The sequence below is a fragment of the Chaetodon auriga genome, chromosome 5, assembly GCF_051107435.1.
Source record: "Chaetodon auriga isolate fChaAug3 chromosome 5, fChaAug3.hap1, whole genome shotgun sequence".
Lineage (NCBI taxonomy): Eukaryota > Metazoa > Chordata > Actinopteri > Chaetodontiformes > Chaetodontidae > Chaetodon > Chaetodon auriga.
This window is the reverse complement of record NC_135078.1, coordinates 9,793,414-9,937,592: the sequence shown is the minus strand read 5'-3', so window position 1 is coordinate 9,937,592 and position 144,179 is coordinate 9,793,414. Positions and strand designations below refer to the sequence as shown.

At 42.2% G+C, this 144,179-nt stretch overlaps 3 protein-coding genes across 5 annotated transcripts in view; 2 read left to right on the top strand and 1 right to left on the bottom strand.

Annotated features, from left to right (window-relative positions):
* The window catches only part of tmem175 (transmembrane protein 175), a 5,890-nt gene extending 4,056 nt beyond the window's left edge, over positions 1 to 1,834 (bottom strand). Inside the window, exons 1-6 of the mRNA XM_076731578.1 lie at positions 1,535 to 1,834; positions 1,044 to 1,082; positions 767 to 864; positions 624 to 675; positions 181 to 216; positions 1 to 71 (exon numbers count right to left, since the gene is read on the bottom strand). The exon at positions 1 to 71 is cut by the window's left edge and continues 13 nt beyond it. Coding sequence (XP_076587693.1) covers positions 1 to 71; positions 181 to 216; positions 624 to 675; positions 767 to 864; positions 1,044 to 1,082; positions 1,535 to 1,741 — 503 coding nt within the window. The 5' untranslated portion in view covers positions 1,742 to 1,834. The remainder of the gene's footprint in view (positions 72 to 180; positions 217 to 623; positions 676 to 766; positions 865 to 1,043; positions 1,083 to 1,534) is intronic.
* Positions 1,835 to 31,082: 29,248 nt separating this feature from the next.
* rasgef1ba (RasGEF domain family, member 1Ba) lies at positions 31,083 to 142,163 on the top strand. 3 transcript variants are annotated; one of them, XM_076730107.1, is made up of 16 exons: positions 31,083 to 31,473; positions 50,400 to 50,447; positions 61,192 to 61,245; positions 117,841 to 118,023; positions 118,382 to 118,504; positions 118,619 to 118,756; positions 124,518 to 124,733; positions 126,050 to 126,124; positions 127,153 to 127,248; positions 128,076 to 128,178; positions 131,335 to 131,414; positions 133,044 to 133,139; positions 136,447 to 136,542; positions 137,099 to 137,222; positions 138,228 to 138,300; positions 140,463 to 142,163. In XM_076730107.1, the coding sequence occupies exons 1-16, from the start codon at positions 31,405 to 31,407 to the stop codon at positions 140,485 to 140,487; spliced, it is 1,599 nt and encodes a 532-aa protein (XP_076586222.1). In that variant the 5' UTR covers positions 31,083 to 31,404; the 3' UTR covers positions 140,488 to 142,163. The 3 variants fall into 3 exon arrangements, with proteins under 3 accessions (XP_076586222.1, XP_076586223.1, XP_076586224.1); XM_076730108.1 differs by lacking the exon at positions 50,400 to 50,447 and having other exon boundaries at positions 31,308 to 31,473; XM_076730109.1 differs by lacking the exons at positions 31,083 to 31,473; positions 50,400 to 50,447; positions 61,192 to 61,245 and adding an exon at positions 109,918 to 110,223.
* On the top strand, positions 103,086 to 106,070 carry LOC143321095 (uncharacterized). The gene is made up of 3 exons (XM_076731226.1): positions 103,086 to 103,198; positions 104,149 to 104,766; positions 105,192 to 106,070. The coding sequence occupies exons 1-3, from the start codon at positions 103,150 to 103,152 to the stop codon at positions 105,689 to 105,691; spliced, it is 1,167 nt and encodes a 388-aa protein (XP_076587341.1). The 5' UTR covers positions 103,086 to 103,149; the 3' UTR covers positions 105,692 to 106,070.
* Positions 142,164 to 144,179: the final 2,016 nt, after the last annotated feature.

The following is a 144,179-nucleotide window of genomic DNA, read 5'->3' as shown; positions in this document are numbered from 1 at the left end:
GTCACCATCACACAACCACAGAAGAGTAAAATCCCGAGGACGTTCTCGGGGAAGGTCGCCATCAGAGAGAACTGCAAAGATGAGAAGAAAGTATGTTAGAGAGCGTCGATGACATCACTCGACGTAACGTTTATTTGTGCAAACAGTGTGATTGACTGGACTCCAGTGACTCATACTCACCGTGTACGGTAGAAAGGTTATGAGCATCATGCAGGCCTGAAACAGAACCGAAAGCAGAACTTCACATCAGGGGGAAGGAAACGAGTTCAGCAGAGAGGCCAAGTTTCATTCACAAGTGCAAAATAATGATGAGTACAACAGCGTTACTGATGCATGGATGATGATGTGTTTGTCTTGGAAGTCAGATTTGATTTGTTTGACACGTGCAAGCCTTTGTAAAGCGAGCTGAAATTAGATGTGAGACTGACTGGACAAAGTTAACACACGTGATATAATGCAAACTGGGAAAGTATAAAACTAAACGTTAGACACAAAAACATATTTCAAATGTACTCGCAATCTAACTCTCCTCAGTGATACTCAAAATAATTATTATTTGAAGGCAGACTTCAGTTAATGCCATGTTATTACGCACGCTGTGACCTCACTCATACTTGACTTACAAGGTTCAGCAGTGCGAGGGAATCATCGATGCGTACAATCACTTGAAATAACCTGAGGAACATGAAAAATGAGGAAGTGATGAATAACAAATCTTAAAACTGCTGTTATAAGTGTAATAATAATAATAATAATAATAACTCGCCTGATATGAGCAGCCCACGCAACAGTCACAATCAGGAATGTCATTAAGTAAACTGCTATTTTTGTTGTCAGCAGAAGCTGAACGCTCTCCCTCAACTCCTGCAACACACACAGATTTATGACACCTATGACATGAGGCCTACTTTAAAGTCACTCCACACCACTTCTACAAAGACGTGTGGTCTATCTGCTTTACTGAAGCTACACTGACCTGAAACACATCTGAACAGTCACCATGCTGCCATTATCACACATCTGTTATTAATGTCAGACATTACCTCATTGTCTTCCACCTTTGTATGGGAAACAGGTAGGATCTGTGAGTAAAGGACACTGCGTTAGGAGACTGTCAGCTGTTCAGAGAAATGCACATGACAACAGTCTGATGTCCATGCTGGCTCAGATCTCTGATAATAAGTAACAAGAGGAAACAACCTGTTATTTTCTCCAACTAAATAATTAACTCATTATCACATGTTTTGTCGGTAAAAGCTGAACCTGCCAAATAACAAACTCTAACTCCAGCTGTCAGATGAGCTGCAGAGGATCAGCTTCCCTCTGAACTGCAGTGGGACACGAAATGAAATGATTTGAGTAAATGCACTCTGGTTTCACCTGTGCTTGTGCAGCATATAAAGTCAAGGACTAGTAATAAAGTGACGCTGCATTGATGCCCCCTCATGTCACGTGATCCCAGGTGTCTGCTGACCCCCTCGAGCCGCCCACTGACCCGCACGCTGCTCCTCGGATGCAAAGCTCGTTTAGTTACCATGACGGTGGCGATGATGGAGATGAGGGCGTCGCTGTAGGCCAGCAGTCTGTGGGAGGACTGGGTGCCGCTGTGGCCCTCTCTGTCGGACGGAGTGACGCTCTCCAGGAACGAGGAGGAGGAGGCTGCGTGGCTCCTCGCGCCCTTCTTCTCCATCTCCTCCTCGACGTGGTGCTCTATGATGTCGCTTTCGTCGTTGTCCGCCATGGTGGAGGGGCTACAGGGGCGCAGAGGACGCAGCGGGGACCATGAAGGGACCCAGCGGACGGTGCTGTTTGCAAACAGCCGAGGAACAGCTGATGAGGGAGGGGAAACAGGAAGTAGCTGCCTGCTTGTTGTTCCTGTGCTCAGCAAAGATCGTTGATTGAAGATGAGTAGTCACTCTGTGGTTAAAAACGGGTCAAGGTTTAGGAAAGATACGGTTGTATGGAAAGTATCTGCATTTACGCAAGTGCTGTACCTGAGTACAATTCCGAGGTACTTGTACTTTACTTGAGTATTTCCAGTTAGTCCAACTTTCTACTTCATCTCCACAACAATTTGGATGCTGTCTTGTGTAATCGTACCTTTTACAATTATTAGTCTAAATGTGCATTGATTATTAAATTTGAATTCTAGGAATAAACAGCTAAAAGTCATTTGACATTCTGCTACTTTTTTTTTTTTTTTTTTTAGATTGAGAGCAGACTATTGATTCTGGCTTTTTAGTTCTTAGATAAAGGGGAAGAGTGAGACCTCTGTAGCCTTTATCTCCTCTCTGATGAGGAGCTGTTATCTTTTTATTCTGCTTTCGTCTGCGAGCTCTGAAGTGAACCGGGAAGGAACTGGAAAACCAAGCATAGTGCATTCAGTGAATAATATTAACTAAAATAAATCACTATTACAGTAAATGTCTACTTACAATACAGAGTATAAATTACAAATTTGAAAAGAAGGTCAGTTGAATTCATAACTATGGACCTTGACTGGAGTCATGCTTGAAGTGATGAAGTTTCTATCATTCTACACCTCTTAGCATATACTTTTGTCTTTGTTTTGGTTGTGTACCTGTGTAGGACTTTGCTTTACTTTGAGAGCAGCTGGCGATATTAAACTACCAGCAGCTGCACATTCAGATCAGCTTTCACGTTGAGACAGTGTGATCCCTGATGTGGATGACAGTACACATCTCAGTGATGGAGACGAGCGTATACCGTTATCAAGAGCAGATTTGACGTGTGAAGCACTCTTCCGCCTCTAGAGGGAGACACTAGACTGTATCTGCCACTGAAGCAGGTAGAACTGTCACTACAGACAAAGAACATCTGTATTATGAGCAAGGGTCCAGATAAATGAATGGAAGGAACTAAAGAGGCAGATTGTTCTGATAATGTTAGTGCTTTATTTTCTGGGAGGATGTACTGTCTTCAACATGGGTCAACCTCAGAAATCCACTCCCACGAAAAAGAAAGTAAAGTACTTTGGTAAAGCTGACATGTTTATTGTCAGGCAGTGAGGGATGAGGTTTTGATATACACCTTTTAACACCCATGATCTTCCTCCTCTCTGCCTCTCTGCATCGCTTTCTTGTTTCACCCCCTTTTGTGCTGACACACTGATGCTGGCTCTATCAGCCTCAGGAGCCCCACTGTGAACTGGAGGGAGGGGGCAAGCCTCAGGCAAGTCTGGAGTCTTGGATCCAGCTCCGGGTCCTGGTGTTTCTCCACCAGTCTCATTCAACCCAGGCTCGACCAGGGCAGCTGGTGCCTTGGGCAACACCTTGGGCTGTCTCATAATGATGTCTCTGATTCCTGGGGTCCTCCTTCCTGAACTCTGCTTATGCAAATCAATGCCCAGTCTTTCCACGGATGCACTAGGAGCCTCTAGTTTAACCAGGGAGCCATTTTAAAAGGCAGTAAGTAAGATTTTAGCAGCAAAAAATGAGCATGTACAGCTGCAGGGGGTTGATCGGTGCTAATGCTCGGTGATGAATGACACTGAGATTTCAGACTTTAAATACTCACCCCCTGACCTGTACTCTGCTTTTGAAACACAAGCCTCCCTTTATTTGGACTCTGAGGACAATTTCTGCACTGCAAAGCAAGTCAGTACAGAAGCAACTTCTGCAGAATTTATTCTGTCTAACAAACTAATGTTACACATTTGGTTGTGTCTCCAAAATCATTTCAAAATCAGCTGAATGTAAGTCACTTATTCAGTTGTTTTTGTTTTGTTTTTTTCAATTTGAACTAGTGTTTAGTTTTGGTGGTAGTTGAGTTTCCGTTTGCAGCTGTGATAACTGAAGTCATTCATGTTATAGTCTTATCTTGCCTTGAGTTAATCTGAGATATGTGCATATAGTCATACAAGTGTAAGTGTTTCTGTACCAGCTAATCATAAATGTTGCTACATTGCATCACCTTATAGGACACAAATTGAAATGATTAATTTCTCATTGCCTCTGTAGAAACCACATAACATGAATATTTGAATTGCAAATAGGCCACTGCAATTCAAAAGTATGAATAAAGGTATGCTCAGTTTTCAGCTTTAGTCTTTTTTCTGTTTATCAGTAAGGCCAGCACTTTAAGTTGTACGATGTGCCGCTGGGGGTTAAGCTTCCCATTGACCCTTTGATGGACTGGATAAACTCTTCTCCCACCAGGGGATTTGTATCAGCAGTATAATCCGAACTATCCGGACCACAGCAGAATCTGTCTCTGCTCAGAGTGTGGACGAGACACTTTGATCTGAAGGATGAAGACATAGCTTGGGACAATATGTGGGAAAACACCGTCTGTGAGTCTAAGAATCCAAACCAGCAGCTTATCCGTTTGAAGTCTGCCACAGAGTTTATTATACACCTGTCACCTGTACAAAATCCAAACTGTGATATGTGCCAGTTTAATTCATTAGGAAGCTATAAACACACAATGTGGGAGTGTCCCTCTGTTCCAGACTGGGGCTGAATGTCCAACATTTTGTCTGAACCGATAGGTAAGGCCATAAAACACAAGCTGATTTTACAGCTCCTCAGTGATGATGCACAGCTAGAATTCAATGAAAGACAGTGCAAGATGTTGCTGGGAGGTCTCACAGCTGTCAAAAACTTTTAGTCCAAAGATGGCACACCATCGTAGTATCAGGAAATGGCTGGCACATTTTCATGATGCTGTGTTCCTTGAGTTGTCTACTGCCTGAATTAATAAGGCAAGCTTTGGAGATGTGGTCACCTGCAGCAGTGAAAATAAAGAATAAACTGCATGGGTCACAAACAGCTCAATTAACTGTGGCTGAGCATGTAAGACCCTGGGTGTGATGCTGGTGGGGGTTAATTAGATAGATGCCACCACGGGAGGAATTTCTGTGTATGCAAAACATTTTAATTATTTGTATCTGTCATTTCTGTCCCATTTGCAAACCAAGATTTGCTCCCAAAGAAAGACAACATGCTGGCGAACAGATGCATACTTGCATATCCATCAGACATGGAGTAACATTAGCATTCATTTGGAGGCACACTTCGAGTCCAATACTCACTCCTTTTAGCACCATGTTCCACAGCTACTCTCTTTTTTTTTCTTGTTCACAGTTTGTTGCTGTTCAGGTTGTGTTCAGTGGCTTTATGAGAGCTTTTTCACCTGCTGCAGCTGGAAACCAACTTGTGGTGTTGGCAAGTTGGAAATCTAAACAATGACCTGAAAGAGCCTAAAACACATGAGCACACAACTCATGAGCTGAGGGGAACTGCAGCTAATTCTCCAGACATTTATCACTCCAAATATCTCTTTTCACACTGGACATTATTGGATCCATTGTTAATATCGACTTATTGATAAGTGCAGCTTTAGGTTTAACACATGCAGGCCATTTTGTATGAAGAAGGTTCTAAAAACTCTTTGATCAACCCTTTAACCTGAAGTAAGGAGCTGAAATTCTCACCTCATAATGTCTATGACACACCAGAGTTTGCATTTTTCACTGTTTTGTAGCAGGGGGAAAATTTGTCCTCTCGGGCTTTTCACCGTCTCCCTGGTTAGTTACAGTACAACCAAGCAAACCAATCAAGGCAGAACTAAAGGAAGTGAGTGGCTGACATAAAAGCCCCCTTTTACTGTTTCCAAAAAAACATATTTGATGAGTGAGAGGCCATTCACTGCCTGGAAATGTAGCCTATAACTGGGTGCTAACAGCAACCCCATAATGAGGTGTTTTCGAGCAAATCAGAAGACAGGCCAGTCAAATCATCATTTACACAGGAAACCTCGTCAAAAGCTGCCATTTTCAGGATCCGCAAAGTAAATGAGTGAAATGGGGATGCTTTTGAAATGTTTCACCCTAAAATATCTTTCATTTGTTCTTTAAGGAAACATAGGAAATATTCACAACTAAGTAGTACGAAAAGGCAGCTTGATTTCATCCCTAAAATTCACCACCTGGTGAATGTAAGTCCAATATTCACTCTCTTTTAGCTCTGTTGTTGGTCTCTACCAATGCTCCACTATGTGCAGCAGCTCGTCTCTATGTGTGTCTGCTGTTTGGTGCTGGGCAGGTACTTTAGTGTTTTCAAGCTTTTTAGCTGATTATAAAGCCAAGAAAAGCATGTATTCACATCGTCACATTGTTTTCAGACTGTATTTTGACACAATGTCATTCGAAAAATATTACTTATAGCTGCTTTATGTAAAGAAATTATTAGGAAATGACCGCCGTATGAACTAAAGAATTACCCACAATCTTATGCAACAGAGGGTTTTTTTTCCCCCTCTGTTGTGCCTTTAATCCTCTGGTGATTTATCCTGGGAAATCTTGACCCCCAGGTTGAGAGCCACTGCCTTCCAGCATGGTATTTATATGGAATACGTAGAGCACTGTGAAGAACAGAAAATCAAAAAACAAAACAAAATAAAACTGACCTCCATCAGACAACAGACAATTACATAACATGACGCTGACTGTGGATTTCATGGCTTAACTCCTTCCTCCAGACCGCAGATTAATTTAAAGCTTATTTTGCCAACATGTGGTGGAACATTTGTGATGCCACACATCTGGATGAGCTGAAAAACAAGCAACAAATCTGTGGTATTACATTTTCTGTGTCCCTCCTCATATGAGCAAAAAAATATGTGTGTCGTTGTAACTTCACTAAAGAGCACTTCAATCAATCAGTCAGTCAATTACCACGCAGCCGAGGTCGGTTGGATGAAAAAAAAAAAAAGAAGACAGCACGTCGTTGTCCTGACCGTCACCAAATCTACTACATGTTGAATGAGTTGGGGATTATTTCTCTCTGAGCCAGCTGGCATGTAAAACTGGAGGTAAACATGCAGCACAGCCTGTCACACTGCTAAGCTAAGCTTCTTTTGCCATTTTCAGGACACGCCGCTGCTCAGAATGGAGGAGTGATTTTTGTGAAATCATTGAATCAGTGATGGGAGCAGTGTGGACAGAGAGAGTCAATGTATCATGTTGTCTGAATGATGAAATAATGCTGATTCAGGCTGTTTTCCCATCAGTTACTCACAATATTGACTTAGGGGATGTTTTGCGCATCGATCATCAGACCTCATCCTGTGATAAAATGATCAACATACAAGTGCACACAGTTCACATTTTGAAGCTGTACTATACAAAATGCTCTACTGGTGGCAACTGGGTCAGCGAAGGATTAATGGTTTGAATGTCTTGCTCAATGGTAACTTACCTGCAGTTGCTAACGGCCAGTAAAATATTTGTTGCATTTCCCGCAAGAACATGAAAACCGTAACACATACGCACACAATAAACATGAAATCACTTCAATATAAATCATCTGCGACCACCAACTGAACAGCAGAAGGAGCACAAACCACCAAACTGACCAACCAAATTATTAGGCTGACCGAGTGGTCAAAGGAGGCAGTTGAGGAGATGGGTGCTTTAGCGTGAGTCTCACACTGCACCCCTCAGTTAGCAAACATTTCACCACTATGTGTGTTATTTCATCATTCACAGGCAACATTATGTTACACAAAGACATAGAGTTGACCAAAAAGTTATCCAGTTTCCCCCAATCCAGACCACCAGAAACATCAGAAATCTATCAAAAACACTGAAGGCCACCAAGACTTAAGTCTGATTAGACCAAAATCAAACAAAAGCCATAAAAACAACTGCAGAACAAATACCAAACACTACCATGTTGCCCTACCACAAACATCACAGGCCACCAAAGACCTGTATAACATAAAAAGACTAAAACGCACCTCCCAAAACACCAGAAACCACCAAAGCAGAAGAGATCTCCTGGCCTCCTGCCCTCTCCTCAGTTTTTGACATCACATCAAAGCTATTTCCCTGGAGAGACACCCAGGTGGAAGCCCGTCTGTCGAGGAGTCATCTCTCTGATAGCACAGCACTCTGCTTTCTCATTTCCCCCTCCTCATCCCATCCTCCTGACCCCTTTCCCTCCCATGCTCTCCTCCTCGTGCCATCCCCATCTGAGTGTTCACATGCCATTATTGAGACATTACCGAGTCTTGGATATTAGAGTCAGACTGTTGACTGTCGCCCTCCCACAACCCGCACTTCCTTTCCCCAGACATGAGCCGTGATACCTTAATCAGTTTTGACAGGAGAAGCGGCTGCCATCACAACCCCTGCTGTCTGGATTTGCAGCTCATCACCTCGACTTAATAAAGTGTGTCAGATGTAACAGGCCTGCTGACAGTGGCACCTTTCTATCAGAAACCCTGTTATGACCACAGTCCATTGCACACTGAAAAGCACAGGGTGAACGTAGGCCATGTCCGGTTTTGAGTCAAATGTTTTTCATCCACACTATAGCTTAACTGTGGTTCATGGAAAGTCCACCCATCTTATATACTCATGCACATCCCAGCATGCATTAGACGGTAGGTGGCACACTGTCTATTACAGGGCAAACACATTCTAGTAGACACATGCTGTGTCCCAGCTCAGGCGCTCGATCCACCTGCAGCTTCTCCCTAAATCAGACGGTCTAACCTCAAAGAGACCTAAACTTATGGCCTAACAGAATGAAATGCACACGCTTGTGGTAAACTGGGCGCATGATTGCACTGGCCTGTGATGATCAACATGTCCAGACGACTGCTGTTACAAGAACGGAGGACTTTATACCTGATGACCATTATTAACATCTTGCAGTGGCTTTTTCACTGATCCAGTTCATGTTATATGTTTACCAATGACTGATGAGCACCTCAGTCTAAAAAAGATCTACTAAATTAGACATAGTCACACTAAATTTGACAGACAAACTGTCACATGGAAAAAACATGAATAAAATCCTTTACACCAGCAATGAGTCATCCTGCCTAAGTATCTTTGATCGAGCTCTTGAATCCCTGGACAGCAGAGAAGTGGATTATGCTGCAGTTTCTTTGTACATTTTGATACTTTGACTGGAGTCTCAGTTCTCTGTGAAGAAGCAAACGAGCAGGCAACAGGGATGAAACCTCTGTACTTAAAAGATATCTCATAGTACTGTTCTGACCACAAAACACAAGCCCCATCTCAACTTGAGGAGTGTAAACGCTTCAGTTGATTTTCACTGAGAGGTGACGAGATGAGAGGTGACACATGCTAATGCAGACATATTACTCAGGCTCCTATCATCATTAGCACCATTAGCAAGTGAAGCGATGATGAACTGAGGTGTTTGGAAATTCAAGCAACGTTTCCCTTTGGTGCCACATCTTTGGACTTTCCATCAAACACTTTTAAAGCAGCTCAGAGGAAGACGGCCTCTGACTTGAAGTGCCTCAAGGGTCTGTTTTTATCAAGTGCACTCGTGTTTTTTCTTTCTCAACTCCCAGTGTTGATAATTACAATAAAATAACTTCTTCAAACATCCCCCAGATAGAATGAAATTAATCACCATTTTAGCAGGCAATGCTTGTTTGTGTGTTGTGAAATAAATGATTAAACTTTGGTTAAATGAAAAAAAAAGCAGAGGTTTTGAGCTCACTAAGCAGCATTTTAACGTGGCAGTATGTTTAATTTATCAAAAAGGCTTGCAGGTATGTGTTAAATGTTCACAATTTCACGGTATACTATCAGTCCCAGGCAGTTAAAAGAAGCTTAGATCAAGTACAGAAAGAAAGGTTGCATTCATTATGAGCTATGATCTTAATTTATTATTTTCTTTCATCAAAATAAACAGGCACAAAGACCCCGTTTACTGAAAGTATCATAGTCAGCTAGAGCATTGACACAGCACAGCTTTTGTTTATTTCAATCATTTGTAAAGAGTGTTGAGAAACTAATGATTATGCACTTCAAATATACCTACTTACATTTTCCTTTACAGCAAATGGAGAAAAGTGACTGCTGTAGCCGTCAAAAAGATCCTTTTATACTCGGTCAGACTTGTCTGGGCACAGAAAGTTTAAGAATTCCTTCCATTATGCAGATGTGACTAATACTAATGTATCATTTCCTCCTAAATGACACCTTTGACTCACTCACTGTCTAAATTGCTGCTCTGTATTTCCATCCAGTCGTTAATCTCCTCATTTATGTTCTGGTTGTATGTTGATGGCCAGCAGTGGTCTGACTGAGCAAACCTTTCAGCTCTTGTTATGTCACTTTGTAAGATGAAATGTCGGAGCTGTCCAGGTGTGATTATAAATCCCTGCCGTTCATCAGAGACTGTGAAAGTGAGAAACAGAACGGAAGAATTATTACAGAGAGAAAAATGAGCATTAGTACATCCTCAAAACAGTCCAAATGAAGACTTTTTCCTCCAAAGGCCTCAGTTTTACATCATAAAAGTTTTAGAGGATATTGTATCTGATTGGATCAGCCAATCACAATGCAGAAAATAAATACCTTTGTTTGATCATTTTGTTTCTGGATTATTTGTGTTTACATGGCATGCTGAGAAGCAAGGAAACACACTGGCACAGCCCTTTAAATGCTGAAGTTTTCCTCAGAATGTTTCCTGATTCTACATTGATACCATTCTTATACTTGTCTGCCAACTGTGAAGACAGAGCCCGGATACAATTAGCTTAGCTTAGCATAAAGACTGGAAGCAGGGGGAAGCAACTGGGAAGTCAGTGCTCTCCTGAAAGAAACAGTTTTGATTATATTTTGTTATGGTTCAACAGCTTTTTAAATTGGCTTAGCACACCTTCTCAGTGATGATGGTGATAAACTTTAAGAATATATTACTGCCGTCAAATGAAGAAGTCATGAAGCATTTAATTGAGGAAGTAATATTGTAAGCCTGAGGTTAAAAGGTGCAAAAACTCCCAGAACAAAACAACTACAGCAACAAAAACTACTACCAGTCCGGCTAATATAATTACGACTTCTATACTGTGCTTGTATTGGATGTAAAAGTGCACAGAAGCTAAGGAGACATCTTGAAAGAGAGGGAGGCTTGTCCCTGCTGCTGCAGCCGTCTGACCTTTATTTACAATCTGCTGAGTTTACAGTCCGCGCTGCACTGGCCCAGCACAGCGGATATTATTGATGTGTCTATTCGTGAAACAGGAGCGGATTGGCGGTGGAGGTCAATTCCATTACACCTGGCTTGTGTAGTGTCAACATGCCTGAGCCTGAGGCCCATGCTCTGAGAGATTGTTTGGGGTTGAGATGAGAAAGGCTTGCTCTTTTGATCAGAGCTTGCAGGGCTGCAGAGAGATTGAGCTCGTCGCTTTGACCTGCATCCAGCTTCATGGAAGAATGGGCATGGCTCAGATATTAGCTTGGACTTCAGTGACACTCGAGCTTGTAGAGCATCATCACCATTCTGCTTTACATTCACAGAGTAGGTGCTCAGTCTCTCCAGGGAGCTGCAAATACAACCACAGATTTTTTTTTTTCTATGTTTACATCACAGATCTCGATTCAAACTCTTTTTGCATATATTCATTTGTGCCCGTTTCCATCAACATTCAAGGGGTCAGTCCAGACTATACATGGTATAAAACATGGACCCAATGTACGTGCTGTCACCCATCGGCTCTCTCAAGAGCCATGGTGAAGCTCAGTGACAGTAGCTCCAGGTTGTACAGAAGAAATAACTCAGGACAAGCAGTCTTACACACTGTCTGTATTTTCCTTATGGTCTCAATTATTTTTATTTTTAATTAATCAGCACAGTTTTCACCTTTATTTCTTTGAAATGTGTCACAATAATGTGTCCTCTTAGGTGTCTCGATTACAGGAAATAAGGAAACACTCACTTGCATCAAATTACACTGACTGTTATTGGTTGTAGCAAAATCAGATCCACCCACCAAACAAACAAGATTGAAATGTCAGACTGAAGAATGTGGAGGCAATGAAATCAGTGAAAATAGTTTGAAATTTTTTTTTTCTTTTCTCCATTTTGAGCAAATTGTTAACCAGGGAGTTACATTTTGGTTTCAATATCTTATCAGAGAGAAGCTTTTGTGGACAATTTCCATTTGCTTTAGCCTAATATGCTCATCTTTCTCTTCACTGTAGAATAAAAGCACAAAATTAGACTTCAGCTCATCTGAGCCCACACATCTGGACCCAGTCTGTGTTTCAGAATTACCCAGAAGGCTGCAATGTGTTCTCGCCGGTCAGAAGGAAATAGAGGAGGCAATGAGCCTTTACTTCAAACCCTATTACCCAGGAGTCTTTGCTGTGACCCAGCCCAAGCACGCTTGGCTGCCGCACAGTTCAGTCAGATGAAGGATGAGATGGATGAGACATTCCTCTCTTTCCTCCCTTCCTCCACTTTGGCTGGTTAAAACAACTCCTCTGAGAAGATGGAAGCGATTCATTTGGCAAGAAAATGAGCTTAATGAGATAAAATGTTCAGTATCCTGAAGAGACTATTTTATGGTCTGTGTAGGGCAAATTTAATGATTTTGGTCTGTGACATGTGCATGATAGAGAGGGGCACAAAGAGCAAATTATGCCCATCAGTAGTATATTGATCTGTGTGGGTAGAATAGACCGTCTGCATTAATAGAAATATTATTTCCTGTCTTAGCTGAGTGTGTCGGGGTCTCTAGCCTGAAGATCCAGTAAACTTCTGTTATGTGATGTTTGTAGGCTCAGTTCGTGCTGCACACATACTTGATGTTTGCACTGCTACTGTTTCCTGTTGTTAACCTCCAGTACACTGGCTTACTGGCTGTTTATGTGATTGGAGCTAAAGCTTTGTGTGCCCTAGATAGTCTATGTTTGTGCAAAGGTAGTCAGTGCAGAAGTCCCTCTTCATGCATTTATTCTGAATTAATGCTGCATATTACACAGTCAGACCATCTTTTGTTTGTCCTTGAGGAGTAAAGAGCTCATATAATGTGAACCATCCAATTTTAGTTTAGTTTTACTTTTATTATTAAGGTCATCCATGAATTGAGAATTCTACAAAACTGTACATCTTTGGGCTCATGGAAGCTCTCCCAAACACCAGCATGTAATGGCAAAAAAGTAGAATTAAAGAATGTTTTTCTAAAATCACAAAACATTTCTTTTGAATATGTTTCTGTGTATGATACCATACAATTTCATATTTTCAATATTGTACATTATGATATGCAGGACTTTATACCTGAGAAGGGATTCCTCACCTGAAATAAGTCCACCTTCCATGACCTCAGAGGTAATTATTACATGAGCAAAGGCAATTGGTTAAGTCTTCACGCAGTAGCTCTGCTAACAAAGAGCCTGGATGACATAGAAAAGGCACAGTAGGATTGAATATGATTTGACACTAAACAGTGCACAGTATGGAACAGTACTGTAGGATAAAGAAACCGAGCAGCATAGTATTACACTGTACCTCTATGTATGATACTTGCTGTCTTTCTTGTCATTCCTGAGCTGTGCCAGATAGAAGAAGTGAGATTCATATCAAGTCAAGTTTATTTATACATCCCAAAAATCACAAGTTTGTCTCAGAGTGCTTTACAACTCTATGAAACATACAGCAAAGGTCATCAAAGTACACCTAGTAGAATTACAAGGCAGTTGAAAACCAGGAAAGTAACAGCTGAAACAACATCTACTACTGCACAGCATCATCACTATATCATTACAGTATGATAGGATTTAACCCAACAAAGAACAGAAGTGCAGCAGACCGACGAGTGCAAATGTAGGACGTCCACTGCAGGATATGACTAACATCTAGAGGCTGCACAGATATAGACCATCCCTACATGTTATCTCATGGATGCTTGACCTGCACAATCCACACACAAGGTCACACCTATCTATCTTTATCACTTCTATCTTTAGCACTGAACACAAACATAAAACCATCAGCGGTGCTCCAATGACGTTTACAGCCATCGCTCCTCTCAGGACCGAGCTTTATTACTCATCAAGGGGATGAAATGATTGTGCCCAGACGCTGTGAAAGCTTTTCGGTCATATTGTGTGTGTGTGATTGTGTGTGCATCCGTGTGTGTGTGTTCCACATTTACCGTGATCATCAGCTCACCTCAATCAAGCAGGATGCATTGACTAAATACAGTTATGTACAGAGATTAAACCCAGGTTTGTGACACTGTGTGACATTAAGTGAAGTGCCCATAATCCCAGTCATAAACACAGATTTCATACAGATGGCATCGACTCATTTTTACTCCCTGAAAAGTTTCTGTAAAGTTGGAAGTGGTAGCGCAACAATGATAGTGATTAAGCAAGTATGGTCTAGATTCGATTAGTTACGTACGTTGTGCTGTGGAAGTTACCGAAAATCAGTAATTAGTTACGTTTACTGCTCTCAAAAGCAATTCAATTACTTTACCAATTACTGCGTTTAAAAGTAATTGGTTGTGTGGGAAAGTAACTTTTGCCTTACTTTTAAATGTCTGCTGTTATTAATACTCCGATCCACCAGAGGGCAGCAGTCCTGAGTGTTCCTGCCTGCAAGATATGTTGTATTGTCTTGGTTAGTCAGCAGGATTTGTTTGAAGAGGATCCACATTCTGCATGTTCACGTTAACTGAGCTTTGCTACAGTAGTTAATAAATAACTATATTTGATGTACACAAAAGTTTGAGTTTGTATTAGAAACATGACGGTCACTACAATGAAAAGCAAGCTCACATTGCCTGAACTGTCTTGTGTTGCACTGACCTTAGATCGCAAACTGGAAAATCCGGGGAATCGGCTGCGTTTGTCTGCTGTCCTCTCCACTATTTTCAGGTAAGATAAAAGTAACAAGTTATTTCATTTTAAAAAGTGATTAGCATGTTAAAGGGACGCTGTGGAGTTTTCTTGTAAACAAACAAAACTTATTCATTGTGTGTCCTTGAGATCGAACAAAGAAACATTTTGAATCCAGCATTGTCTACATCCATGTTTTCTTGCCTTCTTCTTCCCCTCTGATGGGGCATCTCAGCCTGACGGTCAATGGTTGCCACTATCACCTCAGAGCTAGAGGGTCCTGGGTTCAATCCATTCATGTCCTTTCTGTGTGCAGTTTGCATGCTCTCAATCTGCTTCTGTGGGATTTCTGCTGGGGAATCAATTTCCCCCCAACAATGTTTTGTGTTTCCTGTCAGATCCCTTGACCAATGGACCGGCTTTGAGCTTGGAATTGGTCCCTGGGTGCAAAACATGGGGATCCACTAATAGAAAAATAGCTCTAGAGCACTACTAGGTGTGAAAAAAAAGCAAATGTCACTCTAAAGTCCATGTCATCGGTATTTTAAGAACCAAAGACAAATTTTCATTTCCTTGAGAGGAGCAATACAGTTTTTCTGATCCTGATTTTCATTTCTTCTCCTCTCCTCCTGTCCTCTCCTCTCCATCTTCCCCGGTCACCTAATTTCCCATCCTCTCCTCCTCTCCCATGTTTCCTCCTCTCTCCCAGAAGTGGGTCACCATCATGTTGACTCCACTTCCAATCTATCACTGGTGGAGTAGCTTGTAATTGCTCTTTAATCTTGACACCACTTGAGTAGCTTGTTGTGTGTGTGTGTGTGTGTGTGTGTGTGTATAAAGGCCAAGCCATTTGAGACCACTGCCATTAATGGAAGGTAAATCCCCCCCCAGTATTCAGGCCTTTCACTCTCTGATGGATAAGATGCGATCATCTGGAGGGCGAGGGCCAGCCGGTGACCAGGCTGTGGAAAGGGCAGCGACAGTAGGGTAAGACAGGATCAGCACAGTGGATGTTATCATTAAAGAGCATCAGGGGAAGGGTTTTAACATCGCGCAGAGTGACCGCCTGCCGACATCTGATGTCCGGGTTTAAGATATGATTACTGCTGCGAATGTGTCCGGCTTTGTGTGGACAGAGGCAGGAACCTTTTTCCAGTTTAATGAATGCCAGTAGCAGCGGAACAGTCGTATCAGCAGTATTCAGTGGCATCCAGACATGAGGACTAAATTTAGGACTGTCTTGTCAGTTTATGTCAAACACAGTCTGTGTCTTGAGGTCCTCTTCATTACAGTAGTCACCTCTTCCGTTTGGGACTTATAAAAGTGCCTATGTAGCTTTTAGGGAGATTGTAAGCAGCCCTGAATAAACGACTCTTGAGTCTTAAACTTGTCCACTTCCCTGACAGTGACGTGATGCTTGATTCAAAGTGAGGGCCCCTGTGGGAAATAAACTTCCAAAGAGTTCATGAGTGAAGCTGCTGGCTGATTTATTATCAACAGGAATATTGAGATCACAGTGTGAGAGAGGCGGAGTGTTTAATACCTGAGGTAATTGGCTGTTCCTTCTCAAGGCAGAGCTGACAGAATGAATGGCAAAGAGATAGAGGTGATTAGAGAATGAACAGAGAGTGCCGGGCACTCACTGCTGAGTGAGCAAACATCAACACACTGCGACGGGTGACTGTGAGGTGACGAGCACAGAATCCGGTGCAAAACCGAACGATTGATGAGATACAATTGTTTTTGGAGACATCACTAGATCAATCAATTAAGGACGGGAGCTTACATTCAATAATTGTCACGTTTTTATGGTATCTGGGTTTGATTAATGAAAACAAATTACAACGAAGGTGCAGAGACAATTCTGCGAGCCTGATCTGCATCTCATTTTTGGCAGCCTTGGTTATTATTTGAATCATATATCAATATGCTGCAGTTGCTTGAACGTCACACAACTAATTAACTATTATACCTCTACTATAGTTACATTGTGGCTCATTTCGAAGGTTAGGTAGCCACTGTTCCTACGGTTTATATACATTAGCTAACTTTAACTGACCCTATGAACAAATGTTGACTGAATGTAAGACCATGTTAAGAACAGACATGTCAACCCTCCTGAATTTTCCACGAATTCTCCCGTATTTTACTCTTCTCTCCTGCTGTCCTCCCATTTAAATTTCCCTGTAAATCTCCCTTATTTTTAAACTTTCTAAAAGACAAAGTGACAAGTGTGTCACACAGAGGGAAAAGCTATAAACCTGCCAAGCATAAGCTCCTCCAAGAGGCACAGAAACATGCTCCACCAATGCCTGCATTCATACCATCCATTTTCATTGTCATGCTCTGCTATCAACTGTCTCTCTTGCCCTTTTGCGTTTCCATTGATATAATGCAGGCAGATGAACACAAGTAATTTGTGTTTTGAATGATTTCATTAACTTGTGCCGAGCAAGTGAAGCCACATTGAAAACATCCATTCTGAGGAAAAGTTGCAGTGCAGGAGCAGGTCAAGCTCGTCTAATGAGCGATGAAAACGTAGCCGAGCAAGCCTTCATTTCCTGCAGGCACTGTGGATGCAGCACAAGCTGGCCAAGTTTAACGCGCTGGCCTTGAAACATTTCTGTGCAAATGCATCACAAATAAAGAAACTGTCAGAAGAGTGAATGATGAGGTGAAGGATCTTTTGTTGCCTTTCCATCATTCACTGCCTTTGCAAGCTGTAGACTGTAGAAGAATGTAGAAAGAATTATTTCATTCAATTCAACAATTGAATTACTGGCAACTTTTAAGGTGGAATGTTTTCTTGCATGTTACCCAGTGCATGACCTGACTATTCTATTTGTTTTTACTGGCTCTCTTGTATGACATATGCTTTGGTGATGCACCTATGGAGATTAAACCAGCAGGTGATTAGCATAGCTTAGCATAAAGACTGGAAGCAGGGGGAATGCATCAGCTTTAATCCACATACCAACAAAAGTGTAAAAACGGCAAGATACTGGTGTGCTTTTACCACATTGATTATTCATTTTTATATCAAAGCTTATCATGTCGTATCAAGGGTAAATGCCCAAAGCTGACTGGTGCCCACTGTGTTTTATCTGTTGTGTGGAAAATCACAAGTGTCGCGCCTCATCTCACTGCAGGGTCAAACACCATTGACCCTCTTGTCGTTTAAAAACTCCCTCCAGGGAGAAAGGGGAGGGAGGAACAAGATGGAGCCATGATGGGAGGCAATTATGCACAAGACAGCTCCCTACATCTTTGTTTACCCTTTTTAATTTGATTCTGGCTCTTTCTCTGGCTCCCTCAGTCATCCACCTTTGGGTTCGCGTGTGTTTGTCTGTGCGTGCGTGCGTGTGTGCATTCGTGCATGTGTGTGTGTGGGCAATGTATGAGACATGTCAATGTTTGAGGCATCAGTGTGAATACAGGAAATACAGGTAATACCAAGAAGCTGCCACTGTTGCTTTCTACAATTCATTTTACGTTCTGTGTCACCTGCTGGGATATGGCTGAAATCTGATGCTCAACAGCCAGTTCAGTCATGTGATGCCAGGGGCTTGCTTACATATGCAAAGTGTCAAGAATAACAAAAAAACATCATCTTGAAAAGAAAACAGCTACCATTAAGCCAGACCAACTATTTTTATCATATGACGTAAACCATGTGGGTGCGCTTCGAGCTCAAATCCTTGAGAATTACAACTGCATCAGAATCAGCCTCAGAAGAAACAAGTCATTTTTGTGACGGTCTGAAATGTTAGGAGTGATCTCCTGTGCCGCTCTGTGGAACATGTTTGGAGTTTAAGTCTTTGGCAGAAGGTGCTGCTCTTCACAAACATGTCTTGGAGGCGGTGGGAGACCTTGTTCAGGGTGCTTACCAACTTGAACAGCATCCGCTTCTCCATCACCGCCTCCAGAGAGTCTCAGCTCAACTCCTCCTCCAATCACTGAGCTGGCCTTTCCAACTGGCTTGTTGGTTGCTGAGCTTGTTAACATCTCTTGCTCTCTGGCACTTGTTGCAGACATTGAAGCTTCTGAGCCTCAGCAGGAAGTAGAGAGAGAGAGAGAGAGAGAGAGAGAGAGAGAGAGAGAGAGAGAGAAACAGTGATTGATAGTGGATGGGAAGTTGAAGGTAATGAGGCTTAGAAAGAGATGTAGTGTAACAAATTGGTATGGATGGAAAAGAAAGAAAGAAAGAAAGAAAGAAAGAAAGAAAGAAAAGATTGGTGATATTCTCTACGTGAAAATAAATAATATATGTGGTTACTTCCTCAGTTACAGTGTTGATTGTTGGATAGCTTGAATAAGGAATAATATCTGCCGTGTCCTCTAATTGCTTCTCTACACTTTCTCAATTACAATCTAAAAAAAATGAAGGAAAGACTGAGAGAAAGAAACCAGCCAAGAAATTGAATGCAAATTTGATTTTCTACAGCATAATAATATGGCAAATTCATGAAATATGATGATACAAGAGAGTAAGTCTAGATATGAGAGTGATAGTGAGAAAGACATGAAAGATGCAAACCCAGAAAGCTAAAGCTCAGCACAATGACGCATTGATCATGTCGGCTGAAGGAGCAGCAACAACAAGTCGTAATGTTGCCTCCGAGCCAGACGTTTGTTCATTGGCAGGAGCTGTATTTCCAATCTGTTTCTTATTCCATTGTTCTTTTTCAAATACAGGAAGAAAAACATGGGTTTGTTTCATCTGAGTAATTTGGTTTTTAAACCCATGTCAGCATGTTCAGTTCAGCTCTCCTGCATGAAGCCTGCTTCAAAAGACATTTCACTTTACTTCTGACTGGTTGGTTTAAGGTACATATGGCTATAACGTAATGTACTGCGCTGTATGCACACAGCCATGCTTTGGTGATTTTAGGACATTTGAATGGCGTCTCTGCACACAGACAAGCAAACAGGTTTTTGTTCACAGGTTTACTCTCACTTAATGAAATCAGTTTAATTTTTTCATAATTTTCCATGTTTATTTACACCTCTATTCATATGTATGTTTATTTTCATTTTCTCTGTATGACTGATTTTGCCCTGCACGTTCTGCAGCCATCAGGAAACACAAATAATAATGTGTTGACTTATTGCCTGAAGAACATTTGGAGTTTGTGCTACAGGTCACTCATTTGTGTTGACTGAAGACTCAAGAGATAAAACACGAGGAGAAACAAAAGGAGGGAAGTCAGTGACGACATCTTTATCTGACATTTTCATTTCCCCTGAGAATTCCTCTTTGACATGAGATAGCTGAGAGCCGCAATCTCGCATCAGATGTGTGTGTTGGTGGAAAAACCTTGTGTGTGTGTGTGTGTGTGTGTGTGTGTGTGTGTGTGTGTGTGTAAGCTCTCTAACACGAGTTCTCTTGCATCCAGCAAAATTTGATAACATTTGGTATGACATATTTTGGTGTGTGTGTGTGTGTGTGTGTGTGTGTGTGTGTGTGTGAGAGAGAGCATGCCTGTCACTCATCAGGCCGGTGGGGAATAGGATGGAGCGTAGGATCCATCTGGTTTCAGTGGATGCATGCAATGAATCAAAATTCACATCATTACCCGAAAAATTGCCTGTATCTCACTTACAGGGGGACCAACATGCAAGCATCAGAATTTTTTAATCAAGACTTGCGCTCCCCTCGATGAAAATTTCATGGAAAGGGAAATTGTGTGTGTGTGTTTGTGTGTGTGTTTGTGTGTGTGTGTGTGTCTGCGCGCTGCAGTGTTTGTCAGCTCAGCTGTCTGTCTGATGTTAGGAACGATTTCACCTCCCATAACACGACATCTGAGGTCTTGATCAGCCTCCCTCTTTTCTCCCTCTTTTGTCACACACAGATATCAAAAGATGTCACGTTGTACATGACAAACAATGCAAATCAAATAAGACAATATCACAAGCGTGACTTCCCTTCAGCGCTCTGAATTTGACAATTTCATACATTTTTGAGCAGCATTAATGCCTGAGGTACAAACCCTTTTTGAAGCTTCAGCCTTCTCCCTCACTAGCACCTTTTTGGACTTAGAAATGAACTAAAACGAAAACTGCTGTCCTGGCTTTTGTTTTTTTGTTGTGTGTCTGTTAGAAGGATGAAACCTGTGGTGGCATTGCAGGGATTTCTGGCCACTGACTGAATTGTCATTGTTTCAAGTCTTCTAGCCATTGCATGTCTAAATCCCATTCACGTGCACTGAATCAGACTGGAGCTAGAGTCAGCCAGCAAACTAAATCAAAAGCCATTTATTTATCATTTAAGATAGTCAAGAAAGTTGATCATTTTCTCTTTAAGAAAAAATCTGTTCTGTATAATCTGACCCATGTTTCCGAGAGAGATTTTGGGGGAACCCTATATTTCACCTGCCCTCTGTCTTGACCACATCATGAATAGTTAGACGCTTCCAGCATGCTGCCTTTCCCTCCCCATAAGCCATTTACCCAAGATAAGCATATTGCTGCAGTTGCAGGAAAAAAAAAGTAACAGCAGTTTACTGTTCATGTTTTTCATGGTTGAATTTAACGTTAAATCACTGAAGCACTGAATGTCTTTTGTGAACGTCAGAAACCCCAATTTCAAAACACATCAGAGACCTTTTCTACTTACACGGTTTTCAGCTGTTCGGTGTAGTTAGGTGGCGTGCTTTGGCTTTCATGAATATATTGATGCTGTGTTTCTACTCCTGCTGCACTCTCACACAGTGCTCAGGTAACTTTTGATGTTCCGGCACACATACTGCCAGGTTAGCGGCAGTTGTGCTATAGACGCCTATGGCTACTGCTCACAAAGCTGAGGGATATTTTAGGGTTTTTCTAGCTTGGCGGTGTGGAGTCTGAAAGACGTTGGCACTTACTAGGCAAGAAGCATCCAACAAAATTATGCTTGAGTTACTTGAACTTGATCCATAGTGGCTGTGGCTCAGGAGGTAGAGTGGCTGTCTGCCAATTAGGAGGTCAGTGGTTCGATCCTTGGCCTCGGCAGTCCACATGCCGAAGTATCCTTGGGCATGATATTGAACCCCAGAAACTGATGTGAATTCATAATAATTGAAAATTCATAATCATTCAACAACCACATTACTGTGCTGATAATGGCAAGCAGGACACACATTTTCTTCATGTTTTTAGCAAGCAGTCACTTTGACAGATAAACACTAACCTCACATATTGACTAATGATAACTCTTATTTCTTCTGAGCTTCGTTACCACCATGTAATATGAATCAACCATGACTTACTGTGAAACCTGAAGTAAACAAACAAAAAACAACTGCTCAGCTCTGGTGAACTCAGCCTCAGGGAGATGGAGCTTCCTGAGCAGCGCTGGCACTCAGTCAAGAACTTAAAAACTAAAGCAAGTGTGTTCTTTGCTGCCGCAGTGAATTAGGGCTCATTTGCTAATGGTTAAACCTGGATCCCTCTGGCGAACCCGAGGATAAGTCTCACCCCCTGTTGTACTGCAGTGCACAGAGAGGGTGCAGCCGGTCTCCTCTCTTCTTTATTTCCTCTCTTTTACTTTCTCGTACTGTCTTCCTCTCACACTCTCAGAAGCTGTCTAATACTTTATGTGGTTTGAGGTTGGAGTGGCAGCCCGACACGTGGCCATGGAGAGCCATCAGACTCAGAGAGGGTGATACAAAGAAAAAAAAAAAAAAAAACTCTCCATCACAGGCTTCACTGTGAACGGCTGGGTCTTTGATGCAACATTAGGCAGCTGCTGCAGTGAGCAGAGGGAGGGATGTGTGAGAGAGCAAAAGCAGTGTCAGGGTGTGTGCATGTGACCGCATGTATGTTTTGGTTTGTGTGTGTTAGACTTGTGCTGGACTATTAAAGTAGAAATTAATTGTTTTACAACCTAGACCTCATTTTTAGAGCTACAACCACAATTCATCCCAGTTATATGATACTATTTTACACTTTAGCTGCTTTGTAGAAACAGGATCATCATTAGTATCTGCAGTCAAATTATTTAGACTTTCTGTATTTGTTAAAGCTTCATTAATTTAGATTCAACACTTCATGAACAAGTGTTAGTGAAAGTGCTCATTGTGATGAACCGCCTGCAGGTGTTTAGTGCTAATCTTTAAGATCAAATCTTCAAACTAACTCCTAATAATATGCAGTATCTTTGGATGGAAACCCAGCTACTGTTTTAAGCAGCAACAGGCAGAGTGTGCCACTGAACAGAAGTCAGAATCAGGGCAGAACACTGATGTACGTGCTGAAGTGCCTCAGCAAAGTTGACTCAGCAAAGTGATTTGCAATGTCCTCTTACTGAACCGACTGAAATTATCACCTGAGTATGCACTTCCCAGAGCTCTGCTGAGCACTTTCAGCTCAATATTTTGGTGCCATGGCCCTGCAACTTTACTGTTTTGGTTCAGCATTCTGAGCAACACTGTTTTCAGCTGCAGCAGCAGGCAGTTGTTTTTCATACAAAAAAGACAAAAAGAGAGTGAGAGGGAGTGAGAGGGCATATTAGGTTTACATTTGTTGGCTGGCCAGAAATGTGACTGAACTTATGCCAATGCCAGTGTAGTCATAGAAACACTGAATTCAGGTTGTTTCTTTGACAGTTTAAAGATGTTGAAAATGTCATAAATATACAGAAATGGGAAATGGCTGCATTTGTGTAGCGCTTTTATGCAAAGGGCTTTACATTTTTTGCATTCACACACACACACACACGACAACAACAACAATGGCAGCAGGCTACCCCATTGGTGGACCATCAGAAGCAATTTGGGGTTCCGTGTCTTGTCAGAAGACACTTCAACATGTGGACAGGACGAGTAGGGGATTGAACCGACAACCCTGTGATCAGTGGATCACCTGCTCAACGTGAGCCACAGCTGGTTTGATCACCTTCCATGAAGCAATGTGTAAAATCAGCACAACACACAAACACTGTACACAGACAGATGAACAGAACAAGCAGATAACACATGGAAAAGGTTTGTACGCTGTAGATAATGTGAGAGAAATGAGAGCCTCAGTCTGCTTTATGTGTTTATCTGTACAGTCACATCAGGTTCTAGTGAAGATGAGTGGGTCTTCATTCTTATTTGCTCAGTGTGGGCACTGCAGGCCTATAAAACCCCAGGCAGCGCGATATCAACACATTTCACAGAGTGTAATTAACTCACATGTGCATATTAAAACACATCTCATACGTATGCCCCCAGCTGTTTGGCTCAGCAGGCGACTCGCCAGTGAAAGATCCAGCTCCTCAGTCTGGCATTAAAGTGACTTCTTGTAGGAAAATTATCTCATCATTTAAGTTACAGACCAGATCTGATTCTGAAATAGCCTGGTTATTTCCCCCTGAGGAGTGTAAACAAAGCAACATTCAAATCCATGTTTTATCTCATTATATTTAAACAAGAACACAAATATGAATCAGTGCTAGCGGCCCTTTGAGGCCGTAATGAGCACCAGTCCCTACAAATTACAATTGCTGGACAAATTGCAGATCAAAATCAATTCACAATGGATTCGCTGCCACCAGTGGACTTACTTGTGTAGGCAAAGTGAATTCATGTGGTGCTTTCATGTCAAGTCTGATACAAACTTAAGCTGCATTATGAGAGCACAAAAGATGGATAAAAGAAAATAAAGACTGGGTACCACGTGGAGTTTTGTGAGATGAATCAGTATTTCTGCCTCGGCACAGAAGCATACATCAGCAAGTAACGGAGGAAAAACCGTCAAAGAGAATTCTCTGGAAGGCCAGCCCACACACACACACACACACACACACACACACACACACACACACACACACACACACACACACACACACACACACACACGTGTAAATCCCTCTATCCCAGCAGGAGGCCATGCAAGTTGTGTAGATCATGTAGATTCCCCGCTCCTCACAGCTGTAACAACATATGGAGCTGCGTTTGCCAGCTAACATGGAGCATGTCATTAAACAGCATTATTAAAATCTAGTACAACAGCAGGGGGTCAATGAGAAGCTTGGCTTGCACAGGCTGATTGCTACATTAATTATGTGGGTTTTTTTTTTTTTAGTCAACATTTTTTTTAATGGGAAATGCATGCTGTCAGTTTGGCATTTTCGTGTTAGAGGTTACATGATGAATATGGTTTACTCGTCTCAAAATTGACTAATTAGGTTTAAGGGTGTGGGAGGTTTGTATGTGGATGTTTGTGTAATGTAATGTGGTATAATCAGGGCAGCAGGTGGAACAGCGGGCCGTCACATCAAAGTCATTTGTGTCACGGTAATGCAAACATAAATACATGAAGTGAGTTCAAGTTAGCATGTAGCAAACTGCTCGGCCTAGCATGCTGATTATTAGCCAGAGCCAGGAATTATCTAGGACCATTTAGATTGTTTTTTAGACAACCCTTTTTTTCCCCATTTGTCTGAAAACTGGCTTGAAGGGAGTGTTGTGATGATTGGCAGCTGACTCTAACCTGCGAGTGAGTCAGACAGGTGTATGGGCGGGACCTTGATTTTCTGACTTGCATGGATGCTTTACTGCATTTTAAGAGTCACGCTTTTTGGATTCATCTCTTGATTTTCCTCATTGAATGAACTGAAGTGAACAGAGCGTTTCCAGGTCGTCTGCTGTCTTTGTAGAAAGATCCTGAATATTCAGTCCCTGAGTACAACTGTCCTCTGTTCTGTCTCCAGTACTGAAAAGGTTTATACAGTATGTTGCACAAATTAAATTAGGATAGAGTGAACCTGCCTCCCTGCATGCGGTGAGTGGGTAATAATCTATGCTGAAATTTCTGTTGGAGTCATTTGGCTCAGTGTCCACAGTCATTTAATTGGTGGAAGAAATTCCCTCTAGGTAGATGTGATAGATGGAAGCCATTACAGGTCCACCAATTACAGCAGGGTTATGGAGACGGAAAACAGTGCAGAGGGTGTACAGAAAACATGCATGAAGTGAGACAAACGTTCACAGTCAATTTAACTGAAAATGGTTACGCTGATTGTCCTGCAGTTTGTCTTGGTGACACTGGTGCAGGGATACTTTGACAAGACCCTGACAGACATGGAACAAGGAGAGCAGAGCTCAGTACACCTACAGAGGACCATTACAAGAAATACAAGTGTGACTGGAGGGTAGGCGGTTCAATCCCTGAAACTGGCAAGATAAATCTGGGTGACGACACCTGCCCCTCCTTAATGACCACCACTGAGGTGCCCTTGAGCAAGGTCCTTAATCCCAGCTCACTGACTGGCAGATCAAACTGAGGTTGAACTGAGGGGCTTCCAGGTGTGAATGTGTCACTGTCTGAATGGGATCAGGGCGTTCCTGAACAGCAAAGTACTCCACAGCTGTGTGCACTGAAGAGATGTTTTACAATACAGAAAGTGTGGTTTGAGGCCAGCTGTACATAAAGAAGTTCCAATAGATGATGCCTTTAGGATAAAAGCAGATACATGCAATGAACAAGGACTGAATGGCACGTACTGTATTCCTAAAAACAAAATATCAGTCTGTGCAAATTGGAGTTTGAGGGAGTCTGGGTTTGCTTTACAGATAATAATGTTTTTGAATATTACTGGGAACTCAGGATTTCTTCAACAAAACCACGAGAGAAGCAGACACAGCAATTTCCCTCCCGATGAGAGGTCAATATCAGCAGCAGCTCCTCTCAGCATTAGCTTCACCCCCACTGAATAGCTGAAAACGTGTTCACATGGTTGAAACACTGTCAGATCGTATCCTCTCAGAGTAAAAAGAGCTGGGGATGCCTGCTGGAGTTTGCATGAACAACTGAGCCATGCTGTTGTTGTTTAAAGTACCATTCATGTGACTGATTCTGACAAGGGATCAGGTAACGTAAGATGTTTCTTCTCCCTGCACCTTTTCAATCATAGAATGTGTATTTGGTTGTTACATATTGGAGCTTGTAGTTTGTGTGGAGCTTTGTGTTGGAAGAAGAATGATTGCAAAATAAATGTCCTTGATAGAAATGTACTGTCACTGACATATCAAAAAACACCATTTAAGATCTGCATTATGGGTATCTAATTTGTGTATTTGCTTTGTCATTTAATTGTTGATATTGCCACATAATCCAGCTGCTGTTCATGGAGCAGAATGCTAACATAATTTGTTGATGACACAATCCACACGGTGTTCATTTCACAAGAGTTGTTAAAGGACAAACACCTGTCTGCCCTTCCTCCTCTCCCTCACATGTTCCCTCTTGAGACATCATGATCCCTCATCTAGCCCCTCAGTCCCTGTCAGAACACTTACATTCACTGTCCTTTGTGACGCAAGAAGAGAAGAGAGGTGCCAGCGTTTTATTCACTTCCATATATTCAGTTTGACAACATCATGCAGCCTGACCTTTGACCTCTCTCTCTCTCTCTCTCTCTCTCTGACAAGAAATGCGTATGAATCCCTCGTCGCTGAGGAGACAAACTGAAAATCCTTGACAGATATGAGAGAGACAGAGACAGAGACAGAGGGGTGGGGGGAGGGGGAGTAGAGGGAGTAAAGAGGTTTGACAGAATAAGAGCATACCTGGGGAGCATGAGCAGCTTATGAACAGACGCCTGCTGCACTTCAGAGTAGTGTTGCATGCTGACAGATCAGGGGTAAATTGAAAAATGAGGTCAGAGAAGGTCAAATAGGATCTATATTCATTCTAAAAAAAAAAAAAAAAAAAAGTGAAATCAACTGAAACTGTTGGAGACATACTCCTTATATGATTACATTTGACTGATACAGTGTTTACCCTGGGTGACCTTTGCATTATGATGTAAAACTATAATCCAATTAAACAGCCCTCCCATAATACTCCCATCTTTCTAGTGCTTTTGCTCCTAAATACAGATGATAGAATACATAAAACAGTAAGAAAGTGGGTGATAATCCCTGCTTTAATGTCATTGAACAGGGACTCTGGTTGCATGCTGTCCCTGTTCCCAAGCTTTTCTGTCAACCTCAAGTGTCAACAGTCTAAAAACAGAAAAATGACAAGACAAATAAAATGCAATCTTGCACCTGATGAGGAAAGAAATGGTTTGAAATGACTAGAATTAAAGCTTCTAACTTTATTTGCTGGATGTTACTGTTCAAGAAAGCACTTTAGTTGCAACTAATGAACATAAAATGGCAATAATATACCGAGCAATATATTTTAAGGTTAAAGCTCTTCTTCAGCCAGTGACCCTGAGAAAGAGCAATAAGCAATGAGCATAACACGTTGTCAAGATTGCTTTTTGTTGCCGTTTTCAATCTTGTTCATTCGTTCACTCCGCAGTGCCGTCTACCATGAAGGTAAGGTTTGTCATTTGCTCTGAACATTTTCACTTTGCAACCTCCCGACGCACGGCAGCACTCCTAACCACTTGCTGAATGCCTAAATGTGACAATTTGAGCCAAATGATTTACAGGCTTTTAGATTAATTCTTGCAATAATCACAGAGGCTGTAAATATTAATTCCAAAATGGATGTTTTTGCATTTGATGAACCCCAACCAAAATCATTTCTCACCTCCTGAGGCGTCCTGGCCCCGAGACAAAAACAAAAGCTGTGAATGAATCATGAGATTTTTGATGAATATGACCAAAACAACTAAAACAGTCAGCTTGTGAAAAATAGCAATCTAATAAGATGCAAACATGGAAAGAGAATATTAACAACCCACTAATGCTCACAGCAACAGCTCCTGATCCTGATTCGGAATCCAGCCAGGTGTCCTGTGAGCACATGAATATTCAGTAAATACAACTCAGCCCCCAAACCTCTGGTGACAGTTTAATTTGCTCATTGTGCATGCAGGATAGACTGATTTTAGCATTCTAAGTGATAGATAGCCAGACAGAGTACTTTATTAATCCCAGTGGGAAATTGCAGTGAAGTCAGCCTGTGATGTAATTTTAAATAGAAAGATGTCTTAAAAAACACCCTCCGATGATAGATGAGAGGCATAAAATTAAATTTTTTTTTTTTTTTTTTGACTCTTTTATAGTTTGACTTACTTGCTCATGTTGATAAAGTACTGCATAGACTTTGTGATGTTGTGGCCAAATATATGTAGACACCCAGACACTGTTGAACATGTCATTTAAACAGAGACATTTTGCAAAGTAAAGGTAAGATATTTGTCAAGGAAAGCTACATATGTAGCAAGTACGAGCACAGAAGTATGCTAAGACACTTGCTGTACAAGAAGTCTTACCTTGTATTCATTATCATTGTTTTGTTAGATATTATTGACTTGACTTTCCCTAAATTTAACCAAGTAGTTTGGTACCTAAGCCTAAACAAATTACGACAGTTTCACAACATTACCCATGTGACGATGAAGGTCCGCATGAGGAAATAAGAAATATATTTACAAAAAAAAAACCACAGAAAACATCACAATGATATGAGAGAATACGGTATGACTCTTGAATAAATCAATAAAAACCACAATGCAGACATGTGTGGAGGGAAGTGTCAGGGACTGGGCTGCCTTCAGGTCCCTCATCTGCAGACAGAAAAAAAGGCAAGAAAGCTGAGGAGCATTCACACAAGGAACGAGGATGAAAAGAGCATCTTATTTTTTCTTTAAAATCAAACACAGTACCTGCATGGGACTATTTACAGACAGCTTTATGATTCACTGCTGGAAAGAATATCTTTTCACTTGATAAAGAAATGGAGGAATTAAAACAAAGCTGGTGAACTGATCAAACTGTTGATGTTGATGGCTGCTCATATCGGGGGAATTAGTAGTGGAAGGTGTCTGTAATTCTTCTGGTGAGTCACCTTAACCAGTTGTCCTTCCCAGCATTGGTGTCAGGCTGGACGTCCACCTCTTTACTGGACTTTTACAGGACTTTGATGAGCTGGTCATGGTCCGGCAGCAGCATCCTTTTAACCTGGCCCACCAACAGGTGCTGATGACTCTGGTGTTGTTTGTCCATCACCGTCAGCTGCATCGTGCTTCCATGGTGTGAATCCTCATCTCACATGCGAACTCCTCTGTCGGGCTGCTGGCTGTGGCTTTGTCTCTTGAAGTAATAGTCCGTAACCATCTCACAATCCAGCACCTAGTCTGCTGGCTGGCCCTGAGTTTCTGTGATGAAGCTCAGCACATCATAGTCCATGTTCCTGGGTTAGAGGGGCAAACCTGTGGCCATTTCTGCAGCTGTCAGGCCCAGAGACCACATATCAGGATTCAGACAAGCACTTCAGGATGGCAGTTTCCTCTCTTGCCTGGTGAGGTTCTTGTTGACCTTGATGGTCTCCACCTGGTCTGTTTCAATGTTGCAAAACCAAAGCCACCCTCCATGTGAAGGCTTCCACTTTGAGGCACTTTCCGAGTGAGCTCCCTTGAATTATCCGGCGGCTGTCTGGGTGGAAGAAGGCGAGCAGAGAGAGACGGTTTGGTGACAACATGAAGAGGCTGCAATACAACACATGTGCAACACTGTAAAAACATTTCTTCACAAAATCACTTTCTTTGAATAGAAAAAAATATTCTCAGCCCACTGAAATATTACAACTTTACATGATGAGAAAAAAGATTTGTAAAGATTTCGTGTGTTCACCTGTTCCCTTTCCTACAGCTTTCACTCTTTTTGAGAACTTGCATTGAGTTTTTCTTTAAGAGGATGTTTTGTCATGTTTCTTACAAACACCTATAAAGTTTTAATAGTTTTGCTTCTCTCAATCCAAGTAGTCCCACAGCTGTTTGTTACACCAGCTCTTTTTTTTTTTTTAGTTTTCAAAGTAACTCTTCTTGGTAGCATGGTAAGCTCATTGACCTGCTGTGAAGCCCTGCCCAGAGGATTTTGCATGCTACTGCGCACATGTTAGGATTCATTTTGTACAATGTAAGCACTGACACTCCTTTAATCAGCTGTAGGTTTATTCATGTCTGCCTGCTCCACCAGTGTCTCATTGAAAACAATGCAATTTTACCAATTCGTATTATTTATTGATGCATCAGAACAAAAATCTGACACAAAACATTATTTAAAAAGATTTTTAAAAACTTTCAGACCACAGCAGACAGAAGAAATGAGTTTAAATAGTACACAGTGATCATATCACATGGATTAAATTCAACAAATTCACTGTAATGAGTTAAGTTCAACAGTGAATGAAAGAATAAAGAATAAAACAGCTAATGCGTACCAATTCAATATCCCTTTATTAGTCCCGCAAGGGGAAATTTCAGTTTACAGCAGCACCAATAAAGCGGATAGAGTAGTGTAACAAGTGCGTGCAAATTAAAAACAATACGTATAAAAGAGTGGAATAAAAAAAAGCTGAACATCATCAAAGAATGAGCAATCAGATGAGAGTCAGAAGATATAAGAGGAATTTACCTTCGCTCGTGGGTGCACGTGTGTGTGTGTGCGCGTGCATTGGTAGTAACAGCTCGTTGGACCGCCCACTCCCCCTCTGCCGGGCCCCACCTGCGTGCGTCCTCACCGCTGCTGAGGGAAGTCACAGACGCAGGGTTTTTAGGAGGCGACAGCTGAAGGCTTAGCCCCACATCCAACGGCTACTCTGCGTGTTTTGCTGTCCAGCTGTGCAGCTGTCCCGCGGCACTTCTCCGCCTCCTCTCCGCGGTTTGTTCGCGCAGCTGGGCGAGAAGAAAGGAGGGATGCGCGCAGGGTCCTTGAATGCCACAAAGAAGTTAACGCGGCGGACAGAAAGAGGACTCTCCTGTTGATTCAGTTCTCCTCCTCCTCCTCACCCCGCACATTTCAGGAACATTTCAGGAGCACACTTCTCACCTCTATATGGCAAAGTTTCTGGCTGAACTACTGGGATGCACTCTTCCAGACAAGGGCACTCCACCTTTGTTCGAGGTAAGGATGCCTAAAATGTACTTCATAGACAATGCAACGTTAGATTGTGTGGATTTCTGATCTGGTGCCCAAATCTAATAGTAATCCTGAGTTTGCCTTAAAAAGGTACAGGCTGCCTGTTCACCCTATGAATTCTCTATGGCAACAGGAGGCTGAGGCTTTGTTCATCAATATGATTGACAGTTGCTGTGCTGTAAAGCACTTAATTAACAGTGATCCCTGCGGGTTCAGGTTTTAAAATGCTGCTGCTACAGAGCTCTGCCGTTTCATACTGTGACAAGATGCTTATCCAGCGTGCTGCAGGCTGCGGATTAATGCGCATTATTTGCGTCTTTACGCTCACGCAAAATCACTGTAATATTCCTAAAATATCAGCTTATGGTTTATCTCTGGTGCTCATAATGAGTTTGTAATGACCTTGTCTTACTTGTCGGTGTTTTTCTATCTCTTATCCTGTCGCTGCGTTGTTGGATTTTGGTCATGGTTTTTGCAGATATTTTAGGATTTTTTAGGACGAGCAGCGTGTGGTGCCACTAAGCGCTGTGTCGTAAGAAATGGCTGAGACTCAAATGCTGCTCCTATTTGGGTCAGTGTGCCACACACTGTGCCACACACACACACGCACACACACACTGCACCTGTACTTCCGTGTATGTGCCTGAGGATTCCTCACATATTTCAACTCTAGATGAACTGATGGATAAATCTGCGGTGAAATAATAACTGGGTTTTGTTAGAAGATGTTTCCTGACAGAACTTTTTGTCCCTTTCAAATGCTGCTCTGTAGGATTCATGTACTACTGAACCAGTGTTGAAAGGTCACTGAGTAGATAAGCGAATTGACGGGAAATTAATTTTCAGGTCCAGTGTGGAGGATTTCGACTGATCTGTTGGCAGAAATGGAATATAATGTTTTCATGAGTGTATAATCAGCTGAAAATCATAATCACTGTGTTTTATTAACTAAGAACGCCTTTGGTAGGAGAGGGTGAGGCGAGAGGTGTTCAGCTGGTTGCATTCTGCGATCTCACTGCTGGATGCCACTAAATCCTACGCAATGGACCTTTAAGATGATAGTAAGCGAAAATTGAGAAAAGAGGTGTTCAGGACACATATGAGGCAATCTTAATCAACAAATGTACTCACCTGCTGTTGTAGTGCACTGAAATGTCGAATGATGGTATGACAGTTACATAGTCAGCAATCTTGGAACCCAACGGCTATTGCACGACGATGATTTATCCTCTGGGGGCAACTGGCAATGTGTGGTGAAGCCAGCAGATAGCTGGATAACAGATATCCAGGCCAGGATGTCCTCATCGTTGTTTACAGTCTGATAAGCAACTTGAGACACAAAAATGACATTTCGACTAATCTCAAACAAATATCTGCATATTAAAATGTATACATTTAAAAAAAGCTGGAAAAAAAAGCGGCATCATCATCAGACAATAGCCGCTAGGATCCAAGATGTCATCTTGGCTGATGTGTTCCGCCTCCTTTGGTCTCCACAGACAGTTTACCAGAACACAACCAAAACCTGCTCAGACTTGGACCCTTCAGATACTGAAATCTTGTCCTTGTCCTGCATACAAATGCAGACATCTGTTTATAGAGATCACACAGTGAGTGAATCTTTGACTGAACTGAACGAAGCGATCGAGTGATCAAATCGGTTGTTGTTTTATTGACTAAACTGGTGAATGAAACAGTCAACAGTTCAGGTGACAAAAGAAATAAGCCTTGGTTGCAGCCCTGCATAAAACCTTGATGGTGCAGTAACCTTCATGAATGTATGAAATGCACCACACCACAATGTGTTTTACATGTTCATAAAGAAGAGCGGCATCTGTAACTGTGCTGTTTTCACCTTGGGGGTGAGGAAGAATTTCTGCTACCCAACATTATGTGGCTTTTCTTTAACTTGCTTGGGAATTGCTGCATAGTTGGATGGATGCAGCCAAAGGAAATTCAGCCTTGTTTTTCAAGATTAGTAACTGACTGCAAGCTTCTTTGTCTATACAGCAGAATGTGGAATATTTTTTATCAGAAGGGCAGTTTTTTATCATTGCAGAGGGAGGATTGGTTTGTAGTTTCGGTAAATCGAAGGCCTCCTACTGCACCGTTGTATCAAAACCCACATCACACAGCCTCTGACCAGCATTACTCACAGTACGGTGTGGCGTGGGAATCCCATGTGTATGGAAACTGCTCATAAGTCAAACAAAGCAACACTGTACAGCAGTGGATCTGTGCTGTGGGTTAACAGCTGCACTTTAAAACTGTTTATACTCAGTTTAAGTACTACGTGGATAAGAAGGTAATGCAGAAAAATAAATACACTTTTTTCAGCATCTCTGCTTAAGTTTGGATAGCTGACAGAGAAAGTGTGCTGTGTGTGCAAAATGTCACAATGCGTTTGACATTTTTCATATTTTTTTGAATTCCTTGGTCAACACCTCTCTGTCACATCAGGAAAGGTTTTCATCTCATCATTTATTTAATGAATCTAAAGGTCACAGTCACAGATTGTGCTTACCAAAGAAGGAAGTAAGAAGAATAAATGAGCATGATGGGATACAGAAAATAAACAGATTCGATGTGTTGTTGATGTTGTGTAATAATGTGACATTTATGTCCGACCCCATTGATGAAAATATTCTGAAAAGGAAGAACAATTCGTCTTTGCGTCTGTGATTTTGTCATTGTTTAAAATGGGACCTGACAGGCATTGCATAACACCAGCTCTAAAAAAAAAACCTTTTAGATTTATTCTCATCACAAACTGTACACCCACAGCAGCCATAATCCACCACCACCACTGGATTGTTAATCCATCAAGCATCATCTCAATCTGCCTAACACACACTGTGTGTGAGTCATGTATTAAAATCATCTCAGAAATGTGTCAGAGAGGTTCATCATCGTAACTTCTGGGAAAATGAAATGATGACCTGCTCTGTTCGGCTTTGGGACAAAGATTAGATTCACAGTTCCATAAAGCCTTATTTCCAATTCCACCTTAAAACATGAATCTATTGAATGGATGCACATTAGGCAGCGGGCAGTGCATCAGGAAGACACCATAGAAGCAACTGATCTGAGTTTTCTTTGAGATGAAAAACCCCACAGCCATTTCTGTTTGTAATTGTGGCAGCATTGATGATTGCAGATTAGTATGTGAGCTATTCTTCATAATATTTCCTTATAAACACATGAAATGTAGATTAAAGTGAACTTTTAATTGATAAGCACTGTCAGCTAATGTCAGCTATCACAGCATGAGTAGACATGCATCAAAATCCAGACACATAGGACCTAACATGAGCTCTGACGGCTGACATTAGCTAAGGTTAGCACTTGTTCCAGCAGACAGTTGTTTAATATGGCTGACTGTGCTGTTTTGCTGCTAGACTGTAATTAAACTGTGGTAACTGCCTCTGGGAGACACTTTTTTTTAAGTCTCAAAGGAGAAACCAGGGAAAAAAATCAGTTAAGGTAAAAAAAACAACGTATATTTGCATTTTTCTTTCCACTTTATCATTTTTGGATCAGTGCCGTCACTCCTGATACATTTTTGCTCTCATGACAACGCTGAAGTGGAAGCTTTTCCTTTAATGCATGCAGCATCCTGCTGTCTAAAATGGAAGCTTTTGTTTCATCAAACTCGCTCTTCTTTAATTCAGTTTGTGCCCACCAACTTTGCCCTGCATCTCTCCTCCTCTGCGTTCCTTTGTCTCGTGCTTGCTTTCATCCTTGCACTTTGCCACATTTCTTCTTTCAACTTCTTTCCCTCTCAGCTGCGAACTTGTCATTCACTCACGTACTGTCTGTTACTGCTGCCAGGCCTCCTCTCTCTCCTCTCTCTCTTTCTTCTCTGCAGCCTTTAAGCGAAGCTTTATTCAAGGCGGGGAGCTCATTTTTCAAGCGGTATGTGGTTTTCAAAGGGCAAAGAAAAAGATTAACATCACTGTACTCTCAAGGCCTGTCTGTGCATTTGAAAAGATGCCTGCGCAAATTTCAGAGAAATCCAAAGCAGTGGTTTTCAAGGGAGGAAAGTTTGAGAAAAATGCACACATGAAGGCCTATTGTGTGCTCGGTGTGTTGCCATGGAAAAGCTGTTGAGTACAAAATCTCAAACATATATATACACACACGCAAGAGCAAAGCGTACACAAGCACACTATGCACACAGTCACATGCACAGGCATGCATACACATGCTTACACACATAAAAAAAACACATTGCACTTCTCTGACACATCCAGCATCACTGAACTGTCAAATATAATCATATGGGGGATGATGTGTTGCATAACTGTCTGTCTGGGTCCAGAGAGGACATCTTTTCTGTGTGTGTGTGTGTGTGTGTGTTTGTTTGTTTGTTAATGAATTCAAAACACGTGACGCTCAGTGCAACAGGGCATCCTGTTCCCTGTTATTAAATTCTAATGCTTCATCTGTTGAGATTAATTTGTTTATGATGTTTATGCCAATAAATATGTTTTTGTAATTATTTGTGACAAATCAAGGCTGCGAGAGCATGTCGTTGAATATGAATCAAGTGGTTATGGGTAAAAAATGGGGGACAGTGGCTTGAATATGAATTGAACACAAAAGAAGAAACCTTTTTGCCCAAAGTCTTGTTAATTGTTTTCTGCTGCTTGTACTCACACGGTCTTTCACATTGCCATATTATTTATTGAAAAAAAATAACTGATGGTCTTTATTAAGAATAAATGAATTTAGGAAATAAGCGAAAATTGGATGACTTATCATGGAAAGATTGCAAACACTGTAATTTATGTCATTTGTTTTCTTCCCATTGTTCACTTTTCATGATGCACATTCAGAGCTGATCTTGTTCACTATGATCTGCAATAAACGCTGTTCTTGCAGCAGAAAACACGCGGTTCAATTGATCTTTCATTTAAAAAAAAAAAACAAAAAAACAAAGCCATATATACACAATCACACACTTGAAAGAACACACTGACACAATATATATCTGGGAAAATGATGAACACTGCAGCTTTGCTAGACAATAGTGTGCTGTGGGTTCAGAGCCAACACAAATGTGTCTGTGAAGCCAGAAATATCTCACTGCAGCTACAGTTTGTACTTCAAGGCCAAGTGTGACACATGTTAGAGTAAAAAGAATCCTTTGGTGCATCAGCTCATCATGCTACTGCATGCTAATGCAGTACCGTCTTTCATGCTCCCCATGTTCTCTGGTTGTGTGCTGTGTTGGTGATGTAGTATTATCAACCTGCTTCTTGTGAGAATGAACTGTACAAAGACTGCTGTAGTGTCATTAGAGTGATTCTATGATATTAGAATAGTTTTTCCTACTTATTTACACACAGTGCATGCAAGAGTCCAGCAACACCACAAACTGCAGCCTCAAGTTGAGTCAATGTCTCTGTGACAAGGTATCAGATGCTGCTGTTTGCATAACACACCTGAATATCTGATCAAAGTGTTGGTAGTCCAGTTGTAGGTGCCAGATTTTCACAAAGACGAAGAATGTGTGGAAATAAAAAGAAGATATTGTTGCTTGTGCTACTGATTTTGATCCCCCCTTTTTTTAAAGGCAAGTATGAGTCTGACATTGTTGGTGTGATGGTGGAGAATTTTTTTCTTTTCTTAAAAGAGCAGTGAAAGGTTTTTGTATCCTGCGTGCCTGCTGAACAGGTGTACTGGGGAACAAATTCAGCACTGGGGGTTGGGTGCTTGCTTAGTAGTTTGATTGATTGAGCCCAGTCCTGGAACACACATGCACCCTGAATGACACAGAGAGGGCCGGTAAAGAGACAGACTGGGCCGTCCACTCGACCACCAATGCGGCAGCCCACCAGGGTTTGCCCTGGTATGTACACCACTCCAGATGAACACTGCATTCAGTGCTCAAGTTTGTCTCTCCTTTTCACCCTGAATGGTCTGCTAAGTTGAGAGACTGTATACTTTTCATGATACTGTATATTGGTTTACTTCTGCTGTACTAATACCGTCATGACTTTGGGTGCTGAGTAGGATTCACTTTATGCTCAATCTGTTATATGATTTAAGCACGAAAATCATTAGAGACATGTTACAGCATGTAAGATGGGACACTAATGTTAAATTGCAGTGACAGAGGAACTATTGTGCAGTATACCGTGGTCCTTTGAAGTTTCTTGTGTTTGTGAGGAGGTGCCGTACATAAGGGTGCTTTTCCACCTTCCTTTTTAAGCAAAAATGACACTGTATTGATCGTAGCGTCACTCAGCTTCAGCACATTGAAACTCGTGTGAGCAATTGAAACTGCAGCTGCATGAGATGTCTGTGGCATCTTGTTTGTCAACTACTTAATTGCACCTGTTCGACTTGATGGCTGCACATGTGTCAGATGCGCTTGGTTGAAGGTCCAGTAGAATAAGCTCTTTCTATCTGTAGAGGGAGTGGGTCCTCTTTCATGGAGTCTGCCATATTGCGCGTTTCGCATTTTTCAGGGACACCACAGGGAATCGTGAGGTGAGGGTTGTTCAGTGGGTTGCAATCTGCAGCATCACCACTAGAGGCCACTGACTTCTACACAATGGACCTTCAAATGATAATTCCCAACCCAGTTATTACTGATCACGAACAAATGTGTCAGTGTGAGTGTGTGCACAGTGTGTGTTTTCATGACGAGATGTGACCGTATATCTGTGGTTTATACAGTGACTCTGTGTGTGTGTGTGTGTGTGTGTGTGTGTGTGTGTGTGTGTTATCTGCGCCAGCATTCAGATAAGTGTCAACCGCCCTTTTACGTCGAGTGTATTTGAGAATAAAGAAGGCACAGACACTCAAAACATTGTTTTGTGCATCATTCGAGGTTTTGTTTGTTTCATTGCACAGTCATTTTTTGTTTCTGTGTGAGAGGAGGAGGAGGAGGAGGAGGAGGAAAGAGAGAAGAGGAAGGTGTTTTGCAAGAAGTGAAAGCCAAAGAATAAAGAGAGCCAAGGTAAATAAAAAAATTAAAAGCTTCCATTGCTATGACAACCACTGAAATCACTGAATGTGGCAGAGACGCAGAGCAGCTTCAGATAACAGTAACTGCCTTTGAATTGATGTTTCCGCATCACTCGAGTGGTTTTGAATTTAAACTTTTCACATTTTAACTGTGCAGCTAGAATATTTCTCTTTGCAGTGGTTTACCTTCAACGTCAGCAAATTCCCAGCTGATGACGACAAGTTCAGGAGAGAAAACCTTAACCTGACCCCGACTTAACTGCAGAAACACAGAAAACAGCATCCTCTGAACGTGACAGAGATTTAGAAATTATTTTCATTTGTGATCACTTCCTGCTGCAGCATGCTTTTCATTTGTGCTACTTTCATCTTTAGACTATGTTGACCTTTGAGGCAAACTTTAGGAGAGAGGATTTAAAAGTTGAGTTGATATTAGAAATGAACTGTTTGAGATGACAACTGCTGAAATAGAGAGTAAATGTAACGAAGAGGCAAGGAAATAGCGAGTGGTGCAGAAGGAGGAGGAGAGAAGCTAAATATCTCTCAGACATCCATTTTCCAGTAGTGCTTTATTAGAACCTTTTACTGTGTCATAATATCACATTTGTGGAAATGTCACGCTCATTTGGGTTCGTTTTGATCTTTGTCTCCTTCTGAATGTCGCTGTCTATGAAACATAGATGCTGGGGAAGTAAGAGTGTACGTGTGTTCAGGAGAAAGGCAGAGGAAAGTACAGCTGTGAGTACCTGTCAGGTTTTTATAGTTTGGATGAGACTATCTGACGTTCGGTGTTTCTTGGTCAAATAAAAATCTTCAGTATTCCCCCTCTCAGTGTCTGAAGGACACAGGGAGTCTTCACATTAATGCTTGTTCAGCATACCTCTTTGGACTAACACACTAATGAGCATGAGGTGGCCATGCAGTGTGATCAAAGCTTTATTTATCAGTGCACATCAATGATCATTACTGTAAATGTGGCAGAGAGGGCTATTTTCCTGTAGCACCTCAACAGACGTTATGGCACAAAGTCACCTGAACATAGCATCCACTGGGATAATAATAATCCTGTACATCAAGTGAAGTTTATTTAGCCCCAAATCACAAATCAGAGCCTTAAACTGGACGCGGTGAAATACTTCATCATTCAGCACACGCACATCACTTCAGGGGTCACAAGTTGAGTTTGTTTTATTCTCAGGTGTTGCAGAGTAAAAACTTCTCTGCTATAAATCATCAGCCTACACAGACACTCCGGTATGAAGTGAGGGGCAGATTATGTTTTACTGCACTTCTGCCGTGTTACTGAGAGGGACATCATCCCAGGAAGTCGATCCATCACCCTGACAGCCCCATCTGCAGGAAGTTGATGCCTTATGTAAAGGGCATACAGGGATGGAGAGGAACAGACCAGTGAGTAGGTGCTGTTGTTGCCAGTCTGTCAGGTGGTAGAAGACAAGACAGGAAGTCATTTAGTCAACAAAGAGGAGAGTAGAGAAACATCAAAATATGTAAATCACAAGTATGAGGAATAATTAAAACAGTTTTGAAATTAAGTGTCACAGTGGTGCTAATGACGGGTGCTTAATATGTACAGTGAGATGTTGTTTATACACTTCAGTGTTTGCACAGATTAAACACAGGAGATAAAAAATGTTAAATACTGAGCTTTACAGGTGCTGGTAGGTGGATTCTGTTACTGTTAAACAGAGCCAGGCTCACGGTTTCCCCGTTTCCAGTCTTGATGCTAAGCTAAGCTAATCGACACATATGAGAAATCTCTGCCAAAATGCAATAAGTGCATTTCCCAAATTGTCAAACTACAAACAAACTCATATAGTTGCAAGGCACTGCTCTTCTTCTGAAGTAACTGGCTGCAGCTACTTTTGAGGGGAAGCTGCTACTGGCAGTTGGTTGTGAACATGGTATGGAGGAGAGGTCTAGACAGAAGTTTGTCTCGTTCAGTTTGTGTGTGTGTGTGTGTGTGTGTGTGAGTGAATGTATTACTCACGTCAAAAATCTGTTTACACAATCACATGTTGGGACTCACCTTACTTGTGGGTCCCCACAATTTAAATCATTACATTTTAGGGTGAAGACTGAGGATAGGGTTAGGGTCAGGTAAGGTTAGGTTAGGTATAGGGTTAGGAATAGGCATATAGTGGTTATGGTTAGGGTTAGGGTAAGTCTCCAGGAAATGAATGTAAGTCTATGTAATGTCCCCACAAGTGATAAAAACACAATGTGTGTGTGTGCGCAAGATGTCTGCAGGTCTGCAGTGTATTTTATAGCTTCAGCTGTCTCACCTGTCATGAAATGTGTGTAAAGCAAAGAAGTTTCTGTGGGTCTGTGATCAGGAGATGTGAGTGAAGAGGAGGATCCAGAAGTACAGCAGGATCCACCATGTAATGATATAAACAGACATCCACACACACACACACACACTGACACACACACACACACACACACACACACACAGCAGAATTAGACTCAGAGCCACACATGCAGTAGTTGGAAAGATTTGACTTAGCTGCTAAGATTTGGTTTGTCAGATGTGTTTGATGGATTAATAATGTATCAAATAGAATAATAAACTGTATTATCGATGGAAATTTTAGGATAAAGATTTTGGTTAAGATTAGACTAAAGTTAGGTTTAGGTAAAGGTCAGGCTAAGTGTTAAGGTTAGTCAAGTAGTGGTTGTGGTTCTGGTTTGGGTAAGTCTCCAAGAAATGTATGCAAGTCTACCTAATGTCCCCAGAAGTGATGAAAACCTACTGTGTGTGTGTCTAGGTGGACTTTTGGTCTCCTTACATGTGAGTCTGGTTAATCAGGAGCAAAGCGTCTGGACTGAGCCGGTTGCAGAGGAGAGTTATTCAGCGGACAGCCCCTTTAGAGCGAGGTGTCAGTCAAACCAAACTGCTAATCAGGGAGGTTTTTTCCGTCCTGGCAGAGGAGTGAAGACTGTTATCAGAGCCTCCTTTCCCTTCATGACCAACAGCTGTGCTTCATCTAAATGTGCCAAACACAAGAGCACCAGCTTTCCCATTATCCACAGCCATTTGTAATCAATTATCAACCACCACGGCTGAATGGTGAAGCCCATCCGGAAGTCGCTGAAGATACAGTTTCACTAATAGCTGCTAGATACCAGCTATGAGAAAACTGCACAGAAGTCAATAAAACTCAAGAAGAAGTAACTCTTCTCCAAAAACTAGGCTTTCAAAGACTCATTTGACTTCTTTCACTGGCAATATTGGAAGCAATTTTGAATATTATTGTTCTATTAAGGGGCTCTTAAAGGCTTAAAGAGAAGTATATTTTGGGATATGATAGCCATCATTAGCAGGTCTCTCAAGCTGTCACACCGGCCAACCAGAACTTCGGACAGGATTCATCATCTGGCTGGTAAACTTGCAAAGATGGTAACAGGCTGTAAACTTCTCCTCAGACACACACAGGTAACATACTGTGGAAGCCCTGTTGTGAAAAAACAAAACAAAACAAAAAAAACAACTGTTATTTATGATCAAGTATTTTCATTGTTAAAAACATGACTGTTTTTATTGTAATCTTATGTGCAGTAAATTATAATATACAACGTGTTGTCTGTACATATGAAAAGAATAGCAGGAGATCTTGAAGTGTACTGTATTATAAAAGTGAAAAGCAACTTTCTCTGGATGCTCTCCTCTCCATGATACTGTAATGTAACTTGGCTTCATCTGTGTATTTACACTCTGGTAGTTTAACCACAAGGGGGCGATGTGCGACATGTAACCAAGTGCAGCTCACTGTCAAACTGAGCATGAGGTCCAGAGAGTGATTGACTGTCTCCACTGACTCACTGAAACTGCCATTACATTACCTTATTATCGAGCCTGTAAAGAAAACAGGAAAAGAGCAGCCCTGCGTATGAGGACAGGCTGTGAATCATTACGCTACCGATGGTAAAAATATCTCTCAAGTTGAAGTTGCAGCATCAGCAGCTGGTATGTTTTACTTTGTCAAGATTTAGGATGAAGTAAGAGCATTGTAGCAGCCTAAAGCTGTCGCAGAATCATGCAGCTGTGGAGTGAAAATAACAACCTGTAAGGTTTAGGTTTAGAATTCTGTTTTTGATGTGTTTTTCTTGAAGGTGCAAAAAGGTCTCAAATATTAATCCCCAGTTGTAGTGCTGGTTCAGAACACATGCTGTAATTAATAAGTGAGTATGTGATGCTGTCAAAAATCAAAATCAGTTGTCTGCTTGACTGGTAGAACATGCACAGAAACAGCCCTGTTATATAAGTGTGAACATGACATGGGAGTGGATAAGGAGGCAAGGAAAGCGAGGGAAGGGCAGAGCAAAGGAAACACTGGGAGTCCTCGCTGGGCTCTGCAGGGAACGGAGCAATGAGGAGTTTCACACGGCAGTTTGGGGCGTCAGCAGCTGTCAGTTATTGTATAATCAGTCTGTCACCGTTGCTGGTCACTGGGTCGCTGAAGGTCCAGTGCCTTGCTCAACAGCATGTATGTTTCATTTATTTGACCCTCCTGCAAGGGAAGGTCACACAAACTTCATCATGCAATCAATCAGGGCCTCTCCAGTCACTGTGTGTGATACTGTGCTGTCTTATTGTCAGCGCAATTTCCCCAGCATGGGATCACTGAAGTTATATATTATATTATCTTAGTGAGGACTCTGAGTTTAAGACGTCAAGAGGGAGGATTTTGCAAAGTGAGGACATTTTGTCTGGTCCTCTCTCAAGGGATTTAGACTTGGTTTAAGGATGAGGGGTAGAATTTCATTAAGGTTTAGCATCCTGGCGGTTATTACAATCATCCAATCATCTGCCAAAATAGCAATAATCAGACATTTTCATGTAAACTTTATATCTCTGTTAATAATCTGAGTGGTATCACCAGTAGATCACCAAAGCCTTTACATTAGCTGTTGTAAACACACAGAAAAGGATGAGTTTGAGATTTTGTGCTTTTCTTAGTGTTAACCGAAAAGGCACTGGCTAGTTAGCAGCAGCAGCTGCCACAGAAATGCACCGAAAACTTCAAAAAATGCAGAACGAAATCAAAGAAGAAAATGTATGTAAATTGCTGATCATGTCCACCCATGAGGCCGCTACTGTCAGCAGGACCTTTTCATATTTCCATAAAATCCTCCAGTTTCTTGTCTTAAAGTTATTGTAAAAGACTGGACTCCAACTCATTGGGGTGAGTTTGCAGAATCAATAAATCGACTTACAGTAACTTCAAGCAACTTTGAGAATCTTTCTCAGAGTTGGTGGAGATTTGTGCTTTGAGTTTGCTTTGATGTTTTTAATGAGTTCTGTGGCTCAAGTTCAAAAGAGAGAGAAGTAATGTTGGTGGAATGTAAAAGCCAGACAGATGATGTGCTATATGCTAGAAATACGATGTAAAGACGGGGGGAACATCTCGCTCGATCGTCCAGTAGTTACACTTTAAATATTCGCCGACTTTATGGAGTGAGACAGATTTCATTCAGGAGGAAATTCTGGTAGATTTGTCTTTCAGCAGAACATGCATTTTAACTCTGTGCAAATATGCTTTTGGCTGCTGTTTGATTCAAGGAGACTCATTCACATGAATAGCAATGAGACATTGTGGATGCGCTCTGCATTCAGGAAGAGGACACCCCCTGCCATTCATATGCACACAACAGTGTCTCATACACACAGGCTCATTGGCACTCACACACACACACACACACACACACACACACACACACTCATACAGTACACTCACAGCCATTTGCTCATACAACTACTGCATACATATGCACACATACATTTCTGCATGCAGACAATATCAGTGGGGAGCTCTTCTCAGTATGTGCATGTTAATAGTATCTTGGGTTCCAGTACAGACAATCAGGGTGTTTTCTCACAACAAATGTTGTGCAGAGTGAGAGGCAAGGCTGAGAGGAGTGATGCACAAAACAAGAAAAACTTCCATGTTCATGTGGCCCGGCACACAGACTGCAACCAGCTGTAACAGATCATGACACTCATACCTGTGGACATGCAGGAGTAAAGCCTACAGTCCATTTTCTGATGTTTATTTGCCCTAACAAGCACTGGCCAAACAGTGCAACCTCGCCCAAACGTGTCTTTCTTGTCAGCAGTCGAGGGTTTCAATTACTGGAGAGCTCTGCGAAGAACGCGCAGAGGAAGCAGGTTATAACACAGTTATCCCGTTAGTGCTGGAGAAGAGGTCACGTATCTGTCAAACCTGATTTGAGTAGAGGAAAGAAGAGAAATGGGTCACACACAGCAAGCTACAGCATGTATGAAAGATATTCCAGCATGTTATGCAAGATTTACAAAGAAAAAAACAGAAAAGTCAGTGAGTCTTCGTGACTCCAGATTGTCTGTAAATTCAGAGAAAACAGTGTCTTCTACATGAAGGAAAGCTCTCTGGAATAAGTAAACTGTGCATGAGCCTGAACTGGGCGGGCTCTGTATGAAAGAAGCCCATCAGCCTTGTTCCAGTAAACAGTATGATCTCAGCTGTGGCTACATCTGTATCGATTCACACACACCCAACAACACCAATAAAGCCATGTGAGCAGACCGCATCAGCGCTGACATTAATGCTGTTAGTCAACACTGTTAAGAGGTCACTGAGTTGACCTTGACCTGCCGCCCCCCCACAGGACCACCGTGACCCGCTGACACTTCATACCTCATTAATACATGACAGCCGTTACACTGAGGTCCCATGTGACCTTTATGCACGCATGCGCACACACACACACACACACACACACACACACACACACACACACACACACACACATCTCTGCATCTGACCTTCCACAGCGGGCAAGCACACTTCCTGAGGAGTGTGTGACCCACTGAACTGGCTCACCTGCAGGGGTGAACGGGTCAGCAGTGAGGGGTCACCGGGGTCACCGCCCACTGTAGGTAGTTTATATTGGTTGATTCAAGATGACGGACATAAACTTTCATCCTGTCTGCTGTAGGTTCCCAGACAAACTGCTGAAGCGGGTTAAATTTGTTTGCTGTTAGTTAAATTTGATGGAACCAAACAGAAAATATATGTAATATATATATAGGTTCGCAATTGTAAACCCAAACTGAGGCCATCTGATAGTCTTTTTCTTTACATTCATTATCATCTTCCTCCATGCACTGGTGTGTAGTCCTACCATATTGCTAAACTATGAGCCACTTGAGAAACCAAAATATTCAGAGTCGGGTAACTGATCCTGTTTGACCTGCCGAGCAAGGTTCAACGTTCAAGGTTAAATCCATCAATCTGAAAAATCATTGATATAACACTACATCCATTATAATCAACCACTGCACCAACATAAATACCCACAAGGTAAAGCACAATAATGACGCTAAGAGATCTGGTGAAAAGGGAGCCATGAACATAACGTAAAAATACCCAAAACGAAAGTGTCCTTCCGAATGTCTTGTTGTGTCTGATGGTCTGAGTGAGAAGAGAGAGAATACAAACAAACAAGAAAGATACGGCATGTTCTCATCTCTATCTGTTGGTTGTTTGTCTGTGACCAGTATCAAAAACCTAAGTACACGTTCACGCTCCCAAGAGAAAGAAACCAATTGATTTCAGTGTCGCTGTGACCTTCCCTCCATGCCTCACTTTTGTAATGAGTCTTTTTCCTGACCTGACTGCCACAGAGGGCAGAAAACTGCTGTGCACATTCACACTCCCAACAGGAAGACATGCTTTGGTTTTGGTGATTCTGTGACTTTGCGACTGTGACTAAAATCCTCTTTAGCAGAGCAAGTTACGCTCCTACAGAGGAGGCCTGAATAAAACACAGCTAATGAGCTATGATAGCTTCGTCAAAGCTCATGGCACGGATGTCAGAGTTCACCAAAGTTGATCTAAAGCAAGATCCAGACTCTGCCTCATCTATAGTGTATATGTAAGTCCGGGCTTTCTCTTTTGCTGGAGAAACACCACATCAGGACACCAACAAACAAAACAGAAACCAAGGCAGACGGGAGCATCTTAAACTCAAACCTAATGACAAATAGCGTCAGTATATGAAACAATATGTCTCCGTTTAGCTTGCAAATGACTACTTCAAACATCCTGTGAAGACAAATAGAGGTAAAATGAAAAGATTTTGCAGAGGCACTACTTTTGGCTGTTTGAGATGACGCTCAACTGTCAAAACTGGATGTTTTCAGCACTATCTGCCACTCACTGTTGAGGAGTAACCAAGCAACAAAGTGTCTTTTGTAATATCATGAGCAAACACTTCCACCCTCTTTTATTTGTCCCTCAGTTACTTTTGTTTTTATCTTCTTGTGTGCATCAGGGCACACACTGATCAGACTTTACAGGCTATTTTCCTTCTCATTTGACGCGAATCGTCCAAAACCAACTGCCGCCGACAGATGACAAAAACCCAAAAGATGGATGAGATGCCTGAAACGAAAATGTCAGAAGCAAAATGTCCCGCTGTGCTTGTGATCAGACGGGAAAGACACGTGGTGATTCTCTCTCCGTCTCATCCGCCGTTCTCATTTTCCTCGCCCTGCCATCTCTCCACCTCATCTCTCTCTTCCAATCAAAGATACGTTCAGTCATAACCATGTGACGCTCTCCTCTTCGCAGTGTAATATTCCTCTAAAGGGCACAGCAATTGTCTGCCGGAGTAAAACAAAACGAAACAAGTGTGAAGCTGTGAAAACCAGGGATGAAACGTTTTCCTTTTGTTTCGACCACAGAACAATCTGATCCTCTCACATGAGCCTTATCATATCTGCAGCTCCTGACTGTGGACGTCATGTCTCTGACTGACTGATTTGCTCGTAGGCATTAAGTGATGTTAGTAAAGTAAAGGTGTGGAATAGAGATCTTGGGCACTCAGGCGGAATTATAAGTTATGGATGATGTGTTTGCTCTTTTGATTTTGAGAGAATTAAGAAGATGTGTGTTTGACATAACACATTTTGCATGATTTCACATAAAGAACGAATTCATCATAAGGATTAAAAAAGGGTGGTAATAAGCACGCTGTCAGCCACATACAGTACTCTCCCCTCTGGTCACTCATTGTTAAATGTGTCATCTATTTCACCTTTTTTTCAACAGTTATTTAATGGTAGTAGTTTTAGGAGAGATGCATCGAACAACAAATGAAGGTAATGTTTGATTAGTCATGGATGTCAGTACATTATTTTCATTAATGATTACATACTTCACTGAAAGAGCAATTAAATATATCAGTGTAGCCTCTAACAGCACAGTGATGTGACGTTCATTATTTGTAGATTAAGACTTGTTAAAAGACGAGAGACTTTGATGATACTTCAGCTCTCACGAGCCTCATGGGAGCTGTAGTTTCTGAATGTTTATGGGCTGATCATTTTAATATATTTATGACAATAACAAGCTCTTTGTTTTTTTTCTATCCAGTGCAGATGTCGAAACCAGTTTATGCTTGAAAACTCCAGCAACATGTTTCAGCTTTTCATCAAAGAGAGCACCCCTGAGAAAACCCTTAGAGTTAGAGAAAACCAGTAGAAAAGATAGCAGGCTCTTTGTATCAAAGGTAAATAGATTTTTTGCCCCAGTTTCCATCAATCACCTCCACCCAGCCATCGACCTGTCAGCTGAAACCTGCTACATCAGTGTACAGCAGAAATATGGGGAAAGTATGACCACCTGCTCAAGTGTCACCTTTACTCCACTCCTCTGCCCAACACACACACACACACACACACACACACACACACACACACACACACACACACCCTCCCTCACCCCAATCTCCCATCATACCCCAAAAATCTCCAGATGGTGCAGCTCGTAAAATAAAAGCCTGCTTCCTCCTGAAGGTTTACTGCTGCTTCCTGCTTTCTTTCTGGATCAAATGATATCTTTGTTGGGGTAGAAGGTGTGTGTGTTTATGGTTATGTGTGTGTGTGCTCTGGGTGAAAAAAAATCTTTACATCAAATCCTCTAATGTTTGAATTTGAGAGAGAGAGAGAGAGAGAGAGAGAGAGAGAGAGAGAGAGAGAGAGAGAGAGAGAGAGTGCGTGTGTGTGTGTGTGTGTGAGAGTCTGTGTGTATGTGTTTAAGAGAAAGTAAGAATCTACATCAAATAACATCTTTGTTGCTCTTGGTGGTGTGTGTGCTGTGTGTGTGTGTGTGTGTGTGTGCACAATTATGTACGTGTACATCAAGCTTTGTGATGACCAGTTCGAGTTGTAGACCTCAGCAGACCTCACTTTTGGAAAGTGGGGACATTTTGATCCTCATTTTGGTCCTCATCTTCAGACAGACCTTCAAAGGCCTGTTTGAGGGTTAAGACTCGGTTTTAGGTTTAGGTTTAGAGTGGGGTCAGAGTTAGGATTTGGGTTAGGCATTTAGTGGTGGTGGTTAGGGTCTGGGCCTGGGGAATGCATTATGTCAGTGAGGGTCCTCACAAGTATAGGCGCACAAATGTGCATGCGTGTGCGTGCGCTGCATGTAAAAATCTTAGAATTTGTACATCAAATAGTGTCTTTATCAGTGTTCAATGTGTGTGTGTGTGTGTGTGTGTGTGTGTGTGTTGTCCCCATATGGGGACTCATTATCATTCTGCAGGGTTTTCTCTCTGTAAATAACTCCTCTGGGAGCGTCACGTTGAGCCTTTTAAAGACTCATTAGGAATCGTTGTTCTGTCATGTCCTCTGAAAAACTCTCAACATGTTCATCTTTAAATACCACTAATGGCTCCATTCGTCTCAATGCTCGCAGCCTAAATGCAGCCATTTACATTTTGCATTTGCAGCATTTAGGTGAAGGTAATGCAGCAACACAACTTAGAGTGAAGGCAACCGAGAAGGAATCAAGCTCAATTATCTATTGTGAGAGAAGTCTTTCCTCTTCTCAGGTATTACTATATTTTCATAAAATCAAAATCTTTCCCTCCATTAGAGGGATAATGAGGGTCTGGCCTCATTATTGTTGGGAACCTCCAGGCAGCCGCCAGCATGGGTGAAAGCTGAAGCCAGAGTCACAGTGTGTGAAGCTGCAGTGTCACCAGTGTTCACTGAAAAATAATGATAGCGTTCATTTGTGTGGCACTGTTCAAAGCCAGTGTTACAAAGTGCTTTACACAAACCAAACAGTTAAAAACAAAGATACAGGAATCAGGCAGAACCTATAAAATCACTGTCACTAAATGCTGGTGTCCAAAAAATCTCCACATTCAGAGGAATTTTCCAATATGTTCATATTGAGCAGCTTAACAACAAAATTTACCCAAAAGAAGGGTTATAAATACTGTATCCCCTGACATTCAGTCAATAAATAAAGAAACCGAAAACCAAAGAGTCTAGATTATCCCTCTGTTCATTTCTATTTTCATACAGTGAAGGATCATTTTTTGAAAGACATAATCTCTTTTTTTAAATGTAACATATTAAGTCATCCTGGCACCACGTCCATAGCATTTTTATTACCAAAGCCTGAAATACAAAATAGTTTTTTTTCCACATGAAGTTAAATTCAACACATTCCAGGAGGTGTACGATCTGCAGATGAAAGCAGCAGAAACTTCGTCTGGTTCGGTCCCCTCACTGCAGATCCCATCTGCTGCTCCTTCACTGCTACCTCTGGCCTCATGCTGCGTCAGATGATGAGCATTATATAATGAAGCATGTCGCGTGTTTTGAACTTCACAGCCTCATCGATGACTGCAGTTCTTTTAATGTACAGTATGTTTGAGAATGGTCATTACACAGATGTGAATTTGTTAACTTGACATGTGTCTCAGCTGATCACAGTCAGCCATGATGGTTATACCACAGCAGCACAGAATGTGAGCCTGCAGTGTGAGTGATGTTGCTTTTCAGTAATGTGAAATCATAAATCTCTCTGATGACACTCTGTAATAGTTTTGTCTCCCCTCCCTCCCTGCAGTATCGGACTCAACCCCATCTCGCGCTGAGGCCCTCCTCCAAACAGCGGGTAGGTAAACACTTGAAACCATAGATGACTTATTGTTTGTGTTGTGTATCTCTGTGTCCTCCACGCAGGAACAGGATGTTCACACACACATGTACAGCTGACTGTACAAAACAGTTGGCTCACTGCACACAAAACACTGCACGCTGATAACTTGGCTCAAAACATCACATGATAACTGTCATCAGGCGGACTGGAAGTCTGTCCTGCTGCAGTGTTAGAGTGGGTTCACATACAGCCAGCGCTGTGTAGTCAGATTTAGGTGCAATGCTGCGTTACACATCGTTATTTGTCTTGTCTGATGTGACAAAGCACAACAGAACCAAGTTATTATTTATGAGCAATATTAGCCGAGACCCATTGCAGGGACTCACCTTCCTTATGGGGACAAAATTCAAGTCCCCATAATGTCAGTCATTCAATTTGAGGTTGAAGACTTGAGTTAATGTTAGAGTAACGTTAGGTTTAGGTTCGGGTAAGAGTTAGGGTAAGTCTCCAGAAAATGAATGTAAGTCTATGTAAGACACCTGAAAGTGATGGAAAGCGCGTCCTCATAAGGTTAGCAGGGACGATGGGCAACTGCTGCACGTCTTTGAAGATGATATACAGACACACACTCACACACACACTCACACTCTCCCTTCTAAGGCCTGAAAAAGAGGGGCCACTGCTTTGATCTTCTCTGTCTGTCTGACTGCCCCCGCTCTCCCTCTTTCTCTCTCTTCTCACCCTCTCTTGTTCAAGGTCATCCTTTGTAACTATCGTATCATATAACAAAATTCAGAAAACCTTCATGAGCACAAAGCGATCATTATTATAGTTGCAAACCATTTCTAATCTATCTGCACACCTCAGCATGGAGCCAATTAACCAAGCAAGATTAGTCATGTGATACTGCACAACCTATAAATAATAATCCGGCCATTTCAGCGCAGTAATGGGTTAATTCCCCCTCGTTCTGCTTTCTGAGTCTCCCAGCTGATCACAGGCTGTCTGAGAATGCAGCCAAACACATCTTTCATCTCACACTCTCCCCCTAATTCCCTTTGTCAGTCTAATGAGTGTTAACCAAACCTGAATGAGTCTGTAGTCCGGTGGTTTGTGTTTCACCGAGCGGTCCTGTGAGGTCGCTGGGCATTGAGGGTTTGGAGGTGTTCGCTTGCAGTTACCTCATCCAGGATCAAAGCAGAGGAAGGACACCCTGCATTGATCATTTGAGAGGCATGAGGTCAGCGCTGGACTTCTGGTCTGCTGAAACCCCAGGAGGGCTCCGGCTCAAAGAGGCAGGAGAAGATTCTTTAATGCAGGTTTTCCTGTGTCAAGTAAACATTTTCAGTAGATGCAGCCGGGCCTCACAACAGTCTCTACAGAAATGACAATGCTGCTGTCAGCATACTTGTATATAACGAATGATTAATCTAAAACTAATCTCAAACTAAAACAACTGTCCTCAAGGCAGCAATGCATAGGCTCATCACGTTCAGGTTTTACTGATTTCACCCAGAATTGCTTGCATTTTTCTTAAGAGGATTGAATCAATTTAAACTGATTTTCACACAGTTTTTACGTGCCATGCACCCAAAAGTTGTTTAAAGTATGTTTTTGATATTTAAACTAAACATCTTGCATAAATTGGTCAGACTGGCCTGCCATAACAGTTGTCAAAGACTGTTTGGAGGCAGAGATCAAAGAAGATGGCTTTACCCTGCTGCATGCATAAAACTGACTTTGCATAGCTTTAATGTCTGCATTTGCATTTGTATGTAGGATATGTTATTCTGCAGGTCTTAGCTCATAAGCCGAACACTGATATTTTAATTGAAAGAAATATGAACTTCAAAAGAGACAAATATGAGCTGTGGACATGATGCAGAGAAACCTGTAACACTTCATTGAAAGGCCTCGGGCTCAGGAAGAGGGAGGTAATGAATGCAGATAGAGTGTCGGTAAAATACAGAAGCAAATTACATCAAGTCCCAATATGGAGATTAACTGCATACGCAAGATTAAATGGATGAATAAAAAGTAAAGCAATGGCCCAGTAAAAGTAGATAATGACAACTTAAAGAAACGTAGCTCACCATATGTCCTGTAAGAGATCAAGCAAAGGCCTTGGTTGACTGTGTGCATTGTGGAACGAAGCCTAAAATCACAAGATTCACTTGTTACATCACTTATGTCATGCCTGTAGCTTTTCTACATGCTTATAACAGACTGCCAGGCAGAACTGCCTGGAAAGAAGGAACGACGAAACGGTCTCACATGGTCTCTCAGCAGTTTGTGTGTTAGTGGGTCACAAGTGAGAAAAGCATGTTTGTGATCCAAAAACAGAAAAATAATAATAATAATAATAATAGCTTTAGCTGTTATATAAAAATTAGGACTTAACCTTTCCGTAACGGCGGATACAGACCTGCTTCTGTTCAGCTCTGACGACTGGTGGCTCCACGGCTGTTAGGAAGTTGTCCGATAAACACAAACCAGCGGAGGGCAAACCGATTCGAAACCCACAGACCTCAAGTCTGCAGACAAAGAAAAGATTTCATGGGAGAAGATCATTTTTCCACACGTATCCTGGGTCGATATCACAAGACACCCCCTCTGGTTCAGGCTGTGGTGTTTATCAGAAACAGTTACACGTATATGTGCTGTTTCCACAGGAGCTAGCTCTGCACTCACCTGCTAGAGTTATTGTTTCTTTTCATTATTTGGTGGGACTTGCAGCATAACTGTCTGCCTGTCTCTAAGTCTCTCACTCATGGCTTCTTCACACAGGGGTTTTCGCCTGTCATGGTGGACTGTGGATGTGTCCCAGTGACTGACATCTCCCATCACTCTCCTGCTTTGTTGCACCTGTTTGGACAGGATAACTAAAGGTGCCATCATAGTAAAATTCAACCACTTATTTCAGTAATGGACAGAGTGAGACACGTTTGCTCCCTGTCACAGATTGATCGCGCCCAGTTTGCTTCATGCAGAAGTCATTCAGATCGAACTCTGACCTGCAAAATTACAAGATTCATCACTCATTGCTGCTGTATTGCTGCAGTGCTTGCAAGGACATCGATAGAGCCATGAAGCTACAAATAAAACAGATAAAAAGCTGCGTACCTCTCAACTGGTGGAATGCTGTTGTTAGTCTGTGAAATATGCATGTAGTGTGTACAGCTGCTGTTATCATTTCCTCTCCCACCTGCATGTACCACATCATCCAAGTTAGATCGCGTTTCAACCTCTGCCATTCATTTGAATGAGCTAAGTGCACTGACACAACATGCTTGCAGACACAACCGGGTTTGGCAAAAGTAGATAAACACTGTATTTCCACTCTTTATCTAGCAATAAATGATGAGAATGAGTAGTACTTAAAAACTGCTCTTCAATGTTTTGCCTTCCAATAAGCCTTCAGACTGCGACAGCACCTCCAATACAGTGTTTTTTCTTTATTTTAGCGCAGGACAGTTTTCAGTCTGAACACCTACTTAGGCCTTGTCTCCATGTGTAGTCTATCCTAACCTTCTATTATAGCTCTGTTAAACAAATCCTGGTGATATGACGTGTGTGACACTTGCACTGAACTTCATTCTTGATGGTTGGTGATGTTTCTGTGCGGCACTTTTATGTTCAGTGAATACTTCTAATGTCTTTCCGGTTGTGGTTGTATTGTGGTTGTAACATTCTGAACATTTGTAGTAAGCTTGTTTTCCTTTGGTGGCAGTAACTTAAAAGTACACAAAAAGGGGCTGATTATTTATTTAGAGTTATCTGACACCTGCAGTATTTCTTCACCTTTACTTATTTAACATCCGTCTGGCTCAGCCTAGCAGTGCTAACCAAACTGCAGACCAGCAGTCTGCCGCTGCTTGTTTCAGACGTACGATCATTACACAAAGCAACAATGGGCATGTGTTGATTGAGGTGATGAATCATCGTTTCCCAAACTCTCCATTTTACGTGCACACACAGATACACAGAGTGAGTTAGCGACTGAAAGTGAAGTGCCACACGCGACCGACAGTGGTGGTCGTGCCGCACACCAACCAGAGGCATGCATGAACGTATGCAGCTAAAGGTGAAACGTTCGTGATACGGCCAAATGAAATCTTCAGACGTCTTTTTTCTGTAGGTTTATCTTATCCTGCTGTTTTAATTCAGGGCATGGGCTGGCCAGTAAGTAACCCCACTGGGTGACCGACAAATCTGCTTCCTACAAGGCTTTCTGCAGAGGCCTAATTCCATTTTAATTTCCTCCCAGATCTACAGTATGCGTGCCATCTCTGCATTAAAGCCCACAAGATTATTTTTCATTTTAAACATTATGTAGTCAGCTTTGTTTTCATTTTATAGCACAAGGCAAACACTTTCTGTTGGGATTGTTTCCCCTGAAAGAGCTGATCCTCGGTGTGCTGCGAGGCTGAGCCTGTTGAGGGCATTTAGGTCAACGCAGAAGGACCAGGGACACTTTTGTTAATTAGACTATAATTTACATGAAAGCACGTAGCCTGAGAAGTTTGTGTTTTGCACAGGTCAGCAACAGACTGTATGTTGGCCACTGTTTTGAGCTTTTGCGTCCTCTTTTGGTCTTTCAGCAGAGTTTTGTTTCTATGATGAAGTCAAGCTTATTTCTTCCACTGGTTTGATTTGAAATGATTGCTGCACATAAATCAAACATCTCTTCTGTTTCTTCTGAACTGGCTTAAGCATGTTGTTTGACACTAAAGTGGATTATCATTTTTCATCTTTAGAGAGAGAAATAATAGCAGGAAAAATGGAATTACTGCTGAAAATCAGCATTTCAATAATATACTTTTGAATATGTAAGGAGAATATCTGTTGTTTTTTGATTGGTTAGTAAGACATGATGGATTTTGTGTTGCATTTTGATTAAATCGTGTCTAGTAAGTCTTTCGATTTGAATTTGCTGCAGTGTAGACTTGCATACATATTTTCTAAGCCTTTGTGATAATCAGAATAAGGCCTCGGTGAACCAGTCTGCATGGCTATTGAAACTTTCAGTATTTAATCTCTGACCAATATCAAAATAACACAACTGGCTATAAATACACGATCACTCAGCAGCAGTGTGGCCTGATTCACTCGTGACCTGGTTCATGGTGAATGATGGACTGAGTCACATGCTCCGCAAGCCTTTTCAAACTGGGGCAGGGGCAGCTGTCCAGAAATTACATAAACTTTGACCATGTTTTGTAACAATGTCACATGACACCCTCTCAAGGCTCACGGTCAACATATTGTACAGATAGGGTGAGTTACTGGACATCTCAGGTTTTCACGCACTTGCAAAAAATGTCAGTCTGAACATTGTCAAGTAAAGGAAATTGTGTTTGGGCATAAGGTGGTGACTTTTTTTTTTTTCCAGTGTGTACTCTTGACTTAAACTGTGCTGGCACAGGCTGCCCGTTTCTTTTTCAGATGGCGGTTGTTACGTAAGTTGAAGTTCCTTTGTAGTGAAAGGTCCTCCTGATACTTGTCTAAATCTGTACCGAACTGCTTGACATTCAGACATTCTTATACCTGTCTGAACACGGCAGCTTTTTTATGTATCGTAAAGCTGTAGGAGTAGCTGATGACGGTGCAGCTCAGGTTCAGTCATTTGACTGCTATTAGATAATGTGCATCTGAATTAACAACTTTCATACAATATAGCAGCGGCTTAGCTAAGTCAGCTGTAGCCAGAGAAACAATGGATGAAAGCTGAGGAAAGCTGGTCAGGAGACTAGCATTGGAGAATTGGAGAACTCAGTGGGCTTTGGTTGTTTGCTGGTTAGAAGACCCATGAGCTGAATTATGTTGAAATTTAAGCTACTTTATGCAACTATTGTTTCAGAAGCATTTTGACTGAAGTTCAGTGTGTAGTCACGACAGGGTGAGTATGCAGGTTTAATGGAGAAATCAGAAAAACACAGCAGAACTTGACTTTGCAGGACTAATCATTTAGGATGAAGAGGAGAGGTGAGCTGGGTCAAAGGTCGTGGGTCTCCGTTTGGCTGTAAACATGGAAATCCAACTTTACCGGGTCACCTCGAGTTCAGGCCAGTCCCTGTCATCAAGATAATAAGCCAGTTTTTGTCAGATGTCATAGATCAGTGGTCTCCAAGTGGTCATCTTCTATCAGCAGCTTCGTGGTTCTAAGCTGCTGCAGGTCAGAGGTCACAGATAGTAGCACTGCTTTGTGGTCTGAGTCCCCAAAGCAATTATCTTATGACTGGGAAGGAAGAAAGTGCTGAGTGGCACAGCGGTGATCTAAAGGGTTCCTGTTCAAGCATGTGCTGTTTACTAGATGTGTGCTTGTTTATTGCTTCCTTCCTCGTGTCATTCTGTCGCTGTCACTTCGTCAGCTGCTGACAGCAGTAACTTTAGAGTTGAAATGACCAGAGAAAACAGATACTTTGCTCTTCCAAATGACCCACAGGCTTGTGATGTTTGCATCCATTAAGCTCACAGTCCATTTCACCCATCAGTGCAGAGGAGGTGTATTTTTATTTTTTGGACATATCACAAGTACTCATTTGACAGGGACCTCTGATTTCGTTTGACAGCATTTTTGATGTTTTGTCACAACATAATTCAGAATTCAGTGAATACAGATACAGTTGACTGTTTCATCCTTACTAATCATCAGTCATCATTAGTATCATGTCAGCCATGTTATTGGTTCGCTGTCAACTCAAAGTACATTTACCAAGCCGTGGCTGTCTTCTCAACACATTTGATTTTAACTTGTGAGTTGTGCAAGCTAGTGTAAGCAGCTAGCGCTTGCAGGTCAGCATTAGCATTGCAGCTTACCTGAATCCCCTGTCAGAGTCTCACAAAGCCAGACACTAACAGGTTAAATGACTCTTTCAGTACTCAAATTTGTTTTGGAAATAAAGTTCAGGGCAAACTTCACTGTGTCGCAGTAGCTTCAAATGGAAACACTTTTCAAACTTAACACCCTGAGAAAATCTTGTCTTTGCTGACCTGCAGTGGTGAGTTCTTCTCACCTTGCTGCAGTGATGCAGGGAAGTCAGGCTGCAGCAAAGGAGCTATGCTGGTGGAGGTGTTTTGTTTTTGGCAGTGGTTCCCAACATTTTTTCTTAAAGGACCCCTTTGCTGTCACTTCATAAACTGATGAACCCTGACTAAGTAGATATTTTGTATTACATTCAGTCCCTAACAATAACAGTATGAATAAACTGTACAATTAACCCAGATAGTGAATTCAATAGCTGCAGGAAGTTTGTGTAAAATGATGAATTTTGAGCAGACTATTCCCTGTGAATATGCATCAGAGATACGTTTCATGATGTATTTAGTAACTTTTTAAACAACTCTCTGCATGTATTAAGTGTTTCTTAACAATCACACATTCTGAAGTGGATTGTTTTTTGACAAGTTCGGTGTTTTCTTCTCCCTGATGCTCGGCGATTGTTCTGTAAACTCTTTTCTGATCACAAGGCTGTTTAGTAAAAAGTGAAAGCTTTGTGAATGTAGCTTGTGTTCAGGTCTTCACTGTGGCCTTAACCTGTGACACTGGTTTTACCTTTATATCTTTGAAAAAATGATCCTGACAGTTTCGTTTAGTTTCCCTCACAGAAATGAATGAACTGCTGAGATAAAGATCTACTGTATATATATTTTTTAAAAAGCTTTGGTGACCCCTTGTGGGGGTCAGGACCCCCAGGTTGGGTAGCAGTGGTTTAAGGTGAGAGTGAGGTGAGTGACATACGATCCAGGTAGTCCAGTTGGAGTAATGCATTTATTGGTTTAAGGGCTTATCAGACAAAACACTGCAGTGATGCAAAGACTGATGTGATGTGATGTTGTGAAGACAGACAGTGTAGGTGTTACAGAAACTTCACACTTCTCTCTATAACTGTGTTAATGGATTTAGCACTCCAGTAGGATTACTTCATATTCAGGCTGTTCATGGACGCCCTGCCAGGAGCTGCAGTCTAAAATAACAACCTTGTGACTTTTCTTGCGGCAGGCCTCACTGCTTTGCCTCATAATTCCTAAAAAGCACACTGAACTGATGATCTTCACCACAATCTGTTCTTTCATGTCAATTAGTCTCTGCACTACCCCATAAATCATTCATAGAACTCAGCCTGAGCCTGTATTAATAACTAATAAGGATAAGTGATATTAGGGAACAGCTAGTATGCTGGCACAGCAGAGGGTCAAAAAGGTCAGAGATTACATTGGTCACACTGAGACAAAATGTCCACTCCTGACGTGGAAGAGCATCTGATCAAGAGCAAAAACGGACCAGTTTTGCTGGTATTATCCAAGCGGCTTGTAAATTATATCGGTCATTATGTGATTTTTGGTTTGGGGAATTATTCCTGCCAGTCTGCACCAGCTCTGTATAATGGCTATGTTGTACAGTAAAAGGAGGCCGTAATTTGTGAAATATGAGTTGATCTCTTGATCCTCTGGCTAGATAATGCAAACGGCTCGCAGCCTCCAGGATTTAATCAGTTAAATCCCTCTTTGCTAATGTGGCTTAAGAGGATTTCCTCTATACGTTATTATGGCATTTCCTGAGATGAGAACATTTCCCTGTTTATCTCAGCATCATATGTTTGACTCTAAAATATATCCTCAGAGTTTCTTCTTCTGCGTGATTGAACACAGACAAATGCGTAAAAGTACGCGCACATCTACACTGACTGGAACACACACTCACATGTTACGGCTACTAAAAGGAGAATAAATACAACATCCAGCATGGCAGCATCAAAGTGGCCTTTCCCATTGATTTCCTGTTTCTGTGTCACAGAGAAACAGGTTGGCTAATAGGGCTGAGTTATGCAACAGCATGCAGCTGTAGGCTTTTACCCATAAATCCCTGCCAGTGCTCAACTTGAGGAGATTAAAGTTGAGCGAATGCCCACCCTGACAGCAGCACATGGAAGTGGGCGCTGCAGGGTCATTTTCAGTTATTTTTCACTCTGCTGGAAAGGAGAGAAGAGATTTGAAAGTTCTGAGTTTCGACTTTTTATTCCTACTCAGTGAGATGTGGAGTTTTGTGCTTTTATGGTGTATAAAAAGTGCACACGGTAAATACAGAATAACAAGAATAACACAAGAATGTACCTTTTCATTTCTCTGGCTGCAGGTTTCTCTGTGATTAATTTGTAAAACAGGAGTTGTGGATGCTAATCACACGAGAGCTGAATCATGAGTCTGTGAAATCACTTCTGTTTGCTCTCCATAATTCCTCCGTGCAAACAGAAAGGAAATATTTGTTTATTGTCTCATCTCCTTGCCTCTGAACGCTGGGACAAACACTGGTAATTATATGCTTGGTTCGGAGAGCCTGCCTTGTTTCTTTTAATCCAGTTATTTCCCTGCGTGTAGAGACTACATGACCGTGTGGAGGAACACCCTGAGATCTGGCTGGTGTTTGCCTCTTTGTTCAGTGTCGGCTCATCATCTCACTTGCAAAGGGAAGCACTTATTTCTGCTCTGTCGGCTCTTTCTGTATTTCAAACTTCAACTTTAATTAGCCTGTATGTGCTGCCTACATAGGGTTAGGCCCACATTAAATGCGGATAACTGCCATTACTCTCAGCAAAGGCACCTGTCCCGCTGTAATAAATTTCGATTTTTTATTAGCGTCATTATTTTCCCCTGTGCCGTCACTTTGCTACAATGCCCACGGCTCAGCAGGTTTCCGCTCGGTCGCTGCTTTATGCCAAAAGATTTATTTGTTTTACCTTGTTGGATCAGTTGTGTCCGACAGCCTTGGCTGAGACGGGTGTTGTTGTTCAGTAGAGGGCCAATAATGTGGCTTTGCAGTGTTGAAGAGGTCCAGTCACAACAAAGACAGGTCAGACAGTGCTCCCACTGTCAATAACAGATGTACGTGTCCTGAGCCACAGCAGAAGGCCGAGTTCAGGACTGAAACAGTATAGAGGACATTACCACTGGTCACTAGGTGGTGGTTTTTAAAACTCTTGATGGTTTAGGAGTTCAAAAACGCTGACCATGTTTACGACACGTGGCACTCTACTGACTCTGGCTAATAAGAAAAAAGCAAGAATACTCAAAGTACCTCAAAAATGCTGTGCAGCTTAAACTGAAATGCAGAAATAGTGTTTTGGGGATGGACGCCTGTCTGTCAACGTCTTGGACTACATGACTGACAGGTGGCCAAGGCTATCACAGTCACTTGGGATGGTTGCTGCTTTCTTGCTCTGCTAGGCTCCACCCAGCCTCCACCTTGCTGCCTACATGAAAAATGTCTCACCCCCAAAAAACTGCGAAGATGTCGACATATAAACATACATCAGACCGTCTGGTAAAGTCCATAGTCACCCATATGAAGGCACATCTTGTTATTTTTTGTTTGTATCTAGTTTATGTAATTTAAAGGCACTTGGACTTGCTCTATTTCCTCCTCAACCACAAATCCTCATCACTTTCTCTGACCTAATGGGCATTTTCGGGGATTTCCTAGTATGTAAGCAGAAACCTCAAAAAGTCCTTTCAGAAACCTGATTGTTGTATGAGAGCATGAAGCTAGCTGTTAATTGATTTGGAGGCTGTTTGGAGAAAAAGAAAGCATGTTCATTCAACAACTGTGATTTCCCTGCCTCATTGCACAAAATGAACACAGCACCTTCCACATGTGAGAGGTTGAGATGATTGCTGATCAGTACCAATCATTCATTGTTTCTCACCCTGTTTTGGGCTTTGCATGAAAGTAACTCAATCCTCTCTTCTTTTCCCTCTTCAGCCAACAATTTTTGGGACGTTGACCAATGAGAGAGCCCTGTTTGACAACAGACTGGTGAGTCACCTCAGTGAGAACTTCTTCTAACTGTACGATGCCGCTCACAAAGTCAGGACATTTGGGTTTTGAGGGTGTAAGGGTAAAGTGGGTTTTAATTGAAAACCAGCAAGTAATGAGAATTTTAATTAACCTAAAATTCCTGAGGATAAAAATTCCCAAAGCAGCAACAGATGTCTGTATTAGTCTGTGAGTGTGTCCGTGTGTGAGTGTCTGCATGAGTGCATTAGTGTTTTATTGTTTTCAGAGCTGAATTTACCCTTTAAATATGGTGGAATCTGAGTTTTTGTTCATATTAATACATTTTTAAAATAATGTCTTTTCCACAATTCAAGCATTTCCTTGCATGACAGATGGCCAAAATCTTGCCTCTTTGTTGCTGATACCATGTTTTGGTGGAACACAAAGACTTCCTTGGTGTCTCTGTTGCTGTGTAATGCAAATGCCAATGGCAGACGCCACAGAAAGCCAATTAACCAGCAACAAAGGAAATTATTAAGCTGCCCGGTTGTTTGCCTGGCTAGATCTATCGGAGGAGGGGAGTCTGTGGTGAGTCTGTGCCAGCTGGCACGTGACTTATTTAATTACTTAGCCCTGCGGCACCAAATGAATCTGGCAGATTTATGGATTCGTCCATTTCCAATTTATCAGAAAACAATAAAAGCGTCCCTTTATGCTCTGTCTCCAAAGCACTCTTGGGTCCCATGACCATTAAGCAGGATCTCCCTGCTCTGCCTATGTGTCTCTGCCTTTTAGCGGTCTGGTCTAAGTAATGGCCTGCAGCAGGTGGGTGGGCGGCTCAGTGTTGATTCACAGGTACAATATGTATTGGAGAGCCCGATCATGAAAGACTGTTTAAATCCTTTGCGAGCCCAGCCTGGTCCAAAGCCAGACTGGATGTTTGGTGGCATCTGATGAAACATGTCCAAGTTTTTCAGCTGCTCGGACGAACAAAGTCTGGCACCCAAGCCTCCATTAAGGTCTGGATTGTTAATGTGGGGATACAAGTTTGATACAAGTTTAACAGATGAAGACTTATCTTTGTCAGGTTAAATCAATACATGAGTCTGGTAATTGCTTTTTAGTAGAAAGTGAGTTAACACACAGTGGCACCCTCAGACATTTTTCATAGGGGTGGACATATGGCGTCCCTGAATGACACATCAAAACCAAAAGCCATAACTGAATATCAGGAATTCTATTATGCAAAATGTCAATGTGAGAGTTAAGGAATCACATATTAATATAGCTTGGTTTCTTCTTGTCATTTTACAGTTAACGTCACAAATGATCAGATGTGCATATACCAATACAGGTACAGTTGACATATTCAGTTCCACAACAGTCCTGTGGGGGGGTCCAACAATTGTATCAGGGTGGTGATCCCTCCCACCACAAGACACCAGTGTCAGTGAGTGCAGAGGTGGAAAATAAGTACTTATTGTGTTTCTCACCTGATCTAAACTGAAAATATGAGCCAGTTTTTGCTGTGTTTAGAGACATCACTGATAATAACGAGTTTTCCACATCAACACTAAACATTAATAACTTCAACCCAGCTGTTGTCTTGTGTCAAACAGTGTAATTTAACACTCTTTGAGGGAACTTCCACTTACTACTACTACTACTTACTTCCACTTACTTCCACTACCACCACTATTATGCTCCAAATACTGTTTCAGAGGTTTCTCTAACCTGCAGGGGGGAAATACTAAAGCAAATCACTTTTAAATTTACAGACTACTGGTACAAAATAAAAAATAAGCCCAAATATTTACTTAAATGCCACAATAATAATTGCTGATGACAAATTTCCATGGTCATAATTTTGTTTGGCCTTAACCAAAAACCGGATCTGAATTTTGGGATGATTTCACAAGAGCTGTAGGGTCATTTATTAAAGAAGATAATGGTCTTTTATCTCATGCCTAATCTTTTGAAGTGGATTTTTGTGAAGTGGTAAAAGAAAAATCGAGATGACTCAAATATACTGTATTTTTTTGAAGGTGGCTTACAAAGAGGCTAAAAAACCCCTGTCACTCATTACGCCACTGATATGTGCACCCATTGGGGGTCACAAATCTGTCTTTTTAGGGTTCGTGGGCTAAAACTCCTGAGAACCACCACATTAGATAATGCCAGGCTTTAGCTGGTTTAAGTCTTACAGATAATCCACACAGGGTTCACTTCCCTTTTCCTGAAGAGCTGTGAGGTTAGGCAAGGTTTTCGCTTCCTCTCTGACTGAAATTTCATCTGAATTTTGGGTTAAAAGTGTAAAGACACAGGCGGAATGGGGGTCAGGTGCTGGCCGGGGATTATGCTAACATTATGCATACTGAAGAATAGCACTCTCAGCGGGACAGGCACTGAGAGAAGACAGCCGCCATGATATCACCACAAACGGCTTAACGCTCATGCACCAGAAGGCTTTGTGGGATTAATCTAATAATAAACCCAGAATTGTGTCTAAATCCTAATTGATTTTTTTCATCCTTATGGACATTGTACTCATCTTTGTATTGTGGATAAATCCAACATCTGACTCTGGTCATGAACCTCTGTCGATGAGCTGAGAAGTGTAACTAGGATGAACACTGTTAAGATTTCCTCTGAGGTTTTCTACATGTTGAGTTGAAAACATCTCATATGGAGCCTGCTACAAATACGTCTTTGACTTTACTGCCATTAACTTGATGCTGGTGTAATTTAATGGCAGATAATCTATTGCTGTCTTTTGTCAACCATTGTGTTGCTCTTTGATTTTAATGAAAGATGAATAAACAGATGAATAGAACAGCATCAGAAGACTCAGACTGGATTGGGAGCCTTTGACCATTAATAGGGATGGGTCTCCTGTGACAATGCAGGCAGGATGCTGATTGAGGAAACAAATACTGTGCATTTTAATGAAGGCGGGATTTTCATAGCAGTTTGAGTGTCTCCTATTAAACCAGTGAGGAGCTGTGTTTACAGTCCGAATAAATGATTTAGAGACTGGTCAAAAGAGGACTTCTGGCGTATGCGTCACATTCGCTCAACATTTATTTTCTGGGAGCTGGATGAGAAGATCTGTACCCCTCCTGTATCTGTGCATAAAATATGAAGCCACAACTTGGAGGCGATTAGCCAAGCTTAGCATAAAGACTAGAAATGTGTGGAAACCGCTAGCCTGTCGAAGTTCAGAGTATCTTGACCTCTAAAGCTCACTGATCTCAATACAAATAGACATGGAAAAATGACAATTTGTGGTTTTAGACAGAATTACGTGCTGGAACTCTATTTCTTTTCAAACAAAATCTGAATGCAGGGATTTTCACTGTCTTATCATCAGTGTGAGGGTGCTAGGCAGCCAGCAGAGATGCTGCACAGAAGTGTTGGGCAAATGGAAAAACTGAGACTCTAGTTTTCTCTAAAATCATGAATTGTCTTTTATATTTAATATTTCTGTTTCTGTACAGATTCATCAAATGAGAAACTTCAACAACTTGTTCATTTGTAAGCTTTAGAAATACGCGACCAGGAAGTGTGTGTGCCTCGCTGTTTGGCTTTATGCTAAATTAAGCTAATCACGTCATGGAGATTAGCAATACTAAACATGCAGGCATTTAAGTGGTGTCAATCTTCTCATCTCATGCTAACAAAGAAAGTGAATTATTTGCCAAGTTGCTATTGTTTCAACACTAATAGAAATGACTATTTATTGTGATTGTTTTCCACTGAAGTTCAGCTATGTAGTTAATTTTCGTACCTGAAATGGTTTAGCCATGTCGGATTCAACGTTTTGCTTAAGGGCGCTGCAGCAAATGTCTGTTTATCCACACGTAAATCTCTGTTGAAAGAGAATTGGATTTGGGACCTTTGAATCACAGGATTGTTGGTCTGATTGTGAGGCCACCCTGCTGCCAAAGCACCTTTTTGCACTTTCAAGCCATCTTTCCATCAGTGTATTTTAATGCACATTTTGAAGTATCGCATTAGAAAAGGCTGATGGAAACAACCATGTGTAACAAACCCAATAACACCAACCTCTGCTGACATTATACTTTGTGTAGGCTGGTTTATTCTCTGCTGTACAGTTGATGGAAATGTGCCAAATTCGCATTTTGTTTTGGTTTTTTCTTTCCTTTTTGCAACATTTCAAAAGTTTGTCTCAAATTTGCTCAACAGTTAGATGGAAACACGGCTATAGTTCACTTTAACATTTGGTCTTTGCACCCTTTGCCACCATCCATTATATAAAATCCAAACCATTCTGAAAAAGATATGATAAAGTAAGTACGTGGCACATGAATGATGTGAATGTAACTCTAACATCTAGGGTGGTTGCATAAGCCTGATATAAGGGCACTGGTTATATAAAAGTTTTTCTCTAAGAAATCACAAGCCAAGCCAAGTATGTTCCTTCAGAGGTCTGATCTTCCTCCAACATCAGCAACCCACTGCTGGGAACATGGATGTGGGCCAAAACCAGAGTGCTGCATTTTTCCTCCTCGTCCATTTGTGTATGCGTAACAAAGTTGGCAGCAGGAGTCGGACAAGATCGCTCACTGAGATACTGGACCTCGACCTGCATCAACCAAGAAGTCGTGGTCAAAACATATAAACACGCCTTGTGTTTGCATTCAGCCTAATGGACCAGTAATTGGGTGACTTTATGGCTGAATATCATGAGCTCTTATAAACACCTCAGTGAAGGAGCATAACTGAACTGAATCCAGTCAAACTGAGAAGTCTCTTCATTTCGTTCGATGGAGATTTAAGAATACTCTGTTTAACTAAATTGGCTTAAATGATCATTCATGTGTTTGCAAGTTTTACCTGAATTCCAGACACCTATTTGTGTCCATTCATTTTATACTGGCTTAAAAAGCAGCAGCAACTCGGACTCACTTTGTCAATTTTTCTTTTGATTATCTTTGTGATTATTGATATCGACAACATGAAGCAACATTGGCTTATTATCACCAAGATTTGGCTAATTTCTTAGCAAACAGTCGCCTGGTTGGACATGCAGCTGACACAGAGTGAGATTAGCATTCATTTGGAGTTGTGTTTGCGGTTCACTCTCCTTTTAGCTCTGTTATAGCCACCAGTAACTCCTAAAGGGAAACATTTTTTTCTCTTTATCCACTGAATGCTCCAATTTTTGGGTGGTAAAACCACTTGTGTGATCGTCATATTTTGGTATGCAAAACCGACGAACAGCATGTAGGAAGGCAGCTGTCTAAAAAACACTTTTGACACGTCCCTGACATTTTAGTCACATCGAACATGTAATCCTGTTAGATCCCACATGTGACAAGGGCCATTTGGAGGACAGATTATTCCAAAGCGACATACAGTACCATGAGTACTGACATTTTGACGTGGGGTGGACCCAGTGAGAATTGAACTCCTCACCCAGGCTGTGTTAGCAACACAACTCCACATGGCTCTGTTGAATTCATTATATTAATGACAAATGTTCGTAAATGCAGTGTGATGTCATGTGGTTTGCTTGAAATCCCCAGAGTTGCTCCACAGTGTATTGAGTGGACACAGCGTCGCCCATTGTTGTCAATGAAGTCATTATTAAAAAGAAAAGCCGTACATATTCTAATGTTTCCTGATTAGACACTGATGCACCAACTGAACAGCTGACGGCAAGACAATGTAAGCTGACTGCAAAATTAAATCCAACATTTTTTTTTCACTAACGATCATGATTGACAAGCTGCATGGCTGCAATGCAACACAAAAGAATTAAAAGGAGATCCAAGTAGCTAAGCTTCACAAGGCAAAGCTGTGTGCTAAACATGTTAGACATGTGTCATGCGTGGCAGTTTTATTACTTGTGGCTTATGAGCATCTCAGCTGCAAAAGTCTGCATGTAGCACCTTAAATGACCCTATGTGTGAAATATGCTTTCCTATACAAATACAGATAAAAGTTAACTTGCCTGCATACATACACAGATACATCATAGCCTGTTTTATTAGCAATCCTTTTATTGAAAACAAAACATTGTTTGTGACTGTCCTCTAGAGAGACACTTTATGATCTGATGCCTTTGCCTCCAAAACTGCTACAAATCACTCTTAAAAAAATCTGTTGCATGATGTGAAAACACAGTGGTTAAGCTTTGGTTAGCTTTAGCCACAAAAACAAAATGGTTAGATTTAGGGAAACATCGTGGTTTGGGTTAAAATGAAGACTTCATGAAGGTTACCAGACCTTTGTCATCGTTGATCGTGGTCATGGCTAAAAGAAATCCATGTCAGTTGTAAACAGGAAATGAGCAGCGGTCTGCTGTGTTAAAGTTTGATGTTGACCTCATCCCCGCGTGGGCTTCGAAGCTCCAAAACAACGTCACCTCACTTTCTCCTTTGCTACAGCTGGAGAAGAGTCCTAAATATTACAGCCTCTAGAGGGCTTTGTCGCATGTCGTTTTGGGGCGTTTGCTGAAACTGCTGATGATGTCATTGCTTTTTTTAGAGAACAGTTTTGTGGCCCTCTCCATACTGCGGTTGTGATTTAATCCGATCTTTGCTTACATCAAAACGTTATCTTCAAAAACATTTCTCCTCTTGTGCTGTGTGTTTCTGTTTCCTGACAATCTGCCATCAAGTCAAGACCGACCCCAAACCGGTTGCACAACCACCTGCTGCTGAGCCTTGTGTGTGTGTGTGTGTGTGTGTGTGTGTGTGTGTGTGTGTGTGTGTGTGTGTGTGTGTGATCTATGGTAACCTTCTGTTTGCATCAGACTGGACAGTGTCACACACTCACGCACAAACACACACGCACACAAGCCTTCAGATGTTATGTAACCTTGCCATGGGAGGCTACTCGTGTCTTCACACAGACATACACACATTAATGAACCCTGAGCCACAAGGATGAAATTAGCTGGCTGGCGAGCAGTGGGAATATCGGGTGGATGTGTTTGGATGTGTTTATGCTGAACGGTTAGCTACTTGCAAGCAGGGCCTGCTGGTCTTGTGATTGTTAGTCATGGCCTGAACATTGGCCTCAGGCCCGGCTTGTACTCATTTTTTAAAGTGTGTGTGAGTGTGTGTTCCTGCTGCGCTCATTTAATACCTGGTATTCAGTGACATGCTGTATTATCCTCCACATGCCTGTGCTTTGAACTGAGGGAAGGAAGCACTGTCCTACATTTCATAGACACAACCTCACATACACACACACGTTCATCTCTACTCGAAGTGCTGACTGTTCCCTCTATTAAGGCAATGATAGCCTGCTGATGCCAAAATAGTGTCAGGTCTTCCTTGAAATGCCAGTTTGTCCAGCTGTATGTGACTGTCTCATCCAAAAGAGAGTTTCATTCCCACCGATGATTTATTCCAGCTCGCTGATGGCAATTATTAGCTTTTAGTTAATGAGGGCGTATTTAAATATGTGCCAAAATGTGTCAGTGTACTTCATAAACAGCAAACATGAACATCACTACACCACCCACGAAAATGTCCAACTTTTTTTTATATGTATTTTTGTTATTTGTCCCCCAAATTAGTCCATGTTTCTCCTTTGCTGTCTGTCTCCCCACAGGTTTCCAGCAATGCAGGGACACAACATTTCAACACCAAAGTACTTGAAAATCAAAAATGAAGTTGTGTGTTGTGCATGTTTCTGTGCTTCATATCTAAAGTGGGAAAAAAGCCAGAAAAGCCTCAGTCCCCTACAAACATTTGCCACCAACCTGCTGCCTAAAGATGAGCGAGTGATCTTCCTCTGGGAATATTTGTCTCATGACCTGACGACTTGGTTCCTTTGATGAAAAGCTCGAGGTGGATGTTTTGTCCTTGACACCTCTACATCAGTTCCTTCCTCTTCCTGGTCTGAAAACAAAGACCAAGTTGGCCTCTGACTCATGACCTTTAGAGCTTTATCTTCAGCCAAATGGCTGCAGATGGCAAACTGTGATATCAGTGAAGGTCCACCCAAATACATATATTTTAGGTGAAGTGTTGTTAGAGTAGGTTGGTTGGCAGAAAATTAGGTGATCTATAGTTGGATATGCATCCAGCTTAGAGAACCCTTCAATTGGCTCTATTATGGCTCTAAATGCTGCCTTCAATATGATTGGACATTTGGGATTTGGACAACCCTGTTTGCTATGAACAGAAATTAACACATTGCTAGAGCTGATGCTGCTGTTTGCCTGAACATAGATTTACTTTAGCACAAACTTCATTTACGGTTCTCTCTTTTATTGAGCTGTCAGTGCTCAAGCAGCTCTTGTGATACTGACAACATCCGTATAATGTAACCAACATGTTTCAGTTTGTGGCCTTCGTCTGGGTCATCTGACAGCACTTCATTTAGAATGTTTAAACAGGTTAAAAGAATATTCCTGAGTCCATGTAGTAACATCCTTTATCCAATCATGTGTTCACAAGGTGGTGAACCTCGCTCTATCCTTGCTTGTGAACAACTGAGCCTTTCCAGGAGGCCCCTTTCATACCCAATCATGATACTGTCACCTGTTACCAATGAACCTGCTTACCTGTGGAATGATCCAAACAGTTTGACAAAATAACACCCCTCACACACTCGGCCAATCGTTATTCACCTCCCCTCCCGCTGGGATTGTGTGTGACAGAGGGTTCAAGTTCCTGCGTTGGCTAATGCTCAGTTTTGCACCCCTCTGCCTCCCCTCCCCCTCTCCAAATCCAGTAATCCAAGAGGAAATGAAATTGGCTTAGTGACTTTCCGACCTGTCAGGGGAGGGAACGCCATACAGGGCTGCAGTGAACAGTTTAAGCTGATTAACCCCAATAAGGGGGGTTATCTCGTTAAAGCTTGAATTTGGAGGCTGTACGCAGGTTGTCTCGATGAATATGAGTGAATACAGGCAGTTCATTATGAATGGTCACTCAAAAAAGCTTATGTAACTTTTGCTTTCAGGCCAAACTCGAGAAATATCTGGTAGGATTTCATGGTTACAGCATAGTAGATGTATACAGTATTCATGCTGGACAGTGGACCAACCATTCCTTACACATTTGTACACATGAGCAGCAGCACATTTTTAAGACATCCAAATGTTGTGAGAGGTCTGTCTGTGCCCAGTTTGCCTCTAGTGTTGGAAACCTCTCCACTCAATTGCAGAGGAGAACACAAAGTGTCACCTGTGTGTTCGATTGTTTGACAGGGATGGAGGTGTACTGTCTTTGTTGTTGCCCTCTCATTATGTTATTGCTGCTGTTTGTTATGTTTGTAGTGTCTGATGAGCCCATGTGGGCTGGACACCTTTTGGTGCATGACACTTTGAAAACAAATTGCTTTCTGTACTAGATCTCAGAGTGGGCCTGCAGCAGGCTCCCTGCTAACTGAGATGCCACGGATTTGGCATGTTTTGCACAAATGAAATGTAGATGATGTTGGTGTTCCCACATGAAGTCATAACGTCAGCCGATGTGACATTTTCTGACAATAGATTATGTGACATGAGGTTATTGAAATACATAGATGTAATGCTCCAATAGAGTGTTGAACCCCAGTGTCAGTCAGTAGCATAACACTCATGGTATAGTTGTTTTTCACCAACAAATACTATAGACGAATAAAATAACAGTGAGTAATGATGTTTTACATGCACTAGCATCCGTAGCTCTGTGTCCATATGTCTGCTGTCAGCCACTGATCAAAGTCCACCACTACTTACCACTTACATCCTGCTCTCCCAAAGCAAATAATCAATTATCTGTCTGCATTGTGTTTGCACCGTGGACGCATACGATGCGCTGCAATACCAGACTGGTGTTTGTTTCTAATCACTGAAATTGATGCCAGCATCAGACACTAATTATGAGAAGTCACAGTTGTCTTGTTGGAGCAGTGAGGGTAATGAGTTCAGGCAGTGATCCGTAAGCTCTCATACTGGCCTTCATGGGAGGAAATGGCGGGCTTCACCTCTTCGTTCTTTCATTTGAATGGACATGCAGTCAAAGGAGTTCCATTAAGTATGTCTGTTTCATCTGAATCCTGAGTGCATTTGATGAATTGATAATGTGATGAATGTGTGCAAAAGAAGGAAATAACAGTAAACAGTTTTGTGGCTGTATGTGTACCTGTTTGTTTGATGTATTTGCTGTAGTTTTTTATACTAAAGTCCTGGCACAAGTGACAGTAACAGGAAAAGAATTACACAAAGAAAGAACCTGGAGAAATGTATTTTTATTATAACCCATAATATATCTTTTCTTGTTATAACAACATATAATTTGATCTTATTCACTGAAGTTTCTCATCATTACACAAATTTAACAGGTCCTATTTAAAGAATAAACATCTCTTTAGAGCCTTATTTCAGTATTTCAGTAAAAAACAAGGTGTCTTTTCTCTGTAAAACATAATAAGATTTTATAATAAGAATAATCTGGTATGTAGAGATTATTAAGAAAACAATATTTGTGTATAGTGGCTGTATTATGCTGTCACACACAAAAAAAATTCAAATGAGACAAAAACAAGTTGGAAAGTGATGCTAAAGCTGCAGTAAAAACAAACAAATCAAAAAAGAAAAGGAGACAAACCATAAAATGCTGTTAGCTCTAATACCTTTTCAGTCTTATTGTGGTGACTAATTATATTTAATATTAAAGGAACATAAACTTATCAGTTCATGTGTGTATATGCAAAAAATCATTTTCTTGTAGATTTTACTGGTTTGCAGTCAGAATGTCTTTATTTCAGTGCGTCCAGATTGTCCTTTAGTGTCAAAAGCAGTGAAAATCATGCTGAATCCTGCAGTGAACAGGAGGAAAACGGCTCCTCTTATCATGTCCGAACACAAAGCCTCAGAAAACATTTCTGTGTTGTAAATTTATGCATTGACGGTGCTCTAGGCTGCACTATACACACATCAGCTATTAAACAAATGGGATTTCAGATCAAATAGTAAGCAGTTTGTCTTTGTACTGCAAGGAGACACAGATCATAATGCTGGCCTTAAAGGAGGGCATTTTCTCTGTTAATATTAAGGGGGCGGAGGGACTGGTTCATGTTTTATTCATGGTAAATCCTGGCCTGTGGCAAGCAAAGGCTTTTTATTCAGTTAAGTGAGATTACATTTGTTAAGTCATTTGTTAAATTGCACACCATAGGATAAGGCTGTGTAAATGCACGCGCTTTCTGGCACGGCCGGCACGGATGTTGGCTCAACTAAAACGTTAATCTGTTTTAAACAAGTCATTTTTGAAGACCGAACCTGACCAAATGTACAAAACAAATGTTATGTTCCAGTCGGTTTAAAGGTTACCCCTGCAGACGTCATTGTTTTTGTGTTTAGGCGGAAATGGTAATGCTGCCATTATATTTTTAAGAAGTTACGCCGCTGACTGAACTGATATATTTTGTCACTGACATTTTTTCAACCAGCTGAAAATGGCTCCTCTACACTAGATACACTGTATGCATGTATTATCTGAAACGTTTATGCTGGTCGGTATAATGATTTCACAGCTGCCAAATTGTTCTTCTCACAACTCCCAGAGGTGTAAACAGTTTTTTTTTTTTTTTTTTTCTTTTCTGGCAGCTCTGCAAAATGCCAACCAGGCTACTTTCATTGATTTCAAAAGGTCAAGTGTGGCGTAGTTTGCAGAGGCGTAATGAGAATAATTTTTTTTTCATTTCTCTGATCCAAAGAGCCACCTTGTAAAGCTGCCAGATAATTAATGACTTCGTAATTAGCGGGTTTATTGTTTGTGTTCATCCATTATGTCACTGTGGGTTGACTTGCTTTTTCACACTGTTTTGATTGACAAGGCCTTTTACAGGCAGTGGGTGCGACATCATTTGTGAACCAAATCTGCAAACCTGTGAGTGTTAATGAGAAGGAGGTGCTGCAGAGTTAGTTTTCCATTTGTTGAGGAGCAAGACACAACCTGTAACCCAGATATAAAGAAAAGGGGCCTTTAACAGCAGGGTTAAAAAATAATGATATTAGTTGAACTGTTAGGTGTTGTTAGGTGCTATTCAACAAAGTTTACCTTGAAAGCGTGTCAGAGGTGTGCTGGCCCTCAGATCACTGTGGTGCTTCTGCTGTACCTGTTCCAACTCTCTGTTGTACAAATCAAAAATGATCCGCTGATGAATTCGACCATGTCTCATTTTGCAGATGCCTTTTCAGACTCACTTACACTCTGCTTGATGACATACATTTCCTTTCCTGCGGCTGCTTCACAGTAAATGCCTCAGTGTTTTGCAATTCGAACGCATCATGAGCAGCAAGAAATGTTGTGTTTATATTAGTAGTAACATACCATTTGCCACAGCTGTATAAGAGCTGTCTATGAACAGTGATGCTTCTATCAAGGAGATGAAATTACAAACAATGCTGCATCACTGTCTTGTGAATCCCCAGCACCAGTATATTTAACTTGAATCCAGTGTGAGAATGGCGGAATCCAACAGCAACAATGAAAAATACTGTAAATCAACTGAATATCTTTCTGACAATTAATAGAAATTAGGTTTCATTTCATGAAAAAATCAAGGATGATAACTTTTTTGCAAATATGAACTTGTGTCCACCCAAATCCTGGACTTTGGAAATGAACTGTTTGCTGTTGCTGTTGCTGTTTCTTCTTCTCGAGCTTTTCCTCAGAGTCTTGGATCTCCTCCTGCTCCACTGTCTTGTCCCTCTGCTCTTCTCTGAGCTTGGCGAGTTCAGGAGAGAGGCCCGGACTGACCTCCTCCTCCTCCTCCTCCTCCTCCTCCTCCTCCTCAGACCAGCTCCTGGTCAGTTGTGGTCTCTTCATTCAGTGTTTCTTTCAGGTCCTCCAGCTCTCTGGAAAAAGACCTTTCTTTCTTGGAAGTGTTTCCATGTTCTCCGCTGCTTTCCTCTTGAAGGAGCTAATTTAAAAAGTTCTCCTCTTCTCATCTCTGGAAGGACTCTGTTTGGATCCTCGGTCTCTCCAGTTTGGTGGAAAGCTGCTTCACCATCTCCTCCTGAAAGGTGGTGTTGTGGCCTTCAGCACCTCCACCTGCTTTTTAAGAGCCTCCTTCTCCAGCTTACACTCATTCTACTGCCGGGTTAACCTGTAGGGACCCAGGGGTCTGCTGATGTTGTTCATTTTTACCTGGTGGATCTCCCAGGCTCCAGTTTTTATTCTAAGCTAAACTAATTCCCATGTACATGGCACACAGTTGTGTGATTGGTTATCCATCCTGTCTCTTTTCTTTAACCCGCTAACCTCAGCTAAGCAGTTTTAGTTGCCTAAACTGAAGCAAACCTTAACCAAAGAGCCGGCAGGTTGTATGTGAGTCATTCTTGGCCTCTGAAAAACAAGTTGTGACCACTATCATGGGAAGAAAACACAGAGGAATGGGAGGATTTAGTGCTTCCTCCAGAACTGTTTTTATTTATTTGATTTATTTGTAATGGACCATGTATATAATTTATTTAGACAGTTGTGTGGAGGTTGTTTGTATGTGTATGTTCGCTCTTAGTGGACATATTTTTTTGTAGTCACTAATACTCGTTCATGGTGATCCAGATGTTTTTGGCATCCAATTCATCAATATTAATGTGACCTCCAGCTGAACTCTGCTATTTGTTTAAATATTTCAGAGCAAGAAAATGGTATTTATTTGAGGCTTTGAAGGGAAACCGCACATCTTCAGCGACATAAAAGACAGCTCTCCGTCCAACAGTCCTGTGGCTTAACACCGGGCAGGAACTGATGTATTTCTTCTCACTACGATCGCTCAAAGGAGCTTAACGTTTTGGCTGCGAGTTAAAAGAGTGGAAGCCACAGAGATGAAGCAAAGTCAGACCTGTGAAAACACATTAAAGATGAACTTGTGAACTTTTACATGACTCCCATGTGAGTTTCATGATCGAACGGGGTTGATCAAGCAAATTGTTCATCAAAGACATTTTTAAAAGACACATGAGCAGCAGCTGCAAAATATAAATCAGGACCTAATATGTTAATGCAAGTTGAATAATAATCACTAACAAGCTCCCTAGTTATCATAAAAATTTGGCACTGGAGTTCAGAGAATGATATTACCACATGAAATGTGTTTTTAGCCACATCCATGCAGGATTTGTGTCACCTGGGAAGAGCAGTTGTTTGGAATAATTGATCTTATTTTGGGTGGAGAGAAGTCCTCTGATGATACGCATCTCTTTCATTGGCAATTCATTTCTTTTTCATCTTGTAGTGAAATTCAATTATCCTCATCTGTTTGTCATGAAAAAGGGGCTCAGTAGTGGAATCAGAGGAAGGATTTGAATGCAGTGTCTGACTCAACTAGCAGCACTTTCTTTACTAAACTGGGAAAAATTACTTAATGGTCACAGATTTCAGAGACTGAGGAACATCTCACCAAAGGTTTGATTTAAAGTTAGCATGCAAATAATATTTAGTGGTCAACTGGCTAATAAACTAAGACTGCTTTGTTTGTTGTCACGGACAATGTGATTAGTAAATGCACTAATGGAGGCTAACGTTGTCTTCTGGGGACATTCAAGAAGTCTGAAATCACCCCCTTGTTCACTCACAGACATTAATGAATCATTGACTGTAGTGTTACTTGACATTTTCTAGCTATTGCCACAACCTTGTTAGGAAAGGACACCGGCGTTTTCTGTTAGAGCCCCGCAGCTGTGGAACTCCCTGCCTGAGGTGTGTGGATCTTTGAGGGCATCTTCAAATGGATAATCATATAAATGGTGTACAGTAGATATAGTTCACTATATAGTAACAGGGAGTGATTCTGGACTTTTCCTGTAAGGTTTAACAGGCAACATTTTCAAGGTAAACAGGGCAACTAAGAGATAATGAGCAAAAAAGTGACTGGCGCCAGATCCTTTCTTCTCCTCATGTATACCTTCTAGTGCTGCACAGCATACAAATACAAACATAAAAATGAGTTTGTTCGACATATTCTGCTCGAACAAGTCTGTTAGTATTGGAAGGAAACACCATCGTCACCATCACTATTTCACACATGATGTTACAAAATCCTTCTGTTACCTGACCATCACCAAGCAGAGCATTTGGTAGCAGCTGAAGCTTACATGTCAGCAGATGCTTACATACCACTGGTAGTGGAACTTTGGCCTTAGGATTACACAAGCATCCTTGAGGGCCCTGTGAGGGACTAAGTTGTCTGCTCTGCCTCAGTAGTTTCATTTTGTTTTAGAAATTGAACACCAAACAGGCAAAAATCATCGCATTAGTATCATGTGTTGTGTTGTGTTGTGTTGTATCAAATGAGTATGAAATAATAGAATATGAAAGAAGTCTTCTGCAGCACACATATAACAGAAGCAGACACACACGCGTCAGATATCCAGTAGTTTCATCTTTATGTTAATGCTCAGTGACTTTGCAAAGGGAACAAGGAGCCCGCGGTGTCTTTTTGAGGACTAAAGGACACAAGAAAAGTTGAGTGTCTTTGAAATTCCATTCAATGAGGACACGGAGTATCGCCAGAAATATTTAGCCAGTGAAGAACTTTGGATTAGATTTTTGTTCCAAGGATGTCTGTCCTTACATTTAGATAAAAACTTATCTTCTTGAGTAAACAACAGAAACTGCTTTGAGGTTCATCTAAGTCTTGGACTCATTTAGGAGAACGACAACAACAGTCCTGACCCTCGTCTGCCTCAACGTCCTCAATAATTTCATAAACAACAGTTAACTGAAGCAGTACTAAGAGAAGTTATTCACTGGAATAGAGTCGGGAAATTTCCTTGTCTTGACCCACACTCCTGTCCTCTTTATTCCTAATGGATTTTAGTATACTTATATATGAGTGTGTGGGAGACATAGAGACAGGGGCAAAAACACAGATAGAGCAGGAGGGGTTTCAGTCATTTCCCAAACCTCTAATAACTCCCTGAGGTGAACTGTGGTAGGAAAAGTGCACTGTCTGCCTCCACAGCAGAATGAATAATGGAGGGGTTTGTATTTGTGTGTGTCTGTGTCTGCAACCCACCACACACTAATGATAATTGACCAATTAGATGGCGGGAAGAAGCATAAACACCTGGGTCCATCCAGAAAGGTGAGACATTACAGAATAATCAGACAGAAACAAGACAAACATCCAATCAGCAGTGTTTTTTTTTTTTTTTTGTCAGGTCATCAATAATATCACCCATTATCACACATTTTAAATGAGAAAAGTGATATTTCACTGGTTATAACATGAGCTGCAATGCAAAGAAATAAGAAAGGTTTAGATTGTTGTGGGGTCGTAGAAATTCCAAAAGTATGATTTCTGTATCTGCTGTTTTGTTGTTGGATTAGTTTGAACTGCTTAGATTAAGAGCAGTCATACCATAACCTGGTTCACCCTAACAGCAGACAAAACCAGTACCATCAGTCACAGACAGCTGCTCTTATCCTCAGGGTTAAATGTCCTCATTCTGTATTACCATTTAATATTAGTATTTAACCTGAATGTTACTAACAGAAACATGGGACTCTCTTGGTTAATGTCACGACCCTGTATGTCAAGGTCACCAGTTTGAATTGTTTCAGCTTTGTTTGTGAGAAATCATGTTTTGCATTGAATCCTTTATCACTGCAGATCGAAACACAGTGCCATAGCTGCTGAATTCAATCAAAGCTGATCCAGAATTTAGAAGTGAAATGAGATAAGTTATGTAACAGTTGTGAATCATTTAAACTGATGATTTAACCGGCTGATCAAAGCCGAAGAAGAGCTCTGACTGTGAGTCACCAAACACTGTCAATAGGAAAAATGAACGGGACTTTTACTTGTGGAACTCCAAAGTGACTTCTCCCATTTTACTCCCACTTCATTTAAATTCTGAGTGTTTTTTTAGTAAAGCCCCGAATCTTTCACTGTTCACTCATCACTCAGGGCAATTTTTGGTTTTAAACCAAGATTTCAGCTCAGTAACCAACCTGGTCAGAGCAGCTAAAGCAGATGACAGAGCCCCTCCCCCTCCCTGACATGGTATTTTTGCTTGGTTGCTGTTATTGGAGCACAGGATGAAAGAGTTACCAGGGACCAGCTCTTACTTCGGGACAGTCAACATTCATTAAACAAAAAGGAAGACTGCTATGTTTATATATTACTAAGTTGTAAAAGCTTTTGGCAGCAGCAGTTAATCATTTCAACTCCACCCTCTGGGGCTGAAGAATGACGCCAATGTTGAAGTGCCAAAAACTGCAGTTCCTCAAATGGCCACTTGAGGCTGTTGTCCAAAAGTGAGTCAATCCCCATAGACCCCCCATTTTAATTTGGCCAACTTTAAAGCACAAAAAAGTTTTCGGTCCATATAGCTAATTTCCCCAATTCATGAATTTTATGGGGGGTAAATCTTTGTCTAACTCACTCATTTGAATTATGTTAAGGCTTAAAAGGCTTCATTCAGCTGCCTCAGCTCCACCTGCGCTTCACCTCTTTGCCCATTTTTGGACTAGCAGGGAGTTTGGTGGAGTCAGGTACCGTCAAGACGGCGACAGCTGGAGACACTGACTTAGCTTCACAAAGGCTCTTTAGAAACCTGTGGCTGATGTCATGGAGTCAATGTTTTATACAGTCTATGGCACAGCCACACTGTGCTCTGAATACTTACTGACTTCACCGTTGTCCAGTAGAGGAGGAGTTGATGAAATGCCTTGAGGCACCAGCACAGCAATAGTTAATGACAGTGAGAATGATCCCCTCTCCCTCCCCTCCCTGGTTTGAGCTGGTCAGGGATTTAAATGGGTGACCTTCCAGCCTTCAGTCCTGACTGACAGCCTCTAAGCCCTGCGCAGACACCACCATTGTCAGACTGTGCTTTGATCCCACTGAATGAATAATACATTCATGAATAAAGCAAAACCTGCCTTCCGATACCAAAATATCTGTGGCACTTGGGCCTGAGTGTTTTTATTAACAGTTTGCAGCAGGTACTGTATATTTTCTTACTCTGGGTCCGCACCTCTTTCTTTGTCATATGTTGTGCTGCAAAGACTTGCATTCAGTCTCTAATTTTTGATATTGTGTGTTTTTTTAAATATTACTTTTATGTTTTCCTGCTGTAATGTTCGTATGTGTATTATCATGTTATGTATCTGAGCACAGAGAGACTGAAGTCAGCGCTCCCAGTCAGAGATATTGTGTAATCAATTGTAGTGCTGGCATTGTGTGGTGTTGCTCTGCAGAATATCTATTGTTTTATCTGTATTATATCTAGATTTATTTTACAACAAGGATGCATGAAATTAAATAGGATTAGATAATTACATTATAAATACATTATACAAAGAATGGGTCACAGTACTTAACTCAGTTGTTAGCACCGATAACAGCTTTGGAGTTACATTCAAATGTGATCCTGCACCTTGAGAACATACTGAATCTCTGATGAAATGTTCTGAACTCAAGGTTCACTTATTATCTTACTTTCCAGGGCTTAACAATCAACTCTCACAGAGATCACAACCCCTGCAACAGGGTTTACATCATGTTCTGTACTTATGTCTCTTAATGATGCCTAACCAAGTTCCATTTGCTGAAGGAGGCGTTAGGATGCCACTGAAACCTCGACAAAAAGTGAGTAAATGAACCTTGAATTCAGAATATTTTATCACAGGTATGTTCTTAATTTAGTTTCTCACTGGACTGGATATATTCTATTCAGTTTATTTAGTCCCTAAAGAACAGCAATGTCCTGTAGCTTTCCTGAAAGAAGATCCTGACATAACATGACTCAAATAGCTAATATAACAAAACAAGAGATTTTGTGAGTGAGAAGAAGTTTTGGTTTGGAATGAAACCAAACAGAACATAATGTCTTTGGATGCATTTGTAAATTGAACTGTTCCAACCCTCAAAGCCAGAAAATACATTTTTAGAAGGTTTGTTGAAAGGTAAAGACACCAAAATTATACTCTAGCTGTAACAAGTGGAGAAAGTTGAAGTCCACTGTGGGCCAACACCAAGACAAGCCAGACAACAAATCCAAGATGTCAGAGAAGTGTAACTGTACGACATTAGACTGCTGAGCTGTGCACTGTGCACTCCTCGCTGTGAAACTAAACAGTGAGACTGATATATAACCATCCATCCTGCAGTGACCCCTCTGAAATGCAAACATGTCACCTAGATGTGAAGTCCTGCTTCATAACTATGGACTGGAAAAAGGGTTACATAAACAATTGTGGGTCATGCTGTGCAAGTTCAAGACATTTGTTATGTAATGGGCCTTTGATGGCAGCCACGGTTGACCGACAGCCTAGGGCACTTCCTCCTTAGACAGTCAGAACCCTGCTCCTCCCTTCTTCAGATAGTTTGATTCAGGATCTTCAGGATGAAGATGTTAGAAGATTATTCCTGGTAGTGGCACAGTTATGCAATGAGAGGAACAAGAAAAGGTCATTGATTAAAGGTCAGTTTTTATGAGTAACTGGATTTGTGAACAAATGTCGGTGTATTCTCTGTGAGTTGGGGCTTTTCATTGACACCCCACCAGAGTTAAACCCAACCAGCTTAAGTTGTCTTTATTCAAAACTGCATGTGGAATTAAAGTATTATGAGAAGGCAGGGGCAAGCTGAGTCAAGCTAGCCGGTAGAAGTCACATGGGAGGATAATTTGTGGACTGTACCACTTAAAGAATAAGAAACGATCAAACAATCAACTGGCGATTCTTGCTGAAGATCCAATGGACATGAACAAACTGCAAAACAACATGATCTCTAACAGGAAAATCATAGCAAAACAACTGGAAACTTTCAGAACCTGATTTTAGGTCACATCTGTGTTGTGTTTTATCCATCAGTGATAAAGAGTAACAAAACAGATCTTCACTTTAATGGAATTATCATGACTTTAACATTAGTCTTGGCCACAGAAAGTTGCATGAGCATATTTGCTTTTTCTTCAAAATCCACCCTCATATTAAACATTTCCTGCTGCACTCACAGCTGGAAACTGCTGAGTACAATTACCAAAGCTGCAGTAGGCCAGTAGAGGATTTTGTACCTTGCTCAAGGGCAACTTAACAGCAGTGCTGAGGGAGGGATGACGATTTCATAATTTTCTCTCCCCACTTAGATTTTCCTGGCAGGTCCGACCTTCTAGTCACCAGTCCGCCTCTCTAACTTTAGGCTACCACTGCCCCTTCTGCAACCCTCATCCCGTTTTATTTTTCCAGCTTTAGAAGTCGAGTACTTCTTTATTACAAACTCACAGCTACATATTCATGCCTTACTGTATGAGCTCAAAATGCCATGGTTCAGTGTGCCTGGTCTTTAATGCCCAGAGGCGACAGTAGCCGTTTGATCTGCAAAGGCCACATTTGAACCTCCTGCTGTCGGGTTTAAGCACAATCATTCCACGATGCTGCTTTTGAAGGGCTGACCACAGCTGCTGCCCTGCCTGAGGATCAGCCTGCACTCTATGTGATGTTTAGTATACGTAAGATTCAGGCAGGATCAGGAATGAGGGTGGAAATATAGATACTGCAAAGCTTTTTCTAGATGGCCTTTTAGCTAAATTAACATGCTTAACTTCTGATATAAAAGAATCTGACTCAACAAAGGGAAACTTTATCAAAGCCAAACCTGCTTTAATTGAATCTGAGTTTTCAATTTAAAATATGCAAACTAATTGGAGTCAGCAATGGTTTGGGGCAGGTGCAAATTTAGTTAAACCTATTGTAGGGTGTGCAAAAGCAGTGCAGCATTGGTCTTCTTGGTCTGAGACTATTTTTAAATGATCTTACAATATCTTGAATAATATGTGCCAGGAGATCTGCTACTGTATATGATCCAAATCTGATCCATATGGTGAGAAAATACACAGTGTCACCATAACCTCATTCTGAGAGGTTTTCTGACTTGCAGCTGAAAATACTGAAATACATGGACATTATATATGTATGCGTGCGTGCGTGCGTGCGTGCGTGCGTGCGTGCGTGCGTGCGTGCGTGCGTGCGTGCGTGTGTGTGTGTGTGGTGGTGGTGGGGGTGGGTGGGTGGGTGCAAAGTGAGTCTCTGTGCAAAGTGAAACACACCTATTTCATCTTCTATCCAGGTGATGTTGACTGAGCATGTTTGCTCATCTCAGCAACAGCCTGCTTCACTTTCAAACAGTCCAATCAGTCCTGTAACACTGAGCAGCCACAGGAGAAATGTGCCACTGAAGCACAAATGGAATTCCAGGATACATAATTTTATGATACGAATAACATGAAGATTTCCGTTATGGAGCTGCAAAAGGTGACAACAACAGGATCAGTTGGCTCCCAAGCAGAATCTGTGAGTGATTAGGAGTGGGTGGGAGCAGCTCCTCCTCCTCTGATGATGATGATGTATTTAAATTGTTTGCTTTGTTTTTACTTTAGGGCTATAGCTAACAATTAATTGATTGTTTGGTATATAAAATATCAGAAAGAAGTGAAAAATACCATATCATTATTCCTTGAAGCCCATGTCTTCAAATGTTTTGTCCAAACAATAGAAAACCAGAGATATTCAGTTAACTGTCATGAGCAGCAAAACCTCACAACTGAGATGCTGAGACAAGGAAGTGTTTGGAATTTTTCCTTCAAAATGTCTGAGAATGACTGATCAATAGTTGCAGACTTGTCTTGATAAATCAAGGTTCTACTTCATAGAGACTTCGCCCTCTAAGTGCTATCACTATTGTGTTTATTTGCGCAGTACAAAGATTTTCTTTCCTGTCACCGTACCACCTCTCTCAGGTCCATGTAAAGAATATAATGACGTCAGAACCTGATCTCTGCACTCATATTATCTTTAGCGTAGCAGTCAGCAGCGAAGAGCAGAAGTGAAGATGAAGAAGGTCAGCCAGTCTGGAGCTGTTTGCTTGTCCCCTGCCTGTCAAACTGGCTGCATTCTGCTCGCAGACCTTCACTGCACTCTGAAGTCTATACAAAATAGAACATTAGTTACATACTGGAACTCCAGCTTCTATGAGTATAGATGTAGACCTGAAGCAGAGCTCAGGTCCTTATGGTGTCATATACTGCATATGAGGACCTGAGAGACAACTGTGGAGTGGCAGAAAAGAAAATCTTCATGACTGCACATACGCACAGGGACAGACCCATTAGCAACAGCTCTTAGAGGGCTACGCCTATCCACAGAACCTGGAGTTACAAAACAGTGTTTTGAAAAGAATTTCAAATTAAGTGTTGGTCTTAATATTGGAGTTAGTTTAAAGTCATATCTTAGTCTCATTTTTTGTTATGTTTTTGCTCAGTCAGTTTCATGATATTGTATGGGTATGGCTGAAGGATATTTGTCCTGGCAGTGAGAGTTCAGTGAGAAGCAAGCATACCTGTGTTTGGTCATCTAATCTGAGAATGTGTTACTGACTTATCATACGTCTTTCACATCATAGAAACATGAATGGCAAACATTTGTTAGAAAAAGTGCAATACAGTCATATTTCCTTCAGGTAATATTTATTTTCTGCATATACCTGCAACAAATCCTCCGGGGCCTTTGCATGTTTGGTTGCACAAAACAATCTCCTCCGCCATTATTGATGTTACAATAATGAAGTCATCTGCTTGTGAAAGGCCCCTGTGTCACTGTGCTGTGTGATGACTTATAGGAAAGGTCACAGCCTGCTTTATTAATATCTTTATTGCATGACAAAACAGACTTTTTCTCTAGTACTGAGGTCTTCTGCTAAATTGTGCAGCATATTTCACTCTGAATGCTGAATAAATCAGCAGTTACAAAATGTGTAAACTGCTTGGTTGAGGCAGACAAGCATTATCTGGGAAACATGACATTTATTCACTTTACATGGAGCTAAAATTAATATCAAATTATGTTAAATGTTAGCTGAATGAGTTAGTGTCTATGAGTCGAAGAAATCATAAATGATCTTTTAGGAGACATTTAGATTCATGAGCTCGGCTCTGTTAAATTGAATAATTTGCTAATGGAGCAAGGCAAGCTGGTTGCTAAAGCTCCACAGAGAAAGATGCATTTACTTGCATTTGCAGATAAATGATTGGTTGAAAAGGAAACCAACCAGTGCCTTGAGATGGTTCCTGTGATCTGACTTAGTCTTGTCTTGTCTGCGCAAAAACAGCCACATATTTAATCTTGTCTTGACATGAACTGAAAGGACTTCTACGAAAACTTATCGTGAGACTTTTTGTTGAAAGCAGCATGCTTGTGTGCATGCAGTCCAATGACAGCTGTGGCTTTCTGTCTTCTCAAACACCTTGACCCTCATTCTTTAAATGTGACAAATGAGCTGAAGTCTAGCTGCTCAGGAAATAACTGAGAAGAAAAGCTCACCAAAACAAAGTTACACTGTTAGTGCTCTGTTGAAAGACATATATAGTGGATTTCTAAATATGCAAACATTTCTCAAAGAATGAGTAAAAATATATTTTTTGTTCTGTATGTATACAAGATCTTCTCAGTCGGCGTTTGAACTGCCAGCCCTGGCTCCTCTAACTTCTTGGCTACTTCCACTGTCTGATTACTTCTAAGATTTATTGGTTTTCTTTGAGGATGACATTGAGGAGGCTGAAAAACTGGGGCTTGTTGGCGTTTGACTTCCTCATAGAACAAAAGCTGAACTCTTTGTTATGCAGGCGAGGCATGGATAAGCTTTCTAGCAGAGGATCCCAGTCATGTAAGGTAGAAAGCAGCTCATTTGCACACATTGCCACAGGCATGAGAGAGGGTATGGAGGAGACGGAGGAAGATGAGGTTAATTATTCTCCCCACAGAGAAGCAGGAGTATCCCCTGGCTTTCTGCAGGGGGGATTGTCAGGATATGATTCCCTGGTGTGCGAAGAAGAAATGCTGAGAAGATGAACAGAGTGAAAGAATATGACAAATATAGAAGAATCTACAATACAGATCGTCAATTACAGGCCTGTCAGTACATCTCTGCAGACTGGTGTCCAATGGGTGCGAGTGGCATATGCCGTCATGTTGGAGGAATGAGAGTGAAATAGAAAGAAACTGCAGTTTTATTACATCTTCTTTCCAAACAAAAAATTTTTGGAAATAAAGTCTCTTTGTACTGCCAGTCAGCCATTGACCAGTGAGGTTGAATTTAGTCATCTAAGCAATGATGACATGATTTTACACTTTTCTATAAAAGAATTCAGCTTTTGTTGCATTTACTTTTGCTTACGTCTCTTGAGAACATGATTTGTTTATTTCACAAAACCCTTTAGGGAAAGAGTCTCTGCAACGTAAAGGCTTCGTCTCAGTATATCCAGCATGACACATTTTATATAACGTCTAACCACTGACCTATGAGTCCAAGATGAAAAAATCCACTCATACATGAGAGAAAACGATCATGGAGGTTTATTTGCCAAACCAAGCAGCATCATATGGAGAATTGATAATGAATGGGAAGCCTGAGGTTCTTGTGACGGCGATGCATCATCGTGTCTGAGCAGCGCTGCCGTCTGCAGCAAAGAGCAGATTAAAACAGCCAGCAAGAACAACAACTTAATTGATGGGCACGTCAGTCCCTCTCAGACTGTAACGCACCCTCTCTTTGCTCCCTTTCATGAGAAGTTTGTTTTATTTGTCACAACCTCAGACAAACTTTCCCCACAAGGGCACAAGTGTTGACTGCGCTTCCTCGGATGTGATGGTCAGCCTGGAAGCTCACTCGGACTAACGGGGTGACCCTCTAAGTTTCAGAGGATGGGATGGTTTTCTTCGCTGCGCTCCCACTTTGTGATTAAGGTTCATTTATTTACAGTAAAACCTTGTCTAACACACACATACACACACTCTCAGTTCCTTATGTGGAGAGGCAGATTGTGGTCTTTGGGTGGGGAGTAATCCACAAGGATCATCCTCTCCGATCTTTCTTTGTGCTCCAGCTGACGATTATATAACCTCAGGGATTAACCTACTGCAGAGAACATCTCCTCATATTCCCAGCGACCCCTTTAACATTCTGTCTTATGTCACGATTGCACTTGGATGTGTTGATGCATTGTGCCCTGATGAAAGTTCAGAAGGAAATGTGTCTGAAGAAGATCTACAAGTAAAACCACACACACACACACACATACATGCATATGCACATGTATATACATGCACAGTATATAGCAAAACAATGTATACCTCCTATTCTCTGCACCCGTAAGTAAAGAAAATGTGCCTGATGACAGTTCAAAATATGTCCTCCTCCAGCAGCCTTGAAAATGATGCAAATTGCTTTTAACTCATCCTTTGTGCTTTTGCATTCGTGTTGATTTTTAAACTGCTTGTCACAGCTTGCAGTTGCCTCCCACAGAGTCTTTTGTTGGTTGAAAACAACGGTACATCTGTGGTGAGCCTGGTTTTAAAGTGGAACTTTTATGGCAGCTTTTGCCGCTCGGCACGTTGGATGTGTGCCAGTGTGCAGTGTGCTGCCATGTTCAGCGAGGTGTGTGTGTTTTTGTTGTAAGCGAGGAAAGCACTAAACGGGCAAATTTCAGTGTGCATTTTGGCGTGAACAAAATCTTCCCTACAAAGGGGACAAAATAGAAGAACAAACAAAGCATGTAGTTGTTTTGCACAAAGCACAATTACTGGGTGGATGATGGTATTTGCAGGTGTGTTGATTTTTAGCTGTTTTTTTTATATGTGCAGGATTTAGTTTTCATATACGTGTTCAAACATTGTGTGTCGTGTCACCGCATTGAGCAGTAAATCATATCAGTTCTATCTTAAACAGCACATCTGTTCTTAGAGCTGCTGTCTGTCAAACACTTGATGCTGCTGCTGGCTTCAACAGGGCTTTGCTGAACTCACCTGTCCTATTTTTTGACATGATGCTCTAACTGTCCAGCTATTTACCTGAAAGTGTTTTTTCAGCAGTGTGATTCAGGAGTTCAATCAGGAAAGCTGTTATTATTCTGTTTTTCATATCACTGAAACTCCGTCTCTCAGTTATTTTCCAATGATTTCGCTGGGATTTGTTTGTGAGCTTCTCACACATCCGATGATAAACATAGCCGAAGAATATTTTAAGTACTTTACATGTTTCATCTCTCTCCTCTCACTGAAGTCTGCCACTTCGCAGCTTCACCCCTCCACCACCCCAGCACCACCAGTGTCAAGGCCCCTAGGTTAATTCTTCTATTGGCTGCTATTTATAGCACTCTAAGCACTAAAGTCTTCCATCAAATAAAGCTTCTGCATCCTCACTCACATGTTGCTATTACTGATTAAATTAAATATGTTGATTAGATCTTATATTTCAGCTCCTTTCTTGAGTCTGGTTACAGGACAATGGTTCTTTTCGACGTTGGTGCTGGTTAGAAGACGAAATCCAATCTTAGAAGACCAGTAATATATCGATTTCCTCACACAGTGTTAATATCAGAAACATGCGTGAAATTTTTAAATGGTTCATTTATATTTTAATTATTTGTTTGTCTTGTTTGGCATTTAAAAGCACCTGCGTCAAAAACCTATGTGAGAATGTGAATGTACATGTAATATATGTGAATGTGGAACATTATTGTTGTCTGTGTTAAGCAGGCGAGGCTTCCTTTTCAGTCTGTAAGAGACCAACAAGACAACACGTAACATCACTGACCCACATGAGCTGGGAAGACCTAAAGTTCATGTGGGTTTATGCGCAGACACACACACACACACACACACACACACACACACACATACTTGAACAGGGTTAAAACAGGATGCAGAGGAAGAGGAGGCAGCACATTACAGTGCAGTCTGGTACATTCTGTTGCAGTACAGTGTGTTCTGCTGAGACAGACTACACGTTCCACCTTAAAACCCCCAGCAGCCCCCAGTCTCAGTGCTGGAATGTGCCCTAGTTATGCCTCATCTGCAAGGAATACTGCTGCAGTTTAATAATTCATAGTTTACTCCACATGGTCTATTTTCTGAACATGTTCAAGCCTCTCCAGAATCCAGCACATGGAAGTAAGAGTGATACCTCCTAGATGTGCAAATCTGGAGTAGCTGCATAAAAAGAATATATGTTTTTATTGATTGATGATTTTACCTTTTCTTTGTAGCTGTAACATTCATTTTGGATCAGAAGGTGGTGGCCAAAATCTCCAAAAAAACCTCTTTCCTTCTCCATAGAGCAGTTCCAGGATTCACACCTGATGAAAGCAGGTTCAGCTCTTAGTAAACAATGCAGTCATCATAATGCCCCTAATGTTTGAAAATGAGTCCCTCCGAGGCTGCTCCTGGTCTTCCACCTTTATAGTTAAAGTTTGGTTAAGTTTACACAACAAAAGGCAAGAAAAAGTAATCAGTTAATGTTAATTAATTGTGCAGAGACAAAAGTTGAGTTCAGAAGATGGAATATCAACTAAAAGTCAGCTCAAAAACACACTTACGATGACCATGCTTTGGCCACATTGTGGATGTGGATATTTTTCCACTCATGTTGGGTTTTCTTCATCTTTTCTTGGTGAAGCGTCACAGTGTCATGCTGTGTGTTTCCTCACAGGGAATGTGAAGTCATTTGTGAATGGTCATTAGGGAGCAGTGGGTTCACCTCCTCCTGAATGGAGCGAAGTAACCTTTTAACCGCAGAGCTATTTTTCAAAGGTGGCGCAAAGCCAAATGTCAACACCGGACAGATGTCCCTCACAGTCTTTCCCCTCAGAGGTATTCTGATTAAAAATGAGCCAATATTTTCTGCTGAGTGCTGTTATCGTTTGGAATTGCTGCTGAAAACCATAATATCCTCAGATTTCACGTTGACTTTGACATGCACGCTCAAAGGTCGTCCCAGGTTAAGTTCAGGGCTGTGGGATATATAAGTTTTTCCTGTGGGGTGTAATGTTAAGGACACCAGACTCGTATATGTCTTCTCGTCAAAAATATGGATTTCTCTGGAGTAATTTCCTGCAGGAGAAAATGCTTTCTGAGCACTGTCCGAATGAAGTGTCTATCCTCCGGACGCCGCCTTGAAGGGTGATCTGTGAAACAACACTCAATCACTCACAGCCTTTGGACAATTATATTTCATAATAAGCACGAGATGGACTTGCTTTCATTTTCTCAAAGGAGCAATTTTCCCTCCCACGCTCTGCAAACGCCGCTGGCTTGAACTGCGAGCAGCTATCAGAGGTCTTATCTGGGTGAAATGGAAATGAGAGTTGAAGACAGAGTGACACTAATGTTTCTGGAAGCTGAAGTTAATTTGCCAGAACAATTTCCTCTCTGACCACAAAATAATTATTTTTGTTTTTCACACATATAGAGATCTTCTCTAATATTTACTGACCGCCTCATGACATGAGAGAACATTCACCTCCTAGGTTAGCAGTTAGTTTTTTTTCTACATGGAAGGAGTACAATGTTATCATGACCTATATTAAAAATGGCCACAGTAAGAATAAGTTTGAAAAATACTGGACTTTTCCTTTAACATGCTGCGTCGAGTTTTGGTGTTCTCTTTCTGTTTAGGTGTGTTTATCAGATCTAATTACTTTATTCTCGTGTCTATTTGGACTGGGTCTGACTGTCTTTAGGTCCCTTTTGGATTTGGTCTTTTTTAATGTGAATATATAAATGTCAGATTTGGGAAGGTTTTCTGCCGTTTCAGATAAGGGTTATGAGTCTAAAATTTTGGAAACAGTTGCCATCTGTGAAGACCTCTAACCCAGATGGCATCACGTTTCTTATGAAACATATTTGCTAACGCAGATTAGTTGTCTGAACATTCGGTGGAGACGAGGCCGAAAACACAATTCTGACATTAGTTTAGGGAGAAAGAGGAGATTTAAAGGAAACACGGAGAGAAAGTAAAAAATCAAACGCGATGACTCGGTTGCTTACAGTTGCTTCAGTCCATTAACTGAAGATCCCCTTGTTTTACAGACAGGCTGTCATATTTCCTTTGACTGGATTCACTGGAGTCAGATAATTCTCTATCAGGCATCATGTTTGTGATTCTCTGAAGTTGGGAGGTTGGTGGATATTTAAAGGTGCAGCTGGTGGACTTCTTTGAGACTTGTGGGCAGATGGAAAGTCAGCTTGGTCAATTTGCTTACTTTGTTTTTTTAGACTCCACTTTTCCTCCAGATCTTTTTTTTTTTTTTTTTTTGTCTTTTCTCACATTGCAAGCAGGCTGTTGTCTCTCTGCTTTCCTGCCTCACTGTTTTTCTCATTACTTCTTTACTCCTCTGTCTTTCTCACTGTTTATCCACAATCTATTCACTGGGAAAAATAAAACTGAGAGCCTGAGTCCATCTGGACCTGTTGTGGCATGCCATTTGGTGCCCTGAACGCTGGCCAGCCCTGGGTCGCCATCTGTGCCATTCTTTGTCACAGAGGTACTGCTCTGGGGCATCGCCAGTGGCACACCACCCATCTATCCATCCGTCCATCCATCCATCCTCTCATAAAAGGAAATAGCAAGACAGTAGGAGAGAGAAAAGAGCCCTAAAAAGGCCTGTTCCAACTGACTGGCTCACCCTTGCTGTTACATAAAGCCTCCAAATTATGTAATCTTGGACATCTTGTCCAGTCTTCCATTTTCTGTGTGTGGGTGGTTCCATCTCTCCAGGCTGGATGGTGGGATGAAAGGAGGTGTTTAGAGTGTGCATCCGGCCAGCACGGACTCAGGCACATTAGTGGGCGCTTGTTTTTTGGACAGTAGTGTTCCTCTGCAGCTGTAGCTGACAGTGGCATCCTTGACTCGCAGTGTGGCACTTTACTGAAGAGCCTCGACCATGAGCTCTCCCCCAGATCCACCAGTGAGTGCCAGCGGGTGATGAAGTGTGTGAGGGAGAGAGAATTCATGTATGGGAGTTTGTGTGTTCGTTGGAGTGTGTGTTGGAATTGCAACCTGCTGGGCCTGAGACTCATTAGCTGTGATGCCGTTACTTGTGTGCTAGGCTGCACACACACTGGCAAACACACAAACTGGAGACGTGACCATGCTGAGAATCCCTGGTTCTCGGTGTTTACCCATCGTCTCCTTCTGTGCGTCACCAGATTAGTGATTCAAAGAGAAGGGAGGCTCCGCCAGGGACGCCTCTGATAACTCGAGACATGTTCCGCAGTTTACATCATGACATTTATCAGTAGATACAGTGCAAGGAAAGGGTGTTGTCTTTCTTGCTTTTTTCCCCATTCCTTTCCATAAAAATATGTACATGTAAAGAATGCAAACCATTCAACCACATCTGGCCAGCAATAAATGAAGTGTCCACCTCCTCATGTAAGAAATAGAGCTGTACACTGATTCCTCCTGGACAGCTTTGGAGCAGTTGAACATCTGACCATGATTACACCATTTTTCAAGGGGTACTCCAAAGATTTAGTGTTGCACTTGTGTAAAGATGGTAAGAGACAGGCCCCCAACTTTGGAAAGGAATGCTTAAATCGATGTCACCGGCGCCAAAATAAATAGGATTTTCAGTCAAATGTTAATAAAGTTAACTCATCCTGTCTCATGCTTCAAGTCACTGTTGACATTTCAAATATTATAAACCAAGACCATGTTCTTCACCTAACCTTGACCAAGTGCTTTGAGGGCCTAGAAAAAACCATCACATCATGCTTTAGTTACTAGAGGCAGGTATTGTAATGCAGTACTGTAGGGAAAACAAATGAAATGCATTGTCAACATACATTTTGAGGTTAGGTTCAGTGTTCAGAAAGCTGGTCTTTTCACAGAGAGGTCAGAAGGCAGGGCCAGCTTCATGATGGAGCCCTCATGCCATTCATTCCATCTCAGAGAAAAATGCAGCCTTCAAGAACTGTCTCCCTGATAAACTGGATGACTTCAGATTCATTTAACAAGAAAATTGGAAAAGCCATTCTTCTAATGCTTAGACTGACCTTCAGTCAACACTGACTGAAGGTCTGGGTAATGGAACAGAAGCACTCTCATCATCTGTCATTTTCCAAAAACACATTTTTCAAGAAATAACTCTTGTCACCCTCTTCCAACTGCATCACCTTCTCTCACACTTCACAGTTCCTCCAGTTTTCCACTCTCTCTTTCTTCGTGTTTTGCTTTCTCACCACTTCTTTCTTCTATGATCACTGTAGAGCCACAAGACTGCTGTCAGGCCAGTGTGACTCTGACTCTGGGGCAAGCCAAAATGGCTTGGACAAAATCATAGCAGATTACCTCACATTAATGCCACAATGACCCCTGACCCACTGTGAATGACGTACCTGAATCAGCCCAAGCACTGCTAACTAATGGCTGATTATCAGTACTCAACCACAAAAGCTACCCACATCTGGCAGCAATATATAGGCCAGCCAGAGTTGGCTCACATCTCCAGTGAGCTAACTCCAGTGCCAGAACACACAGAATGCGCTGATTCTCAGCTGGGATTGGCCTAACTCTGCTAAATGGCAAATTGCTTGTAATCCTGGAAGCCTGAGAAAAATGAGTATTGTAACATTTCCTATGTAGCCAAAATTGCTTGGCCCAGCCTAAACGGCCTAAATCCAGCACACCTGGTTACCAGATTCATGCAAGACTATGATGCGAATTAGCCGAAGTACTCTGATCTAGTTCTGGATGCCTATGCTGACCCGAGTGATGCTAACATTTCATTATCAGCCTAAAGCAGTCCACTCTCAAAACCAAACCGTTACAAAACAAATCTGGCCAGCCAGAGCCGGCGGACTGGTTAAGTGGTTTAATACATCAAAGCTTTTATAAACTAGCCATTTGTCACCTGAGAAATCTAATTACTGATCAGCTGCTTGTGAACATGGATTTCCCATTAGTCAGGTTATTGCAGTGCATATAAACATGTCCTGGATCTGCCAATTCTTTTGTGCATGTAAACCTACTGTGTCGGGTCCTCATTACTCCAGGGTGGGGTATCTTCTCTCACCCTGCTGTTCTTGTGAAGGGAGGAGGGCAGTGGGGAAGTAAAGGAAAAGGAGGAGGTGGGGTCGAGTCGGGTGGGGCGGTTTGTCTTGGCGGTGGCTCATTGTTTCCCTGGTTTCCTCAAGTCACTTCCCCCACAATGCAAACATATGAAATAAACACAGAGATACACAGACAGGGTAAGACAAAGGCAGAGAGGGAAACAGATATGTGTCATTTGAACTATTGCCTAGATTAGAAGCTGATTTTTCAAGACTGAAGTTTCTGACAAGCTGTTCTTTTGTTGGTAGCATCTTCAAATCTGTTGTTCATTATGAAATGAAATTTTTAATAAGTAAATAAATTATCTTAGCGTAAAACCCTTTCCATCTGTGCTGTGCTAGAAAAATACAAGAGAGATAAAATATACAATGATGTTAAAAATTGTAATTTCTGTACCCACTTTGGCTTATTTTTCTGCAGTGCTGGCTGTGAAGGTTGTTTGATCCCATCAAAGGTCATTGAAACTGATTGTCTGATAATCACAATTGCAGTTTTATAAAATTTGAGTAGGTATCAAAACAGATCTTTCTAAAATAAAAATAATTTATTTTATTCTGCACTGAATAATTCATTTAACACCCTTTGTTCCCACACTGTATTCTATCACTGTGTCAAACCAATAAAGCCGTCATTAAATTCAACTTAAATGAGGTGAATTGACATAAAGGGAGACAACACACACACACACACACACACACACACACACACACACACACACACACACACACACACACACACGTACACACGCCTCAGCCTCCCAGCTGCTCATGCTAATTACAAGCGTTCCCAGACCATCACCCCTGTTCCTCCAGCCGAGCTCCTCTGTGTTCCTATGCAGTTAATGATATTATTGTTTGGCGGAGCTGCTGGGTCTTCACCGCTCCTCTTAATGCCACTGCACCTGCTTCCTCTAACACTGCTGACGGCAGGTGAAAAAATGAGTCTGGCAGTCATTTATTGTTGGCAGAGCAATCAGGAACTGGGTTGAATGTTTCTTATTCCTGTACAGATGAGGAGAGGCAGGAGGTGTTTTACTGCAGGAAACTACAAATATTTCCCTTATAAACGAACCACATGTGAAAATGACAAAATGTCAACATGCACACTGTGCTTATATGTGAATTTATCATGTGAAAAAGTGCACATATATTGTCCCTTTGGAAATTTGGCGGTCTTCGATAGAATTTTAAACATTTTACAAGTTTGAACACTTGTCTGGGTTGACTTAACCTCTTTCTGGTACTCATTGGTGACATTCTTTAAAATTTTATCAGTCTGGATTACATTGATTTCCCCATTCCTGACAAACTCACAGATAATTCACACTGAGCATGTTTGGGACTGAACTAAAAGTGTTTACGCTTTGGGTAATAGTGAGCTCAGTGTAATGCCATTCAAACTCAAACATGTGAAATACAAGTCTCAGACCTCCTCCACAAACACAGTCTGAGGCTGATCTGTACAAATGAGTGTGCCTTGGTGGGATAGACATTGTTTATGACAGTTTAGAGGGACAGTCTGTGAGTCCAGATGGGGGTGAGGACAGCTGGAGAAACGCAGACAGGCGAGCTTGGAAACAGATTTGGTTCACAGACTGTCCGTCATTTTTAAATCACTCAGTTTCTACGTCTCTCTGCAGACTACTAGAGTGAAAATAGTTTGCTCCCATAGGTCTCATTAACTATGAATACACAAAACTGCTGCATAAGGACACGGAAAATATAAAACAATATTTGGAGGATTTAAATGTAGACATGAGGAAGTGGGTGTCATTTTGAGGAATATATAAAACATTGAAGTACATGCAGAATATCCACACATACACAGTAACAAGCAGCAACATTGTGACACATGCTAATGTTATCATGTTACATTAGCATTCTGACACATGCTAATGTTAGCATACTACATGAACATTCTACACATGCTAAAGTTAGTATGTTGCATTTGCGTGCTGCATATGCTAATGTCAGTATGTTACATTAGCATTCTACACATGCTAAAGTTAGCATGGTACACTTGCATTCTGCATATGCTAATGTTAGCATGTTACAGTGAGCTCAGAGAGAGCAGCAGAGAAAGAAATTTGGGGGACAGAGGGGAATAATTGAGAGCAACTAGAAGTCATGTTTGTTATGAGCATAATTTAATGAAACACCCTGACAGTTAAAGATAGATTTGTCTTCCCCATATCTTCTTTGATCTGGTCTAAGATAGCAGTGTTTGAAAAATGGAGAAGCATGGGGAGACTAATCAGTTTTAAGCCAGTGATCCAGAGAGATAAAGCCTCATTTGAACACTAGTTTTGGCTCATTACTACCAAACCACCAAACTCCTGTGGCTTTGGTGAAATTTTCACAGTATGCCCTGTTTGAAGAGGCTGCAAACTCATATTTAAAGGTAACAGTGATCAAGGCTTTGTCCCTTTATTTTAGAGATACAGTCTGATGCAACTGTATGATTGGAACATGAATTTTTGAGCTCCATTATCAATCAGACGTGCAACAAAAATGACATTCTGCTCTTCCTATAACCTCTCCAGAAGGCTTTTGGGTCACTTTTGGAATTGCTCTCAACAACTGCTCTATTCTCATAGAAAACTCAAACCCACATCTCATCTCATCTCATCTCATCTCAGCCAAGACATAAATTTCTCCCTCTAGAATATTGTCATTTCCTCCTCATCCCATCATTCAGCTCAACTACAGTGTTAGGTAACATATCCAAGCAGAGTCCATTTTTGTTCATTTCTCTTTTCAGAACTGAAGTTGGGTCACAGAAAGGTCAGTGGTTCTTAGTCCAGGGGTTCAGACCTCCCAGGAAGCCACAAGATTATTCAGATGTGGTTTTCAGATGATTTAACATTTGAATTTAAACATACCAATATGCTATCTTATTTTTAAATCTTTGGATAAATACGTTAACTGCCTCAAAGAGGAAGACAGATATCATTCTAAGAACTGTTTATCATTCAGTTAATGTTTTCAGGGTTTTCAAGAGATTGCACATTGCAAAAGTTGAGAACTGTGCTCTGGTGTTATTTAATGCTTGATGTTACTTCATGCTTTCAGTTAACTTTTGCCCCAATTTCTCGATCTTTGATCTGTACGACTGTCTGCTTCTCAAACTCTCAAAGTCATAGGGATACCACTCCCACAGCCATGGAAATGGCCCAGATTTTAAAGTTATATAAGCACATTCTTGGTTCAATTGGAAGCAGCAGTTCCACCACGTGGTTTCGATCAGCTGTGCCTGGATTATTAGCCATTGATTGACAGTAGTGGGGGCTTGGATGTGGGAGAGGTGGTTGCACAAGGAGGTGAGGAAGAGAGGGGCTCCATGTGTGTGGTCAGGATCAGTTTACCAGAATAAATGTGGACACTTGTTTGCACTGTGAAAACAGTCTGAGCAGTGAAACGCCAGGCATTCCTCAGCCACCAAATGGGGGTCGCCTCGGTGACTTAGGAGGGACGCATACCCCACAATCCCGTGGATCCAAAACCTGGGGTGGGGGGGGGGGGGAATCTAAAGCACTGAATTCAAGGAGTTTGAATTTCACACAATAGAAAATCTGGACTGGCTTCTTAGATGCACTCTTTTGGTGATCCACAGGTCAAAAGGTTCATTCAGTTTTTATCCAAAGTAGCCTAATTATACTTTCCACATCTGCTTGGTCACTGGAGTCTGACACCAACTGTAATATAAACACAACCACGCTGGGGTTCAGTGTCTTGCTCAAAAACATTTCAACATGTGGACAGATGGAGTCAGAGACTGAACCATCAACCCTTCATTTGACAGATAACCCCAATCAATGTGAAGCAGTTCCTTCCTACATATAGATGTCTAAAAACCTTTTCCAGTGGTCTAAGTATTCAGATGTTTTGCTTCAAAAGCAAAAGTTCTTAGTTACAGTACTGTCCACCACTGCCAAGCGCAGTTTTTAACCTTAATATCTTTGTGTTTTTCATTTAGATATTGATATAGCTGTCTGAGACAGCTTACTCATCTTGACTTAGTCTTACGGTCAGTGACTGAGGGTACATTGTGAATTGAAGGTCACAGTGTTCTTGATTCAGGACACTTCGAATATCATTAACCACAGTGGATGTTCTTTCTCCGCTGCGGACCACCATGGCAAGTCAACAGCGTGGACGCACGACAAGGGAATCATTCATTCAGCTGTTTATATGTTCAGTCGTTTAGTCTGCCCCGTCTACACGGCACTGTGTCACGCAGACTGACCCTGTGATGTAACCAGTAGCTCTCACTCTCAGGCTTGTGGACAGACAGTGGGCAGTTTCTCAGAGCACTGCCTGACATTTACCATTTATATCAATGATTGCAGTGTTCCTTTATGTAAGAGTTTCCTACCTTTTTTGGTAAAAAAAAAAACTTTGTGGAATGTGACAAACGCAAATATGTGCAACAATGTGGGGTATTTTTGGAGTCTTTTAAGTCTTTGTTCCATTTTTAGCTCCTCAGTTCCTGTTAGATGCTGCTGCCCATGCAAACAAAGGAAGAAGGAATTCAAGGTGGAAATGCCCAAAGAGTTACACAGATTTGCAGATGAGTGTGACTCATATAAGACGTATGGGAGGTGGGAAGTGATTGAAGTGGATCTCCACACTGCAGTTCTGAAGAAATCTGTGATCACATTGCGTTTCTCCCAAAGCCGAACCTTTGCCACACACCTCCCCAGATGGTCTCTTGCACTTCATCTCAAATTGATCTGTGTTGTTGAATATATTACCGTGAACGTGATGTTTTTTTTTCATATAGGCATCTGGTGCTTGTACGAAATGTTTTGAAGCGCAGATGCTCTGCCATAAGTTCACTGTTGGTCAAAGTGGCCTCTGCAAATTGGTGGCTACTATAAAAATGCAAGCAAATTAGAGGGCGTCCGGGCAAGAGACCAAGAGTTCTGTAATTCATTTGAGAGACTGAAGTAAAGCTTTGAAAACAGAGGGGCTCTCAACTCCACATCACAACAGCTCTGAAGCCCACTTTTATGACTGATAAATGACCTGCCGTGGTTCTTCCATGTGTGTTTTGAAATTCTGTGGTTCAGCATCCCACCCTGGTGTGGAGGCATATGCTTTGCAGCTGCAAATCACAGCTAAAGGCGGAACATTTTCTGCATGGGTTGCTGTAATATCAATAGGCGATTATGATCTTATGATTACCACCCATAGACATGAGATTCATTTTCTTGTGTAGAAAATATCTGAAAATGAGAACACACATACTGAATCGGCATCAACATGGACTGACCTTTTGTCTCTGCAGGGTTGGAAATTAACCTTCAAATTGGTCACCAGAAGGGCTGTGATAATGAGGGATATGTGGGTTGTAAGATTAATAAAAGTGAGTCTTCAGGCCAAAAATAGCACTGCATGTAAGAAATGCTAGCTTATGTTTTTGTGACCAAATGAGGTGCTTTGTAAAAGGATTCTCTTTCAAAAAAAGTACCTTTAAAAACACTGGTAGCTGATGTCATGCATAAACATGTTTTCATATTTGTCCACCTTACCCAGTATGTTGACAGACATCAGTTGCCCAAAGACACCACCGACTCCAAATTCAAAGATCTCAACTGATACTTAGTTTCACTCGAACTTCAGAAGAAACATATTTCTTCAACAGGCGCCATGATTGGCTAGTCACATCACTGCACTGAAACATGAAAATATAGGACATGGTTCTATTTTCCGGCAGCCACTGAATTTACAAGGCGTACTGTGCACCAAGCGTATCTTTTTATTTCAAATGGCTGCTTGATGATTTGGCCTGTGAAATGTGGATATTGCTAATGAATACTTGAGATAAAAAAGTGAAGATATTCTCATTGTTTACTGCAGAGTTAGTCAGTCTGCAGGAGTGCTTGCAACTAGACTGATTGTTGTTTCAGTTGAGATCACTCTGATTCTTAGGGGGTCCACAAGCTCCGGAAAAAAAGCACAGATTCCACGAATTGCTGCACTGCTCCCATGTTGAGTCTTTGTTTGTGTCTGGTGTGAAAGTTTGCGAACCACTGATCTAAACAACACGGCTGGTGCTGGTTGTCAGGAGACATGAAAGGGGGGAAAATGGAGCCATGCCAAAGAGCAGCGTGCAGGCAGGGACCCTGAGCTTCCACAGTGGGATACCTCAGTTCTCCTCCAGCCTCAGCTGACGTAACCATCTCCAGTGTGTGAGCCGTCTGTACCTCATCTTACCTCGCTGTGTGCTCACTGACCTGGTTTTCTGCACTACAAATCACACTGGGAGAAAATCTACAGCCTGTCTCTTCCCTTTGAGGGTGCAGCAGAAGTCAATCCAGAAGAGGAGACTGTGCAGGCATTGCAGTTATTTATTTATGGCAGTCATATATTAAAAGCCCCTCTTCGCTCTTTCTTTTGGGTATATGGGCTCTTTCGGAGTTTTGAACCTTGTAGCACCAAATTCTTCCTAAAAAAATAATGTGTCCACCAGGAATCCTCGCTTTATTCTTTTCCTGCTCACACTTTGTAGGTTGCTAAGGGGTTAGCTAATTTGTAGATTGTAAAAATATGCAAAAATCCTACATGTAATTCCCAGGCAGGCTGTACGGCATGCCCACTGTCTCTGAACGATTATTCATGAATAGTAATAAGCCAATTACTGTTGTTAGTGATATAATTAGGAAAGATGCATCAAACTCTTGACCCTGGCTGTACAGGTGTTTGTCCTCTGTGTTTTGGAAAGGATTTGCCAGCCCTTTTTTGTGTGTGAGAGAAGAGTGTGTGGTGTTCCTCAGCAGGCCAGTGGGGAACAAGCCTGGAGGCGTGCACAAGTAATGAGATGAATGTCCAGTCGACTGTCTCGGCTCCCCTCTTCCTCTGTAATTACCTGTGCTGTGGCGGCCTCATCATTTGTATGTGTTTGTGTGTGTGTGTGTGTGTGTGTGTGTGTGTGTGTGTGCTCCCAAGCAGTCAGTGCTGTGCGTTCTGCTGTGAAGAACAACCTTTATGTCAGCCTGTAGGTCCAGGGCCTAGATTGAAACTTAGAAAATGAGACATTTTCCAGGTCTGTTGTTCAAAATGTCCTCAACAATTGATCAGAATTTACCTTATCAGACTGACATTTATCCCTTTATTGGGCTTTTCTGATCACAAATAGTCCCAAGATCTCAGGAGCTCCAGGGACTGTAGTCAAGAACTCAAACTTTTTAAGAACCTGGAAGTCCCTGTAGTGTATTCATATTGGTGTTTCCACTACAAGAGCTGGGAAAAAAGAATGGATTACAAAAACTTTGTTTGAACTACAATTTTTCAATATGACAAGACAACAATATAGTCACTGTATTCGCTTTGTAATTTACTGGAAATGATACATGCAGAGATAGAAAGACAGACTGAAAGCAGCTCAAGAAAAGTCCCCACATGATGCTGGTTATTTTTGTGGTTTAGTTCGTAACCATGATCAACCTTTCAGCAAAGTTTCCTTTGTCTTTCTTGCTCCTTTTTTCACTTCCCCTCTCTTTCCATCTCACTCTGTTCGTAGATGGGAAGTTGGTTGGTTGGAGGTGATTTAAATGTCATTAACAACAAAAGAATTCTGTTGACCTGTCCTAATACCTGATACCAGTGATACACAGTGCGACATCCAGTGTTATTAACTCCACCCTGATAGTGCCAGGATATTGCAAAGTCCCACCCCAGCAGAAAAGACTCTCTGAGAGCTGGAACTGTGTCCCTAAAGTCAAAGCTAGGACTCGGTTCCTGTGGTTGAAAGTTCTTCTTCAAAGTTCTCTGGGAAGTTCCTGAGGTGGAATGGTCGTGAACTTTCTTACAAAATCCCCATTGTGTTTTCTTCACAACTCTTATTTCCTCACTGTGAGATCATTCAGGAACATTGATCCGGTCAGAGTTTCTGTTTTGTTCTCAGTTTCTGGTGCTGAATAGAGTGAATCTTTCATCTGATTCTTGGAAGAAATTTAAGTCTCTGTTCAGAGATAATCTGTCAAAACATGTCAGCGTCAAGAACAGTTTCATCTCTATCTTGTTATCTAAGCCGGCATTTAGGCAAGATTTGACACTCCAGATGTTTCAGGAATAATGTAGATGTGTTGTATTAAAAATGTGCCTGCTGTCATTTAACTGAACCTAACTGAGATTTGGATGAGAATTTTCTTAAATTGAAATGACTTTCCTTTTCTAAAAGTTAAAAAATACACCTCCACCAACTCTGAAACTGTCTTATTGACATGTCATTGTTTTGTTAGGTGGTAAGTGAGTCATCTGTGTATTTGAGAGTCAGCTGGATTTTATTTAGAGTTCCAAAAGTACAGAAACACAAAGTAGAAATGATCACCTCTGAGAAAGCTCGACGAAGGGTTTACCCCTGTGTCCAGTCCCTGTGCCAAGTTAATGCTAAGCTCAGCCATAGATATTGATGTTAACACAGAGCGATGACATTGTGATCTTCCCAGCTAATTCTCGGCAAAAAGAACAAATAAAAGCATTATCCAAAACGGGTTGTCTTTAAAACAAACTGTTAGACTACATATGGCCTGCAGTGCAACATAGCAAGGAGATGCAGACAGAGGAAAATGGACCTAAATTGTAAATGACACCAGTATTCTCTTTTAAGATTACTGTTAAACTTATTCTAAGTCACTGTATAACAGAACAATGGCTGAAAGCTCGAAATGCAAATGTAACTGCAGGAGAGCAGACTGAATCTGCATTAGCAACACCCCCCCTGCTAATTGCTGTGTTTGTGGATGAAAGACTGAGGAGGTGAAACAGTGAAATAGAAGGAGGGACACCACAGATCTTAATGCTCTCAACAGACATCCAGAGAATGCACAGGACAACCCATTAGCACCTCACTGCCTCTTCAGGAGCTGTTTCCTCTGAATGGTTCCCTCTTGTTATTCAAAGTTGGGATGAATTTACGGTCTCTGGGGATGTGTTCACACTTAACAGATAAAATGCATCTTGGGCGATACGATCTTTTGCAGACAACTATAAATACAGGTGTGACTGTTCAGGTATGCACATACTGTGGTTGTCAGAGACTATTTTACTTCAGTTTGTCTTTTTTTCACAAGGTGTAATGTTCATTTTTTCTGTGATGGTTCTCTGGAAAATAGCATTTCCATAAGGAAGGCACATTTCAAAGTCATTCTGATGCCATGTGTTAATTACAGTCTATTTCAGCGAGACCCAAGTACATCACGGATATAACTGCAAAAGAGAATTAGGTTTAAACAGGGTTCATTGTAAATGAATTTGGATTATGACTAATTAATTAATATAATTCCTTATCTGTAGATGAACATAAACTGCCCAAACAAACTGATTTTCATTTCATTCTTTAATATCTGACAGTATCAGTAAATTTTCCTTTCGCATCATCCTCCATCATGAATCTAGAGATAGTATGTGTACTGCATTATGCTGATTCTCAGCATGTCATGTGCTGTTGGAGAAATAACTAAGTGGATATGCAGGGAAGCTCACATAAAACGATCATACCACAGCTTTGTTAAGGGTTACACAATATTGACAAAAACTCATGGTGCTCTTGTTTAAATAAATATTGTTCAGTGCACAATATTGTGTATGAATAATATATGAATATGCTGAATATTAAAAAAGAATGAATAACTGATGTTAAACTCAGTGTCCTTCTATAATATACAACTTTAATGATGCCAGAGGAGACATAGAAAATGATAGGATCTGCACAGATAAAATATAGGATAATTGGGAACACTGCAGATGAGGACAATGTATAATTTAAGAATCTGTAATACATTTTCAATACAACGTGTGAGTTTTATGGGGAAGATATTGCGTCCATCATTATTTGTGTATGCAAAACACTATTAGCAGGGTTTGTAGAGACACAAAAATAGTGCAGAATTTGCAGTCTTTCGTTATAATTGTTATCCGACATTATTTGCATTTTCTGTATTACTTTATGTTGTAACGCAACGCTCCAGCCGACTTATCACGTCACGCGCTGAACTCGACGTCACCCGGAAGAGAGGAGTGTCGGTGAGTGTGAGGATTGTTTACATTTCCTGCAGCCGTCAAAATGAATCCTCCTATGATCAACTCGACCAACTCTGTTTCAACGACCAAAAGTAAGAATCCTTTAAGCAGCCGACATTTTTTTTGGAGGTTTAACGGGCAGCACAGACTCGGGACGAGACAAACAGTGCTATAGCTAGGTCAGCTAACTGTTAGCCGCTAACCTTAGCTGCGTTTGTTACAGAGCAGAAATTGCTCAGTAGTTTGGTTTCATTCACTTGCTAAACTGTTGAATCATTCGTCGCTAACTGTCCTGCTTGCACAATAGTACCCTGAGCCTTTTGAATGTCGGACAGTGCTATCACGCTAGCTTGCTAGCTAACCCTAAACTTTTCACCTGTTAGCTGACTTGTAACATGCAGTGACAGCTAACTGTCTCATATCAGGCTGATTAGGAAGCGTGAGTTATCTGAGGTTGTTGTCTCTGCTACACATGGACATGGCTTTACATATCTGAACAAAAACATGCCGGATTAATAGCAGTATCCATGACTGAGTCAAGTTACCGATATCGAAGTCTGTTGATATGTTTGGAAGTTTTGATCCTAACTGCTGCAGTACATGCACATCTTATTATTCAGAGAAAACTAAAGACACGAGTTAGACTTTATTTTACTGCATAGTTGAATGTGTAAAACTAAGCTCCTAAGGACTTACGCAGGTTTATTTATCAGTCTCTAACTGCACAGATGTTGCAGATTATTTGCTTCTGGTCTGAAACAATTTTTTCATTTCTTACTGGTGAGATCAGGGGGTCTAGAATTTGGAGTCAGTGTGTTGGCATTGCTTTTTAATTGGTGTTGTTTTCCCATAAACTAACGTAAGGCCCATTTTTTTTGCTTTGTACAAAGAGAGATCCTTTGCACAATCAAATCAGTGTTCGGTGGTCTAGTGCATATCCATTAAATGCTTGTCATGAAAGTGTTAATGAACCATAACCCTGTGCCACCAGCATCAGCTGTGAAGTGCTTCTCGATATTCAGCTGTTTTTCTGTATGTACAGGAAAACGAGAAGCTGAGCGCTCAGTTAACTGGACAGTGGAGGAGACTCAGGTGCTGCTGTGCGCCTGGAGCGACGAGCGCGTCCAGAAGAGTCTGGCAGAAAACCTTCGCAACCGCCATGTCTTCAAACACCTCTCGGCCCGCATGAGTGAAATGGGTTTCTCTCGGAGTCCACACCAGTGTCGGCTACGGGTCAAAACTCTGAAGGCCAACTACGTGAGAGCCAAACTGCAGAGGAGCGTCGACAGCTCGCAGCCTTGCACTTTTAAGTACTTTGCAGACATGGATGCTGTGTTGGGCCGGAGGTCAGCGGGGGAAGGAGGTTCCTATTTTATCTCTCCAGAAAGGATGGTGGCGCGCCACCTTGACTCCATTGACAGGACAGGAAGTGTCCTGCCAGATTTACATTCTAACTCAGAGATTAGTGGACACCATTTTGGTTCTCCGGCGACGACAGGAAGACAACGTTTGAGCTCTTTAGAGGAGATAGGAGGCCGTCAGTCTTGGCAGCTGGACTCTGAAGTCAAGTTGGAGGACAGAGAAGATTCAACAGATGAGTTTGAGTTCAGCAGTTCAGGATTCCCACAGCATGCGAGAGACGGCACCCATCGAGAAAGTGGTATGTGCTGTGATTATATACACATTGACACATTTTCACCTGCCACGTGGTTGTGAAGGTTTACTTCCATATGGTCTCCAGCAACACCAGAGGCAGAATAAAAAGCATGTGACTTTATAACTGCACATCAATATTTTTAAGCATTTTAATCACTTGTGCAGTCTCTCAAGTTTTGTGTATTCGGTATCGGGACAACAAACTAACTGTCGGCTGTTTTTTTCCATGCATACGTAAACAAAGGTCCTGACTTGACCCTTCACTTTATGCCACATTGGTCACCTTAAAGCCCATTTTGACCTCTTACAGTCACTGTGTTTGTCCAAAATCATTCAACTAGTCCATGGACTGACTAATCGTTTCAGCTCCAAAAATTGTCCTGTGAGTAATAATCTCATACTTGGACTGTTTTATATCCTGTTTCACAGGTACACTTGTGGAAAACAGCATGAGCACTCCCTCCCCACATGTAATACCACCTCTACCTGCTGCTTCTCCTCCCCCTCTTACCCGATCCGCTACCTCTCCATTCCCTGCACCCCCAGATCCAAGTCCCAACACCCTCCCCACTTCTGGCCACCCTCAGTCCACCTGCCTGGAACCTGCCCTCAAGCACTTGTCGGAGTGCTTCCAGCGGCTGGTGTCGGAGACTCGGGGCCTGCTGGTGCAGCTGGAGAATCAGCGGCAGGAGCAGGCCCGCTGGCATCAGGAGCTCCTGGCCCAGTGGCTGCAGAGGGAGGAGCGCCGGCAGAGGGAGACGGCTGAGAGAGAGGAGAGGAGGGAGAAAGCTCGCATGGAGCACGAGATCAGAGTCCTGGAACTCCTCACCAGTCTAGCCAGAGAACATGGGTGTAAATGTAGAGGCAGCCAGACTGTAGCAGAGACACCGAGTTGTACAAATCACACCATGAACAAAGGCAGGGATTAGAATGCACTCACACCAAGGATTTCTCCAGCGGTTAATCCAAAGTGTGGACTGTATTCAAGCTCAGGTGGAACCAAATAACGGCACTAATAATGCAAACAGTCACATTCAGGGTGGCTTGGTTTAGGCCTCAGTGATACGGAGTGAACTTTGAATTCAACCAAATGCAGATAAAGACCCTCAAAATCCAAGAGTTTGTGAGTATTGTATGGCTGTTGACTGAGAGCTGGTGGTCAGTCATGCACAGAGAGCGAAGAGGAGGAACTTCCAGTTGAAGTGGACATCAGTGAGGGGATTTGTCAGGTGTCAGGTAACTGTACCAAATGTTATGGAATTGTTTCATGCACTTTTCTATATATTAAAAGACAGATATTTTCAACCCAGTTTCTGTTTTCCACTGGAATCTGTTTGTCAGCAGGGTAGCCTTGTGGTGCTGATGGAAAATATTACTGCCATTATGCCATGTTAGGAATGTGTATTCCAGTCACATAAAGAAGCTTCCTGCTTTGTCATCAGTACAGACGTGATTACAAAATCTGCTCTTCAGCCAGAAGAGTTTAGTTCCCTCAACGTCGCAGAAGTGTTTATCGTCACTCAGGATGTTTGTCCAAGTGTTCATGAGCACGACACTCTGACCTGGCTGCTGCAGGGCTTGCACAAATGGGTCACAACAACTTACTGTGAATTCCTGATGCTTATCTTCTCTGCTCTGTGTTGAAGCTATATGGGGAATGTAGCACAAACATAAAGTCGGTGTTTATTTATTTCCCTGCAGGAACATTTCAAATCCAGGACATCTGCCTGAATGTCTCACTTGCATAACAGACCTTTACCACAGTTCTGATACGCCAGTCAGGCTCTTTCTCCATCAGAGTAAACATCAGATGTCTTCAGTCACACGGCATGTTAATGAAGCCGTGGACATAGAGCTGTAACCCATACTACTATAAGCTTTATCAGATTAGCTACACAACAATATCTCTTCTTCTCTTCCTGCAACGCCCTGTTTTACACTCACACTTATGCAGATCTTACTTATTAAACCTCCGGGCTGTTGCTGCCCCATGCTGATTGTTACCTGAAAAGACAAACTGGAAATCTTTCACTCAGCAATTCAACACAGGCTGCCCTGAAGGGACAGACCGTGATTGAGCTGAATTGGAAAAGCCCCACTTCCTTCACCTTTAGAAATGCTGAAACCAGACTGTAATCAATACTGAACAGACTGCTGCTCTGATATACAGACGTGTTTGAAACCAGACACGGGAATACTTTAAGGATACGGCTGGTGATACTGTATTTTCTTACTGTCAACAAATCCGCTGAAAAGACCAAAACCAACACTGAATTGACCCCACTAACAAGTATCATCTGTCAATCCAGAGCCTGATAAATCTCATCCCTCTGTGCCACAGAGCAGCAGTGAGCCACACCTTTGCAATGTTCCTTCATTACAATGAACACACACAATCTACACTGCTCTGCTGCCCCAAACACTAGAGCACCGAATGTGTATTAATCAGCCACTGGAAATAGTCCCCAACAAATGTAATATTTCCTCCTGTTTGAGTATTGTTTGCTAAAAACTTCAGTGACCAGCTGTTTTATGAAATCATTGAGCCCTTACTAAAAGTGAAACTCCATGTTTTTCAGCTGTCTTCACCTTCAGAGTGAACACATACTACAGATGAACACATGAAAACATGGGCCTTTTCTTGCTCTTGCTCTTCTTCATCTTGTTGCCTTTCCTGCTAGCGCTCAGCGAATTGAACCCTGCTCCTCTGTAACATTCAGTGTCGGTCATTCCAGTAAATTGTTCGGAAAACTGATCCAGCAGTGAGGGCAACCACATCCTTCCTCGAAGACAAAGACCCAAATTGAAAATAACTAAGATGTCTGTTTCAAGGCCTTGCTAACCCTTTAAAAATGCATTTGTGCTGTATCTTGGTCAGCTATATTTCCCCTTGAAATTAAACCTGGTTCCGACCTCATCATCGTGCATTGCGTTGGGCGACATATACTGCGTTTGTGTCCCGTCGTGTCCAACATAACGCCTGCACTCCTGATCTTTGTGGTCAAACTCGTTTAAGCTAGAGAGAAAAGCTGGATTAGTGCATATACGTAAATCTGCGTTAATACCAGATTACGTAATACCTCTGGATGTTGATGAGATTTGGGATGATTTGCTGTTATTTTACCGTAGCTTATTACTCTGCTCAGAAATGTGGAGAACGTCAGCCAAGCACAAAGGATCCCACGGCTGAACAAACATCCAGTATGTCGTCTTCGCATAAGAACATTTCTTTGCTGTTTAGAGGAAGTGATCTACGATGAACTTTGTCTTAAAGACGAGGAAAATGTTCTGTAGTCCTCTCCGTTTTCTCTTAAAAGATAAGCAGTTGTAAACAAATTAAAAAATAGGCTTTTGTGTTTGAAAGTGCTATTTTCTGCAGGTTTAAAACAGCAAAAGAAAAATTATAGTATGCTCTGTAAACCCAATTTCTCCTCTTTCCAGGGTGTCTTTGTAGACGAGAATTCGTTCTCCACTGACCTGCATTTTTCGATAAAAGTTAAATAAATAAAAAGGACTGAACTAATAATCACACCTCGGTCCTCTGTAGCTCTGCTGATAGAACACTGCATCAAAGGATTTAATACAGCTGACATTTAAATTCAGTTGTGGTTTGCATGTTCATATCATTTAATCTGTGCACATTTTTGTGAATGATCGAGTCCCATTCTGAACTTTCATATGATGTGAGCCAACGTTTTCCTGCAAAAGGCAGCTTCCTTTATATGTGTTGCCCACTTACAAGCAGTTGTCGCCTTGAATTCTTTCAACAAAAAATGAACATCAGTGTTGGTTTGAAAAACGTAGAGAAAGAGACTGAGACTGTTCAGTTTTCTTTTTATATGACAGCTTTTTCACTGATATCAATTATACAATTCTCATTTGTGTCTTTCACTGGTGGTGAAGCTTCAATTTCCACGACCTGAGCTGAGAATGAGACGTGCAGACATACAAAAGAGAGAAAGAGTGGGGGGAGGGATGGAGATGAAGAGAGGAGAAAGGAGGGGTAAAATGGGCAGGGGGCAAGATAGGGAGGTGGAGAGAGAAAGGTAGAATAAATTGAAAATATTTCTGGGTGAGTGTCAGGTTGCAGCCAGTTTTCCTCTGGTTGGTTGGTCACAATTATAAAATACAACACTAAATACACAGGAAAGGACGCATATCCTGATAGTTTTGATTGATTGGATTTATTGTAGGTATTGTTATTATTGTCACATGTTTTGACTGAATTAGAGATTTTAGCCATGCTCCTGGTGGGGCTCTAGGGCCTGTGGGTGGGTCTGTTGGTCCACCACTTTGGTCCAGACTGATGGATTGACATGAAAGTTGGAGCAGACATTCATGGTTCACATTGGATGAATCCTGCTGACTTTGACATAATGCCACTTCCCTCAGCCTCAGCTGTAGCCTGCTTTGGTTTTGGTCCTAATTGGCAAGTGTTAGCATGTTAACACACTAACCTAAAGTGATGAACATGGTAAACATTACACTTGCACTAGCATCGGCATTGTAGCCTCACTCATGATAGCATGCTGATGCGCGCCACTGTGCTTTAGTACAACCTGACAGCTGTTAGCATGTCTGTAGTCTCATCTTTTTAGAATTTCTAGGCAATGCATTTTTGTACAACTCGTACATTTTATTCGAAATAAACTCAATGTGCTTTACGTTAAAATGCACACGAAAGATTAGATAGAAGCCAAGAAAATGCAAATATAACAAAAGATGAAAGAATATTGAGACAACACACACTTCACCCAGAGAGACTGAAGAAGCCCATACAGCCCGCAGACACACACAAACACATGCATACACACACACATACAGAAACTAATCTTAAAAGTTGTCAATTGGCTTTTCATGCTCTATTTTTAAACTTCCTTTTAAATTTAGATGCTCTGGCAAAACATCGTCTGATATTCCTGTTGGCTAATTAAAGCAAACTGGACGGAGAATTGAAACATGGAAGAGGAAGGGAGAGAAAGTTACCGATGGAAAACACGTCAGAGTTTAAGAGAAACAGAGAGGGCAGATGAGAAAGAGAAATGAAATTGAAAAGTGGAGACGAGGGGGGTGTGGTGGGGCTTAGCTCTGCCCTCTGATTGGCTGCTGCCTCTCCCTTACAACAAAGTCGTGAGGCTGCTCGCGGCTCCGGAGCGCACACAGCCGAGGAGGCGACGGAGGAGAGACACGGCCGGAGCTGTCATTCATTCATGCGGATTCTTCCTCTCTGAACAGACAGGCTTCTCCTGCTGCTCTTAAACTCAGAATACACGTTTTACTTTCTGCCATTCACAGCTGAATAATGCCGCAGTGACCGGCCGGAGTGGGGAGGTGCTGCCGGGTTTCACCGCCGCGCTTTATTCATATGTAAAAGCACAAAGTCTCGGCTGCTGAAAGGCTGTTTCGCACGTTTTGGGAAAGGATACGAGAGGAGTTCGCACCTGGATTACTTCTTATTGAGGTGAGCCATGGGGATGAGTTGTGGGAATAGATATTGTTGGAGGATTTCTTTGCATGTTGTTTGTGCGCCTCAGACACCCGGCAATTGTCCAAAATACGCGCAGGTGGTGGAGAGAGCGCACTTTTAATTCCAGCCAAAGGAAGGATCGGCAGCGTTTGTAAACGAACTGACCCCTGACTGAATGATCTGTGAGTCTTTTCCTAACTTGGCTGCAAATATTTCGATTTCAGTTAGAGTTTCTGGTGTTTAAATTGAACATTTGCTGCATTGTGAGTGCTGGCAACGCGCCTCTTTAACCTGAAGAGTCAAAACAAACAAGGGTAACGATGTCCAAATCGGTTGGCTGTGCTGAGTAGCTGGGTACATCTTGTCATTTCCCCCTTAGTGACCCCTGAAACCTACCCCAATAATGGGATTTTTGAATTCAGTGTCAATGGCGGACTATTTTTAACCCCGACTACCTTCTGGCTAAGAGGATTCCCCTGCCCGTCTCTCCTCCCCTGCAAGACAGAGAGGGATCAGTGAAGTTAATCCCACATCTCTCCTGAATAACTCTGCTCTGTTCTCCTTGGCTTTCCGTGCCACTGCTCTGTATTACATGCATGCATCGGGTTTTCCTTAATGTGCTGACAGGTTAAATCCGTTTATTGGTGATTTGGCACGACTCCGGGCCGCTGACAATGTGAGGGAGCCTCCTGTGGAAGCACTTGAATGAGTTATTGTTGCTGTGGATTACATGATTGCTACTGTACTCTGGCGTTGTGTAGTAGTGGTTGTTGCGGTCTTTGTTTGTAGAAGTGGAGACAAATTGAGATATTTGGGTCTTTGAAGGCACAGAGCTTGATATTTGGTGCAGGCTGATGAAAACATTAAAACTGGGCTGAAATTGACACAATAATCCCACCGGAAAGTCTTTTTAGGGGGTGATTTGGTGATTTCTATCATATCACATGGTCTACATTAGCAGGTCAACCAGTTATAATGCAAGTGCAGATGCCTGAGTTTCCACTTTGCGGAACCCTTTCTGAGCTAATTTTGGATGAAAATTGGGGATTTCTGTCATCTAGGTTATGTGCAACTGTTGTTCCGATGGTGTTTCAATGACTGTGCTGCAGGTGCTGATCACAAGTCTTAAAAAATGTGGTGAGTCAATGATTATATAACACAGATGTCCAAAAAGTTCAACATTGATCCCTAGACATCTCCTGACCTGCAAATTGTCAAGTCAGCCCTCACAGAGACCTCTTTGACGTCAAGACTTTCCCAGTCCAGACACAGCTTGAATGAACCCTCGCTACCCCAAGTTTGTTGTGCCCCACCTCAAGACACATGTTGAAATTTGTCTGTTTGCCGTTTCCAGTAAATCCCAACCTCTGCTTCTCAGCCTGCGGTTTCTTAAAGATTCAGGGGAGGTGTCAGAAGCTAAGTCAACAGAAGTGTTGTTTCTGCTGCAGCTTCCCTCTGTGCAGGATGTTTTAGAGTCTGCAGGGGGGATTTGTGTGGCTGTCAAGTACTGATGATGCCAGGTGACAGAATCTTATATGAAGGCTGTGATTTTTATCACTCAGTGCAACAGCTGCAAACATTACCCCGAGCCTGAATACTGCTCATAGGACAGCTCTCATTACTGGTGTGGATGTAGTCAGGAAGGATGGATGAGCTGCACGTTGCTGCATTTTATACACTAGTCTCCTGCTGCTGGATGGTGCATTGCACTGAGGAAAGGTCTTCTGTTTTGAGCCATCATAAGGTGTGATGGAAAGTGTCCAAATAGCATTTGTCTTTTCAGTTCAGTCTGCAGCATTTCGTGAAGATTATGTAAACTAGGTGCAAAAGCGATCTCTAATTGCCACTACCGCATGTGTAAATGCCAGTTGGGCTAGTAGAAGGGTGCATTTTGTTGCACCATGCTGCCAGCTAAAGGTATAATAGGAAAATTTGGACTGCAACACCCAGAAATGATGAATCAGCTCAGCAGTTTAAAACTGAGTGAAGTTGTTAACACTATCACATCTGCTTCTCTACTTTATTCCCCTGTAAGCGTCTCTAAATTGCATCTCTAAAAATCCCATCCTTTGATTGCCGCCCTCTAAGGCAGGTGTAATGTTACCCAGTACCTCTGACCACACACCAGCTTCAAACAACCCTACCAACCAGCCGTCTTTATTTAGACTACTTCCACTATTCCACTGTGGCCTCTTCGCCCTCTTGTGCAGCCACTCGGCTATCTCTCACCCTCATTTCCTCAAGCCATGGATGAGTGGGATTCCTCATGCCTTTCAGTGTTTACGCAGTGTGTGTGTGTGGAGGGGGGGGGGGGGGGGGGGGGGGTCATGTTGATTTACTGCTGGTCTCTCAAAGTGTCTCACAGCATTCCCCCACTGCTACAGCCTCCGTCCTCAGCCCCAATAAAGCGAAAACAAAACCCTGTTCTACTTTTTCTCTCCAGCTTTCATTTCTTTGGACACCGCTTCTCAAGCCTGTTGCTGTTTAGGCTGCAGAGGATGTTTTATTACATCACAAATCTTAGAGCTTTATTGCTTTGACTTATGTGCTCCTCGGTGGTGGCAGGAAGATCTAAACGTGAGTGCCTGGCTGCTTGTGTATGTCCTGTGGACCATGGGAATGGTTTTCTGTGTGTTCAGGCTTTTTTCTTTACTGCCTCTGAACTGCTGATGGGCGCTCATCACGAGCCGTCGTAAAGAGTGCGGGCAGGGCGGGAAGGGCCTCCGTCGGCTCTTCGATGGCTTGTATTTTAAGCAAGAGAGAGACTGGGCTCTATCATCCTCCCTCCAGGGGAGCAGCCCCACCCACACGTTTAGAGACAGAATTACCTGAAAACATTGATGGCTCCGCAGCCTGAAGGTAATTTCACCTAAATGGTCAGGTTTACTCCTAATGTGACATTTGCCTGAAGAGGTTTGGTGCTTTTTAAGCTGCTGCCCTTCTGTTTCAAAATTTCCCCACAGGGCGAAAAAGGGAAATATTTTGACATTTCTATAACCTTTCAGCAAATCATGGCCTGAAACTAAAAATTCCCCTTTTCCCTTTTCCTCAACTCAACCCGTCACCTCCAAACGCTACAGCACATGATCAGTGCAACGTTAGTCTCTTTTGGTTTTGTTTCCATGTTGCCTGAGTGCTGCTTCCAAGTGTAAAAACAAGGCAGGAGGGGAGAACAGCCCCTCCAGACCACCACGAGATGTCACAGAGTCAGCTCATGAGCCAGGCAATCTACAACACTGCCATGAGATAATCAGCGGTTGAGTCTCTAGTCAATAAAAAAAGAGGGAACAGTGTCTGCGTGAGGCTAAAAATAGGTTTGAGTTTGAGTATTTAAAGAGGATCTTTGTTTGAAAGCGGTGACTAAGAATATTCTGACCTTTTGCATCAAATTCATTTTGATATTGCCAAAATAAATGCCCTGACTTCCTAGAAATGCACTGAAGTTTTCACCCAAAATTAACAATTTACAGCTTGATGTTTTTTTTTTTTTAGCTGAGTACAATAAGATCTTTAAACTCATAAGTACGCAAAAACAGACAGAAATTTGAATATCCTCTGTTTTTAAATCCGATTAAAGTCCAAACCAGACCTCTTTTTACGTATTGAGGCAGATGGCTACACACACACACACACACACACACAAAACCAGCAAGGCTATAATTAAAACCATCCATCCAACCTAAACAAACCCCCCCTGAAGTGGGGAGGCGAGCTGTGGCATTTTGTTTGTTTACCTTCAGCTGCCACCCAGCCAGCGGCCACGCTAAACCAACAGCAACGTGCGAAGAGTTTGTTTTTGTCAGGACTGAGGACTTGACATGTGTCCCCCCCGACCCCCAAGCCTTTCACCACAACTACTACTACCACACAGACACCTGGAAAGCAAATGTAAATCGGTGTGTCTCAGTTGTCGCTGCTTGTAAGCATCCCACGCTTTGTTTTCAGGATTGCGGCGAAGGCTGCAGCTGGCATGTGTGGAGCTGAGCAGATGAGAATAGACACACTTGGCTTCAGTGCAGGGATAGGGATGGAGGTGGTGGTGGTGGTAGTAGTGATGGTATCCTCTTGCTGGACAAAACCAAGCTAATTAGCATTTTCTGGCCTGAGAACAAGGCCAAAGTGACCCTACTCTTTATGCGTGGCTAAAACTTAATTTTTGTGTCTTCTATACACTGAGTTTTGAAATTTAAGTGCATGTGAAAGAAATACTGTTTTAAAAAGCCTTAAAATAAACCATTTCATGCAAGAACATTAATAAAACGCCATTCAGTACAAATATGTGTTAAGATGAGCTTGGAAGCTGTTAGTACTGACCTGCACGTGCTGGTAGGCAAACATGCTGCTCTGATATAAGAGACAGAGAGATTAGAGCACAAAGTGCAACATCTGATCTCATGGTGTCTTCTATCTAAGGTTTTTTTTTTTCAGTATTGGAGACTCATCTTTTATCTTCAAAGAAGCCCACCTGCCCCTGGCAGCATGAGATTAATCCAGATTGTTCACCTTTTCAGATACATCACAGAGTAGAGTGATGTCACAATACTGAAGATTCAATAGAACTCGCTGCAGTGTTAGATTTTATAAACCCTTTCACCTCATGCTCTGTGATCTGAGCTGCATGTGATGATCTGTGTCTGTGTGGATTTCAAAAACCGTTGAACTTTGCATCCAGCAAGGCAGCAACCAGACACCAATACCGATTCCAGTACTTCAACTCAGGTCTTCAGCCAATAAAGCTTCCCAATGATACCACTATTCTCCCTTTTCCCATATTTAGAATAGGTAAAGCTTATGTAAGGTAACATGAGGTGAGGGATTGTTGTGAGCAGCCTGCAATGACTACATGAACGAAAACGATGCAATCACGTCAAAGTACAACATTTTTAGAATAACATTGACCAAGTAACTATATTTAAAGTAGATTGGGTGCATCTAGCAGATACCTGATCTTCTTAATAAACTCAATATCTGCCCAGATAAATAGCTTAAAACAACAAAGAATTCAAATTATTGTTGATTGATTTTATGTTGAATGACTAATTGTTTGGGCTCTACATCCAACCAAAACAAGCTCCCCCTTTATGGTGAGAAGCGTGGGACCAGGGACTTGGTGGTTTAGGTCCCAGCTGGGAACAGTGAATGGGACATGTTCTCAGTCCTCGATCACCTGCTGCTGTTGATGTGCACTTCGTCTTAACCCCAGTGGTGTCTTTAGAGCTGCTTTGTGGACACTAGATGTCTGTGGTTGTACTTGTGTGTCAGAGAGTGTAACTGAACGAGTCCATGGCGCAGTGCTGCTAAGAAAAGAGCGCTTCAGTAAAAACCCTCAGTGGAGTAAACAAATATTGCAAAACAGTTGACTGCTATCAGGATTTCCCTCCTCTCTCACTCCACCACTCTCATGATCTCCCTGTCTCTCCCTCTCTGTGGGGAAGCCACATGGTGCAGCAGATGCTCGGGCCGCTGTGCTCTGACTCCTCGCACTCGCTTTTCTCATGGAAATGGCCACGGCTGTCTGGCTGAATAATAGCGATGGTCTGTGGGTGCACGCGTGCATTATGGAGCGGCAGGCGTGTGAGAGTGGAAGGGTGGATGCATGAGACATGGTTAGCCTTGTGTGGATCGAGGCTTTCGGTGAACTTATGAATAAACAGGGTTTGTTTCTCAAGCTGCGTGTTCCTGCAAAAGCAAGCACAACTGTGTCTCTTAGACCATGAAATGCTATTAAATAATATCTGTTAATGCTCCCTCTGGTCTGATCAGCAGATGTGTTTCCCTATGGTTTTGTTTTTATCTTATGTAAGCATCCTCTACAAACCAAAATTACATCACAGGACAATGAAACCCTAAATTTATTTGAACTACGTGTGCCAGTGTGTGGGCAGGTGCAGTTTATACCTCCTGGCATCCCCCGTATCCGTCCCTGGCAGCATTGCAGGGCATCAGCCTTAAAGGCTTCCTGGCTCGGCAGGCAGCCACGGGGCAGCATATTGTCAAGGAGGGTGGGGGTGTGGAGGGTTGTGACAGTGTGTGGGGGCGGGGATGTTGCACCCTGCGCCAAACCCCCAGTGTGAAAAGGCCTTTTGTGCTTCTCTAACCATAAGTCTGCCTGGCATGGGACTGAGCCAAAGTGCCAGGTTCAGAGGTCAGGAGGCTGGCAGAGGAACGTGTGTGAGCTTGGTGTTCTATCTTTGTGAGGACCAGAGTTTTAGACCTGAGAGTGAGGATGTCATGATGGGCTTCAGTTCTTTAAGGGCTGTTTTAGGGTTAAAGTCAGACTATGTCACTTTTGAAAGCAGAAATAACAAATTCCTTCTCTTGCAGATGAGAAGTTGAATTGATAAGTTGTAAAATGCACCTTTGCTCAGTGGAATACACTCAGTAGTTTGCTGGTACAGTCATACTTGGTCTGGTATGACCAGTAACTTTTGGAAGTTAATGTCAAACCTTAACTGACTGAGTCAGTTTTCTGACTTTGCACATCTTTTACTCTAAGTTCAAGCTGAGCATGCAAAAGCTACACATGCTCAGTTCAATACCTGGTTTTATGTTCATCTAATGGGATACCAGAGCTTCACTGCTGATCAAACATTACTTTTATCATTACCTTCCTTTGAGAAACATCAACACATTTATCTACAAAACACTGTATTGTTCCTCAAACTAAAACTCTGCAGGAGCAGTTTGACATGTTTTGATCAGTGTTAACATGGCGCTGGCACCCTAGCACAGGACTGCACACATGTTCCTCCACTTGTCATATTGTACCCTGCATCATGAATTCACACACACTGGCTTTGTGTTGTGCACAAACACACGGCGGCAGTGGAAGTAAACAGGCAACGTGATCGAACAGTGTGCTTTCCGAGTCCTGTGGGGCTGCATTTCAGCCCACAATCCCTCATGACACGTTTTTTGTTGTACTTAGATTTTGGTGTCTGCGTGTTTAAACACATACACAGAACTTTCTTTATAAGCTTTATAAAACACCAGCTCTTTGTGAGTCAGATGTCCTTTTGAATGAATGAATGGTCCTTCTGAAGATTTATGGGAAAGTACTAAATGTGAAACCTGAAACATTTATCACTTTTGTTTTCTTAGAATTTGGTTATTTCCCACAAGTGCTGCTTATGAGATGATGCACACTCTTAGCCTGCCCTAACTTGGCCAGCGTTCTGTTGAGCAAGGCACTAACGCTGCCAGGGTTAAAGGTTCAATTCCCTCTGACGCTCAGTGGGGTCTATGAGCTGTCTATTCTAGTGCTTTTCATTGTAAAGCAGATGACTCATGAACCTCCTCTTTTCTCTCTTTTTGTGTCTCAACCACAGTTTGCTTTTCAGCTTTTTCACTCAGCCATTTGTACATTAGAGAAAAAAAAAAAAAAACTAAACCCAAAACCAGAAAGCTTAAAATGGACAGCAGAGGAGGAAGGGTGTTGACCACGTCCAAACCATTTCCCAAACAAAACCTTCGCCGTCTGTGTTTGTGTCTCAGAGCTATTTTGGATTTGTTTGGCCATCCTGCATCAGCGCCTGTGGTGAAATATCTATCGGAGAAGAAGCGAAGAGTTCTGACTGACTGTTCCTGTGTTTGTCCTCCCTGTCTCTGCAGGACAACATGCCTCAGACGCCACCGTTCACAGGGCAGCTGAACACCAGCAGCTACAACAAGAACCTGTACCAGACCAAGGAGGAGGGCTACCCCGGCCTCTTTTATCATGACAACAACCTGGTGTCCGGGTCCCTGGAGGCCCTCATTCACCACTTGGTCCCAACTGTGGACTATTATCCAGACGTGAGTGTTGGTTCTTTTGCATCTCCTTTTTTTTTATTATCCCGGGTGGTATTATCCCTTCTCCTTTGCAGTTTCATCAAAGGAAGGAGGTAAAGCCTTCTTTCTTGTCTGTCTGAGACGCTCTGGCGCTCTGAGACCCTGTTAGGTGCCAAAGTCACTTTCATTTTCTGTTTCTCTCTTTGTCTTTCTGCCTTTCTTGCATCTCTCTTTCTGTCTGCGCATCAGGGATTAAAAGTTTCAGCCTACATTGTTATTTATATATTTTCTTGTTTAGGTATTATTTCCCTGAGTGAGTTTTAAAGGCCATCGTCAAACTTAAATGATCAATTTGTCATCATGATTTCTTTTCGGTCCACAGAGGACGTACATCTTCACCTTCCTGCTCAGCTCTCGCCTCTTCATCCACCCATACGAACTCATGTCGAAGGTGTGTCACCTGTGTATGGAACAACAGCGACTCAGCGATCCCCAAGCTGACAAAGTATGTGTTCCTTCTTGGCTTTGTCAAATTTCTAGTTTCTCTTCATAAAGTTTTAGGAATCAGTGGAATATTGTGGGCTCTTGGCTTACTTATGTATTTATTCTGCATTTTCAGATGAGAGTCAGGAAGATTGCTCCAAAGATCCTCCAGCTGCTGACAGAGTGGACGGAGACCTTCCCGTACGACTTCAGGGATGAGAGGATGATGCGGAGCCTGAAGGAGCTGACCCACCGGCTGGCCAGTGGAGACGAGGTCAGTCCTTGCTATTCTGTCTCTTCAGGTCACTCATCATACGAGTGCAACAAAAAAGCCAGTCATTCTAAATGAGTTCAGGAACAAAGGCTGGCCTGCTGATTAGATAATATGTTGAGTTCAGGTGTTATCACAAGCGGTGGAGGCCTGTTTTGTAGACCGCACATGCAGCAGAGCTACAGGCACCGGCAGATTTTTGCTGATAGCGGTGGAGGGAGGTGGAAGGGGGTATCTCTGGCAACAAAGCAGGTTTTGAGGATGGCTGAGTTGAGAGAAAAGCCCCATTGTTCACGGGCTAGGTGGCTTTTTTGTCGTCTCTGCTGCGCTCCTTCCTAGGCAGCATTTGAATTGTTCCATCGCTGCGGAGCTGAATGTCACTGGCTTAGCGCGTCGGTAGCCTCCACTGCTGTTTGGATCAAAGTTTTTTTTGCAGGGTAGGACTGTTTTTGTCCCGTGCCCTCTGTTATCTTTGTTGCACATGCAGACCCTCCACTGGTAGACATTTAGATGAAGAAAAAAGTTGTTTTGACAAGTGATGACTCATGTTAGCATTTCCTCTAGTGGAAATAGCAGAAGTTAGTGTAACAATAAAAAGATGACTTAAAAAACAAAATCAGCGTATTTGTTTCATGGCTGAGAGTTAAATGAAAGGGTCGACGTCACTCTCATGCAGCTGGAGCTGGTAGACTTAACATGACGACTGGAAGCTGGGGAGACACGTTCAAAAATCCCCCTACTGGCGCCTCTAAAGCTCACTGATGAACATGTTATATCTTGTCTGTTTAATCTGTGTGTGCACAGAAATGTAGAAGTGATATTTTGTAATTGGAGGAGTTCCATGCAGTAAGTGTTTCTTGGCGAATGCCAGGCCAACTGTTGATCCCTGTTTCTCGTCTCTGTGCTCAGGTAAGCTCATCACCTCCGGCTTTAACACACGAGTGGAGTCAATCTTCTCCCCTAACTCTGCCGTTTTGGCCAGGCTGTCTTAAAAAGGGGATTTAATCTCAAAGAATACTACCATGTTAAAATAAGAGACAGAAAAGTCTACCCTCCAAACCACCATCTGTGGAGCTGATTTCACTGCAGCGGTTTTTGGGGACTTTTCACAGTTTTCATCAGATGGTTTAGAATGGCTACATATCATGTGGTGTTTTCCCTCTGTGTCAACAGCGGTTACGTCCCCACTTCAGTTTTCTTCGGTCTGGACAAATAATTGAGTTTGTCGTCATGAATCAGGCCTCTTTCAGTGCATGTTCTAATGGGCTCACATGGCTTCGGGTGTGCTGTGCTTTGGAGTGAGCTGTGTGTGTGTATTTTGGGGGGTTGATGTTAATGATAAGGTGGCAGGGGCTTGTTAGGACCAGACAGTGATGGAGGACACAAACATCCATCTGTCCTGATGGAAGACCTCTCTCCTTCACCATGCAGGTTTCACACGACTCATCAATAGCACAAGCACGAGTATTGATCCTGATTTAATCTAGAGATCAATATCTTTCTCACATGACACATTTCCAGCTCCCGATACCTGCTCTCCACGTGCAACCCCCGGATATAAAACACCTCTCAACTGTTCAGCAGTAATAGACACTCTTTCAGTCTCTTGATAGTCGCACAAACATCTTTTGATTTCATAGTAGATTGGCTGTTTTTGGCACTAACACGACTGCTCCAAAGATGTTTTTGACGGGTGAAATCAATTCTGGCCTCGAGGCAACAGAAAGCCATTTAGCACACGATTCCCTGGTACTTTCCCTTGAGGTGATATCATGCTCGCTACATTTAACAAAATAAGAGAAACGTGCCTCAATTTTTAAGTGTGGCCAAGTAATTGAATCCACAGGCGTTTGTATGTAATAAAAACTTTCCCAACCTTCATTTTCTTACAACCTGTCTATATTTATATATATAAATACACACACACACACACACACACACACACACACACGCACACACACACACTATATATATGAGTTTCGCCACTCCTTTATTTAGGTTTCGTTTTTACTCTCTCTCCCATTTGTTTATTACCTAACCCTCTTGTTTGGAGGTGAACTTGAAAGTAAAAATACCCAAAGAGTTGCTTACAATTCCTTATTGCTCACACTCATATTACTCAAGGTGGGTGAAAGTTGATCCAGAGAGCTGTCCTAACAGGCAGATTGTGTAATGATTTGAACATTTGCTTTCGAATTCTCTTCTAAATATGTCTTCAAAAAAGAAACAACCTGTTCTACAGCTTGGAGTTGGAAGTTATGAGTTAATAAGGTTAGTAAAATGATATCATAACTGACAGGAATGATGGCTTCTCAAAAACACCATGCGTTTTCCTTTAAATCACCGACAGTCCTTAATAATTCATGTGAATCAAACTGAACTCGCTGTTGCCTTTGATTGACCCTGTATTAACAGAGATATGCATTAACAGAAAAGCATCTCTTTCAGTGAATAGATGAAGGCTATGAACTCTGGATGAATGTACTGTGCTGGCAAAGCAAGCTTTACCAATACCCTGCAGATGTGCAATGGTATCATGTAAACCACGGTCACGTGCTCTCATGATTAGCACAGCGTGACAAAGAATGCTTTGTCAAACGCATCTCAGGAAGCTTTGGTGCTCGGGTTTACAAATTGCCACAAGGCATCGTTGAGGAAGTAAAGTTGGGATATTGTTTATTCATATCTCCATAGATGATAACCTGTGATAAGAAAATGTGATTCCTTGCTTCCTTGGGTTGTGCAAACGCCACAGGCCACTCTTAGAAGAAGTCCAGCTGTTTAAGGAAGCAGGCCGATGACAATGGCAGACGTTTGATCAGAAGTAATTTGCAGTCACGTTTGCCACAGATTCTTCGAATCATGTTTTGAAAACAAAACACTAATGTCGACCCATAAGCAGGTCTTGAGTACAGAGTGAGATGCTGGTTCTTCTTCAGAGCGTCGACCACAGCGCTCTGGGAAAGGGTTTGAGTCCAGAATAGATGTCCCGAACATCTGGTCAAAGTCGTGTCCAGACCACACTCAGAACATTCCAGGACCTTGATCTCTGTAGTAAGACTGTCATTATGGATGTGGTTGGATATATAGGGAAGCAGCAGCTGAGAAGAAAACAAGCGCTGTGATCTTGATCTGACCTCATTTGGTGGTACCGAGTTCTTGCCTTCCCTCAAAATGTGCAGTTTTTCCTTTATTTTTGCTTTATTATGATAAGTTGGGTTGATTCAACAGGTCCCACATTTTACAGTTTGTCGAGTTTGGATGCCTGCTACACTTGATATAAGGCAGACTTTTGGACAAACATTACTGTGTTTAATCCAAGTGGTCCATGCACAGCACCATTTCATGATAGTTGCCACTGCGCTTTATGGTTTAAGTTTCTCTGGGAAGTTCATCTTGACTGTAAATAGTCAGCATTCAGTGACCTGAAAGACTTGAAGTTGACTTGATAATTGCTTACAAATACTTGACTTGTCTGGACTGATTCGAGACCTGGATAGACCTGGACTTGGTAGTAAATGTTGGTGCACCACAGTTGTGTGGTTGGGAGATATTTCTGCCCCATCGTGCCTTGGCAACGTGGATGTGTTTGCAGATGAAATAATCCCACGTGATGCACCTTTTACTACCTGTTCATTAGTGCTGCTTGGCTAACCTGCTAAAAACAGTCAGGCGTTTTGTGTGAGTCAGGTGGTAATCCACAGGAAGTAACACCACTCAGCCAAGAAAAGCAGGACCTCTAGTAATACGATGGCATGAACCAACCACGCGCTCAGTCGTGGTGACTTGTACTGAGCAGCCGTCTGCCACCTCAGGATCACTGCCAGGGTCGATAGCATAGGGAAGAGTGTGCCCCTGCTAGGCCACCTCATTCGAGACGCCAATAGTTCTGATGAGCAAATGTGACTCGCTCTGCTTGGAAATGTCAGGCAGGCTGTTGTCTCCAAGATCTGTGACTATATTTATCCGACCCTGGCCCGTCCTCTGTTCGTAGTGGTTACAGAAGCTACGGCAGATGGCTGGCTTTGAAGTGGCAACTGGAGCGATTTTCACTGGTGGCGTGTCTCACTGTTGTCCAACTGTGCAGGACTGTGGTCAAGCATTAGCTTAGTGTGTACAGTGTTTACACTGATACTGTATTGCAATGTCCAAATGAGGGTGTTACATGTCGTGCAGCAATGTCCTGATGATTATTTTTGATATCTTTTAATCTCTCCATGTTTTATGGGTTAATCCCTTAATAGCAAAAAAAAGCCCCTTCACGCAGTCTGAGAGACCAGTGTGGTGCCTTCAGATTGCTTGCTGTGATGTTCCATTTACAATGATACGAAATGGAGAAAAGCAGCAAATCCTCACAATTAAGATGCTGTAACCAGTGTATGTTTTTCTTGTTTAATGATGTAAAGACGGACTCTCTGCTCTCCAGTCCATGTAGACTCCCACTACTATTTTTCTCCTCTCAGTCCTGTGCTCTTACAGTCACCCCTTGCCAAAACTGCATTATCCGCAGAGCTGCGGCTGATTGGCTGACATGTGAATGTGTCTGTTCATGTGCCATCACACCTATCACAGCCCCATCACCAACAGACAGATCCATTAGTCACGCCCTGGGAAGGGAATTTCAGAAAAGGTCCCGCCCTGGCTGTTTCCTGCTGAGTGATGAGAGTCGGCTCATTTTTCCGAAGTGCCTGAGCGCCACAACGACTCCTCACACTTGATTTCTGTCTCGGCACCGGGCCTCCACATTCATTATAAGGCTAGCTGTGTTTCTTCCCACCCTGTTGAACTGGAGACTTGTTTGCAGAACCCAGATTCTGGAGGCTGAATTGGCAGAAAGCTCAGGGAGAGATGCGGTCGTGAGAAAAGGGGCCTCATCACCCCAGATGTTTTTGGGCAGCTCACACCGGTGGTATGGAAAGAGGCCACAAGCAAGATTCTCTACGTCCATACAATAACACACCATCTCCTCCACATACACACAATCAAACATACGTCCTTCTTTTCCTCTTATGCAACTTCTGTGCTAAACTGTGTCAGTCAGGGAACGATTATCTAACTGTGGCCTGTTTTGAGTCCAGGGGAGGTTTCAAAATGGGCCGACCTCTCGACCTCTGAGGCCAGCGAGCCAAGAGTCTCCCTCTTCTGCCCTGTCGAACTGAGAGGCCTTAATGAGCCTGGCAGGAAGAGGCTTGCATAACATTGTGAGTGACCCTCCCAGTGCATGACCGAAAGGATGCTTTTCTGCAATATAAAAACTGCAGGCATCACATTTTGAGGGTCGTTCTGTGGTTTGGGCTGAGAGCTGGCATCAGTTCTGCTGACATGTAGTCAACATGTGTGTTGTAAATTCCATTGAGGTTGTTATCACTCTGCCACAGAGGAGCGGTTGAGGTTTAACCTAAAATGCCTACAGCTGAGCTAAACAAAGTGGCTGCACACATGCTACTGGATGTCACACTCTGCTCTCTTGTTGTTATCTCAGTTATAGTGTTTGTCATGCTCTCAGTGACCAAACCTGCACTGAGCTGGAGAACAGGACAACAAAGCATTAGCTCATGGTAAAGAGTTGGGGGTTATCTTGGTTTCCTCAAATGAGTCTGTCATATGCTGGAACTTCGTCGAAAGATCATCAATCCTTTCTGAAGGTGTTCATTGAAGAATATGTTCAATTCTGAAGTGACTTCACAATAAGATAAAACTCTTTTTTAAGCTCCTAACTTACTGATTTTCACCTCTCTCCACCTTTCCCCCATCCATCCATCAGGTTTACAGGAAGGCAGTTGGCCAGATGAGCCAGGGCCTGATCAGGAGGTTGACGGTGCTCAGCCAGTACGAGGAGGCTCTGGTCAAGATCAACTCCACGGCGGCTGAGCGGCTGACGGCTCTTAAGGCAAAGCCCCAGGCGGCCATCCAGAGAGACATGCTGTCCATCTGCAACGACCCATTTACTGTCGCCCAACAACTCACACACATAGAGCTGGTGAGAACAATCCAGATGTTGTAGGACTTTTTCTGTTCATTTTAATTTAGGTCTCTTATTTTTATTGTTTGTTAAGGTCAATTCCAATTGATTTACAGAAAACCTGTCACTGAGTCAGATTTGGCCCAGAGGACTAATTTTCATCTGCCTCATAGTAAAAATTTCTTTAAATCATTACCTCCCATCAATCATTTGCTGTGACACGTCAAACCAAATTAAGATGTAAATGTTATATTCCAAAGAACAATGAGAAATCCTGCCAATGACTCACGCCCATATCGGCATGATATGTAAGACCTAATCGATGCTGGAGAGGAGAACGGGCAAGAGGGGAGAGAGCTGACACATATGATGGATTAGAAATCAGTGTGGTGGTTGCGGTGAACCGAACGTCACGGCTCCTCCCACGTCCGACCTACCACACCATTGATTTTAAACAGCGGTGTTTGACCACAGATTTATATTCATTACATGTTAGTTTGCCATTGAAAATACAATCAGTCAATCTGAAAAACTAGCAGATGATCAAAGGTTTCTTCCAAGGGCCATTAGACAATGTTTTTTATACTCATTTTCACTTTGTGCATTAAAAAACTGAGTATTCACGTTTCGCTGGAATGCAACAATGATTCACCAGAAAGCCAAAAAAATACAGTGTATGTAGCCGTAACATGAAATCCCAGCTGATAAAAACACCATATGGATCAGATGAAACATTCATTCATTTAAAAAAACACACATGGCACCTCTGGTGTGAGGCAGGAATGAAATCCCATGATGTATCAGAGTTACTGGTGCTTGATTAATGATGTAATCTAGTCACATCCTCTTGAATATATTTGCATAAAGGTAGCTCATGGAAGATTTTCTTAAAAGTTTTTCAGCATTTTAATGGAAATGCTCCTGTCACATCATAGCGTTCTACCACAGAAAGGACCCATTAAGTACCATCAGCACTCATTAACTCTTGAATTGCATAAAACTGCAGCCACTGTGGCCACAAGTGACAGCTGAAGGATAATGGTAAATGCTAAAAAGTAGTAGCAGCGCAAGTGAAGAAGAGCCATAGAGTCAGAAATATGAGTCAGTGATGTCCATTAAACAACATCTACCTGAAGTTTGCTAACATTAGCCGCTGGAGGCTACTGGTCATACCAGAAAAAGTATGACTGTGCTTAGTCTCTATTCCCATTATGGCCACAACCAGAAGAACCTTTAACGAATGCGCTGATTTTGAAGGGGAAGCAGAGCATTCATAGACATTTCTCCAAAAGTTGGATGCAGGGAGTTGATTTTCCCTTCTGCTTCCTTCTCAGGAGAGACTGAGTTACATCGGACCTGAAGAATTCGTCCAGGCCTTCGTCCAGAAAGACCCTCTGGACAACGATAAGGTAATGTCTGCATTCCTTTATAAGAATACATCTCCAGATAAGAGAAGCATATGCATTATGCAATCTTTTTTTTTTTTCTGGGCTGAAATCCTGTGTGCAGACGTTATTTGTCTCCGTCTGGTGTGGGTTAGAGGTGAGACGGCCTAGTTTCTCTCCCAGACGGATGTTAAGTTTACACAACAGAGAGACTGGCCGTCGCACAGGTCAAAGTGAGGGCAGGTGATTTCTAGACTGTAGCAGCAGACCAAATATCCACCCCTTGCGCACAGACACACACACATACGCATTCAGAAACACACACTCAGACGCACCTCACTGACAATTCCCTCAAATCACCCCAGTGTCTGCATGGGATGGGCATGCATGCACCCCATCTCCTAGCAACCACTGCTGCCAAGGGTTTGTTTTGGGAAGGGGTGTTTGAGTTTTTTGAGTGTGTGTGTGTGTGTGTGTGTGTGTGTGTGTGTGTGTGTGTGTGTGTGTGTGTGTGTCTGGCGATGGATTCTCTTGTCTGGCGTTCGGCTGCTAGGCAACAGCCCCTTTTTGGAAGCGAGGTGATAGGGGGGTTAAGGCTGCCTTTGTGCCTCAGGCTAGCCTGCCTTGTACCCCCAACGAGCCACTTTGAAAAGACGAGAATAACTCTGTGTGTGTGTGTGTGTGTGTGTGTGTGTGTGTGTGTGTGTGTGCGCATGTTAAAATGCAGCATGTCCACTGGCGGGAAATACTACATGGGGGTGAGTGGCGTAAGGCCAAAGGAATGTGTGGAATTAGATCAAGAGGAATCCACACAAAGGAGCAGCATGCATAATGTGAATAACATTGGCCAGTATTGTGCTTATGGAGGCAGAGTGAAGTTGAGCGTGATTCACAGGTCCACTTAGCCAAGAGTTTATTTTTTATGCTCAATGATGCATTGACTGAGGGAAGGGGGAAAAAAGGCAAATATCAGCTTTATTTTTCCAGTTCAGCATTATTTTTTTGTTTTGCAATTAGTGTAATTGCTAATTGAAAGTCTGTTGTTGTTGCAGAGTTGCTTCAGTGATCACAAGAAGGCCAGCAACCTGGAAGCTTATGTTGAATGGTTCAACAGACTCAGTTATCTGGTGGCTACAGAAATCTGCATGGTGAGTAATGAACGCGAAGCCGACTTCACCCTCAAATAAGAAGCCTCAGTGTTCTGCAGGAGGACAAAAAGAAGACGGGGCTTTACTATTTTCATCAAAGAAATGCATTTAAAACTTAATTTAAAAACAGAGAAAAACAGCAAGTTCTCACATTTGAGAAGCTTTAAGCTACAAATCTTTGGCACTTCCAGCTAAGTGACTTGAATGATTAATTGATTAGCAAAACCGTTGTTGATTAACTGGCAATCAAATGGTCATTTCAGCCCTTGAATCCTGCTGCTGCTGGACACAGCAGGAGGCAAATTCAGCTTCACTACCAGTTATATGAAATGAGTGAAAAAAAGAAAGTCACCATGGTGATGTATTCAAATTGCACACTTTGCCTTATCAAAGCATTTTCAAGAAATATTCAATTTACATGATATTAAACGAGAAATGCTGCAAATCTTGTCTTTGGAGAAGCAATGAATTTTTGCCATCTCTCCTAAACTAATGACTTACATTGATTTATCCAGTAGTTGTTTCAGCACCACACTGGTATTTAAAGCAACAGAGACCTGTTCTGTGTTTAATCATGTGTTGGTCAATAAAATGTGGCTCAGTCACGTTACAGTCTCTGCTGATCTCCAGGATTACCCAAATAAACAAAAATGAGTCACGCTTTCCAAGTAAATCTCCAAATGTCCCATAAAGTACAAGCAAACTTCAGTCCTCTGTGCATCATACTTTTCATTAAACTGCCTGAAACAAACACGTTTTACCAGACAATCAGTCCTGAGGGGAATGCTGTTTTTTCTAATGTCAGACATGTCCGTTTTTGTTAACAGCCTGTGAAGAAGAAGCACCGAGCTCGAGTCATCGAGTTCTTCATCGACGTGGCGCGCGAATGCTTCAACATCGGCAACTTCAACTCCCTCATGGCCATCATATGTGAGTACTTTTTCCTTCCCTCTGAGATGACGTTTGAAGGGATTCTTTGCAGAACTTAGTTTTTTTGGGGAAATAAAGATGTCAAAAAAGTCTCTAATGAACTCGAATGATTAAGTCTTCTTCGCTGCACTTGTTCCCTCCGATCTGAGTTCCTGCACAAAGCCTTTCCTTTCAGTCATCTGTAAATCGGATCAGCGCAGTAAATGAACAATTTGTTGTTCAGTGAGAATTTCGTGCAGCCATGTAATGTCCCCCCGCAGCAGTAACCTCTCATGACTTTGTCCCAGTTCATTTCCAACTTGAGTAATTTCCTTCAGACTAATGATATCAGTGGGACTCGGCAGCAGAGGGAACGGAGCAGCAGTTCATGGAGATAATTATCTCCATCAGAGGAGGGAAACACACACACACACACACACACACACACACACACACACACACACACAAGTTTTTCCTCTTTCTGGCGTTGACATTTGACTGCCTGTATTTGCAGAAACAGAGAAACATAGACTCACACAGTAGCTGCAGAGTATCATGGGTACTATGGAAACACTAATTCCTTGAATCTTCCAAACAGGTGCACCTGACAGTTATTTTGTGGTAAAGTGTCTTAAACGTAGTCTTAACCTGTTCTCTTAAACTTGCTGCTTGTTATCAAAAACGGGGTTATAGGATGCGGTTATCAAATGAAACAGTTGGCAAACATGAGCTGTGTCAAAGACCCGGTATACGCTCTGCACGTCGGACACTACCTGAACTGTAAGAGCATTTTATATAGCAGAAACCGCTTTCTGATTTTGACCATCTGAGACTAAAACCTTATTTTAGGTATAAAATTTGAATTTGAGAGATGATGTGACTGCAAGCATTTGGATTCCCTTTTGTCAAACATTTACCCTGATAAACTTGTGTGCACGTGTGCAGAGCCCGATCCACTTCCAGGCTTTCAGCGATAGGCAGCTGCAGTGGTGCTGTGGAGCGTAGAGAAGGAGACTTATGGCTGGAAGGTTGCTGGTTCAATCCAGAAAAACTAAAAAAGAAATTCTTGCCTCTTTGCCACTTAACCTCAAACAGCTCCAGTGGAGCTGCTCAGTGGGCAGCAGATTAGACCGTGGTTGTGCTGAGCAGCTTCCAGGTGTGAATGTGTGTAAATGTGTTCTTGATGAAGATGACATTAGTCTCTGCAAAATCGCTCTGGTTACAGAAAGATAATTAAGCCACAATTAGAGCCCTGAAGCACCTCAGACAGCCGATGGGCTGCGGAGATCCCAGAGATGCCCCAGTGTTTAAAGGAGAGGGCATCTGGTCATCCTCACAGGCATGGGGGGGGGGTCTGTTTGTCCAGAGCAGAGAGTGGGGGGCAGCTGGAAGAGGACGCAGAGCAAACCATCCAGGCAGATGGTCAGCACTGACCAGAGAGAGTGTGAGCACACGAGGGAGGAGGGGATGATGAGGGCGTAGAGCAGAGCTGAGCTGAGCTGAGTGAGAGGATAGAGGAGTGCCAGCTGTTCTCTGTCTTTCTCCCCTGAGAGAGAACGCCACAGGCAAATCCCTTCTCCACCAGCCTCGTCTCCAGGGATCCACCAAGGTTAGACAGTGGGTTAGTGATGTAATTAAGGAGTTAGTCCGCCCAAATTATGAAAAGCAAATTTTGTTTTTCACCTTTCGCTGTATCTAACCAGGCAGTTGGTTTCAGGTTTCAGGTTTTAAGATACCTATCTGAAGTCAGATCTGATCCAATAGAGATCCAAAGATAGAAAAGATAATAACTCATTTCAGACCCCTGTCACAAAAGCAGCTTGCAAGCATTGCTTGCACACAGACTGCAAACGGTGGCAGCGTCACAAATGATTGTCTCTCGTCAGTTCAACATAAATTTGCATCAGCGTGCGAGAGGCCTGCAGCGAGAGATTAGTGACATTTGTCAAAGTGGATGAGGCGGAGTGATCTTTTGCTGCAATTTCTTACTTGCATGTATTCATGGTGCAAATTCGGTAAAACTGGCCCCCAGAAGTCCTACTGTGGCATGATAATAGATAATATTAAGATCATGTAAGAGATAATACAAAGCCAATGGGAATCCAGGGATTAGACATATTTGCGCTCAGATGCACAAACTCTACCCAGTCCAAATTAGACTGAATATAATTTGGACCTGGCTGTGACGTTACCATGTCCCAGATCAGTAAAGACCACTAGTATTGGAACATATCTCAAAACAAATGAAACCAGAAGTGTTTGGATGCCCAGAGACCAGTAAAAGTACTAAAAGTGAGAAATGATGTTTTTCTGTGTGTAATTTGGGCGAGCTGACCCTTTAAAGATGAAAGCCACACGCTCTGTCAGTGTCTCTTGTCCCTGTGACATTGTGTTAGTGCTGAAAATGAGAAGACATTGACGATATATGAATGTCCTCATAAAGGGGAGTATGTGTCCCAGCGGGGCGACTACCACAGCCAACACCTGTCCTCACACACAGTGGTGTCTTTGTGAGTATATGGAGCCGTTTCCTATGCGAGACACGCTCGGACACACACTGTCACATGCCCCCGTGCTCGGACTTTCCTTCATTTTGGCCCCACAGCGCTGAAGTGTCACGTTAAGCTCAAACTGTCTTCTGGGAAGTGAAGTGAGTTCAGGAAGAAAACGAGGTTTAGTCGGTTTACAGGTTTGGGTTTCTGTCTGTGGACTTCTTTGTTTACTCGAGGGTTGTTTTGTGTCGTCGTGCTGCTCTGACGGTGACCCTGGATGCCTCAACCTGCACCAGACACACACACACACACACACACACACACACACACACACACACACAGAGGATTACCATATGGGAAGCAGAGCTCTGGGAGGGGAAACGAGGCGTGTGTTAACTCCATTGTTCCTGGGGCCTTTTTCTTCACTGCATCAGAAGAGACAACAGTAGAAAGAAAGCAGAGGGGAGGTGGAGGGGGTGTTAAAGGATGACTGTCATGGGAGGAAGGGTGTGTGCATGTGTGTGTGTGTGTGTGTGTGTGTGTGTGTGTGTGTGTTGGGGAGGGTGCGTCTGTCTGGCTGAATGGGAAAATGCCATGTGTTAATGCGATCACGTTTGGGTGTTTTCTTGGACTTGAGATATCTCTCTCATTGTCTTCTGCCCTTGTTTTTGTGTCCGTCTTGCAGCTGGGATGAACATGAGTCCCGTGTCTCGGCTCAAGAAGACCTGGAGTAAAGTCAAAACGGCCAAGTTCGATATCTTGGAAGTAAGTTTGCCTCAAAAGATTGAAGTCTGGAGTCACAAACATTTGTGAAGGGCAACAAATATGGATGCAGGGTTTTGGATATAATCCCTCTGTTAAGGAAATTCACACCTTTGTCACTTAGAATCTGCAGTTTCCTGCGTTGCCTTCTCTTCAGCTTTAGTCATGCAGCTTCACTTGTAGGCCCACACATATTAGCAGTCCTGTGGTTTTGTTGTGTTCGACACTGATGACAAATCATGCTGTGGGCGTGTGGGGAGCTTCTTCTTTGGTTAGTGAATTGTTGGGTCAAGTGTAATGACAAAGACAGATAAACACAGTCGTGCTGAAAGCTCTGGCCAGCATGGATCTGAGTGGGAGAGCCGAGCAGATGGATGATAAACCATTAGAATCGACGTGTTTCCCCTGCTTAGGCCAGCATAATTGAACATGCAAAAACACTGATACAGTGGTTGAAACTTAAAAAAGGGTGTTCCCTTTTTTAAGTTTCAACCACTGTGAAGAAAACAGAGTAGCAGTAATCTGAAGACGCTTGTTCCTCAAGCCAAGTCCAGAGTAAGACATCAGAGATGGCGACAAACAAGCAGATCTAACACCTAACATGTTGAAGTGATGAATCCACGGGGATGAAGGCCGGCAGGAAGCTCCAGATGTTGCTGGATACAAATCAGACACAGCCCCCCCTCCCCTCCCTGTGGTACCTGAGGAAAGCCCAGATACCGCAGGGAAGGCTCTCTCTGAGCTCAACAGGCCTTCAGTCGGTCCTTTGAAAGAGGAGATCTGAGGTGGAGACGAGTCAGGCTGGGACCCTCTGTGGGATGTGAAAGCTTTCAAAGACTCCGTTCTTTAGGTTCCCTTCACGTCTCACCGGAGTTCGTCTCCATCTTTGTGCTCCTCTTTGTCGTTCTCTCTGTCAGTCACACACCTCCTCACCTCTTTGCTCTCCATGATTTCCTTTTACCTCCTGTTTTTTTCCCCCTGAGCTTTTTTTGAGGTGAATCCCAAACTGTATCTACCAGAGTCATAATTTGCTGTGATGGCTGCGTGAAGTGCATGTGCTGCTCGGTTTGTTTGAGGTCTCGGCCCGATCTATCAGCTGATTCCCCCATCACATGACCTTGCAGGCTTATTTCACAACGCTGCCAGTTTGAGTTACTAAACCCACGGGGTTGAGGAAGTGGCAAATTTCATGACCTTTTTTCTTATTCTTTCGTAGTATTCTGCAATTAATGATTAGTTTCACTATCATTTTACAGAATTTCTTGTAGAAAAGTTGGAATTAAATGCTCTCAGAGGCCAAGGTGACATCTTAAATTGTTTGTTTTTTTTCCATCCAGCAGTCCAAAACTTACAAAGTATGTTTTTTTTACAGTATTATAAAACATTTTGGAGACTGTAACCAGCAAATATTTGGCATTTCTGATCAAAAAATTACCTTTAAAACAAGCAAATGGCGATCACAGTTATTTATTTTTGTCTGCCAACTAATAGGCTGGCTGATCAGGCGCTACCAACTGTATGAAAACGCAGCCTGCAGCCTCGTTCAGCTCCTCATCTGTGCTTGTTTGTGGGGTTTTGATCCGAGGTTATCTTCTGCCTAAACTGACACTGTGTTTTTTTTCCTCTCCGCAGCACCAGATGGATCCTTCCAGCAATTTCTACAACTACAGAACAGCGCTGAGAGGAGCCACACAGAGATCAATCACAGCCAACAGCAGCAGAGAGAAGGTGAGGGCTCAGCACAGCAGCACACACTGTTCGACACAATGCTGATGTGATTGAGCTGTAAGACCACGTCTGGTGGTATGTGCTCATAGAAGATGATGCTTTCTGAATCCTCAGTAGAACTTTCTCACGCTGTTCACGTGTAGTTCAGCTCCTGTCTGATTGAACTGTGCTGGGCACAACTGAGGAGAGCAAATTAAATTAACATGCTGACATTTAAAGTGCAGCTTGTTCAATAAAGCTTGAAATTCTATCAAGACCACCACCACTGGGACATCAAGTATTAGATAAAGTCTGAGTCTCGTCAAGTCAGTGGCTGTTAGTGGAGTACTGACACATCCAGTAGCCACCATTTAAATAAAGTTTGAACATCTGCACTGCAGACTTTGCTTTATGTTCCATACATCCAGAGCCACTTACAGTGAATAATCTGCGGGTATGGTGAGTTGCTAAAGAGCGCTTGACAGCTCACTTTCAGGGAAAGCACTCTGACCACCGAACAAAGTGTTGCTGAGTCACGCTGCAGCAGAGACCCTTTGAGCTGATTACAGTTACGTAAAACAGCCAAGATGGTTATCACGCCGCCTTCAACAAGCTGCAGCGTCGAGCGTGAGGGAAAAGAAGGCAAAGCAGAAAAACAAAGCGCAGCGCTGTCGCTCGTTGCGCCTTGTTATTGTCTGCGAGCTGCCTTCCCATCGTGTTTGCAGCATGAGCAGCTGTAAACACGAGTGCAGCGCCTTGGACGAGGCGCAGAGGTTGCGTAACAGCGTAGCCCAGAGGGGACGCAGAGGTTGAGTTAAAAGTGGGTCAAGATACGAGAAGGGTCTTGGTTTCCTCCTCGTCAAACATGTTCTCCTCAACGAGGGAGGAAAAGAAAACACCGTCGCCTGCCAGATCACATAGTGTTCTCTGCTGCTCCTGAAGTTGCCCGCCCTGACTGAATCTGAACCGTCACAGAGCTCGTGGGCTGCCAGGCGTTAGTGGTTAGCCTCTCCTCGGACATCACATGTTGAATAATGTGTGTTGTTCCGTGGAGACACAATGTACCGTCAGTGCGTATCTGGCTCCAGGAGGTTTGTGAGGGATGTTTTTTTGGAGCTCAGAAATGCAAACATACCCGGACAAGAGGCCGGGGTCATGAAACGGAAAGTTCCCAAGAAGTCTGGTATGTTCTCGCCCTTGTGGCCTCTCGTTATGGGGAGGGGTTGTTTATGGGCTACTCGAGGCATCCACGGGGCCGTTGACTTTGTCAGAGGGTCAACAGAGCTAACATTCGTGCTTCTTTTCGATCCGGTCTCGCTAGGGTTTGTCTGTTCTTTCCTGTGAGGGCAGAGAGATTGGAGTGATCCAGCAGTTACTAACAAAATACCAAACAGCTGATCTCAGGCGGAGCTGCTGTGTCACATGTTTGGTTGTGAAGCAACAGCTCACAGAGATATTCTACTAAGAGGAATGTTACACCGCACGACGTGCCTCTGTTGCTAAGTTTAATCAAACAAAGTACTGCAAACTTGAGGGTGAATAAAAATTAAATGAGAACAAGTTATAAAGATTATGATTATCAAGAATAAAACCAGGAAAAGGAGGTAATACATTAAAACATTGGGAGTAAAAACATGATTGCTGAGAACTATGGCTGCAGTTAACGAATATGTCCATTCTTCATTCATTGCATCTTAATCTTGGTTATTTTTTATATTCACCGTTTGTCATAACATATTGAAAATTGCTCATCACAAGGTCACCAGAGCCCCAGGTGAAGCCCTCCATGATAGAGAATGGAGAAAAGCAGAAATCCTTGCTTTTGGAACCAGAGATGTTTCTGTGCCTGCGCTTGAGAAATAAATTAGCAGTTAAAAATGTTGCTTATCAATTAATCATTTAAGTAGAGAAAGATTAAATGGAACAGACTGCAACAAGAAAAATGTTAATGAAAGAAAGAAAATTCAAAAATTGAACTAATTACAACCCATAACCACCCACCCCAATAACAGCAATCCCACTTTGATCAGCTGTTTCAGGCAGCTTTTGATGATGATGGCAGCTCTAAATAGACACATCCTCTTCAGCAGATCTAATTTTTGCCACAAGTCCAGACCTGGCGCCCCTCTGGCTCCAGACCCTCTACATCCCAGATGTGTCCAGCTGTGAAAATGACTTCCGCTCTGCTCCTGTTGGGCACTTTTCCTCTAAAAGCAGAACATGTGTGCGCAGACGTGTGTACGTTCATGACAGCAGTCTTCAGATCGTACATAGGTCCTTGTAAACATCCTGCCTCCACAGACCCCTCAGAGGACACCGTGTGCAGACTCTCTGACTTCACTGGCATCGCTTAACTATTTATCAGCTGCACCCAGATTATGTCGAAGGATCGTACGGAGGTGTTCTCTCACAAGCAATGCAGTTCAGCCAAGAGCAGAGTTAAAGAAGAACACATTAGCTGGATTCACTGGCTTGGCAAAACGAGGAAAGGGTGTGTGCGGTTCATTCAAGTGCAACACTCAGAATGACTCGGGCTGAATAATACAGAACACAACAAAAAAAAAAAGAGCAGTTAGTACATTGCTCAGTCTGCTGCTTTCCCCCCGGTATTTCATCTTTTAAAAGCTCCGCCGTCATGAATGTTTGATAATCTTGGGTGGGGATGTGTTTGGCGCTGTCTGGAAAGAGGTTTTTTTTCATACAGTAGGTCACTGTGCCAGATCTCTGGACTCACACAAACAAAAGTGGTGTTTACCAGCCACAGCAAGTGGAAAACACCAGGTTTAACCAGGTTCAACCGGTTGATTCCGTGGCAGAGAAGAGAGAAGAATCCAACCCGTGTGAAATGTACCGTTATTTGAATGTAGTCTGGTGCTTCTTCCCGCCTCGCTCTCCGTCGACATATATGTTAGTGCCCAGACACGCAGTGACCTGAATCATTGTATGAGGGTGGCGATGAATTATTTATGGGACTTTAAAGGGGAAATCTTCTGTGGAAACTCTACTCTAGTCTCACTTCTCCATTTTTGGTCGGAGAAATTTATCCTGGGCGCTTTTTAAAGGCTGTGTTTACACATGCTGCTGCAGACCTGTAAGAATGGAAAGTGAGCGGGTTTCTTTCAATGGAAATGTGTTTGATCAGAACAGGCGAGGGTCTGTTTTTTCCCAGGAAAAGGACATTTAGAAGAGATCCTCTTTGTCCATTGTGTTCTTTTCCTTTGAATGGATATTTAGAAAGAGCACACACCTGGGAGTCATGTGGAACCCCCCCCCTCCTGCACATCTTCTCATTGAAATGAAATCCCTTTGTCTGTCTGTTGTCTTGCAGATTGTCATCCCTTTCTTCAGCCTGCTCATAAAAGACATCTACTTCCTCAACGAAGGATGTGCCAACAGGCTGCAGAACGGGCACATCAACTTTGAGGTAAACCGAGTTTTGAATTCCCCAGAGGGAGTTTCCTCTCCGTGTGAGACTACGTCACTGTTTACTACACACGGCGACGGATTTGGTGTTTATTATTTCCACTTCCCTAAAATGTGTGAGAGAATGAAGAAGTCGGACTTCAAGTGTGTCAAGTTCAGTTGTGTTTCCATGGAAACAAAAAAAAACTGACCAGTGACCAGAGGCTCATAAGTATTTCCACTGGTATTTGGTCACAGCTACACTGAATCAGACCCTATTTTAAGCATCTGTCCTATCCTGGGAAACTTCTGATTGCCTTTTCTGTCCAGCCCTGTTATGACATTTCTACAGTACATTTAAACACATTACCGCTGAGTTGTGTAATATGTTACTGGGCAGCTTCAGTGGAACCCTACAAGGTTATATATCTTGCTCCAAAGGCAGTGTGACAGTAATATTTGGAGCATGGAGTAAATGTGTAATAGTCAAGTCACAAATGCATACGTTAACAGACCCATAAACACGCTGAGTCCCTCTGAATATTAACCTGTGTCGTCTGTTTGTGGTTTCAATCCAGAAATTCTGGGAGCTCGCCAAACAAGTGAGTGAGTTCATGACCTGGAAGAAAGTGGAGTGTCCGTTTGAGAAGGATCGCAAGATCCTGCAGTACCTGCTGACCGCCCCAGCCTTCACTGAGGATGGTACGTTACGCAAGACCGTCCTGCGAAATTGTATTGTGTATAAAATTGTGTATAAAAGTGAAGAATATTCACTTTTTGGCTGAGGAATAGATGTTCAGATTGATGTCTGTATTCTAAACATCACACTAACAGTAGTGCTTAAATTAGATGATCTTATCATAGGTAAACCGTTTCCACGACTCTGTCCAAAGTTAAAAATATGTCTACCAGCAGTTCTAAAGCTAATTTCCAACAAAATATGTTATATATTTTTTCAACTTGCATCATTTGCAGTAATCCGAATCATGTGCTACCATTTCCAATGAGAACAACACAGACTGATCATCAAATAAAACAACATTAACCCGATTGAAAGAATGAATCATGTTGCTTCAAACTAAATTATGACAGCAGCAGGAAACACAGGGATGTTCTGTGCTGCTTCATGGTCTTGATAAAATACAGCCGACCACAGACAACAGAATGACTTTCTTTCCCCACTAAGCCTCAAATCCACACACACCTTGCTATCACCTGCCATACTTGAGCAGCGCTGATAGCTCCCCTTTAATCCACATCAAAGTCGCGTGCCACTGGCTCCGGCTCTTATCGCCGTCTTATCAGACAGAGACAGGGAGGTCCGTGAAATCCTCCTGTCACTGAAGTGCACCGACCCAACTGACCAATCAGCTCTTGTGCAACCAACACCATCATCCAGCGGTGACAGCGAGCATCCTCCTGTCAATCAGTTGCAAACAAACAGAGAAGATGAAGGCAAGATGAAAATATGCAACAGCTGAGCCACAGGAAGCAAAAATAAGAACCTGAGGAAGAGTCAGAGTCCAGTAACAGACTGCAGAAAGAGAAATGAAGAAGCAACTTTTAAGAGCGCTGAAGTAAATTCAACAAGAGCTGAAACAAACATCAGAGCAGTTTTAACTAAGCTCACTTCTTCGGGGTGATGTGATGTTTTCAAAAAATCATTTGAGAAAAGTTGCTGATGTTTCTCTGACTTTCTCATCGCAGCGTTGTATCTGGCATCATACGAGAGCGAAGGTCCTGAGAACAACATGGAGAAGGACAGATGGAAGTCTCTGAGGTGTGTACGACCCCCCGTCTTCCTCTTGACACACACAGAAACACACACACACACACACGCCCTCAGGGGTTTAGAGTCTTTCAATCACGCCTGTCACCCCAAGTCCCCTCCTGCCTCCCCCCTGACCAGGCAGGCCCAGAGGGATGTAGGTCACAGGCTGATGCTGACCTGCACGCTATTCAATAAATGCATTAAACACACACACACACACGCTCACACACACACAGGTGCTCATCATTCTTCTTTGTCACACCATCGCTTGCGTAGATGCTCACAAAGGACATCAGTCATTTTCACACAATTACATCCTTACACACACACACACACACACACACACACACACACACACACACACACACACACACCGTGCCCTCTTATCACACAGCACTCTGGATGTGTGTGTATGTGAGAAGACGGATGAGAGGAAATAGTCTTTGTTCAGTCGGCTCTAACTGCTTGAAGAAAGCCCCAGAGAGCTGACGGAGGGATATTTCCTCTTGCTTCAGCATCACATGCTCAAGTTTAATTGACACAAACTGAGTTTGGGACATTTGTTTTTCCTGCAGTGACAAAACGGGTCATCCAGCAATCATGAGGTCTGTCTGGTACATCGCTTCATTAAAGGTTTTTAATTGAAGGGAATGAAAGATTATTAAATATGTATTAAAGCTGTGCGAACAGCAAGTACGTGAGGAGTTGTGTGAGGATACAGGCACACAGAGAAGATGCAGACTGTCCTAAAAAACATCACTGTAAGTACAGATGATGACATAGCACATTTGATTCTCTTGCATCAAATTTCCTGAACTTTTTCAGAAACACTTACATAAATCTCACAAGGAAGGAAAAAAAACATGGAAACTAGAATGTGGAAATACATGAGATATACACGCAAGAACTGAAGCTGGTATTTCTGGACAGTGACCTCGTGATTCAGAGCCGACAGTCATGCTGCAGGTTGCCACAAACTGACCCCACATACACCAACCTCCCACAAGTAGACGCATGAACCAGATCTGCTGGCAGGGGTCAGAGGTGAGAGCAGGTTTTGGAGCCAGAGCCCAGTGAGTGTGAGGTTAAACCCAGCAGGGTGAATCCACTCTGCTGTGTGTGTGTGTGTGTGTGTGTGTGTGTGTGTGTGTGTGTGTGTGTGTGTGTGTGTGTGTGTGTGTGTGGTCACGTTTCCTGATCGTCTGCCAACCCTCTCCGCATTCCCCTGAGCTTTGCCTCCGCTGCGACACGATCTGTCACTTTATTCTAGCCGAGCCGCGTCAGCAGATCGTGCTGCTCGGCTCTGCAGACCGTTCCCCTACACACACATCAACCCCAGAAATCCACTGAATGCAAACTGTTGCTGCAACTCAGGTTCTGCTTTTTGAAATCACACTTCATGTCTGTCAAATTTGGTGCAAATTTGACAGAAATCTGTTCTTTATTTAATACTGCTGGGCGGGAAAAAGGACGTGTTTTGATATAAGATTTATAGCATTAAGTATGTTAATACTTACACTGTAAAAAAAGAAGTTAAGAAAACTCAAAATTCTGAAGGAAATACTCAATTTGAGTTTCAAATCAGCTCAACAACAGTCTCAAACAAAACTACAGACCACATCTTAGGAGCTTTATGGATCAGCCATTAAATCCCCATTAAATGTGCTGATGATCACGTGCTGTAAAAAGAGCGAGTGTATTGTAAACTAGGTTTGTTGGTTCTTGAGCTGCCATTTCTAACCTTAAGTCACTGAAAACTTAAGTGAGTTTTTGCAGCAGCCAAGTTTAAGTAAATAATCTATCCAAAGATTTTTTGTTGGCAAGAAATTTCAGAGTTTTGCTCAAAAATCTAAGAACGAGCGAAGCGAGTTGCCTTGAAATTTTAAATCTCCTCAACTTTCTATAGAGATTTTCTCATGCATCAGTGCAGATTCACATTAAAAAATTCTGAACTTTTTTGAGCTGTACTTTAAGTCAGGAGTAAAACACAGAAGTAGAGCATGTTCTCTTAACATTTTTTACAGTGTACCAAGTCTTTCAGTGTGAGAACTCCTAAAACAAAGCGAAAACCAAATTTCTAACTGCTAAACATTCAGAGGCTTGTGCAGCCGTGCTGAAGGTGTGCTCTGTGTTAGTCTCAGGCTTATCTTGTGATGTTTCTGTCTCCACAGATCCACTCTGCTAAGCAGGGTCTAAACTTCTGAACTTAAGGAACCAGAATGATGAGAAACCCGACAAGCGAGCCGTGCCCCGTAGACGCGCTGCTGTCCGAACAAAGTATGCCCATGTTGGAAGGGAAACGACAATCTCTACTTTGGCTGGCGAGGATCTTTTGTGTTCCCCGCAGCTTCAGATTTCTATTAAGCTCTGCTTTTCCTTACCCTCTTGCTCTTTGTGCTGTATATTTCAGAACAGCTGTTTTTTCTGTTTTGTATGACTTTGTAGTCTTTAAAAAAAGAAAAAAAAAAGAAAAAAAAAGAAATGCTACAAACCCTCAAAGTAAAAGCCAAGCTGCTTTTTCTTGTCTGAAGCATTTCGCCCTGATAAACCTTCTGTGAGCGCTAATGGAGTCGTTGGGGTTGTTTGTGCCCCCCTGCTACAATTTCTTTTCCACTGAAGCTACAAAGTTAGCTGCTGGTTGGCTAACTCAACAGAAACTACTCTGCGCTGGTTCCATAAGCCAGCGTTCTTTGTACGGAGAACTCAAACCTTTCCCGCTACACTGTCATTAAGCTAGCCATAATTTGTAATTTTGTTTCGTCTCCTTCCTTTTGTTCGATACCTGAGTGTGTGACTTCATGTTTCTGGAGCTTTTGTTGATTGTGACGTGTAAGGAAAAAAATGCGCTGGCTGCAGTTTAAGGACGATGTAACATGATGTCGTTTTTTTTTGTTTGTGTTGTATAGACTTTTGTGATTTTCTTCAGCGGGAAGCAACACTTCCTGGTCGTTTATCTTTGACACACTCAAAGCCTCAGTATGCTTCAAAGGAATTAAGGCACCGGTAAGCTTCAACCAAAATGTTCCTCGCATGGTTGACCAGCATCTGAACCCCCCCCTCCAAGCACATCTTTGTGATGGAGGAAGTGCGGCTGAAGGTGCCGGAGGACGCTGTGATGAGCACTTCATTTGAAGCATCCTGAGGCCTTTAGCAGTGACCTTAAATGGAAGGTGTGACGATGGTGTGTTTCCTGTTGTTCCTGATAATCAGTGTTAAAATAGCCCTCTGCTGCTAAGCTAAGCCGGGCTGTGGGCTACTTACTGTTCATGCTTTCCCCTTTTGTTCCTGCCCTCATATAGAAAATGAGTGTGGTTGTGCTGCCCCCTGGTGGTTCAGTTAGAACAGTGAATGAATTTTGTGTGGTTGAATAATGTGAACTGAGTATTTCTGTTTCTACACATGCTGAGTAATATCCTTTATATGTTTTTATTTTTCATATTATTAAAAGAAAAATACAGTTTCCTCCATATTTGTTTTTATTTATAAATCTGTTTGTGTAGTCACATTATGTCCTCATGCCAATATTTACTATTATTTTATTGTTATTTAATTTTGTACTAGGTACATAACATGCTTAAGTAGTCCTCAGATATTGGCTTAACTGTTATTTTTTTTTAATACGAGTTTGTATGAGACACTTATTTTTCAAGGTACGAGCTCAGAGTATGACGTTGAATATTTTGACTGATGTGTGCTTTGCCTTGACTGCTCCTCCCTCCCTGTTGTGGTTTATTGTGTACATACTGTGTTTCTTTTTTCCCTCCCTGTGTTCATTCATTTGTATTTGGACTGTTAAAATGGAATAGAGGAACCGTTTATAAATGAATTATTAGTGTTTAAAAGAGAGTTAATAAAATAATGCTGAAAAATCAGTGGCGACTTAGAGGTTTATTCTTGACCTGTGGGAACAGTATGTGTAAGAAAGCTCTGAATATCACACCAAGGAGTAAATGCCTTCATCATAAATGTGATGACTTGTACATGTTGATAATTCAGTTGAATGCACTTTAGTTTGTAAATATGAACCTTAAATATATTTCAGATTATTGTTGTCACATGAACAAACTACACAAAAGATCTAAATATGAAATATTTTTACAATTACACATGAATATTTATCTATTTATAATTTTCGATTTATCCAGAGTAAACTTACACAGTGGACTGACACTGAATGCAGCTCAGAAACAGTCAGCTGGGGTCGATTAATGGCTGCTACAGCAAAATGAAGAAGTGCACCTTTAACCTCCTGGGACCCAAACTCTTGCATGGCATGCATTTTTAATTTCTCTTTGCTATTTGGGCTGATTAGGACCTGATGAGTGTAAAAATAAAGAATTATTATTAGCAATGTAGAGCAAAATTGTTGTCAAGACCAGAATACTAGGTCTAGACAACCCAAAATGTGATGTCCATATATGTGGACACCAGGTCCTGGGAGGTTAAGGTTTATATGATGACTTTTTCATAGTAAGTTCATTTATTAATTTAGAAGCATCTGTTATAATGGATACGAGTAGCTCTAATTAGTAGAACCACAACCACATCACACAAGAAGTGATACAAAACATATTTTTGTTTTCAATCAACATAACAATAATAAAAACAACCTTATTACCATTTAACAGGTGTCTCTGGATCTGCTATTATCTGCAAGTCCAACCAGCACATCTTCTTGAACGTCTGACATGGTGAAAAGTTGTGACCCTCTGTCCAGGCTGCAGCGCTGCATTGAGCACTCTATAGAGACTGCATGAAAAGAAACACAGCACAACAAAAAGCAGCTGAGGTGGGAGTTAACGGTCTGTAAGGGGCACTGAAAATCAGGAGCTGGTGCGGACTGAAATCCTAAATAGTATAAATTATAATGTTACTCAGAGTGACATGCAGGCATAGGTCAGTATGAATCAGAGACCTGGAAGGTAAACAAACATACTGAAGGTACACAAAGTCTGTCTCCCTACAACGGAGGAAATAAATAATTAAATAAAAGAACATTTGAAAGAAAAAAAAAAGCAGAATGATTAAGTTTGTCTTAAAAACCTTCACAGAACTTTCTTTAATGTAAACCAGGAACACATGGAGGGACATTATAAAATGCTGGGCAAGACAACACAAACACTTTCTGATCAACATCTGAGGAGTGTGTGATCACATTTTCTGCCACTGTTTAAAGATGAATGCTTAGTGGCAGAAAACAAAAATACATATTTGGCTCCACCAAGTGACCAAATCAAGTCAGTGCAACTGACAGCAATGCACAGAGATTTGAGGCGGCAATGATAAAGTGAGATGAATAGTTTTTTAAAGTGTCAAAAAACAAAATAAAATTCTATGACTTAAACAGTCCTGTGAGAGTGTAAACATGGTAAACAAAAACAGGAAACACACGTAAAACACAAGGACAAAATGCAAACTGCAAAAAGCTGATTGGCAGGTTTAAACCCTGACTTTCTGGCTGTGGGGTGGGGCAAGGTTAAAAACTGAACCACTGAACAGCCAAAACATGCATTCTGCCAGAGTGCCCTTAAGCAAGTCACTGAAGCCCTGAATAGGCATGAATTATAAAGTCAGCTAAACGCCTTTAGTGTAAACATGTCGGCTCATTATGTCCGTCACTTGCTGGTTTCTCAGGTTTCTCTCAGGTCCAGGTTGGGAGTCACTGACCTGGATTCTGTATTTCAGATTTCTGCTGTGGTCTGAGCGCAGCAGATGAATCAGCTCTGGCCACCTGCCATTATTGTTCTGTGCCTGTCAATAAAATGTGCTGCAGCCCAGGCTGCTTCTGCCGGCGTCACAGACAAACACACTGGGAAAACCGATTAATCACTTCTGAATGTGAAAGCCTGCAGCTTCCTGGGTGTCCACTTTAGCTTGTCCAAAGAAAA

Bases quoted from the DNA above. Each gene is read 5' to 3' on its own strand.
- rasgef1ba (XM_076730107.1), top strand. From the start codon at position 31,405: ATGGCAAAGTTTCTGGCTGAACTACTGGGATGCACTCTTCCAGACAAG. The intron at 118,757-124,517 runs GTCAGTCCTTGC...TCCATCCATCAG, and splicing joins GGCTGGCCAGTGGAGACGAG to GTTTACAGGAAGGCAGTTGG. The intron at 133,140-136,446 runs GTGAGGGCTCAG...GTTGTCTTGCAG, and splicing joins CCAACAGCAGCAGAGAGAAG to ATTGTCATCCCTTTCTTCAG.
- LOC143321095 (XM_076731226.1), top strand. From the start codon at position 103,150: ATGAATCCTCCTATGATCAACTCGACCAACTCTGTTTCAACGACCAAA. The intron at 103,199-104,148 runs GTAAGAATCCTT...CTGTATGTACAG, and splicing joins CTCTGTTTCAACGACCAAAA to GAAAACGAGAAGCTGAGCGC. The intron at 104,767-105,191 runs GTATGTGCTGTG...CCTGTTTCACAG, and splicing joins CGGCACCCATCGAGAAAGTG to GTACACTTGTGGAAAACAGC.